The sequence below is a fragment of the Adiantum capillus-veneris genome, chromosome 19 (assembly GCF_014529385.1).
Source record: "Adiantum capillus-veneris isolate H3 chromosome 19, ASM1452938v2, whole genome shotgun sequence".
NCBI classification, from domain to species: Eukaryota; Viridiplantae; Streptophyta; class Polypodiopsida; order Polypodiales; family Pteridaceae; genus Adiantum; species Adiantum capillus-veneris.
The window spans coordinates 144634558-144778736 of record NC_140949.1 but is presented as its reverse complement, the minus strand read 5'-3'; positions in this window follow the sequence as shown (position 1 = coordinate 144778736).

The window sequence follows — 144179 nt, the reverse complement described above, 5'->3', positions numbered from 1 at the left end:
ACCCCAAAGCACTCCCTCTTGTATGTATTCTTTCAAGATCATTATGCTAAGAGTAGGGTAAATCATTTTTTCTTCCACCCTTAGGGTTTCATACCAATCCCCAGCCTTCTCACTTAAGGTTAGGCTTAAAGCATTACTCTTATGCAGATCATTGTGTTCTCCTAGAGAATCAAATATTTGTTCAAACAATCCAATATGCTTTCTCACATCCCTGTCTCCACTAAATTTTTGTGTGAGCTTGGCTATTTGTACTGCCTTACTTCTAGGCTCTCTATCAGACGTGTTATGCATATTCTCAGCAATAGATCGATCGATAGCTTGAGCAAATGTTGCCAAGTCACCTAAGTGAGTAGGCACCATGGGTGAAGGCGCTCCAGAGATTACATGTGGAGTAGATATTGGCATTGGACTTGGCGCATAGGAAGCCCTTGGGTTCCACGTTTGGTACGATGTTGTGCTATGTGGCGGCCCAAAGTTCATATGTGTGGCCCTAGGCATAGAAGACGTTGGATGTGACATGCTAAAGGCTAGCCAGTATGGTCCCATGGAAATAAGATCTTGGGTGTTGTGGTTGTGGAGCATAGGTTGTTGAAACAATGGGAGGGGTAGGGGCTACATGAGGACGAGAACCCATAGGTGTGAGGCAAGCTAGGACAAAGTTATAGAGCTAAAAGATCAAATGAAAGTGAAAGATCAGATCATCCAAAGGCTAAGGGCATCTCCGGGCAGAGTCAGAGCTGCTACCTCAACTAGCACTGCTTTAGAGAAGGATATATATGAAGAACAGATAAAGGAACTCCAAAAGGAGTTGATACTAGAGAAGAGACAAAGATTGATGCTGACTGAGGGCTCCCTAGTGATGCAAAGCCGTTTGGAGGATGAGAACAAGGCCATGAAAGATGAGCTAGCAGCCTTGAAAAAGAAGATGGACGAGGATCTAAAGAGGATGCAAACAGAAAATGAAGACACCAAGAGGAAGCTAGAAGAGGCTGAAAAAGCCAATGCTGAATTGAACGACCTCTTAGTGAACATGGGGAATCAAGCTAAACAGGAAAAGAAAGCATATCAGAAGCAGATTGATGAGCTGAAAGGCCAACAACAGACTGAAGAGCCAAACTTGAGCACAGGGCCAGCAACAATGGAAGAAATTGACATAGACAATGTGTCAGATCCAGTGGACACAACAATTGTCGAAGCAAGGGACTTGACGATACACCGTGTACGAGCCGCAGACGGCTCCAAGCACACAACTAGTTTAACTAGTTGTGTGCTCCTTGCCGCACTGTCGAAGCAAGGGACTTGACGATACACCGTGTACGAGCCGCAGACGGCTCCAAGCACACAACTAGTTTAACTAGTAAGCTCAAAGAGGGCAATGGTGTGTCACTCACCGCCTTATGCTCCTGCCGTAGAGGATTCCTCGCCGCGAAGAAGAGGGAGACGCCGCTACGCCGCGCTCAACCGCCTCGCCGCCGTCGTGCCGCCGCAACGCTCGATCGCACACACACTCTCACACACTCTCTCTCTCTCTCTCACACGCACACACACAAGGAGATGGTGAAGGAGAAGGTGGAGATGGAGCAAGAGCAGCTTCTATTGCACAATGAGAGAATGACTCAATTTTAGTTTTAATTGGCTTTTATGTGAGCTCACCCCATTCACACTTGGGCGCCCATGCTTAGCCAACTAACCCTAGCATGTTCGTGTTAGAGTGCGCCTCTCATCGGCGATCACTCTACCTTTTCCTATTGGAACGACAAGCCTGGTGCCTGAATCTACTTAAATAAATAATACGGTTACAGTGTCCGTCGTAGGCGATAGGGTGTCCGTGAGCCACGAGGGTTAACATTGCCCCCCTTCTTGATGTAGATTCCGTCCTCGGAAGCTATTGAGTTGAAGCTTGGTATGTCCATGTTGTAGAGCATCTAGATTTGAATCTGCAAGGCAAAGTCACTGTTTTAGCAAGCGGAATTATATTGCCATAAATCATGAGGGGAATGTAAAGTACATGTGGAAATGAGTAAATGCAAGATTTATGAAATGTTAGACTGCCATTAAGGACAAATAAATTGCACTTTGAGTAAATTAATTAATCAAGAGTTTTGTGCTTATGGGCGAGTCTATCAATTAGTTAGCTATGACTAAGGTTAAAACAACTACTCTAGTACTAGCTAAGCTAAGAAGATTATCTAAATGCAAGATTCCCTAATTATGCTTTTCAGCTTTGATTAGCCAACTCACTCTCACAACTGCAAACAAAAGCTTGAAATGTTAACTGTAAGCTCAATGGAAGTCTTTTATTTTTTTTTTAATACTTTTTTACTTTGGGTCACAATCATGTGACGTGTGTGCTTATTTTGTATGTCCGGGGTTTTTTGCTTCTCAAGGAAAAGCGCCCACACTGGGAACCTCTAGGGCTCTAGTACCATAGACAATACATGTGAGTGAAGTACCAATTCAAGCCAGGATTTCTCTTCCAGCGTAAGATTTTTCATTTGTGGCACTTATGTTTTTTTTTTTTGCTTCCATTTCCTTGGTATTCGCACTAGTGTTTTTTGTTGTTTGAGTGAGCAAGCCTTTCTCTGCCTAAAACATTCCTAAGGTCTCAAATACTCGGATAATTTTATTAGCTAGGCCTAGTGGTCAAGTAAATGAGTTAACCTAAAGTCACGGTCTCCTAATCTCCAGGCTCATCCATAAGATTAAACTGGAGTTCAATCAACTTAAGCAAAGACAAATTTATACATCTATAATGGCAGATAACAATCATAACTATTGCACTCAAACAAAGAATGAAAAATCATTATTAGCAATTACACATATCCACCAACATGAATCATGGAAAGTAGTACACCTGGAGGTATGGAGTGGCTCATTTCGTTGAAGCAGATGTCCTCAGCCATGTGGATGGAGATCCATATAAGTCCTACCTAACACATCCAAAAACAGGCACTATACCTCTAGGAGGCATGTCAGTGTGAAAAATTAAAACTCTTAAAAAACAAACTCAAAACACAATCTAGACCCCTAACCTACCTATCTGTCACCCCTTTTAGAATCAAGGAAAGAGGATATTATATAAACCGGGTGGCCACCCTAAGGCTAGGCCTCTATCTTCATCATCTAGATAAATAAAATCGTTGTCCGTGAGGCCATAGTCTTTTTCGGTCTCTATTAGTTCCTCTTCATCATCCTCTTGTGCAAGCATGCTAATCAAGAACCTCGCGATGCGTGGATACTCATCTTGTGCAAAAGAATAAGCATGTGCCATTGGAGACACATTCTCTACTGGGTAGGGATCACTAGTTAGCCATAGACGTATCAGCCATTCTAACTCCTCAAAATTTCTCTCACATGCAAGGCTCTCTATCAAATCCCATTCGCAAGAAAGTATAGGGTAGCATACGTAGAACACTTGAGGAAAAGACAAAGGGTACCTTTCATCAAAAATAGAAGTGCATGCCTCTGGTGAAGTAGCCATTTCTGACAAGACAGATAGATTTGGTTAGGCCTTTAAAACATAAGAGTTGTTTTTGTGTGTTGCTTGAATTGATACGGTGAATTTGGACTCATATGTAAGATCTGATAGGGTGCTCTCTCGTTGCTAGTCGCTCTTGCTCTTTACTATTTTTGTTTTTTGTGAGTATAAGGCTATATATATACATTCCCTAAGATTGGAATTGAGAGGTCAGAGAGGAAGGTTGAGAGGGGAGCGAGTGAATGATTGATGTTAGAAAACACTCCCCCCTTCCTTGGGTAGATCATACCTTTTGGAATGAGGTCGTCACCTTTTGAAACCAATTGTTCCAAGTTGTTATGGGTGAAGGTTTTAACCAATAGTTTTCGACCGCCCTATGCGTTTCATCTAGTTGCAAGGGTGGTAAGGTACTCTCCCATGATTTTATTTGCAACGTTGTTGTAGGTGGTGAACTTACCCCGGGAGGTGCAAACTCTTTCGTGCTTGTATGGATATGTACAGTGGTAGGTGGAGGTTGTGTCGAAGCTTCTATTTGTGTATAGGAACTACATGAAGAGCAAGAAGCTTCATTTGATTTCCCTGTTCCTGAGCTAGATGGAACAAATCGTTCTTTCTTTGGTACCCAAACTAGCTCTAGATCGGGTGTGTAACATTCCATGATTTTTTCCTTTCCGCGATTTTCAATTTGTTTTGGAGCCACAGGATTGGGTTTACATGGGCCAGGTGACAGGTAAGAGAACACTTTACGTTTGGGCACCCAGATTTGATCATTTCCTTCATAGTATCCTTGGGCTTCCAATAGTCGTTTAGGAATCCAACGCAATGTTTCTTTACATTTCTTGGAGTGAGTGGGACGGATCTTACTAGGTTTCCGTTTTTTTGCATCAACCATGCTCACTACAGAGGCTTTAGGGACCCACTTGTATGGTTTCTCTGTTATATTAGGATGGTTCTTGTGTGTCTCAAGCTTTCTTTCAACTACATCAGTTGAAGCTCTAGAGAGTTGGGCTATGGGGACGTATGGTTCAACCTCCTGGACATGCAATGTCTTGGGTTTTATTTCCTTAGGCAATATCTCAGGGACTATGGCTTGAGTGGTAGGGCTAAGAGTTGGTTTTTGCGTTGTAACACCCCCAGTCCCCCAATCAATAGTGCATTTGGTGGCTATTATCCACGTGCGGCCTAGGTTTATATTACCCTCCATAGTTCCAGTAGGCATGACCAAAAAGTCTTGAGCTACAATTCCATTGTCATAACTGACAGAAGTGTGCCAGATTCCAAAAACCGTAGTTTTTTTCTTGTTGACACCCTTGACTTGGATAATACTCTCAGATAGAGGTGGCTTCCCTAACTGACACCACACCCCATAGGATAGCAGATTATATTTAGCACCCGTGTCCAATAAGGCGTTATATAGCACTTTTCCATAGGCACTATTTAACTCAATAGGGTATCGTAGAGGTGTGTCAGAGTCCAACCCATCCTCTTCGATTTCCACGTGGAATGCATTTGTGACTCCAAGGTTAGCCTCTCGTTTTTGTCTTATACGTTGTTGTCGCTCCTTAGCCTCAGCTTGAGTTTGTATCTTGTTTAACTCGGTTTGTGCTTTGGCGGCCTTCTTTTGATGAATGGCCCGTAGTTCTTCTTGGCTTAAAGGATCATAATATCTTTTGAATTTACTCCCATTGAGGAATCCAATGGTTTCCACTCCATCAAGAGTTTCCACACGAAGGGTACCTTGTGGGGTAATTTCACATACTCTATATGGTCCTTTACCAGCATATTTCAACTTTTTCTTCTCTTTACGTACTCCATACATAAGGACTTTATCACCAACCTTGATGTCCTTGTCCTTCACATGGCGATCAAACCACTTCTTTCTCCTATCCTTTTCCACAAGAGCATTTTGCACAGCCAACTGTCTCTCTTCGTCTAGTTTTTCTAAGATATACAAGCGCTCGGTTAAGGGGTTACCATTCCATCCTTCTTGCGAAGCTACCCTAAGACTAGGAATGACAAACTCCCAAGGCATAACCGCTTCTTGGCCGTATACCGTTTTGAATGGCGTACAATTAATAGCCACTTTATAAGCAGTACGATAAGCCCATAGAGCAGATGTCAACTTCAAATCCCAATCAGTGCGATGAGCTTCTACCGTCTTGGTTAAAATAGAGATTAGAGTCTTGTTGGTGCTCTCGGCTTGTCCATTAGCTTGCGGGTAATAAGGTGTAGACTTATGGTGGGATATCATAAAGGTCGTGGTAAGCTCTCTTATTACCTCATTTATAAAATGGGTACCATTATCACTAACAATTTCAAAAGGGCAACCAAATCTTGTGATAATGTTCTCAAAAAGAAACTTAGCTGTTGTCCTCGCGTCAGGTTTTTGTGAAGCCTTAGCTTCAGCCCACTTTGTTACATAGTCCGTAGCAACTAGAATATATCGAGATTGAGTGTTGCGAGCTGCGGGACTAATTGGACCTACAAAGTCTAAGCCCCATTTTTCAAATGGTTGGGTTACTTTAATAGGATGTAAGGGCATTTTGTCTTTGCGCTATGTGGTCTTGTAACGTTGGCACTCATCACACCCTTTTGTAAAACGTGATGCATCCTTGAATAAAGTTGGCCACCAATAGCCTGATTGCAGCACCTTTGTAGCAGTCAGGTCTCCTGAAAAATGTCCTCCTGCTACGCCCATATGTGCTTCTTGCAAGATATACAAATATTCATCCTCGCGGGCACAACGCCTAAGAATATCGTCCTTGCCTAGTCTATACAGAGTTCCGGCAATCAAACAATAGGGTTCACATTCTTTTACTAGCCTTCGAGCGATATCCTTACGAAGTTCCTTGGGTGGAAAACCATTAACTAAAAAGTTAACAATGTTCTCACTCCATTCAGGCATAGTCTCAACTATGAATAGGGAAGTATCGGGTAATTTATCATCAACTCCTGTAGGGGCTTCACCATTGGGTATGCAAGACAAATGATCAGCCATGACGTGCCTTTTACCGGGTCTCACTACAATCGTGAAATCAAACCCCAGAAGAATTAACAACCATCGTGTGATTCTTCCTGTGGAGCATGGCTTGTTTACTAGAGACAACAACGCTTGATGATCCACATAAAATACAAACTTGTTTGCCAGAAGGTAGTAGCGAAATTTCTTTACTGCATAAACCATTGCCAAACCTTCTCGCTCTGTAGTGGTGTAGTTCCTTTCAGCATCGTTCAATTGACGGCTTGCAAAGCTAATGGGATAGTCCAATTTATGTTCTCCTGGTTGAGTGAGAACACACCCAATAGCAAAGTTTGATGCATCAATATGCACATGGAAAATGACATCCCAGTTAGGTGTCCTTAAAATCGGAGCACTTGCTAGTGTTTTCTTCAATTGTTCATAGGCCTGGTCACACTCTTCAGTCCATTTAAATTCAATGAGAAGCTTGTACAAAGGACGTGCTATCTCAGCGAAAAATAAAATAAACCGTCGATAATAACCCACGTGTCCCATGAACCTTTGAACTCCCTTGTAATTGGTTGGTGGTGGTAACTCTAGAATCACTTTAATTTTACTCTCATCGGTTGAGATACCATTCTTGGATACTATATGCCCTAAAATAACTCCATGCTTGACCCAAAATTGGCATTTGAACGGGTTCAATGAGATACGATATAACCTACACTTTTCAAACACCTTCCGCAAACATGATAGATGTTCTTTCCAAGAAGAGTAAACACAAAGGTCGTCTAAGAAAGCTTCACAAAACTCTCTCAAATATTCTTTAAAAGCAGTGTTTATTAATCGTTGGAATGTAGCAGGGGCATTTGTTAAGCCAAAAGCCATCACACGAAATGCAAACACGCCAAATTCTGTGATGAAGGCAGTTTTAGCTTGGTCCTCTAGCGCTATCGTGATTTGGTTGTAGCCTGAGTACCCATCTAGAAATCTATAAGCTTCCTTGCCTGCAACTCTTTCGAGTACATGTTCGGAATATGGTAGGGGGTAATGGTCTCTTCTAGTAGCTGCATTAACTTTTTTGAGGTCCACGCACACCCTGAGTTTCCCATTCTTTTTTGGCACAATAACTATTGGAGACACCCATTCAGAGTGTTCAATAGGATATATGAACCCACATTTGATAAGATTTTCTAGTTCTTCTTGAATGATCTTTGCGTACTTAGGATTCATCGGGTAGGGTCTTTGTTGTACGGGCTTCGCAGTGCTAATCATAGGGATTGTATGTTGGACCACAGAAGGTGGAACACCTTTCATATCATGGTATGTCCAAGCAAATACGTCCTTGAATTCCTTGAGAAGCTCTTTGAGGACCGCCTCTTCAACTTCTGTGAGGTCTTGGGCAATAAAAACAGGTTTTGATTCTTCACCAGGGTCGGCTAATTCTATTTCTTTAACTATTGCCGGACCATCATAGATTCCATTATTCCCATCGATAGGTATTCTTTGGGCTTTTGTGTACACAACCTTTGCTTCCCCTGTGGCGTAAGATTTGAAATGTTCTGGTGCAGGATGCAAGTCTATGGATTCTAGTTGTGCTTTGGTCTGTGCTTCTATTTCTGCTTTCTTGTGTTGTCGAGCTAACTCTTGGTTTTGACGCCTCCTTGCAGTGCGGCTCAACTTTGGCTTATCTATGATCTCTAATTGGGCTATGTCATGGGGTCGTGGTCTACACCACATAACATTTTGGAGATATTCACCCCAATCGTCTACCAATTTTCGATGAGCATCACATGCTCCTATATAACTCAGCCATTCTGCTGAGGATCTCTTCTTTTTTATCCTAGCACGTACATTGGCTCGATATCGACACCTCTTAAAGTTTTTCTTTTTCTTATTTGAGACTTGCTTTTGATTTGCATTTAGATCTGGCTCACTAAAGGAGTCCTCGTTGGTGTCCTCTTCACTCTCGGAGGAGCTATCATCGGTTGATGTGCTCGGTCCTTCCAAATGTTTTGACTCTGAACTTGCTCCACTCTCTAATTCATGAGGTTCAGAATCCGTTTCACTCTGGGAGTCAGTGTCTGAGTCGTGTTGGTCAAAGTCTTCTATTGAGCTATCGGTGTCACTGTCAAATTGGTCTACAATTTCCTTGCGCTTAGAAGATGCATGTATGGCACTTATCATGTTCAGAGGTGCAATTTGTGGTACCTATTCCCCCTCTGGTGTGACCCAAGTGGTTCCTCTATTTCCCCAGGTATCTATGGTTGCAGCTAGGTGTACCCAGTCCACGTTGTCTGATTCCGTCATACCTGGTAACACATCCATGTAAGGAGAATCTTGGCCAATGTCTGTATCCTTCTTACAAGTGTAACAATATTGTAGTGGGGCCGAGTGAACTGTGGTGTCAGAGCGATGATCAATAATGGTTTTACTCCCTAAGGGGTGTACCTTACCAGTCACCAAATCCACTCTAAGGACAGAGTCTTGGAATTGCAAATAGACATGATTTTTAGACCAATCATGAACCATTTGTGCTTCCCTCATGAATGGTCGTCCTAAAATCATTTCATATGACATAAGGTGTTTAGAGAAATCCATTACAATGAACGTATGTCGTACCTTGTGTCTTAGAACTTTGATCTTAAGATCCTTGAGCATCCCCATAGGTTTGGCTATGGTACCATTTGCCATCTTTACCACAATGTTAGTAACACTGAGGCGGGGTTTTCCCATGGATTCCCAACAATCTTTTGTAACGATGCTAACTCCCGCACCACCATCAAGAATTCCCTTTATAGTTAATCCCTTGGTAGTGATGGGTAGGGTCGCATTAGACTCGTCGCCTTCAAAATACTGCCCTAATTCGTTAATGGGTACCTCGATCATAGACTCGTGTCCATCTAAGTCAAGTGATTGCACATGATTTTCCTCATCAATCATAATCGAGTCAGGCCTATTTGGTTGCGCAAACTACGGTAATCCCATTCGTAGCTCTCCGTTAAGGAATGCTCGAAGTGCAAGGAATAACTCAGGATTTCCATACAGCTTTGCTATGATCGTGGTTCGGACCTCAGAAGACATGAAGTCCACTAGTTTGGCAACATTCATTGGCGTTTTGCAGGGTGTAGGTCCTTGACTAGGAACTGGTGAGGATGGAATCTCATATTCCTCAATGGGATCAAGTATTCCTTCGTTAAACATCCTTTCCAACAAGAAAGGTGTATGCTCACTTTCTGATGTCCCGTCCTCACTCCCTTCTTGGATGATACTAGATATGGCTAACGGTCTATGGTTCATGTGGGGTGGATGAACTTGCGTGGGAAACACTGTGTGATGAATTTTGACATGCATGGGTTCTGGTTCTAGTTTCCTTTGAGTCTCCTCCATTAAACCTCTTAGATGTTTCACCTGCTCAATCTCGTCTACTGGGTTTGGGTACGTCCCAATCTTCTTTTTACGATTCTTCCCTTTTTGCCCCTGTGGTTTATTCTGGGGGTCTTGGATTGGATTTGGAAACACTTGTGGTGTTTTCAGAGGCTCTTTATGGTTTTCTCTTATTCGGTTTTCATTTGGTTCCATGTTACGGTTTTCTTTGTCGGTCTTTCCCTTTGTGGTATTGGTTCTAGTCTCCATTGTCTCGATTGAATCTGAATCATCCTCGAGGTCATTCATATACACGGGGTCATCTCCCGTTCCTATGTTTGTTTTGGAACTTGGCTTTGAATTTCCCGTATTCTACGACCTCTTCCTTCGTGTCTTCTTTTTCTTTGCTTGGATAACTGACGCGGTATCTCTCTCTTCGAGGATATGGCCTGGCCCTTGAAGCATGGACCGTGTAATCGCATAAGCGGGTGCGGCGGGTGGTATTGGTGATGTCACACTAGCAATTTCGACCAAATTTAGGGGTGTGATTTTAGGCGCATTTGGGTTATAGGGGCATTGGGCAATCAAGTGATCTATGCCACAACGATTACATGTGAGTATTGGCATTGCAGACGTGCTCCCTTGATTCATTTGCATCTGTGCAACATTCTTTTGCAGCCTAATAGGGCACTCCGCTGCCCGATGTGGTCCACCACACTCGTAGCATTGAAGAGGTGGCCTCCTAGCTTGGGTGTTGATATTTTGACCTCTGGATGCGAGAGCAGCAGCTTGATAAACCGGCTTGACTTGCCCCCAACAATCTTCCATGTAGTATATAGGACACTCTTCCAATGTATCAAGTCCGTAGGCAATACTAGTGTCTATTTCCTCCTCACAGCCATCTGCATAAGCATTAGATGTCTCGCAACCCACTTGGTTCATAGGGGCAACTCTTGGATGCGGGGGCTGCGGTCCTAGCACAGGAGGTGGTAGCGGTGTAGCTTGTACAACATTTTGAGATGTAGGGACCATGTGTTGCGGTAGTTGCTCAATAGGTGGAGCAGGCATCAATACAGGAGCTCGAGGTGCATCCGTCCAGGCTACAGGTGGTCTATTTGCCATCATACGTTTGATCATTAAACAATCCTTAGCTTGGTGACCATACCTACCACATGCATTGCAAGTTCCATTAATTATTACTCTAAACGTAGGGCACTCACTAGTGCTATGTGGACCTAAGCAAATGGAACACCATTGTTGCTCCCTTCTTGGATACATGTGACTATTTTGAGGGGGTCGATTATCCTTAAGAGACTCTTGGATTGCCTTGGTGAGGTCTGTCAAGAATGTCTCAAATACCTTTGGCTCATTGGAAATGGGCTTTGCAGTCATGGGTTCATACTCAATGGCTTGTGAGCTAGTGGATCTCGTGTCAGTAGACACCCTCATGCCTGCTATCATCAAGTTTTCCTCTAATTGGATTGCATTGGCAGTGACATCTTCCCAGGTTGTGATACCTCTAATCACTAGTCCATTATAGATTCCTTCATTCCTCAACGCTCGAATGAATCGATCGAGCAGTTGGTTATTGTTGAAGCGCTCATTTACAGGGCAGCGAGAGTTTAAGTGCTTTAGACGACTAATGAAGTCCCACTGACTCTCCTTCCTTACGTTCGGCCTTCTGTAGCTGAGATGCTACACCCCAAAGCACACCTTCTCGTATGTACTCCTTTAGAAACAACCTTCGAAGGGTAGGGTAGATTGTTTTCTCATCCACCCTTAGGGTTCTATACCAATCTCCAGCCTTCCCACTTAATGTCAAGCTTAAGGCATTGCACTTATGTAGTTCGTTGCGTTCCCCTAAGGAATCACATACTTGTTCAAACACTTCAATGTGTTTTCTAGCATCTTCGTGCCCATTGAATTTTTGCGTGAGTTTGGAAATTTGTACTGCCTTACTTCTAAGCTCTCTATCAGATGCATGACGCATATTTTCCGCGATAGATCGACCTATGGTTTGAGCAAATGCTGCCAAGTCACCTATGTGAGGAGGCAGGGCCGGTGGAGGTACTCTTGGAATCATATGTGGGAGAGGGACGGGTACCGGTCTTGGCATATGTGTGGATGATGCAGGATATGGAACATAACCGGGCATAGGTCCACTCGGATAAGGGCTAGGGAGCGGCACTCGAGGAGCATAAACAAGTGGTACAATTGGAGGTGTGGGGGCCATGTGTGCATAAGGGGCTAGAGGCACATACGGTCGAGGCCCCATATTAGGTACTACGACACTAGGTAGTGGCACTGTGCTAACCGTAGATGTCATCGGTACATTCTCTGTCAGGCTTATCCCTGGAGTGAGCACTGTGTTTTCCTTAATAGAAGGTTGAGCCAAGTTAGGGAAGCTAAAGTTGTCGCTCGGAGGCTCAGATTGCATAGAGACCCCAGGTGAAATGAAGTAAGATGGGTCCATGGGGCTCATTAGAGGAGTCTCCATTTGTGAAAGAGTAGGCTGTTGAGCCTTGCTCGTATCCAGAAATCTCATGGGGCTAGTTGAGAGTATATTTACCCCTCGGTTTTGCCTTTCTGATTGAATAATGCCATGGATAACATTACAGATCATTTTCTGTTGATCTTCGATGCTCGTGGCACTAGAGGTGGATTGTACAATCTCTATCCATCCTACATGGTAGGCGTGGCCAGAGTGTAGATCCGTCAACACCTCAGTGTGGAGGTCGTATGTCCAATGATCATTAATGAACAATCCTTCTAGAGTCGACGTGTTAACGGTTTCTTGTGAGGTAGAAGCAATGTTGCTCCCCGTGGTTTTACTTGTCACCAACGGTACTCTAGAGGGAACTTCTGAAGGAGGCAGCTCAACAGGGCCTCTTGGTAAGAAGTTGGCAGGATATCCACATGGACACTCTTTGGGGGTGTGGGGTCCACATGCAATGTGAAAGGAGAGTCCACTTCCCCACCCCCTTCGTGTGCTTCATTTGCATCAGGTTCCGAGCGAGTAGCTCTACCTAATGTTTCCATGAAACGGCTAAACATACTAGTACTAGGCTGTGGAGCTTCCAAAGGTGCATGGCCTTCTCTCTCAGTGTTTTGGGTAGGGTATGCTTCCATGATTTCTGAGTCGGAGGAGGAATCACTAGCGGCTATTTTAGGGTCTTGGGTGGTGCTACCTTGTGTCCCCGCTGAGGGTCTAGAGCCTATCGTGGATGGGTAATGGGTGTCCGTATGAACAGAGGCACCCTCAATATGCTCGTGTTCTAGCACCCGTCCATAGCGTAAGTGCATGTGCTTTTGATACCCTAAGGTGTCAAAAAGCTGCTCTAGGAGGCCTTGTGACTAGTTTTTAGCGTGTTTTTTGTTTGTTTTTTTGCTAGATTTTTTAGAGCGTGTCGTGGAATGGGCCGTGTGATAGCTCGAAACGAGCGTATCGCTAGGAGGGACGCGCTGTGCTTTACAGCCCATCGTTTGGTTCTATTTTGCTCCTGGAAAAGCCCGAAACAGTCTTTTCCTAGCTGAGGAACTAGGCTCCAAATAGCAAGTCTAAAGGTGCAAGTGGGAAGAGAAGGGAGGAGAGTGGAGGACTTGTCCCACATACTCTCATTCCCTCTTGAGGAGGTAGGGTATATATATAAAAGTGAGTCTAGTATACATCATAAGACTGAGGACTGAGGCTTGGGCTTGGGCTTGGGATCGTGATCCCGATCTAACTTTTATACAAACCAACCCGTCCGTTTTTATAACTCACGTTTTTTATTTTCGAAAATCTAACCTCCCCCTCGCTCACGTTTTTATTTTTCGATTTTTTTTTTGAAAACAATTTTTTTATTTTTATTTTTTAAAATTTTTTAAATTTTTTTAAATTTTTTTTTGAGATATTATTTGGTACGCGTTTTGGTGCGCGTTGACCTCACCTAACTATTTACTGTCCCACCTACCTACTGACATGCTAATCCGTGGTTCACCTAATTACTAACCTACTTAATTAACTAACTGTGCGCCTAACTGTGCACAAACCAGAAAACACAGAAAACGCAGAAAATGCAGAAATTGAAACTTGACAGAACTGTGCAGTGAAAACACAGAAAATGCAAAAAAAAAACGCAAGAGATGCTAACTGTGTGCAAACAGGAAAACAGAATTTTGCTAACTGTCTAACTAATACTAAATGTACGCAACAGAAAAACAGAATTAACAACTTGTAGAAAAAATACGCCTTCCTCTCCCTCTTCTTTCCTACTGCAAACCACTCATACAAGAAGCACAAAGTGCCTCTTGGGCTTAGTGCAGGGCTATTCCCCGGCAACGGCGCCAAAAATGTGCGCTCCTTGCCACACTGTCGAAGCAAGGGACTTGCCGATACACCGTGTACGAGCCGCAGACGGCTCCAAGCACACAACTAGTTTAACTAGTAAGCTCAAAGAGGGCAATGGTGTGTCACTCACCGCCTTATGCTCCTGCCGTAGAGGATTCCTCGCCGCGAAGAAGAGGGAGATGCCGCTACGCCGCGCTCAACCGCCTTGCCGCCGTCGTGCCGCCGCAACGCTCGATCGCACACACACTCTCACACACTCTCTCTCTCTCTCTCACACGCACACACACAAGGAGATGGTGAAGGAGAAGGTGGAGATGGAGCAAGAGCAGATTCTATTGCACAATGAGAGAATGACTCAATTTTAGGTTTAATTGGCTTTTATGTGAGCTCACCCCATTCACACTTGGGCGCCCATGCTTAGCCAACTAACCCTAGCATGTTCGTGTTAGAGTGCGCCTCTCATCGGCGATCACTCTACCTTTCCCTATTGGACCGACAAGCCCGGTGCCTGACTCTACTTAAATAAATAATACGGTTACAGTGTCCGTCGTAGGCGATAGGGTGTCCGTGAGCCACGAGGGTTAACAACAATGCAAGAGGACATCCTTGTGGGATCATCCCAAGAGCCCCATGATTTGACACAAGAAGAAGAAGAAAATCTACAAAAGGCTACAGAACGGTAATAAAAGACACCGCCAAAGAAGTAATGGAGTGGGAGCAGAGGGTATTGAAGTCTATGACCATTCAGTAGTTAGATGCAAATGTCGTTCTACATGAATGGCTACAACCTTCTCTCCCATATCCTCTTCTCAAGTATGAAGCTGCTACAGTAAACAAGCGGATTAAAGAGGAGCCGATAGTGCCACTATACGAAGAAGATATCTCCAAACTAGAAGGTGTTAAGCTTATTGTTGACTCTCAGCCAAAATGGAGAAAGGCATGGCTAACTAAATACCCCTAGTATTTAGTACATCTAGTAGAGGTGCCTAAAATAATCAGAGACAACCTTAGATTTTGCCCTCTACCAAGGATGCGAACCTGGAAAGAACAAGAGCTACTGAAGAAAAGCTACCCCACATGGCTCAACTACCCAAAGCTGCCAGGCTTGAAGGCAGGTGAGAGAATGAGTGAGCAATACATGGTGAAAACCCTAACGGGCGCCATTAAATTGTTCACTGGCTCGCCTGACCTATCTTGCATTATGATCAGGAAAATATGTAAAACCCTTCTGACAATTTTTGAGATCTTTAAACCTATACAGGCAACAGACAGCATATTCTTCTTCGAAGACACATATAGATGTGCATATGAACCGTCTGCTCAGCCTTCCCATGAGGTGATACATGCCCTCTACCAACAAATAATGTTTTTGCCCTCGTACCATCTCCATACCTTTGAAGAAGCCTTATACACCGGGCTCTTCACCATTGATACAGATATATTCGGCTCTACATTACTGGCCCATCATGCACGGTATGAGTCTCTTCTGAAGATGCACAAAAGCCTCCACTGAAGAAGCAGCTCTACTGTCATGTCGGGGACGACATGATCTAGGAGGGGGGGAGTGTGAGCGGCTGGATACACCCAACGAAGGATGATTTCCCAGCGAAATACTAATTTCCTTTGTAATTATTCCTAAATTGAGAAGAAACCGGCATTTCACCTTTGTAAATAGTGGGGCTTGCAGAAGCTTCCAAATTGTACCCCATTTTTGACATTTAGACTTAGTAATTGGTCAAATTGGAACATTAGGGTTTGCAATTGTAAGGTATTTATACCACCTTTGACCTTAATGCAAGGACCTTTTTCAAGTTTTATAAGTTTTTGTCTGTGTGAGTTGAGCGTACTCTGTGTACGAGAGAGAGAGAGAGAGAGAGAGAGAGAGAGAGAGAGAGAGAGAGAGAGAGAGAGAGAGAGAGAGAGAGAGAGAGAGAGAGAGAGAGAGAGAGAGAGTTTTATCTTGACGCTACGCGCGCACTGGTGGTCGGAATCGAGTGCAGAGAAGTGCAACGTGTTGCCTCCGAAGAGAGCTACGTGCCAACACCTACATTGCTGGTGTACGGCCCGTCTTCGCGAGATCGAACCACGAGCTATATTTGGTGATTCGATGAGCATACGCTGTCTGTTTTTGCATTTCAGAATATCCACGCGTTCACAATGAGTAGAGATACACATTAGGCACTTTAGTTTTCAAAAACGTCGACGTGTAAATTTTGACCAGACATCCTACGTGATTTTGCACCGGGTGTGTAGGGTTGGAGTTTTGGTTCTTGGACCTTAGGGAGAGCGACCTATTGGTGTTAATAGGATTTCCCTCAAGTTCCGTAGCGTTTCGAGAACGTTTGATGGGTACTTGGCTCTTGAAAGCGTTGTAGGAAATCTCCTCTTGTGTACTCTTGAAGGCTGTAGCTTAGACATTGGACAGAGACCTCTGTAGGAAGTAGTCAATAGTCGATCAAGCGTAGGTTGACACCCTATGCTTGCTTCCACGCGCCTGCGGGTCGAGCTTCGTCCTTAGCTGACAAATCTTGTTAGGGGTTCTCGCTGTGCTGACGTCCGTCGCGGCGTATCTGCCAACACAAATGTTTCATTATAAGTATATGACCGTTGTGTACTTGGTTTTGCATCATCTCTCATATGTATGGTATATTGACAAGTTTCTGGATCAACACCCTTGAGATCTTATAAGACCAAACAAAGATATCTCGGTATTCTTTGAGAAGCTTAACAAAAGCTCTTCTTCTTCTTCAGTCAAGCCGTTCACAATGTAGACAAGTCGGGGCTCTTCTCCTGGTTCGGCTAAATCTATTTTCTTTGCATTTTCAGGTCCTTCATATGACTCACCCTGCTTTCTTAGTTCCCTTACAGGTTGTTGGACTATGATCTTTCGGTATTGGAGGGTATATTTCTTGTAATGGGATGGAACACTCATTTCATCTTTACTCTCTTCCTCGTTTGTTTCCATTTCAGTGGTATAACTTCCTTTAGAGTTTTCTTCAACTCTTGATATTTTTTCTTTCATTCGACTCGTGTCATGGATGATTCATCATCCTGGTGCTTAGGTTTTAATTGAGTTTCCTATCTCATTTTCCTTGATATTTTTGATGTTCCTTGTTTGTTGTTTGAAGGATATCTTCTTGTGATTTTGTCTTTGACACAATCATATGCATCTATCTGCATCAAAAACTGTGCTTTGCTAGAAACTGATGGAATAGGTCTAGATTTCAACTTTTTTGCTTCTCTTTTTTTTCTATACCATTTTTGTCTTCTTGTTTTTTGGTTTGGAAAGTCAAAAAACTTTTCCTCCTCCTCCTTTTAGGAATAGTTTTGCTCTCACATGCTCTTTTTCTGATCCAGAATCATCAAACATAATTGAATGTTCTTCAAACTCATCAGTAGCATCATAATAGAGGTCTGAAAAGACTTTTTGAGCTTTCAATAAGTCCTTTGGTTCTTGAACTTCATCTTCAATGTGAAGAGTTGAGATCATTTGTATGGGAATTATGTCATAACTATCCTCATTGCAAAATTGAGTAGGCATAGACGTATTCACACACACATCCATTGTTGCCAAAATTTGAGTCCATTCAAATGGCTCAAGCAACTGCTCCGGAAAGGGTTCAAGTATATATGCTTCATCTGTGAAATCTCTTTCTAAGATACATTCTTCTCATTTTAAACTCTCGTTTTCTGAGGCTCCACACATCCAACAAATAGGAATGTCTTTGTTCAACCAAGATGGAAGCTTTGATTCAGCTGCTGCTGAAGAGACTGAGTCAAATTCTTGAATGTGTATTTTCATACACCTCTATAAGTGTCATCTTTCAAATTAACCCTTATGATTGATCCCACTTGCTTCAAGTACAGGTATTGTTTCCCCAATCTTGAATGAGCTATACTTGCCACATGAATGGCCTTCCCAAGATGATTTCATAATCAAGTTTCTTTCCAAAGTCCACTATCACAAGAGTATGTTGATAATCAATTCCATAGGACCTAACTATCACTTTTTCAAGCAGTCTTAGGGGTTTTTCTATGTGTCCATCCACCAATTGTAATTTCATTCAACTTTGATTAATGGCTAGTTTTTCCCATGATTCCCGTACTGTTTTTTGTGGCTATGACTATGCCAGTCCCACTGTCCAGTATTGCCATGGTTTCTACATCATTATATATCACCGAAAGGGTTGTGTTTCCTTCTTCCCCTTCGTAGTATTCTCTGACTTTGTTCATAGGGACGGCTCTAATCTCCTTGTTATTCAGTTCATGTTTCAATTTACCCAAATTTTTTGCGATCAGCCTTGTTATCCCCACCTTCTCTAGAGTTTTTTGTAAATCATTCCATAAACATGGTCTGATTTTTAATAGTTCTCCCAAGGTAAGAGTACATTGAATGGGTGTTGACACGATTGAATGGATGTTCTCTACCTCTAGGGTCTTTTCCGCTCTTTTTTTTTCCCGAGAAAAAGATCCTTCTATTAGTTAATAAAACTGCCCATAGGGCTACAACCACCTCTTCAAGAGAGGGCTACAATTGTTCCGCTCTTTTTACCTGAGTGGTTTTGCACAGTATGGACTCATCTTCATTGTCTCCTAAGTAAGAGGGTAGTGTTTTTAGAGTCAATGGTTTAGACATTCCTGATGCTTCAGAACCGCAATCCCCATACAAGGATTGTATATCAATGTCCATATCAGGAGGTAAATTGTCTAACCAGACTTCCTTTATAGGAGTTGATTTCAAAGTTATGCTCCCATCATTAATCTCTCTCACTTTTTCACATAAATGTCCTCGCCAGTCTTCCTCCACAAACAAAATTCCATCTAAAGCATCTTCACTGTCGGGCACTATGAGTTTTGGCTCTTTAGTTTCAAGGTGGGGTTCTACCACCACTTTGGATTTCTCTTTATTGGTTTCTACCACAAGCTCCTCGGGTTTGCTATACTCTCAAGCTTGGGTTTTTAATTTTCCAACATTCCTTGAGTAATTCTTACCAAATTTTGATAAGCTTCAAACTTAACTGCTTCCATATATGGAGAAGGATAGCTTTTCCATTTGTTTTCCATATTTTGGCCTGCTTTAAGTTCCGCTTGGAAAGATTCCAAGGCTACATCGATTGGATCAAAAAATTTGTCTACCAAAATTGATTCTCCAGATTTTATTGTGGTTTCCTTGATTTCACTCCCAGTTTCTTTCACTTTTTCATGGAATAGTTTCTTGGCTTTTTCCTCAATTTCAACCTTTTGTTTCTATTTTCTTATCTCATATCTTTGACGTCTTCTTTTCTTGGTCTTTTGAGAGGAATTTTTATTATTCTCTGATTCATCAGAGGAGTTATGTTTCTTTTCCTTAGCTTGGGCTCTAGTAATCACCTTGAATGAAACAATAGGTTCACTTTTCAAAGAGCTACTAGGTATCACTTGAACTACATTCACCACTGCTTTTCCTTTGTTTAACGGATTTTTTGGACAATCTTCAGGGAAGTGTCCATCCTTCTTGCAACATTGTGTACAAAAAGATTCAATTGGATTAATATTATTGTCAGGTTTTGGACATCCATTTTTTCAATGATCATCTACACCACTTCCTTTGTTTAACGGATTTTTTGGACAATCTTCAGGGAAGTGTCCACCCTTCTTGCAACATTGTGTACAAAAAGATTCAATTGGATTAATATTGTTGTTAGGTTTTGGACATCCATTTTTTCAATGATCATCTACACCACAATTATGGCAGTTTCCAGACTTTGGCTTAATCATGGGTCTTACCATTGGAGGTCTAACACCTTGATTAGCTACAAAGTACATCGGTGTAGGCTTTGGTTTAGCATAAGTCATAGGTTCTTCCATTGAAGGTGGATGTGAATTATACCACTCTCCTTATACTATTATTGTAGATGGACATAAGGTGTAACAGGAACTAGTGCTTGTTCATCTATGACTTCTTATGAATGCATGTACTTTATAGGCTCTACATTATGTCCAAGAAATGGAGGTTGTTGACCCAACACTGGTTGTGGTCTTTCCACACCCATCGGTGGTCTTTGTGTTGGGGTCATATTAGGTTGATATTTGTACATGGGTTGTCCTTGTCATCTCATAGACACATATTGAACATTTCCATCGTACTTTGGTCGGTAATAGCACTCATTGGTCTCATGGTTTGTCCATTTACTCTCAATAGCACACAATTTCTACGGTCTAATTTGTTGTCCCTGTTGAGGTATCCCTTGCCTAGGTCCTCTCATAGAGCTTTTTGCATAATATTCATCATTTTGTTCATCCTTTTGAGCATGTCTTCTATGGCTGTGAGTGGTGCTGCAGCAGCTGTTCCCACTTGTGCTGGTTTTATGGATGCTCTTTTCTCACTTAGGGACATCTCCTTCATTGAAAATATCACAATTGTCTCCCAAGTCAATAGCATCTGATACACACTCTTCTAGGGTCGTTCTTGCTATACAATATAGCATTAAGTTCTTTGTTGAGCAATCCTTTAGAAACAATGACACTAATATTTATTTTTCTGATATTTCTAATTTTGGGCATCTTGCAATGTATTGCTTCATCTTAGTTGCACAATCCCTAACAGACTCATCTTGTTTTTGTTTGAAGCTATAGATTTGAGCTACTGTATTATGAGTTTTGGAACATGAAGCTAAAAATCCTTGAGCTAATGTATTTAAATCCATGATTGCCCTTGGTGGAATGTTTTGGAACCATGTCAAAGCTTTTCCTTCTAATTCATTCCAAATCTCTCAAATTGAGTGTGAAAATCAAATATGAATTCTGCTCTTAGAACTTGCTTGAAGCTAGCTAAGTGGTCATATGGATCCCTAGATCCACTGTATTTTCTGACCCATTTTTGAAAATCAGCTAGTCTGACACGTATGTTTGGCTCAACTCTAACTCTTCTAACAGTTGGTCCTGTCTCGAGTCCTTCAAAACAATCTGTTGGAAATAGTGACTCATGTAGCCCTACACTGGCTCTAATGTCACTCGATTTTCTTCGTGATGAGGTAGGTTCAAGTTTTTTAACATTGCTCCCAAAAGATCTCTTACGGAGCTCCTCTCTTGGAATAGGATCAGGTCCTTGCCCCAATATCCAATGTCTTGAAGACTACCCTTGGTATCTGGTCTGCTTTACCTCCTTAGGACTCATCATAACAAAGTTATTGTTATAACAATCCCTAAATAGGTAGATTTGTTGAACCCTTGTCTTTAATTTTGAAGATATAGATGATCTTTGTGGGTGTTAATTGCTCTGGTTTGGCATGAGAGGTCCATAAAAGATCCTTGACATTCCTATCCTTCCAACAATAGACTCCAATCCTAGGATTATCAGTGCTAAGCCGTTTCAAAGGTTTCAAATCAACTTGATCGTATCCCTCAAATTCTAAAGTTGGTGGACTTTCTTCTGCTGTCATATCCAAAATTATTGTATTCACTTCTAACCCCCATTTGTCTATCACATCAGGATTTTCAATTTATACATATTGAGTCCCATTTTTATCCATATACATTTTTCCTTGTTTGTTTGCTCTAATTTTCTCTTCAAACTCTATGTCATGGTCATCAATGTGAATGGCATACTCCTCATTAGGATCGAGATAAACCTGAGCTCCATGGATGTTAGTCTTATAAAAGGTGAGTATGTGCTTATATCGCATTGTTGTCAAATAGGAAGCCATTTTACATGTTGAGTCGGAATAAGTGTCTGGGACATCTTCAAAGATAGTGCCCAATTGATCTCCTTGCTTCACACTCTCTTTGGTGGATACCCTATTACCGGTCTCTCCAAGTATGCCTTGATTTGCTAGTAGACGACTAGATCTAAGGTTCATATAGACTTGTTAAGCCCTCGATAGAGTACTTATTGGCGAATTGGATTGTTATCCATTTTTTCCCTTGACTTGAATTCAACTCCTGTCAAGCTTCCAATTCTTTGTCTGCAACCTGGTTCATTTGTCAATTTTAACCAAGTTAGCTGTTTTCTCTCAAAGATTGTACAATGTTTGCTAACTATTGCGATTGGTATGTGTATATCACTTCAATCTGAGTTAAGTGAGTCACCAAATGAGATTTCCAAATTCTACCCTTGCAAGGAGCTAAAGGACTAATCTGCAACCTGGAAACTAAGTTAACATGTACTAATTTGGATCCGATGGAACCCAAACTTGACCAGTGACCTTGTATTATGTTGTTCTAACAATGTACAAGCTCAAAAGTTCAAAAATCTTGCCTCTAGCTCAAAAGTAAATAATCTGATTATTTGCTTTTCTCAAATTTTCTCACTTGTTAGAATTGTTTTGCCATATAGACACCTTATTGTAGTCTCTGGACAAGTTTCACTGAATTTGAACAAGATTTGTCCAAGTTATTAACTATTTAGTGTCCGTAGACTCAGTTTTCAAGAATTTGGCTTAAGTCTCACTTTTGTGATCCAAATTTCACCAAATTTGATATGAGTAGTCTACTTGATATGCTTGACCTTGTGGTATACTCAGTTGTGCAAAAATTCTCAAAACTGGAGCAGTTGTTAATAATCACAATTATTTACTTCTGGGATTTTTTAGTATTTTTTTGCCAAGATGATGATACAAACAGGTAAAGAAACTCAACTTAAGCTCCCTAGCAAAGTTTCGCCAAGTTTGGATAAACCCTACTCAAATTGTCAACAGTTTTATGTCTGTAGACTGTTTTTACAAAACTGGCCATAATTTTCACTTTACAGATCCAAATCTTATCAAATTTGACAAGAGTGCTCAATACAACATGATAGAACTTGTGGTATGCTTGGTTGGCCAAAAATGTTTGAAAATTGGACAAAAGTAAATAATTGCGATTATTTACATCTGCCAAATTTTAGCATATTTTTGGTCATCTAAGCATACACACATGTTCTACACTTTAAACTAAGCCTGTGAGTCAAGTTTCACCAAATTTATCAAGTCAAACTCAATAATTATTACAAATTTTGGTTTTTATCAAGTTTTTGGTCCGTTGTGTGATCCAAGTTCTATGAGCCTTCGCAAAAGATGTTTGTAATCATGCATAGAGTCTTTGGTATCAATCTTGATCAATTTTGAACTAAAAGTAAATAATCATGATTATTTAATTTAGTCTAAAAGAAACAAATTTTGCAATTTTTTCAATGGTCAGTCTTTTTGTGACATGTTTTAAGCCTCTGAGTCGAGTCATAACTTAATTTGGCCTAAATTATCAAGAAAATGTAAATAATCTGAATCTTTGCAAACTCTTGAAAATTTATCTTGAATGCATCCTTAATTCTTTTGGAGCAAGCAATGATTTGAAATCCCACCTCTGATTCTACTTACCCTACTCCTTGGTTTTGTTGTAGTTGGGTTGTGAAAGGTGTCCACAAACACTTGTTTTCTTATTTTTTATGGTTTCTTGAGCCCTTATTTTAGGACTTGTCTTGTCCATCAATCATTCTCAAAATCCTAACCTAATCCTAACCTAATCCTACAATCCTGCAAGGTACTTAGCAAGTACAATCTACTCCCAAGCTACCTCTACACAACAAAAGATTACATTCTTTATCTATGCAGTTTTAAAAATAAAGCTTAACTCTATGTGATCCTAGAGGAAGTTAAAGGACAACTACACAAGACGCTCCTATTTTCCTTAGTTTAGGTCTATTCGTCCCCGACAGCGGCGCCAAATATGGGTGCGTTTCTAACCTCACTCTTATCTTATTGCAGATATAGCAAGAACCACGAACATAATTGTCAATCCATGGGACAAAGCTGACTCGACTAGTGCATGGAGGCTACAAGAGGGTGTCAATCTCTCAGAAAACAACAAACAACTCGCATCTAGCACAAGCTACACTCAAACGACCTAAGTTATTAAAAGCTAGTTACTATAATCGACAAACAAACCATGATCGTTACAGCATCAAACAACATCTGAATGTTATAAAACTTCTAGGACAAGTATATAAGACCTAACTACACATGCTTATGGTCTCAAATATCACTTTTGATGAAGTGAAAAAAATGCGATTATTAATAGCGGTGGTGCAGCCAGAGTGTGTTGACCATAGAAGATGGCATGTACAGGTATGTGCAGGCTAGCAAAAGCATGGCAAAGGGGTGGAGCAACTAGGAAGATCATGTCTTCATAGGTAGCAACGAATTTGTATGGCTGATGCGGTTTATAGGCCAAGAAAGGCTTCAGAAGGGGCTAATTTAGGGAGCAGATGAAGGAGTTCCAAGGTGAAGTCTTTGGGTCCAGGAATGTAGAGCTCGAGTTGCCGAAGGAACAAGTCTAGATGGCTCATCAAACCGAGCTATGATATTGAAGTTCTAAGGTGAGGTGCGTTGTAGATTCTTGCCAGACAGGGAAGCTGGGGACAGGTGGCCCAAGTGGATGTCAGTGTACACGTGCGTAGTGCTTGATTTGAGCCTAACTATCTTTTCGGATTGCAGATCAGAGCTACGGATTGGAGCTTATGGCTAGTTGAAGTTTTGCCGGTGGCTAGGCTCATGGTGCGCACTTGACCACATTGGGAGTCATGCCATCTGGCATTTTTTTGATCGCGATGGAGTTTGAGAAAGTGTTATGCGATGTGTGGAGCTAGCAGTAGTTGACTACTCGTCAAGCAGAGCTCGGAGCAAAAAGTTAAAGTAGTTGAAAAGTTGGGTGCATTCACTTAGTGCTTGCGGATGATTTTCTCGTGTTTTGGCCACCTTATTAGGTAGGCCTGGAAGAGTCAAGAGGCAGCAAGGGTTGCCTAGAACAAAGCCGAAACTCTGAGCTTACGATCGGGCCTGGCGGCTTGGGAATCTGACCCCGGATCAGGATATTGCAAGCTGGTGAAGTGGGGAATTTTTTTTTATTTATATGAAGGGTTGGTTTTAAAGGGTTTTCTTTGGGCTTTGAAGGTCACCCAAAGAGGGACACTCTCCAGTGGTCACGTGGCAAGGGAAATAATCCCATGAGCAGTGGGTTGTCACGAGTTTGCGTGGTATATGGCCCGGGCCATCAGGCCATTGTAGATTGTATGAGACGAATGGGAACTCCCTCGGCGTGTGTAGTGGTTGTGTGTAGTGGCGCGCGGCCCTGCAGAGGCAGCAGCTTGGCGGTTTTGGTTGAGGTGGTGGCGTGCTGGCGCGACGGGAGTCGACGGCCGGCAGCACTACATTGGGTTGACTTGATGACATGGCACCCGCAAGGGTCGGTCCCCACACCCACATGGGCCCAACATTTTGAAGGCCCCCCCCCCCCCTAGCGATATCGCTAGTGGTCGGGTAGGGAGGGATCCCACGGCAAGCAATGGAGCAAGTGAGAGAGAGAGAGAGAGAGAGAGAGAGAGAGAGAGAGAGAGAGAGAGAGAGAGAGAGAGAGAGAGAGAGAGAGAGAGAGAGAGAGAGGGCAAGCTCAAGAGGTGAATGGGGGGGAATTCCAAACTACGAGCAAAACTTTTCGAGCAATCATAAAACCGAGCAGAGCCAAACATGATTGATGTTTGAAAAAAATCATAAAATGTGCAACTTATTTGAAAATTGGAATATCCAACTTTACTCTAAGGTATCCCTACATTATTGTTTTAGATTGGCCACCATGGTTGTTGATTTGTTAGTCCTTAACTTCCCTTCCCGATGTCTCAGAAGCTTGACACGTATAGGGCATCCAATTGTGTTGGAGTGGTGCTACAAGTCAGCAAGGAAGTTCAAGGCTATTAAATTTCCATGCAGTGCACATCGGTTGTTGCCATTCATATGATTAGTAGAAGCTGTGTGTGGTTGTCTCTGAGAGCTTTGCTTGCTACCAATTCGAGGTTTTTTTTTTAAGTTTTGGAGTTCGCCACCATGTTCTCTCTCTCTCTCTCTCACCCCCCCCCCCCCCCCCCCCCCCCCCCCCCCCCCCCCCCCCCCAAAATTCAAGGTCTCTACCATGGCGAATCTCTCTCTCTCTCTCTCTCTCTCTCTCTTTGAAAAAAGCATCTCTTGAGTAGTCTTATGTTTACAAGTATGGATGCACCAAGACAAGTCCAGTACATAGACTAAGACGACAGAGAGACATATATTCAAAGACTTATTTGGATATGCTCATAACATCACCCGCATAAATATTTTCACCATCATTCCCATTTGCAATTTTCGCATCATGCACTGAGATGGTGAAACCCCCATTACTGGGCGCAATGGAGTAGAGAGTGTCTCCTTTCTGAATGTGGTACCTGGGTGTTGTACTTGTGTTTGTAGAAAAGTGGCTTCACCATCTTGTAGAAGCTCCATGCAATGCCACAGAGAACATTGAGGCCCGCCGTCTTTGCCACCACTCCATTTTTATTCCTATTCCCGCTTAGTCTCTTTTATGCAGCAGACAGCCACAAGCACAAGTTACAATCAGCTGTAGTTGAAAGTCCCCCCCCCCCCCCCCCCCGCCCCCTCTCTCTCCAAAAATCTAAAAAGGAAAAATTACCAAAGCACTCTCTTATTTATGGAAATTTCTAAAACACCTCTCTTATTTATGGAAATTCCGAGAATACCCCTCAAATTTCAAAAATTCCCAAAATACCATTGTATCTATTTTGGTTGGATTGCTCAAAATTTTCTATTCTTTATTTCCTTTTTAGAATCCAGATCCGTGTTTAATTGCTTAGCATGTAATTGTCACAAAATTATGTCTAAAAATAATGAAGCAATTCATCTTCGAAGCCTACATAACTAGCCCAAATTCTAATTTTAACATCTTGTATTGATAGATAATCGGTCTCCTTTTGAAAAGCTACTAAATTTTTAACTTTGGAGAAATTTAATCTCACAACCCCCTAGTATTTAAGAAAATTTGGGAAATTTTGGGAATTTATGACAAAATATTGGGGGTATTTGGGGGAGTTTTTTGAAATTTGAAGGGTATTTTCGGAATTTCTACAAATCAGAGAGGTATTTTGGTAATTTCCCCATATTAAAATTTTAAAAAAACCTCTTAGAAACCTCTCTCTCAACTTTCTCTCTAGCAAGAACTTAAAAAAAAACCTGCTGGATACAGTCCGCATCGGCGCGGACTGTTTCCAGCAGGTTTTTTATTTTAGTTTTTGCTAGAGAGCGCTGCAACATGTGTGCCCGTGATGGCTGAGAAGATGTGCCACGCAAATTTAGAGAATTTGGACGATTGCCACAAGGCGGCAGCTCACTGCGCACAAGAAACTACAGCCACAAGAATTCGGACGTTTGCCACAACGGCAGCTCACTGCCACGAGAAGGCTTGCCTTAGGTTCTGGAATCTCCTCCAAGTGCGTGTCTACTTTAGAAAGGAGGTACTTAGTACTGCGGCCCCACCCTGGCAGTCTCCAACCTTATCCGCCAAGGCAAATCGCGGGCGAAGGCGACTCTGCTGAAAATAGAAGCGAGATCAGTGCCTTAGGGAAAAGGGTCAAGTGATCGACGACGCATGGTCCCCACACACACACACACACACACACACACACACAGAGAGAGAGAGAGAGAGAGAGAGAGAGAGAGAGAGAGAGAGAGAGAGAGAGAGAGAGAACCTGCGCCTGTATTCGTGTCCGTGTGCGTGTGTGTGTGTAAATACTACAAATAAGCAAAAACAAGATCTCGCAAAAAATTAGATCTTTGTCTCTCTCACTCTCTCTCTCCCAGAAACTTAAAAAAAAACTACTGCAATCAGTCCGCGCCGCCGCGGAGCGTTTGCCAAAAGGGGAAATTACCAAAATACCCCTCTAATTTGAGGAAATTCCCCAAATACCCCTCAAATTTCAAAAATTCCCAAAATGCCCCCGATATTTTGTCATAAATTCCCAAAATGCCCTTCAAATTTTCCAAAATTCCCAAAATACCCCTGGTTGTAAGACTAAATTTGTCGAAAAATAAATTTTTCTGTAGGTCTTCACAAGAAGAGTGATTGTCTATCGTAAAGATGCTAAAACTACAATTTGAGTTGGTTATGTAGGCTTTGGAGATGAATTGCTTCATTATTTTTAGACATAATTGCCTTTTTTGCGATGGTAACTGGTGACAAATTACATGCTGAGCACTCAAAAACGAATCTCAATTGTCAAAAACGAATGAAGATTAGAAAATCTTGAACATTCCAACCAAAATAGATACAAGGGTATTTTGGGATGGACTGCCCACATAACTAGAATGGGGGAACAATCACAAGAAGACGACTTTTGAACATGTTTAAGGTGCTGCAGGCACGGAATTTTTTGTTCTACCTTGAGAAGAGTCTCTAGCTGGTTGCACGTAAACCTTCTCCTTTTTTAACTATCTCAGCCACAATCCAACGCTTTCTCCTACTTAATTAGAGGTCGGGAAGCCTAACCCAGTCTCCAATGTTTCACTCATTGTTCTCGTCATGAGCCATAAGCTTGGTGCGGCGTTGTACCTTCTTCTTGTGAACCGTGTCCTCCCAAAAATGGTACGACGTCACCACAACAAACTTATGCATCCTGTTCGACAACACCACCCCGATAATGGGCTTCATGTTGCTCTGGCTCCTCTTTGAAAAATATGTGTTGTGTTTTGTATTTACTTCGAGTTCTTCATTTCTAGGCGTGGCCCTCTCTCTCTCTCTCTCTCTCTCTCTCTCTCTCTCTCTCAGTCTCTCTCACTTAAAAAAAGTCTCCATGCCCAAGCAAGACATATTGGCAGGTTCTCCCTTTTATTTGTTTAATACTTAGATTCCTCCATAGAATCTTTGCTCCCAGCTTAGTCAATCCGATAGGATCCAAAAGAGACCAGAGGATTCTAACCTAGCTCCACCAAGTAACAACCATTCTGCAGCAGCTGGTGTAGACCACCCCACCTCCGTGAAGAAGTCGGTGCAATCCTCAATTTTAACTTTAAGAAAAAGGAACTTTGCTTGTCAACGATAGACCCGTCGGACCTCCGCTCCCACTTGGTCCCCATCTTCGCCCCCTGCTTTGAGTTTAGTGCCACCTTCGCCTTCTTTTTTGCCCTTCTTTTCGTGCTTCGATGGCAGTGCAACATCATTTTTTATTCGGCTCTGTATTTGTTTTTTGAAAATGGGTGACACCTACTCAGTCTCTCTCACATAAAAAAAACTACATTCCCTTATTGTAAGGAAGACTTTCATACGAGGTGGTAGTGTTCGGAGGCTCATCTAGCTTTTGAGGTAATTTGTGCACTTGAATGGCCTCATTATTGAATGTCAACAGTTTTTTATCGCCAGAGAGAGAGAGAGAGAGAGAGAGAGAGAGAGAGAGAGAGAGAGAGTCGGCATAAGTATTCGAGGAAAATCAATTTCACAAAGGTACAAAGTTCAAGATTCAAATAGGAAATTTTTCCAAATAACATACAATTCTTACAATTTAATCGTATTTTCATGAATTTTCCAAGCGAAATTTCTCCTTCTCCCCACCTTTCAGTGGCTATTTTGAATTTTCAACATGCACTACTCACATGCCCCTTGGTCAACCTTCCCAATCTCACTTTAAATCAATTATAGAAGGGATCTTATCTGATTCCCACTAATAAAACACTTTTAGAATCATGCTAGGTTACTCATCCAAAGCCTTAAAAAAAAAGGAAAAATTACCAAAATACCCCTCTAATTTGTGGAAATTTCCAAAATACCCCTAAAATTTAAAAAATTCCCAAAATACCCTTGTATCTATTTGGGTTGGATTGTTCAAGACTTTTTAATGTTTATTTCTTTTTTATAATTGAGATCCGTTTTTGCGTGCTTATTAGCATGTAATTTGCCACAAATTACCTCACAAAAAAAGGCAAGTCTGTCTATACAATTACCTCACAAAAAAGGCAATTATGTCTAAAGATAATGAAGCAATTCATCTCCAAAGCCTACGTAATCAACTCAAATCTCGGATTCTCCAAAGTCTCCTTACAACCCAAACTTCAATTGTCCATGTTTTTGGGTCTCGATTATCAAATCCATTGAGAGCTACTCTTTCTCCTGGGCGACCATGGAGTGAAATTTTTGATCAATTCTGTTTAGCAAAACTAGACTCACTAGTTGGGGAGGCAACTATCTATTTTGCATAAGAATTGGGATGTTTGTGAGAAAAACGCTCGGTTTTTTCTTTGCTCGAGAATGGTCGCTCGCCATTCGGTAAGACTCGTGAATGGGCGGCCAAGTCGGGCAGACAAAGAGGTGTACCATGCAAGAGTTACCAAAAGTGATGTGTGCCAAGTGCTAGCAATGCAAAGATAATTCTAAATGAAGCTAAAAGAGGATTGAACGAGCGAGAGAGCTCACCTTTTTTCTTTTTTTGGACATAGATCCTCCTATAAAAAGATGTACACGTTCATTTTTTGAAGATTTTGCCAAGGTAGGCTCTTGCCATTAAGCTCTTTTGCCAAGCCAGGCTTTTTTGCTTGTGTAGGCTCTTTGGCCATTTTTTTTTGCCGAGGTTTGTGTTGGCAAGGGATTGATTGTACATGGCGTCATTCCCCCTTCCCCCTTCCCCCTTCTCTTCTCTGCTTGGGTGCGTGTGTTTTCCGGACATGTGTCGGTGTGTGTGCCCCCCTCCCCCCCCCCCGCACGAGGTTTGCCATGCAAAGGGACATAGAGAGAGAGGCTTTGTGCGTGAGGAAGGCTATGAATTGAGTAGAGTGCAGTGATGGGGTCTGTTTGGTGCATTGCAAGGTGTGTGTGCATATGGTTATGTGTAGGCGGTGGTTTGCTTGTGGTTAGTGTCGAGTTTTGAAGGTGAACTCTAGTGGATTGGGGCCCTATGTATACCCTTGGCTATAGTGAGGCATTGTGTTGTGTGCTGGGTGCATTTCCCTTCCCCCTCTCCAGCGGTGAGATTTTGACCTAGTCATTTCTGACCCTGAATGCATTTAAATGCTTAGCAATGATGCCGCAATACCCCACCTATACTTATTTTGTGATTTCTTAGCTTAAATTCCTACTTATGATGAAATTAGGATGCAGATAGACGACATCAACAGCTACAATTTATCGTGACATGTTTACGTCAATGCATAAAGCTCTTACCTGTGGTTGCAACACAACAGACGGCACTGCAATGTGACAACCGACAAGGGAGATAGAAGCATGAGAAGGAGAGAAGTGAGCATCGTAAGCTCACGCTGTGTATTTCTTATCCAAAAATTTAGAATTAGCTTTACAAAATTGGCCTTTACAAGGTTTCTTTGGTCAAAAACTAATCCTCTAGGAGCTCTAACTAAGGATAGATTGATACAATCTAGAAGCTTATAGCTCTGGGTCATAGATTACAATATCTACCTATCAAATAGAAGTTACAATATTCTCGATTTATTAAAAGAATAAGTGCTTCAACAATAAAGCTCCTGAAAAATGTTACATGGGTTAGCTTGCTGCTAATAGAGAGAGAGAGAGAGAGAGAGAGAGAGAGGTAGAGAGAGGTTGAAACTGAACTCTTCTCCTTTGCTTGCTTCCTTAAGTAGAGAGAGAGAGAGAGAGAGAGGGAGAGAGGGAGAGAGAGAGAGGTTGAACCTGAACTCTTCTCCTTTGCTTGCTTCCTTAAGTAGAGAGAGAGAGAGAGAGAGAGAGAGAGAGAGAGAGAGAGAGAGAGAGAGAGAGAGAGAGAGAGAGAGCCGATCTCTTCCTTTGCTTGCTTCCTTACGTTGAGAGAGAGAGAGCTTCAAGCCAATCTCTTCCTTTGCTTGCTTCCTTAAGGAGAGAGAGAGAGAGAGAGAGAGAGAGAGAGAGAGAGAGAGAGAGAGAGAGAGAGAGAGTTCTATTATCATCCTTGGAGGTCAAATATGACCTATGGGACAAAATGAGCATGTCACATGGTGTGAGTGAAGGTCATAAGTGACTCTCAATGCTCAGAATTGGTTGAAATGAGCGTCACAATAGAGAGTCCACATCATGGTTGGGAGAGGAAGGTATGTAGGGAGAGCTCATGGCTAAATATATGGAGAAAAGAGGACCTAATGTGGTCAAAAACTGAGCACTCAAGTAGTGTGTGGTACTCACTCTTTTGCACTTGACGAGGGCATAAGGTGCAAAGTCGATGAGACTCCTGGTGGCTAGTGCCCGAATGTCCTGTCTCGTAGCATAGAGAATGGGAGCTAAGACGAATGGAGGCAATGGTGTGGATTGCACATAACGGGATGGGCTCAAGGATGTAGGGATGGGTTTGGTTACCTCATTCAAAGAAGAAGAGAGATTTGTAGTTTGGGGCAACATGTGTGGTGTAATGGCTGAAGAGAGAGAGAGAGAGAGAGAGAGAGAGAGAGAGAGAGAGAGAGAGAGAGCGCTTGTCGCCTGCTATCAAGCTGTCCCCCCCTTTGTATCTCCTACTTCGTATTCTTCTACATCGTATCTCTTCTTTTTCCCACTTGCCTTCACACAATACTCCTCGTTTTTGCCTTTCCCCATCAGTCACAATGCCATAATTGATATGGCATATGACACGACTTGGATGACATGGCAGCAAAGAATTTTGACCTGCATGGAATCTATCAAGAGTAGGGCCAAAAAGTTGCACCCCTCTCTACTGAGAAACTCTCTCTTCATGCACGAGCTCATTCATGCTCGAGGACTACCCTGGCTTGTGTGAGCCTTCCAAGCTCCCTAACACTACCTTCCATAATTCCCATGCCATTGCCTTCTCTATTTTCTCCTATCTTCACACTAAATCCTCCCAAGCCATTTTACTTTAGGCGGCCACCTCATTTGGCATACATATCTCCCAAGGCATTACCAAGACAACACATACATCCATTAGCCCTGACATGCTTACTTAAACAATCAAAATACTATCAAACAGGGTATTTTTTCTCCCCCCCCCCCCCCCCGCCCCCCAAGACTAGCAATCACACCATGATTTCTCTTGCCATATCAATGAATTGCATAAAGCCACTTACATTTAAGGTGTAAGAAAGAATTTGGAGAAGTCCTTCATCGTACATAGATAGATGAAGTCTTGAAATTGAAGGTTTTGGTGGAGAGCTATTATCTTGAACATAACCATTCCCATGATTATACAGTCTTTGTCAAAGACATGTGTTTTGGCGTTGTTGAAGAGGTTTTTGACTATGTAGACCTCAAGCTAGGCACCTTTTGTGCTAATTTTTTTTCCGAGGATTTATCTTAAAAGTGTGCAAAGCTGACAGGTAAGTTTATGTATCCAAAGGATAGCATCCAAGGTGCTGCATATTCAAAGAGAAGATGCAAAATGTCTTACAAGCACTATCATTGTTGCTACGTCAAAAGATTTTGGAACCATGAACCAATCGCTCTATGTAAGCTAGCATAGGTGATTCTAGAGTGATGGTGATACAAGACAAGAAAATTGTGGGCATCCCTCTTGCTATGTGCCATGACTCATACCATAATTTGTTTAACAACCCTTTCAAGGTTGCAATTTTAGAAGGATTTGAAATTGAGGACCTAGGGGACAATATCAAAGCTATTGCTCAACATGAAGTGCATGTGAGTGAAGGTGACATGGTCATATGGTGGCAATGGGAGTCTATATAGGAGTTGGAATTGCAAATTCAGAAGGGATTGGAACTGGGAACCTGGGGGACAATCTCAGAGCTATGAAGGTGACTTGGTCTTCTATGGCAATGGTAGTCTGTGTCATGGCTGGAACCATTACTTGACACCCCTTTTAAGCTTGCAAACACAACAGAAATTGGAACACAACAGAAATTGGAACAAGGGACTTAGGGGACAATCTCAACAAGAATTGGAACAAAGGACTAGGGGACAATCTCAGAGCTATTGCTCAACATGAAGAGCTATTACTGAGCATGAAGTGCTTGAGAAATCATGTTAGTGAAGATGACTTGGTCATTTATGGAAATGCACGTATGTTCAATAACCTACACAAAGCAGCCATCATGAAGTACTTGAGAAAGCATACAAACAATATTTCATAGCTCTCAAGCCGCCTCAATGCCCTGACTCTTATGTCCTTGCATGTATACCATTGAGTGGTGTATATGTTACCCTCCTCGGTGTGACATACCTCACATCTCTCTTGTAGCATGTTTATTGCCCTTTGTGGCCTCTCTCATCACATTAAAAACTTGTTTCTATTTTCAAGGAAAATTTCTTGCTTGATTTGCATTGCATCTCTTATTATCATACATTATTATGGTCTCTTGTGGTGATAATCCTAAGATTATACAAGTAGGTTAGATAAGAAAGGATTTCTGGGTACAACTTTGTCTGATAAATGTGGCTCCTCAATGGAAGTTGCTATTTTTTGATGCTTCAAATATTTATTTGGCTTCTTGATTGGTGTCACTATCCGTGGCAGCTTTTTCCTCCATATACTTTGCTATCATCTACTGCCACAAGTGAAAGAATCATCGGCATGTACAAAGATTTTGGTTCCATATTTTTTCAAAACATTTCAAGAACTTACTTAAATGAATGGGCACCTCTTCTTTTCTCTATCCCAATAAAACCTTTGCTCCTGGGTTTCAATTACAAGCTTTATATTGTTGTTATTTCCTGTTTGCGGGTCGCCGCGAATGGACGTCCATAGCATAGCTCTCAAGCATCAACATATTTATCAATACAAGGGAAGCGACCAGGATGAGGCATGGAAACTCACTAGGGTGTCAATCCTAATGAAGTGAACTCGATGAGATGCATCTACTAAATCTACAAGCAAATCAAACGCACTATCGCCAAGTAATCTGACTATGTCCTTCTACACAGCTCTATAGTCATCACGCTCGTTTACCATGCAAATCTATTCGGAATCGCACGAAACTTGAAGGGAAGCTACAAGGGACTATTAGGATCATATCCTATCACTGTCACAACATTCTGGAGAGGTACAAAGATCGCAATTGTTTGTCCCAAAGTCAGCAAAAGAAACGAATAGGTGATCCTAATGGGTCGTTTTAGGGTCCCTTAAGCCTCTCCTAGGGTCAAAACAACATAAAATACACATATAGACACTCAAAACAGTGATTTAAGGTCTCAAACTCATAGTTAAAAACCTACACCAAATCTTGAATGATTACACTTGAATGGAAGAGCAAGGTAAGAGAAACACAATGCAATAAACGAATCTGAATTTGGATTACCGTAGCCACAATGGCGAAGATTACAAGTTGGAGCAAGAAGAAGCTCTCAAACGTACGTCGTCTTCTCAGTTTCCCATCAAAAAGATAATGTTCAAACTTACAAAAAATGACCTTTATAGTTTAGGTCTATACAAATGGCTTGTCCGGCCAAAAGCTCCTAAACTTCTAACTGGCTCTCTAATATACAATTGCTCCCAGAAGAATAATCATAAATCCTTTGACAGGTTCTCGGCTTAGAGATGCTCTCTTACAAAAGAATTTTACAAAGGTTTCTCATAAAAATATGACCCTTGTCTGGAAACGGCCGCTTGTCGCTTTGTCCGCCAAACACTCCCCCCTTGTTAAAAACCTACACAGAATCTTGAATGATTACACTTGAATGGAAGAGCAAGGTAAGAGGAACACAATGCAATAAACGAATCTAAATTTGGATTACCGTAGCCACAATGGCAAATATAACAAGTTGGAGCAAGAAGGAGCTCTCAAACGTATGCTGTCTTCTCAGTTTCCCATCAAAAAGATAATGTTTAAACTTACAAAAAATGACCTTTATAGTTTAGGTCTTTACAAATGGCTTGTCCGGCCAAAAGATCCTAAACTTCTATCTGGCTCTCTAATATACAATTGATCCCAAAAGAATAATCATAAATCCTTTGACAAGTTCTCTCGGCTTAGAGATGCTCTCTTACAAAAGAATTTTACAAAGGTTTCTCTTAAAAATATGACCCTTCTTTGAAACGGCTGCTTGTCGATTCATCCGCCAAACACTCCCCCCTTCCTTATCCTTGCACGCCCTCATGCATGTTCAATGCTTTGGCTGTTGATGTGGCTCCAATGAAGCAAGTGTTGCTGAAAAGCTTCTGGTTCTAAGGACAGCTTCCAAGGCTTCTTGATGCTGTCTGAAAGGATTTTCACTTAACGTGTCTTGGTATGCTACGTACCGTGCCTTGAGGTCCTTCGCCATAGGATGGAAGATCCTTGAGTCGATTTCGAAGAACCCTGTGTGACGAAGGCCTCTTCGAATTTCTGCAAGTAGTGTGAAGGCAGGTATATTGGCCTGGAGTACATTGCCATCAAAATGTGTCGTGGTGGCGAATCCTAGAGATTTCAACAGATCCCTCTATGCCCTTCCAAGAACAGATTCCACGGATGATCGTCGCCTTCAGTGTCTTTAAACACCTGGATGCAGGTGATGATCATCCGGGCTATCTTTATTACTAGCATTTGGCAAGCCACATCGGGGACATCCCGCAGCAAGGCGACTGCCGAATTCAATGTGTTGACCACGTAGGCTACTGTAGGAGGCTGCTACACTGTCAAGACTGGGTAATTCAGCTTTTGCTGCCTTGAGCCTTTCCATGTGGCAAAATCCCTCCACGTGCATCTTCTAGGGACTGGGTAGAAAGTAGGATCTATTTGTATATGTTGAGGAGTGTTGTGGTAGTTAGTTAGATCCTGTGGCCGTTTGTCCAACCACTTCCGCCTCCACTTTGGGTGGTCGTCGTCAAGCATCTCGGCTTCTTCCGCTGTCAGTGCAATGCCTTCGTAAACCCCATCTTTGTTTCGTGGCAGGGTTGGCCGCATCTTTTCCTTCCACAGAATTGCTTCATGGCATAACAGAGGAAATGGTAGGTACTCATGGCCAAAACCTTCCACCTACTCTTCTGGCTATAAGTAGGCCAGGGCCGCTGACTCCATTATCTTCTTTTCATATAGCATGTAATCCTTTGTTGGTCCCTCTGGCATGTCTTTAATGCTCTCAGTGAGCTCATCTCTAATATCCAGATTTGACTATGCAAATTCGCGCTCTTGTTCCCCTTGGTGTGATGTTTCAAGCAAATCAGGCACTTGTTGTCTGGGTAGCACTTGCGGTTGACTCTAGGCTTTGTCTGCTCTGATTTATTGTTGAAAAATCAGATCTTCCTTTTTCTTCAGCAGTGTGTCACCGATCTGCTTTCGAGTCTCTAATTCGGCGCTTGCTTGTGCTAGTTGCTGCTCCAGTTCTTTTATCTTTTGCTCATTTGCTGTTGTCTGGGCCATCATTCCTGATAAGAGCAGCTGTCTTTGAAGCTTTCTTGCTCTAGCTCCAATTTCAGTGCCTCTATGGTGTTCACTGCTGTGGCATTGTTTGATGTGGAGACCAATGCTCCAGAAGGTTCCTGGTTTGCCATCAAGGTTGTCAAAGTGCTTTTGACAGTGTTGTACGAACTATTAACTCTCTGAAACCTTGCGCTCTCGTAAGCAAGTTGCTCCCTTGCTTTCTGTACTCTTGCCGTCAATTCTTGGCATTCTTTTTCTTTGGCGGTCAAATTTGTCTTGACGTCCACCAAATCTCTGATCAGAGACTGAGCCTGCTGTCGCTCAATGTCTCTTTCCTCTGTTGTGAGTTACAGTCACGCCCTCAGGCTCTCTAACTCCTCTTGCCTAGATGCTTGCTTTTGTTGGGCCTCCTGTACCTGCTTTTCCTTTTCTCAGCACCACATGCTGGCACTGGAACTGTCTTTTTAATTCCTTTAAAGTTTGCCTGTAATCAAAACCAGCAACAGCCTGGCAGGCTTCGTGGTATCCGATTGCTTCCGTAGGAGGTATAAACTCCTTTTGCGAGGTTGAAGGAGGAGGAGGTGGCTGTTTTTTGTTTGATGGAGAAGGAGGAGGAGGAGGAGATTTTGGCGAGGGAGGAGGTGGTGATTTAGGCGAGGGAGGAGGTGATGATTTAGGCGAGGGAGGAGGCGAGCTTGCTTCTTCTCGTACATGCCTCTTTTTGGAAGCATCTTCCCCTTGTTGCAAAGTAGATGCTTCCTCTTTTCTTTTCTTTAAAATCGTGATGATTCTTTGGCGGGTCAGGTCCGTCGCCCGTCGCGCTTCCACATTCCTCTCTCTTTGAGTCTTCTTTAGCTGCTATGCTTGGTTTGTATTATCAGCTGCATCTTTTTCCTTCGTTCCTTTAGTGGACTGCAAAGAAATGTCCACTTCTGCAGCCTTTTGTTCTGCTTCTAACCTTTGCTTTTCAGCCTGTATGCGAGCTACATTTTCTATTCTTTCTTGTCTTTCCTTCTCAAATCTTCGTTTTTGTGTTTGTTTTGTTACAGCAGCTCTTGCCTATCTGTTAGCCCGTAACTTGGTCCTTCTTTCCTCGACTATTTGTTGGGCTTCTGCATATGATTTTTGAAGGTCACAGACTGCAGTACTGCACTTCTTTCCCTACTTTTTCTCTTGAGCGGCTTTGTGGAGTCTTCCTCCTTGCTTTCTTCAAACTCCGATGGCCCTTTGTGTTTCGACCCTTGAGAGTTTCCTTCCTTGTCAGTCTCCATCTTTTCTTCATTACTCGAGCTTTTGTTGGATGCCTTGGCTGAGCGCGATGATGTTGTGCCAGGGGTCATCCTTACTGAATAAGCAACCAACTTTGCTTTCTAAATCAGGGCTGTTTGAGAACTGGCAGCTGGCAGATCTTCAATCATTCCCAAATCTTGGTATGCTATTCTTGTTAGCATTGGCCCTGCGTTCATGTAGCTTTTGTTTTTTGCCGAGCTTTTCAAATTTGCTACGACCAAGTTTTCCAAAATGTAAGAACCATAGTCGCAGCGAATGGTTCTATTTTCGGCTGTTGCTAGAGCCATGACCACGGCAATGTGTAGGATTGGCTTGGTGTAGCGAGGAGGCTTTTGTACTCTGAAATACTGAGAGATCAATCTCATCGGTAATTCCAGCTCTCCGTATATCATGTCACTGTATTTGTATTTGTTTCCTTTTGCTTTGACAAATGCCTTCTCGTTATCCAGTGACTTTGTCTTTGCCAGTAAGTCGTGTTGCCCTGGAAGGAAATGCAAAGCTTCGTTGATGATTTCTTTCGTGATATTTACTTTCACCTTTGATCAATCCTTGTCCATGAGCATTGCCTGCCCATCATATTGTATCGAGCTCATGAGCTCGTGGGCCCTCATGTAATCTGTTCCCCATGGCTGTAATCTGAAAAACTACTCCAAATGCACAGCCCGCACTGCCTCTATTACCTCCGGCCTTCGGTGGAGATTCCATATTTTCCGGGGCATGATAGTCGTCTTTACCATGTTACCATCAGCATCCCTAAACTTCGAGATGAAAATGTGAGCAGGGATCTGAGCTAGTATTTCATCCGAGATGTGAGCCTTTTCATTTGTAGCGAGCTCATCCACTTCATATGGTGCTACTATCCACTGCCTTTCTTTCTTTTGGCGAGGCATTCTGTGCTAGTAGAATCACAAGCTGTCAGGATTTTCCTTTTGCAATTAGTCGCATTCAGACTTTTAGTGAAAAACAGTTCAAAAGTTAAAACTGATCATAACTTGAACAAATTTCATCCATTCTTGTCCATATTTCACCAGTGGGACTAGGAAGACTAGAGCTATGATTGATTAAAATCTGAGCCAATTTTGGGCCTGAGGTACATTGATCGCGATCGTAGTACAGAGGCCAAATTAGATTTGATCACATGAGTGGTTTGCTGATAGTTGGAGGGTCATTTTGGTCCACTCTGTGTTTCATTTGAACCACTTTTGAGTTTATAGGTCCCAATTTTGGGTTACAAGGGAGTTTTGGACTAGACTTTGACTTTTCATGAGTTTTTGATGTCCAAATGGCTTGAAACTTGGTGGGTGACTTGAACAAGATGTGTGCAAGGGATCTGTTAGGTTTTGGTTAAAATCTGATGCTGAGGTACACTGATTGTGATTGTAGTACTTGCGCTTTTTTGGGTGAAAACAGGATGGTCATGGACCCATATGCTTGCCTAGCCCACTGATGATTTATTTCCAAGTTTGGATTTAAAATGAACAAATTAGAGCAATTTTTCACTGTTTGACCTTATTTTACTAAGTCTATCCATATTGGGTTTTCTCGATGATATTTGATTGGAGCCTAGAGTTAGTTGAAGTTAGTTTTAGAGCTTTCACTGCTTCCATGATGTGCTGCTCCCATCAGCCTACTCCACTGTCTGATTTTGACTTGATCAGGCACTTTATACCCCGTCTTGGGAGATTTTCCAGACTTGTGCATTTTTCAAGCATTCTTTGGATACCAATGTGATATTTGAGCATCCCTAAGTCACCTTTTGGTCTTTAGCCTTGGTTCGGCCAAAATTCTCTCTTTGTGTGATAATTCGAGACTGAAATGATCATATCTGTACTTGTAGGAGATTCTGAGATCCATTCGAGGTTTTCTACAACTGTACTGACTCTTAGTCGGACAGGCATGCCCTTCAAACTATCCATCATTATTTTTATGGATTTACTTTAAAATTATTTCAATCAAGAAATTGTTTTTGGCACTCTCTTTGAGACCTCTCTCTCTCTCTCTCACACACACACACACACACACACACACACACACACACACACACACACACACAAACACACATATGCCCTTTCATTTTGGAGTTATTCGAGAGCAATGTTCGATTAAAATTGGAGTGTATCAATTGGAAAATCCTAGCTAGATTCCAAGTTTTGCTTGAAGTAAACCTGTAAAATTTTGCTAGTGTATATACGAACAACTTCTTAAATTTTTGAAATTCTATGGCTATTGGCTTTCCAAAAGCAAAGTTGAACCACCTTCAACTTAACGAAAAGTAAAGTTGGAAAACTCCACTCAAACCTTCTTTTTTCCTACTTTGAAAGGTTAAAAATTGAAGGTTGAAAAGGTTCACATGTACCAAGAATTCAAGCTTTAGAAAAATGAGGCATTTTGTAAGGTTTTCTTTGAAGTGAAGTAGTGAGTGACACATGGAGGGTCTCTCCTTCCTTAAACTTTTAAGTTACATTATATATAGTATAGACTAGCTAGATTCCAAGTTTGCCTTGAAGTAAACCGGAAAAACTTTGCTAGTGTACATACGAACAACTTCTTAAATACTGAAATTATATGGCTATTGGCTTTTCAAAGCAAAGTTGAGCCACCCTTCACTTAAGGAAAAGTAAAATTGGAAAATTACACTCAAACCTTTTTTGGATTTCTAAAAGAAACCCTTAGCATTGTGTTGGCTGAGGGAGACTTTCATTGTTTTTAGTGCATGATGGAGACTTACCTTTCATTTCACACCCTGACATATCTTTACTTTTCTTGCATTCTATTGTTTTAAAACTAGTATGTGACTCGCGTGTTGGTGCGGTCAAAGAAACGTCGTTTCTATTCTTGTAGGGATATATTCTCTTCCAAGTGAAACACTATCAATACTCTATTCTTACATGTATATTCTATTGCATTTCTAAAAGTAATGGATTACACAACCTCTTGAAGATTGTAACAAACCTAGATATATATAAGATTCTACAAAGCATGCTTTGATACCAAGCTTGGGAGCTTCTCATAGACATTGTTTTTCATAAGATGCTAGCCCTTGCTCTAAAACCTTAGGAGTGCTCTTCTTCTATTGTGGTAGAGAGAGAGAGAGAGAGAGAGAGAGAGAGAGAGAGAGAGAGAGAGAGTGAGACTCCTCCTTCTGGTGTATCTTGGTTTAGCAATGCTGCCAATGTTGATTATACAGATTAGGTAAGTTAGCATGGTGTGAAGAGATGAAAGCCGTCTGAAATCAATGTAACAATAAAGCTATTTTTGAAAATGGAGTGGGCTCTAGAATTTGTTTCAACAATAGGAACACAATTGAATTCAATGTCTCTACTCCACTCTCTTACTTACTTCTATCCTTGTGTCTTTCTTATGAGCAAGACATGGTAGAAGTGTACATCATAACTTCTTATATGGCAAGAAGACCATATTTCCCTTGGTCTACCTAGAGTTGACAAAAGTGCTACCAAGTCAAGAAGTACAAACTGGATAAGCCAACAAGTTTTTAAAGATGAAGGCCCATAATTGCTACAATGTGTAATCATAAAACTTTTCATGTCTAAGAGTTGTGAAAATATAAGGGCTCATAGTTTCCAATGTACCAGAAAAGCTTCAAGTTTCAAAGAGATGAGATGACGCTCTTTTAATATTAAGAATATGATTACATCTATGCTGCTCTTTGGATGCTTATTTTGGATCTCTATCTATGTTCACAAGCATGGTAATGGTTTACATCATCACCTTATCACAACAATACATAAGCAACTTAGTATGATAAGGTGCACACTATTTGTTCATGTACACTTTCACATCATTTGCATCTTAAAATGTGATAGAAATGAAAGCAAAGTAAGGTTGCTCAATTGTTTATTTTTTTAGGAGTTTTGAACATTATGCTAAATTGAAGCACATGGTGTAAAATTGAGGTTGTGAGTAAAATCATGCATGCCATTGATCTCTATCTATCTTTATCCTCTAATTTACAAAATCATATTCCTCTTTAAGAGAGCAGATTGTATTCAACCAGCTTGAGCCTTTTACCTTGCACACAATCTGTACTATACCAACCATTTGGCTTAATTGTTGCTTTGTTAAATGTTTGATTGGACATTGAGGTGTAGGGAGGCGTTGTAGCACGACCTAATCGCAACCCAAAAAATTATCAAATCGTGGATCGACAACCCGGCTAGGGCATGGAAGCACGAGCCTTGGATGTATAGACATACAGGATTCAAGGGATCTTTCTTCTCATCATAGAGAGAAGCCATGGAAAGGGGCTTCCTCTAATCAACAACACATTCCTACTCACTAATCACTTGCACACAATGACGTGGTTGAAATTAACCTCTCACACCAATCACTCTTATTCAATACTCTTAGTCACAACTACACAAGCATGCAATTAACATACCTACTCCGCATTAGCGTGTGCATTCCGGCACAACCCCTCAATGCAACTCCGTATGCACACACACTAACCGCACCTTATAGAGAGAGATGAAGAGAAGGAAGGCATAGCCCTCACACACCATGGCCAAGGGTGTGGATAGAATAGATTAACTAAAAAAGGGATTAGAGATCTACCATCACACTAATACAATCTCACTCCACATAATCAAGCAAAGAAGACTAATAAGAAAGAAAGAGTAATTGATTATTAGAAATCAAGAGCTACATGGGCATGGAAAGCCCATGAGCCTCATGACCATCCACTCTACAAAGAGGAGTCCTCACCCAAGAATGACTTCTCATTAAGCATAGGGCTCTTTTATAGCTTTGGGCCTCAAACCCTTCAACTATGGGATAAAGTTGAGCTCTCTAGCCTAGACTCTTACAAATTTGGAACTCCTACATGAGCCCAAGCCCTATACATTAAAAAGAAAATATTGTGCACTATGACACATCCACAGCTTGGTGCATAATTGGTGTAGCCTATGTTAGCCGTTGCTAAAATTCTCCCCTTCCTAATTTGGCGCACGTCCTCGTGTGCCGGTGAAGCAAGACACGGTGACATGGTAGAAAGCAAGTCCATGGACGAAATGTTGAGATGCAAAACATAAGAACAAGTAATGAGCATCAAAGGCCACGAAGAATGAATGAAACATGAAGCATAAATAAACAATCATGCAAAGTGATTTTTTGCTTCTAAAAGATGGGTCAATCATAGTAAAAAACTAAACAATATAAAGCAAAAAAATACTCAAACTATTGTGAAGATTAAACCACTTGAAATTTCAGTTATATGCATGAAACACAAGCAATCAATTATGACCCTATGCTAATGCAAGTTCATAAACCTACTAGCTTAAAAACTATGTGACCAATTTTAAGAAATCATTCAAGTCTATCATGTCTACGGGCTATAAAAAAGCTCCTAATCTATTAGTGCATTATCAAAGCTTTTTGAAGCTTAGGAAAGTTTTGTTTTATTCATTCATTGAAAAAAGTAAATCACAATACAAGGCTACCACCCCAAGGAAAGTCTAGGTGTGACTCTCGGCTCCTTGAACCCTCAAGAAGGTGTTTCAAAAGCCTACTAGCCTACCAAGGCGACGGCTAACCCTTACCAGCCTAGGGCATCGGTTTAGGGCCTTGACCAAGCGAGCCAAGGTGATTCCCCTTGCCTGCCAAGTGCCAAGAAGGCGCTAGGCCTCACATAGACACAACATAACATAGAATTTTTATTTTCATGTGCCTTAGTAGCATTTTTGCTACTTTTTCTTGACACTTTTTTGCTTCATTGATTCATTTTTTTTAGCACTTTTTATTGCTTCCCACATGAGATGCTTATGGAAATTGGACTAAATGACTAAAGCCTAATCATAGCCCTAGGTCATGTTAAAAAATGAATGGAGTATTAAGACTAGCACTAAGAGTCTAGGACAAATGAGAAATGATCCTATATTAACCTAAGGTCAAGGGCATTTACCTATGATTAGCATTCATAAAACCTAATTCTTTTATCAGTTAATTTTCACAAAGTAAAGTGTTGAAACTTTAGGATGCCTAGATTTCAACCATGAAAAAACCATAGCTTAGAAGCAAACCTTCACTTAAGCCAAGCAAGAGAATGAAGAGATGAGAAGAGAGCAAAATCATGGAAGGATTACACCTATTCATGCTCTTTGTGCATCCTTGAGCAAGCATCCCCTTGGTGTAGAGAAGTCTCTTGATTTTTTTATTTGCAAAAGAAGCCGATTTGAAGCTAAGTGTGAACACAAGCTCCAAAGACTTTTATTGAAAACAAAAAATCACACAAAAACATCAATGAAAACCTAAAACTAGAGTCTTGCATACCCGAATTTGCCAAAGAAAAGAAAACCCAAGGGAAAAAAGTGCCTTTGGTTATGCACATGATGCTCTTTGTTAGCAAATTTGTGCATACACATCAACAATGAGAGATAAAATGCTTCTATATAAGCTAATTTTGCAGTTTTTACCATATCTCATGCATCATTCAAAGTTGATAGTTTCTAGCTCAATGAAGTATGGAGTTAAAAACAAGCCAAGAGCTGAAAATAATGCAACTTTATGAAGTGAAGTGAAGTGGCTCTCGATAGCCAAATTTTACATTTCAAAGCTTTCCAAAAAGTTGGCTCTAACAACTAGCTCACATGAAATTTTACATTTTTTAGTGCAATCTATCAGCTAGAGATGACTGCAACTTGATGAAATGAAAATGAATGGCTCTTTGTTAGCGGCTGGACACACCCTACGGAAAATGACTGCTCGAAGGAATATTATTTGTTTGTAATTATTCATTTATTGAGAAAACCCGACATTTCACCTTTGTAAATATTGGAGCTTACAGAAGTTTCCAGATTGTATCCCATTTTTGATATTTAGATTGAGTAGATGGTTGAATTAGAACATTAGAGTTTGATATTGTAAGGTTTTTATACCACTTTTTGACCTTAATGAAAAACCCTTTGTCATTTAAAAAAAATTTCTGTCTGTGAGTGAGCGTACTGTGTACGAGAGAGAGTGAGAGCTTCATCTTGACGCTACGCACACACCGGTGGTTGGAATCGAGTGCGGAGAAGTACAGCGTGTTGCCCCCGACGAGAGCTACGCGCCAATACCTACATTGTGGGCGTACGGTCTGGTTTTGCGAGCTCGACCTACGAGCTTCATCAGGTGATTCAGTGAGCATACGTTATTCATTTTCGTATTTCAGCATATCCACCCGTTCGCATTGAGTAGAGTTACACATTAGGAACTTTAGTTTTCAGAAACGACGACCTGTAAATTTCGACCAGACATCCTATGCGATTTTGCACCAGGTGTTTAGGGTTGGGATTTTGGTTCATGGATCTTAGGGAGAGCGACCTATTGGTGTTAGTAGGGTCTCCTTCAAGTTCTATGGCATTTCGAGACGGTTTGATGGGTATTTGGTTCTTAGAAGCGTTGTAGGAAATCTCCTCTTATGCACTCTTGAAGGCTGTAGCTTAGACAATTGGGTAGAGACCTCTGTAGAAATTAGTCAAAAGTCGGTCGAGTGTAGATTGACACCCTATGCTTGCTTCTACGCGCCTGCGGGTCGAGCTTCGTCCTTAGCAGATAAATCTTGTTAGGTGAGTTCTCGCTCTGACGTCCGTCGCGGCGTATCCGCCAACATTGGCGCCGCTGCCGGGGACGAAAACCTTAGGTAGGTGACCGAAACTAGTCCTTGTGGATAGGGATTCTATGGCTTGCCAGAGTCTTATTTTACATTTAAATAGGATCAGAGGGTGGAGGACTCTCTAGGTCTTAGAGGGAGTCTAGGGAGCGTGTGTCGCCTAGATCCTTCGACTTAGGTAGACTTAGATAGTTTTAGGTATTAGTTGAGTTGATGAGTAGGAGTTGGATTGGTAGAAGCGGTGAAAGGAGAGCTTGAGAGTCCGGAGAGGCCAAGAAGCAAACAAAACACCATTATCACCATTTCACATGATGAGTAGGAGTAGGATAAGTAGGATATCATGATTCATGATCTAGAGCACTTCATGCATGTTATACTTGCTGTTAGGTTCATCACAAGGTTGTAAAAGATGCAAAAGAGTGTTTGAAAGCTGAAGTGAAGTTCAAAAGTTGCTATGAGTGTTTCTGAGAGAGCTACATAGCATCAGGAGCATTTCTGTCAGGAAAAAAATAAATTTTAAGCTAGGAGACATCCTATGCGTAGAAAGTCTACAGGGTGATGTGGGAGAAATTTTGAAATTTTGAGTTGACCAGTGTGTTCAGAAGGCAGGTTTTATCCTATTTTCACCTGGAAAGTGGAAATTTGACCATATCTTGACAGATAAGGCCAGATAGACTGAAATTGCAAGACATCCTATCCAAATTGTGCCAAGACATTATTTTAAGACCAAAACCATAGGATGGCTGCATGGGCATGATCTGCATGATATATTGAGTGACTGAGAAAGGTTTCATCTCAATTGGGTGAGAAAATTGGGTTCTAAGCAGACTTTAGCATCTTTGACTAAAAAGGGCTAGAACAGCTAAAATTGGGGTCTTTTGAAATCCAAACCAAAATCTAAGCATAGCACTGAGTTGCTGACATCAAGGAGAAGGTGTGGCACAAGTCTAGGGTCAAACAAGCCAAAAAGACATCCTACGCATAGGATGTGTTCTGTGTGATTTGGAACTCTAAACCCAGATTTGAGCATACCAAAGTGATCAGCACCCCAAGAGGAGTCTGTACTTTGTATTAGAAGCCATTTTGAGCAATTAGACATGCTACGCGTAGAATGTCTAATGCATGAAATTGAAGACAAAAACTGACTGTAGGCATAGCAGGGTGTTGTATAGCCTGAGGCAAGCCTCCTAGTCAATTTTGGTCCAAATTGGAGTTGATTTGACTGGTCAGACCAACATCAGGCTACTGGAACAGATTTTTGATCCATTGACCAGCTTATAGGTGTCCAAATCAAAAAGTAAAAACAGCTTTGGACTCAGCACATCAAGGGGAGTCTATAGTGCAAAAACCAGGCAAAACAGAGCAGGAGACATCCTACGCGTAGGATGTCTCCTGAGGCTTAGTGAAGTGAAAAACAGACTGAGGTTATACGGTGATGTTCCAATTGACTTAAGAGTTCCAGAACTTCTTTCAAAAGTGAATTTGGACCTTGTTTGACCTTTTGACGGAGCAAAGACAGAATTAAGGCTTTTCAGGCAAATTGACCAACATCCGAGGGAAGTACAGTTCCAGGTTAGCATACCTAATATAGAACATCAGAAGTGTATAAAATACAGTAGTGGTTGAGGTTAACTCTCCAGTTATACCAATCATTACTAATACCACCTCTCGCGGTTAAATGCTTTGATTCGATTGCCGACATTAAATGCTTGTGTATAGGTATATTCAGCGGCAAAGCAAGAAGTTGTGCAGAAACTGATCCTTTGCCAGGTGAGTGGTTGGATTTGTGTTAAGTTGCATTGCTAGAGTTTGATTACACAATGGTGGTCAAAAAGGGTAAAACTCATCTACATGCGGATCATCTTTCAACTACAAAACGAGGAAGCTCCTGAAGGAGTAGATGATGACATGCTAGATGCGTATCTTTTCAATATTGAAATGATACCCAAATGGTCTCAGGAAATTGTTAGCATTCTTTCCTTTGGAGGTAGATTTGATAACAAGGAAGACAGATCCAAACAACAAACAATGACAAACAAAAAACTTCCAGTTGATTGCAGGACGACTATATCATCTAGGCTCAGACCAGATTCTATGATTATGTATAAATCCTGAGGAGTTCGAGTGTTATCTTGAAGAAGCACACGTCCAAGATTGTGCATTTCATTGTTCAACAATGAAAACACACTAGAGACTGAAGCAATTAGGGGTTTATTGGCCAACTATGTATGCTCACACACATGCTTATGTTAACAATTGTACTATATGTAGTGCCAAACAACCAGTGGATCACGCGACATTGTTTTAGGTAAACATTGCACCTGCATGGAGTCAATATATCATTGATTTCTTAGCAACAAGGAAGTTTCCTGAAAACATAACAAGAGCACGGAAAAGGGCTATAGAGCTAGAGGCTCGCAACTATAATTTAATTAGGAACCAACTCTATAAGCGAAGAAAGGACAATCAACTTAGAATCTGTGCAAGTGAAAGTGAATACATGCTAATTCTAGAACACGCACATGGAGGCATAAGTGGAGGCCATTTTTCAGGCGATAAGACGGCAAAAATTGTCTTAACCCGCAGGAATATGGTGGCCTACATTACATATGGATGCTGAGGAGCTTGTAAAGCGTTGTGATGCATGTCAGCGCACCAAGGTGCCGATAAAGAGAGATGAGATGCCACTACGGCCAATGATGGGAGCAAGGGCATTTGCAAAATGAGGCATTGATTTTGTGGGGCCTATTTCACCCCCTGCATATCGCACCCATACCAATGTATCATCGTGGCTACGGACTATCTCACAAAATGGGCGGAAGCCAAGGAAACACTAAAAGCAGATGCATGAACCACTGCACAATTTTTGTATGAGAATGTCTTTGTACGATACGGATTACCAATAGAAATTGTCAGTAATCGAGGAACACATTTTCTTAATGAAGTCATTGAATATTTGCTAGAGGAATTCATGGTCATACATAGAAAATCTGCTCCATATCATCCACAAGCAAATGGACAAGCAGAGGCCACAAATAAAACAATATGCACGGTTCTCACTAAAATAGTGTCAGAGTCAAGGACAGACTGGGATCAGCAGTTACAGTCAACACTATGGGCATACAGGGTATCTTACAAAACATCCATAGGAACAACACCGTACAACATGGTGTTTGGGCTAAATGCTATATTACCCATAGAGTTTTTAAAACCAACTCTATGAGTAGCGAAACGCTTAGAATGGACAGGGCATGAGCTCTCTTCAAGAATAGATTATCTTGAAAAGCTAGATGAACTTCGTTTATGAGCTGTAGCTTCAATCTATGCTAAAAAGAGAAGACAAAAAGAATTTTTTGACAAGCATGTGCGCACGAAAGAGTTCAAAACAGGTGATTATGTACTTGTTTATACCTTGAAGCAACATGCCAAGAAACTTAAAAAGCGAGGGATGGGACCCTTTGTGATTAGTGACCTATCACAAAGTGGAGCTGTCAAGCTTGCTACATTAGCAGGTGAAGAAATGCCAAATTGGATTAGTGGGTGTGTCGATTAAAAAAGTATCATTTGCCACTAACACAGGATATTCTTCAATAAATCCATCAAGAAAAACAACGGATGAAGGAGACAGAGGGTACGAGAAGAAGCTCAATCAGAAGCAAAAGAACGTATTGCAAAAAGACGGCTTCTACAACAACAACAACAACAATGTGGAACACCGTTGCGAATAAATGCTATTCGACTCACGAATTTTGATGAAGACACAGTGGAGCCAATAATTGCAGTCAAAGTGGGTAGCAATCAAGTTGAATCGACGGTATTGCTTGATTCAAGCAAATTTGATCTCTTACAGATTATACAAACAGCTCAAGCTCAAAGGTCAACTACATCCTACTCCACAAGTGCTGAAAAGTAGTACATCATATTCGCTGAAAACATTGGGTTGGACTATATTGCATGTACAAATACATCAATATATTTACCCACACAAGTTTTATGTGGTTGAGGATGAAAGCAAACAACACCCCATGTTGTTGGGACAACCTTGTCAAAAAGAGTACAATGTGCAGATAGATTGGAATGCGGATGCAGTCAAAATTCAGCATGCACAAGAACAACAGGTGATAGCCTTTGCTCAGCAACCACAAAAGAACGAGATGGAAGCAACATAATCACTACATAGAGAACCAAAAGGATGGGTGCCACCAAAGAACAACACGATACCCATGGCAAAAAAACAAGGAAGTGCCATCCATGTTCACTACAAACAGAAAACAACACAGACCGCAGTGTCAAGATCAAGGTTAGCAACACATGACAAACAAGTATGGGTGCGGAAGGATAGAGATGACATGGCAGACAAACCACAATACAACAGAAGAAGTCAACAGAAGTAGACAGTTCAACCAAAAACCAAGAGAATAAAACAGATATGGATCCGAAAGAAAATGCTCAGCAAAAACTTAAGTGCGACTCGCATTTGGATACCGAAACCGAAGCAAAAGGAACTCCCTTCAGTACAAGCAAAATCGGCATGTCAAACAGATATATGTGGGTGCCAATCTGCAGCAAAACAGATATATGTGGGTGCCAATCCGCAGCAAAACAATGACCACCGTGGAAGTAGCAATAAACCTACAAAAAACTCCAAAGCAAAGCTACAAATGGAAAGCAAAAGAGACGAAGACTATGGCCAATTCCGCCACGAAAATTCTCTTCAAGGAGATGACTACGGCCGTATCGACAATAGTGGCAAACCAAGCGACTTTTGCAAGAAAGATGATCAAACAAAGAGCATTAGAGTTACAACTTTTACTTGCAAAGAAAATCTGCCGCCCAAATAAAAAACAAACAGGAAACCTCGACGACGAATTTCAATAAGCATATTGCTTATTACCTCCTCTTGCACAACATTAATTTTTTCATGCATTGACCGAGTATGCATCATATAGGGCCACATTACACGGCCAAGCATTAGCATGATTTTTTTAAAACCATACATGGCACATACTCCGAGGCGATACCTTGTCGTCCGGGAGGACTCCGGCTAGGAGGGGGGGAGGCATTCTCAAATGCGGACCCAATGGTAGAAAGAGCAAAAAATGTCATGTTTTTTTACTATTTTAAAGGGTTGTCATTTGATTGCGAAATTTTCTGAACTAACCCAAGTACATATGCCCTTATACAACATGAATCTATAAGTATATGGGACCAAATGCCAAATCAAGCCCCTAGGTGTGTGTATACAAGTAAAATTAGCCATTTTTCGGGCAAAATATTGGTAAAACGGAGAAATTCGACTATAAAAATTGCATGCGAGTTATATAGTGTTTTGCGGTGATGTTTTTGATTTATTATGATTTTTGGGGATTTTTTGGGTTTAATTTGCTATTTTCCTTTTAATTTTACTAATTTTCGACAGAAAAACTTCAAAAATACAAAAAGTAGGTGAAAAACGGTCGTAATGAAAATAAAATAAAATGGGGATGATCAGTGACTATAGGACAACCTATGGTATAGTGGGGGTGCAATTATGAGAAGGGAGCGAAAAGCGTGTTTTTGCCAGATTTTGACTGAAACGTCAAATTTCTCGGAAACTGGGCAAATGGAGTCCAAATCAAGAAATTTTTGAGCCTAAACCGCATCTCACAAGAAGTTGGGAGCACATGTCATATTTCATGGAAAGTGGTTCGGGGACCCCCATTATAAGAAATTTTCACTTTATTTTAAGCTCATTTCTACTATTGACTTTTGAGAGAGAGCTTATGCTACCTAGAGCGAACGGGACTTCTAGCAGCTTCTATGACGCGCACGACCACCCAACGGGCTCCAGACATGAGAGGTAGGCTCACCACCTTGAGCTTTTCGCGCATGTTTGTTGTTTTGTCGCGAAAACTAGCGTAGGGTTCACACAGAAAGCGAGTAGTAGAGACCTACAGGTAGAAGTGGCCACCTAACAGCTGAACCCAAAAGCAATGAAACTTCATCGACGGCTTACCCTAGCATAGGAGACCACTTTTGGATGACCAAAGGCAGTAGAAAACCATCGGGAAAAACCCTAATTCCTAGAGCCCCGCAAGAGGCCACCAAATGGGAAATCGGCGGAAAGACGCCCAAATGCTACCAAAAATCATGGGTAGGAGCATCTCGACATGCTCGACAAATCTATATAGCTCACATGGCCATACGGTGACCCGAAGCGGCACTAAACTTCAGAAACGGCATCGGACACACAAAGCGTCAAATAGCTCTCGCGACCAAACCGCATGTCCGTTTGCGACCAAACTTCACGAGCGGCTTTCCTAGACCATCAACAACCAAGTCCTAAGGTCATCGAAGACATAAAAATGCAACCACGGGTGCTTCCAAAGCGACAAATGGAGCTCCGGTGAAGCCAAAGTCGACAAAAACCATATGGCAAGGATCCTCAAGGGACCGTGAAGCTATGGAGACCAACATCAAGAAATTTCATCGCCGAAAAGCACTCCAAGAGTCGGAAAATGGCTCGGAGGCTCTGAAATCCACACAGGGAGTTTCTTTTTATCAATTTGACTTTTTTGTTGAAATAATGCTTAAAAGGGACTCAGGGGGGCTCAGGGCAGGCACCAATAGTACTTCCAATGAAAATTTCATCAGGAGACATCCTACGCGTAGGATGTCTCAAGGCCAATTCTGGGCACCAACCCCAACATCTCTCATCACACACAGCTTCTGAATAGCCTGTACAAGCTAGCCACCAATTTTTATCACATTTGGACAAAAGTTGACCTCATGTGCACCAAAAAACCGCAAAGTCAGGGCATAAAGGCAATAATGGGCCATGGACCTACCAAAACTTGTCCAAATCACATGAAACTTGCACAATACACTCATGAGTACATTGCCAACCTATCTGTGTGGTCACAAGTAAAAAATGATGAAATAGACATCCTACGCGTATAAATGATCAAATTGGCCCCCCCAGATGGTATCTTTCAGTTCGAGATCTCTTTATGGCACTTTCATGAGATCATATATCATGTTTCAAGCCATTCCTATCACATTTGGCCCCCAACACCTCCAAGATGCACTTTTTGAGCTAAAAAACACTACACATGCTCTTACCAACACTAATTCTTGTCCAAATCAAAATCCAAGAGCAGGGCCATGTTCCACATGCCAAGAGCTACCCCCAGAACCAATTTCAAGCCATTTTGATAAAATAGACATCCTACGCGTAGGATGTCTCCAACATGATTTTGAACTTCTGTGCAAAAAATGACATCATGGGAGCCATTACCTTGGTGCAAGAAGCTCATATATCAAATTTCAACCCATTTGAATATCATTTTCCACCTGTTGTGGACATCCTACCCAATTTGTGAGCCTAAAGCCTGAATCTGTTCAGAAATGCACTTTTTGATGCCCAAACCCAATTCCAATCACATAGCCATGTTGCACAGGCCAAGGACCACCAACTTGCCAAGTTTCACCAAAAACTGATGAAATAGACAAATGATAAATTTTGGCCAGAATGATAGTGTGAGCACATGCAGGGTTTCCCAAGTGCCTTTTAAGTTTTATTTTCAATTTTCAAGTCATTTGGATAGTTAGAACTCAGTTTATCACAGCTGATTTGGAAAAAACGCTAACCCGCAAAATCACCGGCAAAGAAGAAGAGGATGACAATAAAAGACTATTTAGAAGAAGTGGAGCCATTTGTCATCCCAGATGGAACTCTGAAGCCAACCAGCACGTGGATTCAGGAGGATTTTCTAGAGTCCAATGATTTAAAGATCTACCAAGGCGTATTCAAAGATCCTGAAGGAAATGCAATAGAGCTACACATGCTACCTCGGGAGCTCAATGAGTTTGTTAGAAGCAATATGGGAGATTACCTGGAAAAGATAGATCTCCATAACTACTTTGAAGCTTTGCCGGCGGGGATTGACATCAAAAGAGTGTGGGAGTTTGTAACTACTATCAAAGAAGATGGAGTGGTCGGAGTCACTGATCTGCAGGGCAAGCCAGACACTATGATTGTAATCATAAAGAGAGTGGTGGTAGCCGCACTAGACATCTCCAACAAGGGAGATAGTGTGACCAAGAGAAGAGATGAAGTCAAGGTGTACTCAGAAAAGAAGAACAACTACACCTTTGATGACATCGCAAACCCAAAAGTGGCAGTCATGAGCTAGCTCTATAACCAATACTTCCACATGTGTACAAAGCGGCCACAGAAGTACAGAATGCCGCCTGGAGCCATTGCTACCACCTTCACTTGGGAAATGAAGAAGAGCAAGCCAAAGGTGATAAATTATGCTGCTTATATCTATGACAATCTGGTGAAGATGGGCAACAAGAATCCCACCTACATTGTGCCGGGTGAGTTGATAACGAAAGTGGTTTATGGAGCACTACATGCCAAGGGAAACTGGCCTAATCCCTCCATCACAAAATGACTGCCTAAAGCTGAAGGAAGATAAAGAGGAAGAACCACCCAAAGCACCCAGAGTAGCCACAAGGTTGAAGCGCCGGCTAGAGACCTTGCTAGAAGAGCCACCAGAGCCGAAGAAGGGAAAGAAAGAAAGTGTACAAGTGCCGATCAAGGAAACCAAGTCATAGAAAGCGGCGCGGCTAGAAAGATTAATGGATAGCTTCGGAGCGAAAAGAGCACTCAAGGGAGATTTAAGTGAGTTGTGGAAGCCGTCCCTGGAAGCCATGTCGGGATCATCCCGAAGGGTGCACCGAGATATATTTGAAGACTACATCAAAAACTTTGAGATCCTAGATGCTACGACAGAAAATATCCCTAACATCCCATTTACAGAAGAAGAAGTGGATGAAGTGCGACAGCAACTGCTAGAATAGCAGGAAGGCCAAAAAAGAGAGCGAAAGACCAAGGCGGACTGGGACTTCAAGAATAAGCCAACAACTCCACCGTCAAGCCCGGAGTTTAGCCCACCACCAGCACCACCTCCCCTTAGCCCTCCACAAACCCAACAAAAAGAGGAGCTGGACACATCTAATGATCAAGAAGACTCCAAGCATGAGAAGACCAAAGGGGAAGAGCAGAAAGAAGAAGCTAAGCCCAAAGATGAGCAGCCAGAGCCAGAGGAAAGAAAGTTTAGCACATTTCTTGATCTACCAGCTGCGAGTTACTCAAGAGAAGAGACAGCTACAATAGCATTTGAGTTGGCAAGCACAAGGCCCAAAGAACAGATGCAGAGCCTACGATTAGTTGAACTGAAAGAGTTGGCCACTGATACGGTGGACCTCAATGACTGGGATGTGGTGATGCACAAGCTAACCGGGCTCAGGGCAAGATCAGTGGCCATCGAAAGTGAGATTGACAATCTCAAAGCCAATGAAGTTCTTATCAAATCTGAAGTCGACACACTACAAAAAAAAAGCCAAGAGCATATACAGAATCAAGTAGAGCTGCAAGCTAGTCTGACCACGGCATTACAAAGATGCCAGGAGATAGAACGAGAAAATCAGGCAGCAGATCAAAGACTTCAAAGAGCCGAAGAAGAATACAGAAAAATCAGCAAGTCAAGAACAGATGCAGAGAGGGAAAGGGACAACCTAACCCTGTAACTTGCTGAAGAATCCAAAGAAGTGGGAACACTCAGAAATGCCAAGGAAAAGGCAGAGATAGAGCCTGAGGCGAGCCAGGATGAGGTAATAGAGCTTAAAGATCAGATTAAAGTCAAAGATCAAACCATCCAAAGGCTGCGGGCATCTCCTGCCAGAGTCAGAGCTACTAGCTCGACTCACACTACTTCAGAGAATGATTTATATGAAGAACAAATGAAAGAGATTCAAAAGGAGTTAACATTAGAGAAGCGGCAAAGGCTGATGCTGGCCGAAGGGTCAGTGGTCATGCAAAACCGACTAGAAGAAGAAAATCAGGCCACGAAGAATGAGCTAGAAGCCATCAAGAGAAAGCTTGAGGAGGTAGAAAAGATAAATGCCGATCTGAACGACCTCCTTGTGAATATGAGAGAGCAAGCGGAAGAAGAAAAGAAGACACTTCAAAGACAGATAGAAGAGCTGAGAGGCCAACAGCAAATAGAAGAGCAGTAATTTAGCACCGGGCCAGCAGCCATGGAAGGAATCGACATATAGAATGTGGCAGATCCGGTGGAAACCACCATGCAAGAGGAAATCCTTGTGGGACCCTCACAAGAGCCACAAGATCTGACACAAGAAGAAGAAGAGAAGCTGCAAAAGGCCATAGAAGCGGCAGTCAGAGACACCGCCAAAGAAGAATTGGAATGGGAGCAAAGAGAGTTCAAGTCGATGACTATTCAGAAGATAGATGCCAGTAACCTTTGGCGTGAATGGCTACATCCCTCTCTCCCATATCCTCTACTGAAATATGAAGCTGCCACGATCAACAAGCAGATCAGAGAGGAGCCAACAATGCCAATGTACAAAGCAGACATCTCCAAACTTGAAGGGGTCAAGTTGATAGTAGACTCTCAACCGAGGTGGAGAAAGGCATGGCTGACAAAATATCCACAGTATCTAATCCATCTGGTAGAGGCACCTAAAGTGATCAGAGATAACCTCAGTTTCTGCCCCTTACCAAGGATGAGGACATGGAAAGCCCATGAGTTGCTGCAGAGAAGCCAACCCACTTGGCTAAATTACTCGAAGCTGCCAGGCTCGAAGGCAGGCGAGAGAATAAGTGAGCAATACATGGTGAAAACCCTAACGGGCGCCATCAAATTGTTCACTGGCTCGCTTGACCTATCTTGCATCATGATGAGAAAGATATGTAAAACACTTTTGGCAGTCTTCAAGACCTTCAAACTAGACCAGGCGACAAACATTATCTTCTTCTTTCAAGATACATACAGATGTGCATACGATCTGTCTGGTCAGCCTTCTCATGACGTGGTACATGCAAGGTATCAACGGATTATGTTTTTTCCATCTTATCACCTCCAGGCCTTTGAAGAAGCCTTCTACACCGGCTTCTTCACAATCAACAAAGATATATTCGGCCCGACGCTACTAGCTCAACATGCAAGATATGAGTCCCTTCTCAAGATGAGAGAAAGCCTATGTTGAAGAAGCAGCTCAACAAACATGTCGGGGACGACATGAATAAGGAGGGGGGGAGTGTTAGGCTGGACACACCCTACGGAAAATGACTGCTCGATGGAATATTATTTTTTTGTAATTATTCATTTATTGAGAAAACGTGACATTTCACCTTTGTAAATATTGGGGCTTACAGAAGTTTCCAGATTGTATCCCATTTTTGACATTTAGATTGAGTAGATGGTTGAATTGGAACATTAGGGTTTGAGATTGTAAGGTATTTATACCACTTTTTGACCTTAATGAAAAACCTTTTGTCATTTAAAAAAAAGTTCTGTCTGTGAGTGAGCGTACTGTGTACGAGAGAGAGTGAGAGCTTCATCTTGACGCTACGCGTGCATTGATGGTCGGAATCGAGTGCGGATAAGTACAGCGTGTTGCCCCCTATGAGAGCTATGCGCTAATACCTACATTGCGGGCGTACGGTCTGGTTTTGCGAGCTAGACCTACGAGCTTCATTAGGTGATTCGGTGAGCATACGTTATCCATTTTTGCATTTCAGCATATCCACACTTTTGCATTGAGTAGAGCTACACACTAGGCACTTTAGTTTTTAGAAAGGACGACCTGTAAATTTTGACCAGACATCCTACACGATTTTGCACCAGGTGTTTAGGGTTGGGATTTTGGTTCATGGACCTTAGGGAGAGTGACCTATTGGTGTTAGTAGGGTCTCCTTCAAGTTCTATGGCATTTCGAGACCATTTGATGAGTATTTGGCTCGTGGAAGCGTTGTAAGAAATCTCCTTTTATGCACTCCTGAAGGATGTGGCTTAGACATTGGGTAGAGACCTCTGTAGGAATTAGTCGAGAGTCGGTCGAGTGTAGATTGACACCCTATGCTTGCTTCCATGCGCCTACAGGTCGAGCTTCGTCCTTAGCTGACAAATCTTGTTAGGTGAGTTCTCGATGTGCTGAGTCTATCGCGACGTATCCGCCAACACTCTTACTAGCAAAATTTGTACTTTAAAAGCTCAAAAAGTTGGCTAAACACTAGCTCAAATGAAAAATTTTGCATTTTCAGACCAAGCTATGAGCTAGCATTACAACTTTAATCCAAACATTTGGAATGGCTCTAATTAGCCAAATTTTGCAATATTGCAAATGATGATCCCTTTTTTGATCAATGAAATCACACTCCTGCCCACATCCCTTCAAAATAAAGCTCAATTGTTAGTGCTTTTTAGCTTTGGAAATTCAAAGCAAGCACTAAAAGTCATGTTCAATACTATATCATGGTCATTTAAGAAGCCCAATTTAGTGCTATGCAATGATTTTGATTTAAAATCAAGCACTAAAATGTACAAGCAATGTCAAACCCAAACTTTAATGCACCCTTTCCATCAAGCATGAATGCATCATCAATGTAGCTCTCACATGAAGATTGTATGCTTGCCAAAAAGATTTGTTCCTGTAGTGTATTGAAAAATTTCAATGCACTCGAGCATCAAACTATGCACAAGCCAAAAAATATGTGGAATGAGAGTTCATTTATGCATGAAAATTATGACTACTCAAGACTAGCACACACTCAATCGAAGCCCACTCCCTTGTAGCAAATATTGTTTACATAGCATAAGAGGGAGGAATGGATTTTGTACTCTGCTTTATCAATCAAAGCGCGATGTTGTATCTTTGGCCAAAATCTCAATCATTAGTGTAAGAGAAGAAATTTCATTCAGACCTAGCACTAGATCATAATCATGCATCTGCCAAATCAAAGCACACAAAGTAATGGCCATACTTTTGCTCATTCATAGACAATGTAGCATACATAGCAGACTAAATCTCAATTGATGGTGCATGGCTCTTGATAGCCAATATATGAAAGTGATTTATCACTTTCCGTGATGACCTTTGCAACCTCCATTGCCACTTTCCCATTTAAAGCTCAATCATTTCTGCAAGATTGCATTTTGCATACTCATTACACCAAAATACTCTTTGTTCTATTTAAATTCCATTGATACCAAACAATTTCAATCAAATCATCGTAAGGCGCACGAAAGTCTTGCATCGTTTATCAATGATAACGTGTTTTTGTTTTTTTTTTTAAAAAAAAACACTTAAGCCAAAACATTCGGTTCTCGCCAAAAGGCTCACTTGATTGTTCAAAATGTCATGGTTAAAGTGCAACAACGCTCGCCTGTTTTTTTTTTTTTTTTTAATAACGATTTTCAGTTCTGTAGAAACAAGCTTCAATGTTGTTTGATAGTGGCGGGTTGCAGCCTGCAGAAATGGGCAAGCGGGAGTGAGTTAGAGAGAGACTCAAAGAGCACCGAGCAGGTGTGGCACCGACGTCTAGCAGCGCGAGTTTGGCCATGTAGGGTCATTGACCTCAAACTCTGAGCGGGGTGGAGTGCTAGTGATAGCCGTTTTTCGGCTCTCTGTAATTTCCATAGCGAGTTACCTCACCCTATCAAATCACTCAAACACTGTGGTTACCCTCACCCTTTCACTGTATATAGGTGTGTGTGAGTTAGGAGACTTTTTCCATATCTTCTTAAAAACCCTCAATTAGCTAGTCACTGGGCTAGTTGAGCCAAAAAAATAAAAAATAAAAAATAATTAGTATATTATTGCCCATTCGTGTGTAAATATTTCATTGTATATAGGGCCCAAATAAAAGGATTTTTCATAATTATTTTGGTATTTATTTAAATATTTCTACCTATGGTGTGTTATTTATGCTATGTACATTGACTCACCATTACCATATTTTTTCTTACCATTTTGCATACTCTTTATTCCATATAAAAATAATTTCATGCAAGCTTCTCTTATTTTTGGTGTAACTCCATCCCAACAAAAATCCAAAAAAACTAGTTCTATTTATGTGTATATTTTTTCACTATTGTGATTTTTTCCTTCCTACATCTATTCTCTATTACTCTCATAAATTAGACCACCCAAAATTTTTGTCTTTTTATGGTAGACTTATAATGAGAGAGATTTATATTTGACATGTACATATTTTTTTTAGACCCCTCAATATTTGATTTTCTTAGTTGTACTATTCACTTATATCATGATCTCAACAATATCTTCAATTATAGACCTAACAAATAAGGTCAAGGGTATGTGGCATGCATGCATGCACCATGGGGGGCTCACTCTTGGAGGTATTCAAAAGAATCATCCAAAGAAGGACCTCACAAGGACTTTGTGCAATGGAAAAAAACAGTTGGTTTTGCTGAATTTTTAAAGATCACTTGCTCTCCGAATTTGAAAAAGGGATACAAACAAAAGTTGTAGCTCGTGAGCTGAAAGTTTACCATAAATTTTTTCATATTTTGTTGAGCTACGAGCTGTGAGCTATGATTTTATTGGTGGACCACAGTTTGCCCATGCTATGCAGCCACACTCCCTCTTCCACTTTATCATTTTCCTCTTTCACACACACTTCTCCACTCATCATCCCCACCTCTCTCACCACTCCTCTCTGCACCCTACTCACCTTCTTCTCAACCTTGAAGAATAAGAGAAACCATGGTGAACTCATGTCTCCTACACACACTTCCATTCCAAAATTGACCACCTAGTCTCATTTTTCCTCATCCATATTACCCATATCTATCAAAAAACCACAAAATTCAGCCTCTTCTCTTGAAAGACAACATCATGGTGATTGATTACTCATGTTCACTTACCTTGGCTCCCAAGGAAGGTCAAGAGTGGAGAAAAAACGTACCATCAAAGCTAGTGGACCGTCAACAAGCGTCAAAATTGACCCTACTCAAGACATTTGGAGCATCAACATTGTAAGAAATCCATATTTTCTTACCTATTAAGAGTTTTTTCTTCCTTATTTGTATTCTACTTGGATACTCCCATTGTAAATATCCAATTCCATTTATAAATCAATAAAAATACTAACTCTACTAATTTACTAACACTAACCTACTATGAAAAGCCCTATCACCTCCACTTCTCTCCTCTCCCTCTTCTTCATCTATCCACACCAACTTCTTGATAATTCCAAGCAAAAGAAATTAGATAAGTGCTGAAAATCTAACCCAACCATGGTTAGAGGAGTAACCCTAGCCCTCAAAATTTCTATAAAAGGAGGGTGTAGCTAGCACAAAAGGGGGGAAGCCATAAGCAAGAGCACTATGCTATAGCTTGAGAAGCCAAGCTCAACCTCTCTAGAAGGAGCTCTTGAGTGGAAGCTCATTTTATTATGCATATGCATGTGTTGTATTAGGGGTGATTAGCAAGGGAGCTCTATGACATTGTAAGAGAGAGTGATCATTCAATTGAGAGTAGGAAATCTATCATTTCTCCTACTAGTGTAAGCCCAACATTTGCTGAATCAAGGAGGGTGGATTTGGACTAAGCTTGGATACTTTGTCTCTCTTCCAACGTGAAGTAATGGACAACAATGATGTGTAAGTGTCTTGGTGTTTTCTTTAAGTTCTTGATAGCTTGTCTCTGGGTGTTGTCATCAATTTAGCTATAAATCCCACATACTGTAAGAGGGCGACAGGGTGGAGAGGACTCCCCTAGCCCTAAGACAGTGATTGGGGTGTCTTTTCTTGTGATGTGTTGTGGTGTAATTTACTCAAGCTATGTTGAACAAATACTAATCTCACTTTGATTGGTCATGATAGATTTGTAAGAAGGTATTAATGTAACAAGCACCCCCTCCCTCTTCTTTCTCTTTCTTACATATAAAATCGTGTTTGCTTGATCATTGCCGATACATTTCAAAGCAGCCCGAGCACTCTCTCTCTCTCTCTCTCTCTCTCTCTCTCTCTCTCTCTCTGTCCCTCTATCTCTCTCTACGCGTCCTAGTTCGCATCCAAAACTAGGTGGTGCCCCAAATTTGTGTAGGGTTAGGTTGCGGGTTTGTGTGTGTGTTTGTTGTTTTTTTCCAACCCCAACCCAATTGAACATCACGGGAGCCTAGAAGAGTGCTTAGAGGCCACTCTTCTTGTTGCTTGCCCCGGTCCGCCTCACTAGCATTGCAAGAGAATGAGCGCCGAGGGGTGTGCATGTGTGTGGAGAGCAATGTCATCAGTGGCAGCAGATTTTGAATAGCGTGTGGGTGTGTTTGTGTGTGTGTGTTCTTTTGACAGTGCCACAGCTGGCAGCTCCGGGTCAACAAGCGAGTTGGTAGAAGTGACGTGAGCTGCAGACTATAGAAAATACAAAAGATTGCACCATTATCGGCACTGGCAGTGCCTCATGTGTGTGTGTGGCAAGTTTTGAAAGCAGCAGAGCAACCTAAATCAATAGGGCTTGGTGCTGAGTCAAAAGTAGCAAGGTGGGCTGGGATTGAAGGGGTCGAAGATGGGGGCCTCGGGTGTATAGAGAGAGAGACTGAGAGCGAGCTTTGAGTGTGTGTCAACTTTCAAGTGGCGAAAACGCCAAAGCGGACTACGTCAACAAGCCAGTGGGTTTTTTGTGTGTGGATAAATCCAAGTCTACTTGCGAGGAAGAAGGGCACATGTGGGGTCATGAAGAGCAAGACTCGGGATGCGTGTGTGTTGAGAGTCAGCTTGGCTTTTTTTTCAAAAAAAGTATCTGTGTGTGGACGGAGCCGGCTTGGGTAGTCAATACGAAAATGGGTGTGTGTGTGTGTAGAATTTGGGGCTTGTTCCCGCGGTAGGCCATAAGCAGTTAGGCGGACATTCTTATGGAATGCACGAATAGTTTCTATGCTTAACACCATCTTGATAAAATTTAATCACATAATTTCATGTTCACGACAATGAGACCTCCCACATCAAAGATTCGGCAAAAATAAGTGAATATTCTCATCAAAAATCATACAGTTATTCACTAGTACAAGTAATTAGCTTTGGACCAAAATTTTGTATATATCAACTTGTAGCCTATCATTCTCCATTTCAATTGAAGATTGCAATTCAAATTTCGAAATCGAATCAATCTATAATCAATTGGGAGATTCCCTCATGGTTGATTAATGCGCAATTTTTCTTTCAACTGCCACTTCAATCGAGCTTATCAATCATTGCAACTCGCGTTACTCATATCACTATCCATAATTACGGATACCAATTTGGTACAAAACATTGGTCAATTTAAACCCAATTTTTAATCATCGCAAATTTAATTTCTCATATCTCATGGCCCGAATCATCCAAATCCAATCGGATTTGTCATTTGGTTTGTATGGCTATGCACTTTTAATTCATATGGCATTCACCAATTACCATACCCCATTGGCATACATAGCAATAGTAATTCATAAAATCATTTTCAATTGCGTCAATTGAATCATCTCAAGTCAATTAATCAATTACACACTGATCTTTTAGGTCTAATAATCATCATAATTGGTAATTGCTACCAATTATTCATCCTAATTTGAATACCGAATGCCATTGAGTAGGCACACACACCTAAATTTAGGCCAAAAATTTATGCAATTAATCCATCAATTTCACATTGCAATGCTCAAATTTCAAACTCAATCAAGCATAAATGAATGAATGCATGCTCAATTTCTTAAAAATTACACTATTTTTACCCAATCAAGCAATGCACACACTCAAAAATTAAGCACAAATGATCGAATTTTTCGCAATTGGAAATGAATTTAGGCTTATACCTAATGATTTCACACACTTTTTATGAACATTTCACATTTAAAAGCCATTTAGGTGTTCCAATTGACCATCAATAATTGAAAATCAAGTGGTCATGGATGGGCACACACACTCAATTTTTGCCCAATTTTTTTGGCAATTAGGCTTATCCAATGTTTGAATTAGCCTCACATACTCATCATTTACATGATTGCATACTCATGTATCATCAATTCCATCACTTTATATGCATGCACACACTAAAAATTAGGTGCACACACACTTGAATTTTTTGATTGTTTTTTCCCTCTTTGGTGTGTGCACACACACAATGATTTTTATGCACACACATGAATTCTTGATGAGAATTAAACATTTTTGGATACACACAAGTTCATTAGTCACAATTTGACTATCAATTTTATTCAAAGTGTATCAAATTAAGTGCAAAGTGTAGGTCAATTTGTGTTACACACCTAATTTTAAAAAATAATTAGCAACATTGAATCACATTGATCAATCAAGAATTGACATAGCAAGTAAGTGCACTTACATAGTAATTACACTCCAAGATATTCCTTTGCTCCACGCGAAGTCGCATCATTGCACACACAAGTGTGTGCACCATCAATTCGGCTCCAAAATTGACCATTTGTAGGTCAAAATCAAACACTCAAAATCATCAAATTAAGCATAAATTAGCACAATTAACTTGATTAGAGTGATGATTCCACCTCTTGCAAGGGGATTTCACATACTTTACACTTCAAATGTTACTGGTTAGGTTAGAAAGGTTAGTCAAAATTAGCATGAAACTAGTAAAAATTAGCATGGAAAGAAGCAAATTAGCAAGGGTTAGTATGAAATTAGTGAAATTGGGGATCTGGGGTATTCATAACTCAACATTAGCATCAATTTCTTACACAACATCATCAAATTAAACCAAACAATGAGTTACACACACTCAAAAACGGAGAAATTAGTAATGAAATTACTCTATTCTACACATCTTAAGCTCAATACCTTAGCTTATCGATCCCCGACAACGGTGCCAAATGTAGGGAGGCGTTGTAGCACGACCTAATTGCAACCCACAAAATTGTCAAATCGTGGATCGGCAACCCGGCTAGGGCATAGCAGTACGAGCCTTGTATAGACATAGAGGATTCAAGAGATCTTTCTTCTCATCATAGAGAGAAGCCATGGAAAGGGGCTTCCTCTAATCAACAACACATTCCTACTCACTAATCACTTGCACACAATCACGTGGTTGAAATTAACCTCTTACATCAATCACTCTTATTCACAACTCTTAATCACAACTACACAAGCATGCAATTAACATACCTACTCCGCATTAGTGTGTCGATTCTGGCACAACCCCTCAATGCGACTCCGTATGCACACACACTAACCGCACATTGTATAGAGAGATGAAGAGAAGGAAGGCATAGCCCTCACACACCATGGCCAAGGGTTTGGATAGAATAGATTAACTCAAAAAAGGGATCAGAGATATACCATCACACTAATACAATCTCACTCCACATAATCAAGCAAAGAAGATAAATAAGAAAGAAAGAGTAATTGATTATTAGAAATCAAGAGCTACATGGGCATGGAAAGCCCATGAGCCTCATGACCATCCACTCTACAAAGAGGAGTCCTCACCCAAGAATGACTTCTCACTATACATAGGGCTCTTTTATAGCTTTGGGCCTCAAACCCTTCAACTATGGGATAAAGTTGAGCTCTCTAGCCTAAACTCATACAACTTTGGAACTCCTACATGAGCCCAAGCCCTATAAAATAAAAAGGAAATATTGTGCACTATGGCACATCCATAGCTTGGTGCATAATTGGTGTAGCCTGTGTTAGCCGTTGCTAACATTAAGCGATGTAGGATATCCTCTTTTTGTGTACACATTAGGTTCCTTAAATTTTTTAGAATATGAGTATCATACCCTACTTGAGTACACACACACACATACATGTATATATGTGTATTTGTGTGTGTGTGTGTGTACATATGTATATTATTATATCAAAGATTTGTTCCATAGGTATTGAAGCCTCTTGTTGTTGTTATAGTACAATAACTATGACATTCAAAACTTCTATGCTCCCTTTGTGTCCCCCCCCCCCTCTCTCTCTCTCTCTCTCTCTCTCTCACACACACACACACACACACACACACACACACACACACACACACACACATGTATTAGATGGATAGCAGTTTGCATGAAGCTCATGTGTGCATACACATATGACTTTTCATCATGGTATAGTAGTTGAAAAATTGGCACTGCCGGTTAAAGTGACGACCTCAAGTTAATGCATTGAAAAGGATGAGCAAACTCCTTTTTCTCAGTCTTTGTAAAGAAAAGTATAGATGGCTATGATCTCTCTCTCTCTCTCTCTCTCTCTCTCTCTCTCTCTCTCTCTGTCTCTCTCTCTCTCTCTCTCTTTAAGGTCTTGAACTTGAGACCATCGAATAGATCTTTGAGATCTCATTGGATCGCTCCTACAACATTTTAAATTCTTCTTTTTTCAAGACTTGTGTGTGTGTGTTTTGTGTGTGTGTGTGTGTGTGTGTGTGTGTGTGTGAGAGAGAGAGAGAGAGAGAGAGAGAGAGAGAGAGAGAGAGAAGATGAAACAAAAATAACTTTATTCTCACCCGAGTTGCCATATATATCTTTTGGGATTGTTCTGATGGGATTAAAAATTTCATTCTTCTTCTTCTTCTTCTTCTCTCTCTCTCTCTCTCTCTCTCTCTCTCTCTCTCTCTCTCCCTCCTTCCTTTCCATCCTTTCCATAGATATTCGAGTGTTAAAGACTTGTTGTGTAACTTTAGCAGATTGTCCATACACCCTTAAACATTTTATTTTATCTTTCTCTTCTTCTCCCTTCTGCTTGCTACACCATTCGTTCGACGCTAAAACATTTTTCTCTATGTGTGTGTGTGTGTGTGTGTGTGTGTGTGTGTGTGTGTTTGACTTTTGATAGGCACCTTTGCCTATCAAAATTTAGAGAATTTATTTACTTTTAAGCATATTCCATGGTTTAACTCTTTAAAACAAAAAGGACAAAATATCCAAGAACTGGTAAAATATACGTTAACTGGGCAATCTCTCTCCCATTGGGGTTCCAATGTGAGGGTTGATTTTTGTTGGACTTTTTATTTATTTTCTATGGGTGAAAAATATTAGCTACCCTTTAAAAAATACATTATTACTCTAAGAAAACCATATTATCTTGGAAATTTGACTTTGTGTGTCACTAAATATTAATTTTGTATATCTCATGCGTTCAAGGACTATTTTTAAACTCCTTATTTAGTGAATTTTTGTCAAATAATTCAGTCTTCTGTGAAAAAATAAATTCCAATTACATTATATGGTACCTTTTTGTATGTAAAAATATGAGAAAAAACTAGTAACCCCTTTTGCTGTAATCACGTGATAGTTGCATAAATATTAAGAGCCCCCCCCCCCCCCCGAGAAATTTAAAGGGCTTGAAGGGTGTCCTTGGTGAAACGGAGCCCTATGAGCTCGAAAGGAAAATCTCTCTCTCTCTCTCTCTCTCTCTCTCTCTCTCTCTCATGGTCAATAACATGGATAACTACTCCTTCATTTGCAGGTATTTTCTCAAAGTGAAGCTACCCCAAGTCAACACCACAGGAGATGTTTTTTTTCTAATCTCTTTAAAGAAATAAAAACTTTTAAAAAATATATATCAATATTGGTTTTGAAAAAAACCACTTGAAAAGAAAAAACCAAATATATCTTCAAAAATTAAATTCTCATTAAATAATAAAATCTCCACTAAATTTATCTCCTTTTTATTATGTGCATTTAAACCAATACATTTATTCTATGTAGAGGAGAAAGTCTTTGACTTTCTATGACTAAAGAGCTTTCTATTACTAAAGAAAAAGAAATTCTGTTGATTTTATATTCTACAAATGTTGAAAAGTACTCCTTGTTGTTTCTTACAATCTTACTCTCCCTTTTGCATTTTAGAGAGGTTTTCTCTTAAGTGAAGAGTGAGTAACACATGGAGGGTCTCTCCTTTCTTGAAAAATTTAAGCACATTATAATACATTATAAAGAGTATAGATGCTAAAGTGAAGCTTTACCTTGCATTTTACACACACACATATGTTTTTTTGCTTTCTAAAAGAAACGGTAGTGTTGTGTTGGGTTAGGGGGACTTTCATTGTTTTCAGTGCATGATGGAGACTTACTTTAAATGTTTATTTCACTTTCATTTCATATCCTGACATGTCTTGACTTTTTTTTCATTCTATTGTTTTAGAATGTTAAAGTGAAACTTCACTTGCATAATTCTAGTAAATTCTATGGATACACACGCGCACACACACACACACATATATATTAAATGAGTTTTTTCAATTTCACAATCTCACATGGCTTGAATTTTCTTACATTCTATAACTTAATTCTAGTCAATATTCAAAAAAATTTCTTTTATTAAGCGGCCGTCGACTGAGTTTCCTTCCCACAAAGAAGCGAACCGGAAATACTATCATAAATTTAAAATTTAAAGGATTTTTGAACTATTTTCTCACATATTTCACCATTTTTTTTTCCCTTTACCATGGTTTGCAACCAGGTAGTCTCCAGTTTCAACCGGCTCAAGGCTAAGCTGAGGCAATCCTTTCTTGAACACTAATTCTACTTAAACTCAACCTAATGATTTTATCACGTTCTAATTATTTTAGAAAGCCACCGTGATTCTTTCACTTGTTTTTCATTCTATTATTTTAAAATGTTAAAATGAAGCTTCACCTTGCATAATTCTAATAAATTCTATACACACACACACACACACACACACACACACACACACACACATATTAATTAGTTTTTTTAATTTCACCTTTCATTTCACAACTTCACATGGCTTTACATTTCTTGCATTCTATAGCTTGATTCCAGTCAGTGTTAATGTTCGAGAAAGTCTCTTTTATTAAGCGGCTATTGGTCGAGTTTTCTCCTCACAAAGAAGAAAACCTGAAATACTAGCAAAAAATTTAAGATTTGCAGAATTTTTGGACAACTTTTTCACATATTTCATCATTTTTTCTTTCGTTTACCATGGTTTGTAGGTAGCTAGTCTCGATTTTCAATCGGTTCAAGATTAAGCTTAGGCAATCCTTTCCCAAACACTAATACCAGTTTAATTCAACCTGATAAGTTTGTCACCTTTTTATTGTTTTTGAAAGCCGTCGTGACTTTCACTTGTTTTTCTAGTTTGAAAGGTTAAAAATTAAACGTTGAAAAGGTTCACAGGTACCAAGATTTCAAGCTTTAGAAAAATGAGACATTTTGTAAGGTTTTCTTTGAAGTGAAGCAGTGAGTGACACATGGAGGGTCTTTCCTTCCTTGAAAATTTTAAGCTGCATTATATATAATATAGATGGTTTTACTTAGTCCTTTTGTTATGGAGAACTTCAAGTACACATGTAGCTATAATGTTTAGTTATGAGTCAATGAGTAAGCGTTTGTGTGTAAGGAAGAGAGATGGCTACTATAGATCTACATTTCTTGCAAACAATGTCTAGTATTTGAAACACTTCTATCTTTCTAAGAAACCATAATATCAACACTCGTATAAAATGAGTAGTGATGGGGCACTTACGAGGGACTTATAAGTGTGTGTAAAGATTGCAAATTGCTTCATCGTGATCATTAACCTTTCATACTTGTATTTCCTCCTTGTAGACACAAATAAAGAATAAATGTTAAAGGCTACTTTTTGTACATTTTTAATGTGGGCGCTTTGAATGCTAGTCATGTTCGTGCACATTATATACTACAAATGATTATATATTAGACACACTGCACACACGCTCATTAGATGAGTGTGCGGGGGAGGTGGTTCTATTCTCCCCTATGAATATAGTCATAGATAGACACACCCTCCTCTAGTGTTAGGACCCATGTTTGGTCTAGTGTTGGGAGTGAGCCCTAGAGAAAATATATCAAAAGACAACTTACGTTTACTATTGAAAAGACTTGATTCAATTATATGCTTGGATCCAGAATTGCAAACTTGTTATCTATAAGAGAAATTATGCTTTTTGTGTAAATAAGAGAAGCAAATAGGTTCAATAAAGAATTAGCTAGTTCAATATAGGTATAGAACAAAGGAGAAGCATTTCTTTTAAAAACCCAAACGTACTCTAAAGAAGTGAAAGGGTTGAACGACGTCTTTCAAAAACAATAAGAAAGTGATAAAATTATAAGGTTGAATTAAACTGGTATCAGCGTTTGGGAAAGGATTGCCTCAGCTAAATCTTGAGCCGATTGAAAATTGAGACTTGCTAGCTGCAAACCATGGTAAACAGAAGCAAAACCGATGAAATATGTGAGAAAGTCGTCCAAAAATTGTGCAAAACTCAAAAAATTTGTTAGTATTTCCGGTTTTCTTCTTTGTAGGAGGAAACTTGATCCGCTTAATAAAAGAGACTTTCTCGAGCGTTAACATTGACTAGAATCAACCTATAAAATGGAAGAAATGTAAAGCCATGTGAAGTTATGAAATGAAAAGTGAAATAAAAATAACTCATTAATCTATGTGTGTGTGTAAAGAATTTATTAGAATTATGCAAGGTGAAGCTTCACTTTAGCATTTTAAAACAATAGAATGCCCAAAAAAACATGTGTGTGTGTATGTGTGTTTGTGCGTAAAATTTACTAAAACAATAGAATGCAAAAAAAGTATAGACATGTCAGGATGTGAAATGAAAGGTAAGTCTCCATTATTCTATCTGGGGTTGTCCTGTGTACAGGCTATCCATGTGTATGGTTTCTTCCCAATTTTGATGTGTTTTGGTCTACTGAAAGTCAATTTCTATGCCAGTTTAGCAGTTTTTGACTTGGATCTGTATTCAATGGTTTGATAGGTATTTTGAGGTTTCAGGCTCTAGGTCCTTTAGAATTTTATGTTTGTATATACTTGAGGATCCCACAAATGAAATCTGGTCAAAATCTGGCACTTAGGTACACAGATCGTGATTGTAGTTCTGAGCCCGAATTAGACCAAATTTGGCATGCCTGTAGACACTGATGTTTTAGAGCTATCCCCTAAGTATTTTTTCATTTGGATCATCAAAAGCCAAGATTTTGCACTTTCTGGGTCTGTAAGGATAGTTTTACCCAAGTGGCCTAATTTCCTTGATTTTTGATGTTTTTGGGTGTTGTTGCTTCAGACAAACTTGTTTCGAATCTTATCAGGAAGGCATACAACATATCTGCTCAAAATCTGGCATATAAGTACACCGATCGCGATCGTAGTGCCTGGGCCAAATCTGATGAAATTTGATCTGCTCCCTCTAACAAGTATTTCCTAGTGTTTGGTGCTACCACTTTGTGATTTGAATCAATTTCAGCTCTGTTTGGTCAAATTTTCAAAATTTCAGAGTCTTATGGCCTTTTTGCCAAAGTTATGGTTTTCTGGTTTCTTGACTCTAACTTTTGCCCCAAATCTGATTGGAATGTGATTTGCTTATCCTACTCCTAAGTGCAAAAATGAAAGAACATAAGGAAATGAATCAAACAAAACAAACACGACGGATTTCGGGTGAGATTTCAGTACTCAATCGAATTAGAGAAATTGAAGAGCAAAAATGCTTTGAACACTCTCACTCACAGCTCCCTAAATCTCCTAAGAGAGGATCTAACTGGTTCACTGACTCTAGACTCCACTAAGCTCTAAACCCTTGTCTAGCAACCTAACTGAGTTGTAAAATGGATTTGTGGGTTGATATTCTTTTTAAAGAATCTAACTGCGCACTCGGTCACTCGTCACCTAAGGTGCATTCCCCGACAGCGGCGCCAATGTTTGCGGGTCGCCGCGACGGACGTCCATAGCATAGCTCTCAAGCATGAACATATTTATCAATACAAGGGAAGCGACCAGGATGAGGCATGGAAACTCACTAGGGTGTCAATCCTAATGAAGTGAACTCGATGAGATGCATCTACTAACTCTACAAGAAAATCAAACGCACTATCGCCAAGTAATCTGACTATGTCCTTCTACACAGCTCTACAGTCATCACGCCCGTTTACCATGCAAATCTATTCGGAATCGCACGAAACTTGAAGGGAAGATATAGGGGACTATCAAGATCGTATCCTATCAGTGTCACAACATTCTGGAGAGGTACAAAGATCGCGATTGTTTGTCCCAAAGTCAACAAAAACAGCAAACGGGTGATCCTAATGGGTCGTTTTAGGGTCCCTTAAGTCTCTCCTAGGGTCAAAACAACATAAAATACGCATATAGACACTCAAAACAACGATTTAAGGTCTCAAACTCGTAGTAAAAAACCTACACCGAATCTTGAATGATTACACTTGAATGGAAGAGCAAGGTAAGAGGAACACAATGCAATAGATGAATCTAAATTTGGATTACCGTAGCCACAATGGCAAAGATTACAAGTTGGAGCAAGAAGGAGCTCTCAAACATACGCTGTCTTCTCAGTTTCCCATCAAAAAGATAATGTTCAAACTTAAAAAAATGACCTTTATAGTTTAGGTCTTTACAAATGGCTTGTCCGGCCAAAAGCTCCTAAACTTCTAACTGGCTCTCTAATATACAATTGCTCCCAGAAGAATAATCATAAATCCTTTGACAAGTTCTCGGCTTAAAGATGCTCTCTTACAAAAGAATTTTACAAGGGTTTCTCATAAAAATATGACCCTTCTCTGGAAACGGCCGCTTGTCGCTTCGTACGCCAAACATTTCCCCTCGTTCTTGGCTTGTAACCAAGACATTCATACCCTTGGGTCTACTATCTGCAACGGTTTTGCAATCAAGCTATTGTAATAAGGTGAATTGCAATGTATAACAAGCTGAAAAAATGTGTGGTCCGAGGGATAAGATGCAACTAATTTCTGGTGAGAACATCTATAGGTCTGTGATAATGGGAAAATATTGCAATATTGAAAAATGTAGGTGACACTATTACATTGAGGATTTAACCTTGGTATGTCTACCTCCAAGGAAACCTTGCCTATGCTGGGTGATTACATGGGAAGCATAAGAGGGGTAAATTTAAAATAGATGCAAAAGGAAAATCTTTCTCTAGATGCAATCACAAATTCTTACACCCTGAAAGCATCTGGCCTTATGTAAGATGTTGATAATATGGGTGATAGAATTCCTAATGACATTTCTAGGGAGTGGATATTGGAGAAAGATGTTGACATGGGTGGGAGAATTCATGATGTCATTGCTAGTCAAGATAAACATGTTATGCTTGGTGGTGCATTGGCTCATATGTATGCCAAATGCGATGCCCTTACAAAAGTGAAAAAAGTTCTTCATGATGAGCTATCTTCCCAGGATCACTTCACTTGCAATGCATTGATTGCAAGGTATGCCTAGCAGAGATGTGGAAAAAAAGCTCTAGGAGACTATTTTCACCAATTGCAAAGAGAAAGCTTTTTCTTTCAAATGCAATCACCTATGCTTGCACCTTGAGGGCTTGCACCTTATCAAAGACGTCTCGGAATGCAATCACCTATGCTTGCACCTCTCGAAAATGTATGCCCAACATGGCTATGGCAAGGAAGTTATTGGTTCTTTTAAAGAGATCCAAAGATGTCATTTCTTCCATATGCAATCACCTATAGCTTGTGGGTCTACCCAAGATGCACAAGTGGGTGACAGAATTCATGATGATTTTGCTACTCATAGGCTATTGGAAAAACATGTACTTGGTGTTGAAGAAACATACTCTACTCATAGGATATTAGAGAAACACGTACTTTTCTACTCATAGCTATTGGAGAAACACGTACTTGGTGTTGTTTTGGTTGATAAATGTGCAAAATGTGGTGCTATTACAAAAATACAAAAGTTCTTAATGAGCTTTCTCTCTGGGATGTCTTCACTTGGAATGCGTTGATTGAAAGATATTCCCACCATGACTCTGTCAAAAACACTTTGAGATTTTTTCACCATATACGAAGAGAAATCCTCCTTCCAAATGCAATCATATATGCTAAAATAATCAATCAGAGATGCTCTAGTAAGAAGATACTAAAGATCTACTTACACAAGAGCATATGGCTGCATCTTGTCAAAATGGTTGGTGAGACCATGGTGACATCAAGCATGTGATGTGGGTGAGTGTAGATTAGCCACTTGCAACCATGATAAAGGGAAGGAAAAATGGTTGGTGAGACCATGGTGACATCGAGCATGTGATGTGGGTGAGTGTAGATTAGCCATTTGAAACCATGATAAAGGGAAGGAAAACCAAATATATATAACGGCAAAATATACACAAAAAAGGTCCAAATGTCTTACAAGTTTTGAAAATATACATTTTCTCTATTATGCTATGACAAGTAGAGAGATCATTAAAATCATTAAGGGAGACTTTGTACATTAAAAGAAGCCTTTTGACAGAAAGACCATTGAACCTCTTTATTAAGTCAACATATATTGAATTTGCAGGCATTATATATTATTGTTCTTTAAAGGTGTTGTGCTTGCACTGATTGATTCTATGATTTTGTAAACTTTGATAAATGTCTATGTGTCCATAAATCCACAATACATTGATTACAAAGTTAGGAAACATATAGAATAGTGTGAATGTTAATATCTGGGTACATTTGGGAGCAGATGTCTTTGTTGTTTACATTGATTACAAAGTTAGGAAACATATAGAATAGTGTGAATGTCAATATTTGGGTACATTTGGGAGCAGATATCTTTGTTGTTTAGTATTTGGTTGCTTCATCTTCACTTTTCCTGGCTTTCTAAAATAAACCCTTAGTGTTGTGTTGGGTTAGGGAGACTTTCATTGTTTTCAGAAATCAAGCACCAAAATCAGATCAAACTGACAGATTCTAAAAAACAGACACTTCCAACCAAGAACTGGTAAAAGCTTGACTTTTTAGAGTCTGAATACAAAAGTATAAGAGAGGTAGCCTTAAAATAGCCTAGTGAACAAGCTGGTGAAGTTTGGTCAAATTTGGGCTCAGAAGTACAATCGCAATCGGTGTACCTTTGGCCCAGATCTAACTCATTTTTGACCTGTTCATAGACCTAGACTATTTAAGATATCAAGAGTTGTCAAAAGGGTGAAAGCATGTTAACCTGTCGCGCTTTTTGTGCTAGTTAGCAGTTTCAAGTAAGCACATCTTCAAAAAGTTGGGCGTCCGGTAAATTTTTTACAAATAATATCAAAATTTGTCGGAGGTTGTACATTTGGATTCCTTGTTTCAAGTGCTTTCTATTGATATATCATATGTCATAGATCTTGGAGATGTAGCTCAAGTTATTGTACTAGTTAGCATATGTCAAAATTGTGCTAGTTAGCATTGTCCGGGACATGAAAAAGCATGACAGGTTAACATGCTTTCACCCAAAACTCAAATTGGACATACTGTCAATAATCTGCAAGCAAAATTGTGTTGAAGTCATTGTGAATCTGCTGACAGTTGGAATGATACAGTGATCTCATAGCCATCAAGTGTATTTCATTTGCAGAGACCGATCAAGTAACAATCCATGTAGTCGCAGGAGTGGGAAGATCACTCCATCTCCAGGTAAGAAACTACTCATACACTATAATTGAAAAACCACTTTACGCGTTGATAACTAAATTTGAGTGGACAGATGAGTGTGAGAAAGCTTTTCAAACTTTGAAGCAAAGGTTGATTTCCGCTCCAATTTTGAAGGCTCCGGATTGGGAAAAGATATTCCACATCCACATAGATGCATCAGCATATGCTATATGATGCATACTTGCACAACCTGGAGAGAACAACATGGATTTTCCAATCAGTTACTCCAGTAGACAACTGAAACATGCAGAGAAGAATTACACCACAACTGAGAGGGAGGGTTTGGGTATGATCTATGCGGTGAAAAAGTTTAGACACTACTTACTTTCCAGTAAATTTGTATTCTGTGTTGATCACCAAGCACTGCTGTACTTAGTAAACAAACCTTGCACTACGGGGAGGATTGTTCGATGGTTCATCATACTGCTTGAGTTTGACTTCATGGTAGTAGTCAACAAAGGAACTACACACCAAAGAGCGGATCATTTATCTAGAATGATGCAAGGAGAAAACCCGGTAGGAGTTGATGATGATTTGCTAGATGCATATCTTTTCAACATAGAAATGGTTCCAAGATGGAGCGAGGATGTAATTCCTTTGCTGACTATCAGGTCATTGAATGTGACAAGACAACCATCTACCATTGCAGCATCTAGATCATTGGTAATGTTGGCGGGACGGCTATACAAACAGGGATCGGATCAAATCCTTAGGCTTTGTGTTGAATCGAGTGAACGGGAATTGTATCTAAACCAAGCTCATGTAAAAACAACGGGATTCACAATGGACATGCACAGACGTATCAAAGATTGATGAGAATGGGTGTGTATTGGCCGAAAATGCAACATAATGTTCATATGCATATCAAATTATGCGTTAGATGCACATTTCAAAAACCAATAGAACATGCGACTCTATTCAAATTATCTGTAGCACCCCGATGGAGTAACTACATTGTTGAATATCTCACCACCACCAGGATACTGCCTGAAGGGATGAGCAGATCACGTATCAAAACGATCACAAAAGAGGCAAAAAACTATGTACTGATTGAGGACAATCTTTACAAGAAGGGAAAAGACAATCAATTGAGAATGTGTGCGACTGAAGTCCTAGGAATACATTCCTATCTTAGAGCAAGCACATGGCGGACAAGCTAGTGGACATTTCTCAGCTGACAAAACGGCCAAGGCAATTCTTATTGCAAGCATATGGTGGCCTACACTATTCATGGACGCTGAAGAGTTTGTGAAATGATGTGACGATTGCCAGAAGACAAAGATTCCTAGAGCACGAGATGATATGCCCTTGAGGCCAATGATGGAGGCAAGAGCGTTTGTGAAATGGGAAATAGATTTTGTGGGACAGATTGCGCCTCCTGGATATAAAACGCATGCTCAATACATTATTGTGGCAACAAATTATCTAACAAAATGGGTGGAAGCGAAAGCAACAACCAAAAATGATGCAAAAACGACAGCATAGTTTTTGTATGAGAACATTTTCACTAGATATGGCTTACCAATAGAGATAGTGAGCGATAGAGGGACTCACTTCATCAATGAAGTGATCAAATTCCTATTGGATGAATTCATGGTAATTCATAGCAAGTCAGCTCCCTATCACCCACAAGCTAATGGCCAAGCAGAAAGTACGAACAAGATTTTGGTGACAATTCTCATCAAAATTGTTAGCAAATCGAGAGATGACTGGGATCAAAAGCTACATTCAGCTTTATGGGCATATAGAGTAGCTTACAAAACATCAATCGGAACGACTCCGTTCAATATGGTTTATGGAATTCAAGAGATTTTGCCACTTGAACTCTTATCCCCACGCTTCGGGTCGCTAAAGAATTAGAATGGACGGGCCATGAATTATCCAATCAGGTAGATATCCTGGAAAAATTGGATGAAACTAGATTGAGAGCCGTTGCATCAATCTACGCGCAAAAACGAAACATGAAATCATTCTTTGATCAACATGTTATCAGCAAGGACTTTGCTACGGGGGATTACGTCTTAATGTATACCCTGAAATAACATTCCCGGAAACTCAAAAAGTGAGGCAATGGACCCTATGTGATTCATGACATATCATCTAGTGGTGCCATTAAACTTGCGACATTAGAGGGAGAGGAGATGCCTTACTGGATTAGTGGGTGTAGATTAAAGAAGTACAACCTACCACTAACCTTATCGATGCTTGCCAAAATACACGATGTGAAGGAGCGCAAGAACAAAGCAAATGGGACAAAAGCTCAAGCGTAGGAGGAGGCCAGAATCAAGATTTTAAAACAAAAACAAAACTTACAACAACAAAGACTTCCTCAACTAGCAGATACGGCTCAAATTCCTCTTTCTATAATTCACACTGATGAGCAAACGGGGCAACAATGCCAACATTGGGGATAGTGAACTTACCAATCAATATTGATGGAAATAGTTGTCCTCATCAATTTTTCGTAATGAAAGACGAAGAAATCAGAGAATTAATATGTTTGGGAGTTCCATGGATGAGAACGTACAATGTAGTTTACTGAATGGTCACAACATGCGTTGATGTACTCACACAAATCTAACACGTACATGACTCCATTCGCCAAAACAGATCACTCGTGTCTGAGTATCCCCTTCGACAAAAGCAACCAGCTCATCAGCCAAAAACACCAAAAAAGGCTGTTCGGAAAGTATGGATAAAGAAAAAAATCATGCCGAACAAAGAGAGCTAGATATGGCTCCCCAAGGACAAACTCCCGACGAAAGCAGCACCATATCAAAGACCTTCAGGAGTTAGTCCAGAGTGGAAATGGCAACCAAAACTAGAGAAAACCAAAGATTCGGCGACAAAGCTCGAAGAGAAACCAAAAACTCAAAACAGGAAGCCTGAACTACCAAAATGGCACTGGAAACCTATGAAAATTCAGGAAACCAAAGTCGAATCCGTAAAGATGCAACAAACCGCATACAAATGGGTTCCAAAAATAGTTGCCATCACAACATCAACAATCAGGGAAAGAGCAATTCGACTACAAGCTCTTCTATTCCATACACAGCTACCCTTGCCATCAAAATCCACTGAAAACTACATTCAGTCCCCGCATCTTGCACAACACCTTGTTACCCAACGCATTGTCTCAAATATGAGAATAGGGCCACATTACACGGCCATGCATAGACACAGATTTCAAAACCCATGCACATGCACCCAACCTTCGTCCGGGATGACTCAGTCTAGGAAGGGGGGAGTAGCTGATGAATCTAGTAGCAGTCAGGACCATTAAGGGGTCCAACGTGTATATATGTACATAATGTGCGTGTTTTTTCATTATGTAGAGTTCAATTTCGAACATATTTGATCAAAATATGGCAATTTTAGCGTTTTTATCATCCAACCAGCATGATAATGAGTTGTAATGACAAAATCCAGAGCATTGGGATGCTTCTAGTGAAAATATATACTTAGGGGTGAGTATAATAATTTTTGGCTAATTTTTGCCAGTTAATAAGTATTTTCAATTTATTTTGTTTGATTTTCGTTAATAAAAAATAAAAAATTTAAAAATATCGCTCACAAGTGTCGGAATCAAGTTCTGAAAGCAAACGCCGAAGTATCATGATAAGGTTATCAAGCATGGAAGATATGAAGCTAATCTGAAGATGTCGAGTTTTAGCCTTAATGATCATGACTACATTTCGCCAAAATCGCAAATGGTCATACAACGCCAGAATGACAAGCGGTTCGACCCACAGGTGGTATGCAGATTATATCGAGATCAAAGGTAAGGAAAATCAGCCCTATGTCACGAAAACCTCGGGAAGATATAGGTCAGGTAGGCCAAATTCTAGCTCATTGTTCATTTTCACATTTTGAGAGAGAAGAAGAGAGCTTCTAGAGCGAGCTGTCACATTTCTACCCCGTATGGACTGTCGGAGCCAGCATTTCATACTAGATTTCATAGGTATGTTCCTTATCAAGTAAAGATCAAGTCTATTACGCATGCAATCGCGAATCATTGCACAAACGGGCAAAGGGATCAAATCAAAGTCCGATCGGGTCAAATAGGTCAAGGGCCCTTAGAGGCATCCAAACAAAACTTTTTTCAAGCACAGAACACATCAATGTGCTCCCCACAAGGTCAGGAACAAAGCCATGTGATCAAATCTCAGTTTGGTGGTGGTACACCGATCGCGATCGGTGTACCTTAGTGACAAAACTTGGGACAGAATCTGCAAAAAACCTCCCCTCAGCCTCACCTACAATCTGCAGGTGTCAAAAGTCATTTTGGCCTCTGTGGTATGATCGCGATCGGTGCCCCCAGATGTAGGTTTTGCAACTTTTGATTTGGCCCAGGCTTGGAACTCAATTAAAGATACACTCTCTTGAATTTTCAAGGAAAATGCACAAATTTTTCTCATAGAATGGGCCTGATTTGTCAAACACAACCGAAACGAGAAAATTTGACCTACAACTACCAAAATCCTCTATACTATTTGTAATGGAAATGACCTATGAACTTTGACAGTAGTGGAATTAGGAAATTAGGTAAAGCACTTTTGAGAGATTACTTTGTGAGCATAGCGGGTGAATTTAATTGATGGTAGCAACATAAACATGGTACTTAGTTAACTTGGCATGAACAGTACTTTTGCAAGAGAGAGAGTTTAGAGAACATGACAATAGTTGAGGACCGGATTCATATGGAGCCGATCCCCCCTTCCAATATGCATTTGTATTATAGTTTCTCCCATCAAGAGAGACTTGGCACAATACAATCTTTGTGTTCCTTGTGACCTACCTGATGCAATGAAGATGGAAAGTTTCATGCATCACAAGCATAACATAAACTTGTAGAAAGCATTAGCTATCCCAAGCCTCAGTCCCAAGGCCTCAAACACCTTCAAAGGTGGAGAGAGCTAGCGATAAATGAGGGTAGGGAAGAAGAAGAAGAAACATTCCATAGGAGAAAGAAATCGTTCCTCACTTATCATTACTCTTCTTTCTAGCATACATAATAGCATAGTAATGGAGATGGAGAAGATGACAAGCTTAAGCATTGAAGCATGGCTCTTGGTTGGATTTGCATTCCATAGCCAAGAGTGTTGATGTAGGCTTTCACTTCTCACAAACGTGGACAAGGAGGTGGTATTCCTCAACTTTCACCAAGTAAGAATCGTCCACAAAATGAGTGTGTCTGTGGTGTATATCCCCGTAGCACCCCCCTTGCTTACTTGGGGCAAGTTGCAACTTTTCCATATGTTGCAAGCTCATTGGACCCCTCTTTAGCCCAACCAATAGCATTCAAGCACACCATGTGGTTAAGCTTAGTGAGAGTTTGACATGTGTCCCATGTGCTCTTTTAGAAAAGGGGTGCCCCTTGGGTGAGTGGAAGGTTAGGTCAAAGATTCCCCTAACTTTGTGACTTTTATGCATAGGAAGCTTCTCAAGAAACTTCCTCATTAAGTGTGTAGTGTCTCGTTTTGACTCAAGCATCTCACCTCCCATGCATAGGAAGCTTCTCAAGCAACTTCCTCATTAAGTGTGTAGGGTCTCTTTTTGACTCAAGCATCTTACCCCCCATGCATAGGAAGCTTCTCAAGAAAATTCCTCATTAGGTGTGTAGGGTCTCTTTTTGACTCAAGCATCTTACCCCCCATGCATAGGAAGCTTCTCAAGCAACTTCCTCATTAAGTATGACAAGTACCTCAAGTACCTTAGTCATCAAGCATGACAAGCACCTTAGGTGGAGTTCCCACCTCAAACTCTAGATTGCTTAAGGTCAAAGGAAGGTTTAGGTCGGGTTCCCACCTTAAGCACAACCCTAGCTTGCTTGCGGTCAAAGACAAGTTTAGGTCGGGTTTCCACCTCAAGCTGAGCCCTAGCTTGCTTAAGGTCAAAGGACTTTTAACACTAACCATTGGAGGTCTTTAATGACGCTAAACCTAAGGTATTTTAAGCTCCATTAGTTGCACGTTGCTCTTTGATAGACTACCTCCTTTTGGACCTGTATTGAGATGTAACCATCTGTCCTCTTGGTCCCCTGGTGAGATAAGTGTAGAAGCACCTATTGTCTCTTTGGTAGACCATCTCCTTTTGGACCCGTATTGAGATGCAACCATCTTCCTTTTGGTCCCCTGTTGAGATAGGTCTAGAAGCACATGTCTCAATTCTAACTCTTGTTCCTGTTTATTCTCCCACATTAAATGATCGGTTTAATATGAGAAAATCCTTTGGTAAAGTTAGATATTATATTTTATGACATTACCTCTCTCTGCAAATCATAGTCGTCCTCGACTCGACTATGAGGTAGAGAAGATAAAGCCTAGTCACTAGTCCATGTTACTTAGCAATGGGTAGAGGATCCCTTTTTACCCTTCGCCATCATTCCAAGATGGATGACTAATTCATTTGGTGCTTGGGAGACGTAGTTGCCGCAAGCCATTAGGAAAAAATTGGACCCCTTTGGGGCCATGTAAGGATTCCTAATTTCAAGGGATTAAGGCTAATTTTGTGGGGGATGGAGGGAGCAAAGACAATAAATAGGGCTACTTTTGTAGCTCTCTCTCTCTCTAACTTCTCTCTAGATAGAGAGGGGGGGAAAGTAGGGAATGAGGGTGGTAAAGTAGGAGGAAGAGGGGGGGTAAAGTAGGGGAGAGAGGGGGGTAAAAAAAGAGAGAGGAGTAAAAGTAGAGAGAAGAACCATTCTCTCTCTACCTATCACTAAACAAAGAGAGTAAGAAATTATGACAAAATCTACTTTTCAGCTCGTGCATCAATTCACCCCAAAAAATGATTTTTTTGCAAAATCTTCAAAATTGATCTTTTAAGCTTTAAAAAGGTCCCTATATATATATATATATATATATATATAACAATATTTTTTTAGAAGAAGCTAGCTTTTATAAGCTCCAAATCTAAAATTCCTTGGGTCTCTCTCTACATTAATTCCAAGAATAAATAGATAATGCCACATCATCAAAACGTCCATCTAATAAAGCCTGAAATTTTTAAAATTTAAAATTTTTCCTCCTTTGAGCTCAAAAATTGAACCTATATATGTCTACATATGAAAAAACATATTTTTAAGTCTTTTTATCCCAAAAAGTATATCTTATCTATTTTTTTCCCCATCATAACTTTCCACCATGTCTCTTCGCGACATAACCAATAAATCACTTGTGCCATCATCTACTAGGTCAACTAATGTCAGTCTGTGTCTACCGATCGAATTTGCTCCCACAAAAAAAAAAATGACGAGAAAGCATCTCAACTGGCATCCGTATGACGGTTTCGAGGAGGAACCAATGTTGACTTGTGGCTTGATGGAGGGTTGTATCCAAAAGATCCGCTCGTGGGCTGTCATCGACATTCTGTACACTCCCAAGCTTAATCAAATATGTGGGAGAAGGAGAACGTGGTCTTCTTGGGTATTGTAAGAGATTGGACTCCAATCACGCAGGTGCGTTGGCATGGTTCCGACAACAATGTCAAGTGTTACACATTCATTCCACAAATCTCCAACAACAACTACATTCCACAGAGAAACAAATCAAAGATCTTAAAGAGGAGATGAAAGCTACAGAAATAGAGATAACTAAGCTACAGATTGCAATGATGCACATAAAAGCCACTCCATTTGGCATGCGTGAGCGTAAGAGGGAGTTCTCTTTCATTGAAAACTTAGCCTCTAATGGAGGGGCATGTAAGAAGAGGATCACGGCAACCAGGTATTTTTTTTAATTCACAGTGTTTATCACTTATAATGATTTCCATCAATTTGTAACTCGGTTCACCTTTTGAAATAGGACATATATACAAGCTATGTGTGGAAGTTTTAGACAAGAGGACCGTTTCAATCTTCTCCTAGGATGCATCTCAAAGGAAGATATACTTTACATCATAGGTTGCGAAAAGGCCAGACACATGAAAGATGCCATCACAAAGGAGATCCTAAAAAAAATCTCTAACCTTGTGTCTGAGGATGATGTCCAGAGAGCTTGTGATGAGGTTGGGATCAACACAAATGCATACCATGCACTTCATGGATTGATGAAAGATGCATTACGAGAGCAAGGCATCATCGAGAATTTGTTTCCTATTCCACATAGGGTCCGACTTGCAAAAAAAGCAAACAATGATCTCGTTCGAGAATCCCTTGGCGAATACAAACACATTGAAGGATCCATGATGTACTCTTCCACAAGTGCCAAGTCACGTGGTAATATAAAGGGGGGCAATACTATTCCTAATGGGTCAAAGTCTTTTGGCTATCATCAATTCAACAATATTTTTGTTGACTTGAAACGACTACAACGAGCTATGGTTAAATTTTATGCTTTGTCTCCACAAGGTAATACAAATTGTAATGTCATTTTTTATCTGTATTGAATATCATTTAGTATAAAAATTCAATTCCTGTGTTGTTTTAGTACTTGGAGAGAAGCTCATATTTATTCTTAAGCTAGATGAATGTAAAATTGTCAAAGGACGGAGATTGGAACGTATGAGTGTGACACTCATGAATGAGGCAATGTTTTTTGCAAAAGTCGATGCTATCGATGATCATTCTCAGAAACCATCATTTAGTGTACAATTGGAAAAGGAAATATGGTGGCTAGGAGCTTTTGAAGTTTCGAAAGAGACGCATGAGGTGTTGGCATGGGTCTTCTCTATGATCTCGTGGATCACAGAGGTTATTAAGGCACAACTAGAGGGAGAAAAGCTAGAAGTAGATGGAGTAGGTACATTTGATATTGAGTGGCACTTAGGAGGTGATTATGTATACTTGGGTGTAAACAAGGTGCTTCATTACTTCTTCCTTGTCCATATTGTGTACGAGGATACAAGGAGAGTACTTGTGGGTCCACGTCTTTAAAGAAAAGTGTCAAGGAAAGTCAGGCAACAAGGTCAATGGATGATGATGCAAGGGAATGGGTGTGCTTGGTGTTGAAGTGTCCTATCATGGAGGTCCCAAATCGGTCAACAAAAGATAGAACATGGCATCCCATTATCAATTTTCCACTTACAAATGTACACTTTTGCACTTTGCATGCCTTCATGCGTATATTTGATCGCTTGTTAAAGCTTCACATAGAGTACGCTTTCACAATGAAACCACTTTCCACATCCGTGGAAGCCATTGGAATAGTTGAAGCAATTCTAAATTCGATTGGATGTCATGGTGGCAATGTTTCTATCATCGGTGAGGTGGAAAATATGCATGAAGTGCCACAAAAAGTATCTATGAATGGTGTGAAAGCACGTAGGTTTTTCAAGAAACCAGAGATGCGAAAGGAGAGGGGTGAGGAGGATGCTCCGTGGGAGATATGGAAAGCGCTTTGCAAGTGTACGACTGATCAAGATTCAAATCCCGTGCTTGTAAATCTTCGTAGGAAAGTGTGGCACCACTTAGAGTTAGTGCTTCAAATCATGTGGAAACCCAAACCACAAGCAAGCAACAAAATTTGTTCAAAGATCACATTTCTAATTTCACTAAAGCATTTGTGCAAGCGTGGGGAGAGAGAAATATCACACACTACATGGTAAGTTACTTTGTTCAGTTCAAATTTTGATGCTATACATAAACATTCATTTGATCTAAGCATTTTTTCTTGATGCAGCATATTTTGTATGCGCATGGAGCATTCTTTATGTCAAAATATGGTTCATTAGACATGTGAAGCACTCAAGGAATGGAGAAATCACATTATCGAGCCAAAGGTGTTTACTTTAAAAATAGACGTCACGGTGGTGGAACTACGAGATCCAACTACATGAAGGAGATGTTTGATTGGTTCTTTCCTTGTCCTTTGGGGAGATGTCATGCCATAGAGCGAGCGCGAAAGTCAAGCCTTGCCAAGGAGGTTAGGAGACAATCTCGAATTAATGCTAAAGAGAAATGGAGAAACTCCACCAGACCCCTTAATCATGCTAGGTGTCGTGAAAATCGCCATAGAGTGGGCAAACGTTGGTTACCCAACATGTAAAACAAATGATGCTATGCAATGTAATGTTTATGTTTGTAGATGTCTTTGTTGAGTTTCATATAATACTTCTCTATTTATCCATTTTTTGTTTTTTATATTTTGATGATATTAAGAGTTTTTTTAAGTGGCCTGGTCAAGTGTGAAGAGACCTATTATTTTTTAAATAGGGGGCTTTTAGAGAAGAGGGAGTCTCATTTTCAATATTGCCCTTTCTTACACAATGGCACGCACAAAGCAAACATCAAGAAAAGATCAACCTTTTTTTTGCTCACCCTCTCTCATCCGTCCAAGGTGCTCAAAAACCACCTTGGATACACTAACAAGAGCTCCTAGCAGAGATGGAGAGGGATGGTCAGGTGAAGAGCAACAAGATGGACAACCTTCACGCAAGAAGAAACGGGTAGTGACTTCAGATACTGAAACTGAGACGGACAGCGAAGCACCAAGCCCACCATGGAGCGGACAGGAGATCCCAAGCAATCATCGAGTCTCGGTTGGGAAGACATTGCCTCGTCGCTTTGGAGCTCTGTCGTCAGATGAGCCTAGACGTGATCATGGGTTACTAAATGTAGAGGATTTTGAGAATGTAGAAGACGAGCCATTTGGAGCGCACGGTGGAGTTGAAGAGCCAGTCGGAGCACATGGTGGGCTTGAAGATGCGCAAGCTCCTTATCGCAAGCCCTCTCATAGAAAGAAAAAGTTTTTCAAGGTTCACCTTTACAAGGCCCATGTCCCAAATCCTACCATCTCTCAACAACGGGCTCCTGCTGTGAAGCGACGCATTCCAAAGGCCTTGCAAGAGATTCGTCACTATCAAAAAACTTCAGACCTTCTCATCTGCAAGGCACCGTTTGCACGTTTGGTGAAAGAGATCATGCAAAGTTATCGAATGACGTATCGAGTTCAAGGTATCGCCGTAGAAGCTCTGCAGGAAGCGGCATAATATCAACTAGTTTCTCTTTTTGAAAACACAAACTTGTGTTCTATTCATGCAAAACGGGTGACAATAATGCCCAAGGATATAGCTCTTGCGCGTCAAATCAGAGGAGAGAGAAACTGAATTTGACTTTTATGCAATTTTGGCAATGTAAAGATATCTTTTTCAAATATAACGAGTTGTGGCTTTAGTGATTTCTTTTCCATCGTACTAAACATTTGTGTTTATAAGTGATATGATGCTGTGAGATTTATTCTAGATGTCGGTTCTTTCTTTCAAAAGTGAGTTCTTGTGGTTGAAATGGCTTTCAAAGAAAAAATGATCTTAAGTAGAACTAGGTAGAGAGAGAGAGAGAGAGAGAGAGAGAGAGAGAGAGAGAGAGAGAGAGAGAGAGAGAGACATGTCGATAGAAGGTAATTAAAAGAGCTGTCAGCCTGGAGAATGTCCTGAGTCTTAGCAAAATGAAACATTGTATCCAGTCTCGCTGCATATACATAGATAGAATATTGAATCTAGGTCAATAATCAACTGCATTTTCTCATTGATTGAGATTTTCAAGATGATAAAATAATCAACCGATTGTGGTTAATTGAAAAACCAAAAAGGCATAATATCAATGCAGTCTGACAAATCTAGCCAAATAAAGGTGAAAAAAAGCTGTCTGGGGGCCTACTGCAGAGGCGCGGGGGGGGGGGGGGGGGGGGGGGGGGGGGGGGGCCCTCTCGCATGCCTCTGCGGCAATTGTTAAGTATGGAGCCTGATTTACCCTTGTAATTTTCTGTGGTAAAAGTGCACATTTGTAAGGCCCCCATTATGAGGAGAAGCCATCGTGCATGAAGGAAAATCACTCATCGGAAACCAAAAGTTTCACGGACAAGAATCACGGGCAACTTTAAAGGCCTCGGGGGCGGAGGTCCCCGAGACGTTTTTTTCGCCGGAATATTCTTTTTTGCCGGATTATTATGGCCGGACGGCGGCCGAAAAGTGGTCGGAAAACAACCGGTCGGTTGGCCGGTGGCCGGTAGTCAATGGCCGATGGCCGGTGGTCGGAAGTCAATGGCTGGTGGCTGGTGGTCGGAAGTCAATGGCCGGTGGCCGGTGGCCGAATTCAATGGCCGGTGGTCGAATTCAAAAGCGGACTTGTCTTCTCAAGGGCGGCCACACATGGGCGGGTTGGAGGGTGCGATTTGGACTTATTCGCACAAGGGCGGTTACACATGGCTGTCTCTCATAAGAGAGGGTAGCCCTTTTGGCCTATAAAAGGAGGCCATTTCTACACACATTTCATAGTGTGAAGTTGATGCAACAAGGTGAGTGTGAGGTGGTGAGAGTGAAGCAAGGCGGGAGCTCCATTAAGGGTATAATCCCTTTGTAAACTACTTCTTGTTTTGAAGTACTAAAGCCATTGAGTGGCTGCTTTCCTGTGGACGTAGCCCACATTGGGTGAACCACGTATATCGTGTGTACTCTCTCTCTCTCTCTCTCTCTCTCTACTCTATAATCTCGTGTATATAAATCTGTCTCTCTCCATTAAGTAATCTACTCAATTATCTATTTAGCTACGTCTTATTTCCTAACAACTGGTATCAGAGCAAGGTTTGCTCGTAGCTAAATTATCTCAAGGAAAGGATTCCTTGAATTGAGTGGGAGTTATGGCGGAGGAAGGGAAGCTCAAGATTGAGAAGTTCAACGGCAAAAACTACCAACATTGGAAGATGCAGATTGAAGACTATCTCTACCAGAAGGACCTCTATTTGCCACTAGGCGGTCTTGCGAAGAAGCCCGCAACAATGGCAGATGAAGCATGGATTGTCCTTGATCAAAAGGCACTGGGAACAATCCAGTTAAGCTTGGCGTCAATGGTGGCCTTCAATGTTTCGGAGATGAAGACCACGGAGGACTTGATGAAGTCACTTCACGACTTCTACGAGAAACCATCGGCATCCAATAAGGCATTTTTTATGAAGCGCTTGTTCAATCTAAAGATGGCATAGAATGGTTCAGTTGCAGAACACCTAAATGACTTTAACACAAACATAAGTCAACTTCGATCAGTGAAAATCAATTTCGATGACGAAGTGCGAGCTCTCCTTATACTATCATCTCTACCGGATAGTTGGGACAGCCTTGTGATGGCTGTAAGTAATTCTATCTCCGGCATAAATACTCTTAAGTTTGATGATTTTGTGGGTGTTCTCCTAAGCGAGGAAATGCGAAGGAGAAGCACAGGAGAATAATCAAGTGCTGCACTATCAGTGGAAACAAGAGGAAGGCTTAAGGAGAGGTTCAAAAACCAAAAGGGTCGTGATCGCTCAAGGCGGAGCAAGTCACGCACAAAGTCAGTTCTTGAATGTTGGAACTGCGGCAAGAAGTGCCACGTCAAGAGGGATTGCTGGTCCAAGAAGAAGAAGGAGACAGAGTCTCAAGACAACAAGCCAACATCGGAGGCCAATGTGGCAGGTAAAGTAGAGCAAGATGCTCTAATTCTCTCATTAGACAATGTGTCTAATTCCTGGATAGTAGATTCCGAGGCTTCATTCCATGCGACACGACAAAAGCAACATTTCCAAGACTACACCAAAGGTAATTTTGGGTATGTATACTTGGGAGATGATGAAGCTTGTGAGATTGTCGACAAAGGTACAATTTCTGTCAAAATTGCTAACGGAAATGAATGGAAGCTTAAAGATGTTAGGCATGTTCCTTCTCTTCGAAAAAATTTGATCTCTACAGGACAATTGGACGATGAAGGTCACAACATTGCATTCGGAAACAAACGGTGGAAGATCTCAAAGGGATCTTTGGTGGTTGCCAAGGGTGAAAAAGTCGGTACACTTTACTTGTGTACTGTTAGCACGCAACCTTCAGCTTGTGCAGCAACTACAGAAGTTGACAGTGCGGTGTGGCACTACCGACTTGGGCATATGAGTGCCAAAGGAATGCAAATCCTTCAAACAAAGAAGCTTCTACCAGGTTTGAAAGAAGTGGACTTAGAGTTCTGTGAAGATTGTGTTTATGGTAAACAAAAGAGGGTAAAATTTCAAAAATCAGGAAATGAAAGAAAAAATAAAAAACTTAAGTTGGTTCATTCTGATGTTTGGGGTCCTGTAAGTACACCATCACTTGGTGGCTCATTGTACTATGTAACATTCATAGACGATGCGACTAGAAAAACATGGGTTTATGTCATGAAGAATAAATCCGATGTATTTTCCATATTTCAAAGGTGGAAAGCCTTTGTGGAGAATGAAACAGGTACCAAGGTTAAATGCCTCAAATCCGACAATGGAGGCGAATATTGCAGCCAAGCTTTTGAAAGCTTTTGTGCTAGCAATGGCATTCGGAGGCAAAGGACAACCCCAAGGACACCTCAACAAAATGGGATTTTGGAAAGGATGAACATGACAATCATGGAACGAGCACGAAGCATGCGGCTACATGCAGGCCTACCGCTTGAGCTTTGGGCGGAAGCTGTAAGTACGTCTGTGTACTTAATCAATCGGTCACCCTCAACGGCATTGGATGGGGGAGTTCCAGAAGAGGCATGGACAGGGAAACCGGTGAATTATGCATTTCTCAAAGTGTTTGGGTGTGAGGCTTTCATGCACATAGATAGAAGCCTAAGATCAAAGTTAGATGCAAAGTCCAAAAAGTGTTTCTTCATTGGCCTATGGAATCCTGAAGATGGTAAAATCTTAAGGAGTAGGGATGTAATTTTTAACGAACAAAATATGTACAAAGATTACTTGGAAAGAAAACAAACAAAAGAAACAGGTGATGAGTACATGGAGCTTGAGGACAGTGAAGACTCAAGGACTGCAAACGGTGACAATGTGCAACAACGTCAACCAAATGAGGAGCCTCAACGTATTCCCCGAAGATCTACAAGAGCAAGTAGACCTCCAGAAAGGTTTTTTCCTTCCTTCAACCATCTCTTGATCTCAGATTCTGGAGAGCCAGAATCATATGAAGAAGCTATGCAACATGAATCCAAAGAAGAATGGACGAAGAGCATGCAAGTGGAGATGGACTCACTACATCGCAACCAAACATGGGAGTTGGTTGAGTTGCCTAAAGGTAAGCGGGAACTTCAAAAGAAAATGGGTGTACAAGCTAAAGGAAGAAGAAGGTGGGAAGAAAAGGTACAAGTCTAGGCTTGTGGTAAAAGGTTTTTCTCAAAAGAAAGGTATTGACTTCAATGAAATATTTTCTCCTGTTGTAAAAATGAACTCAATTAGGCTTGTCTTAAGCCTTGTGGCTGCTCATGATCTAAATCTCGAGCAAATGGCTGTAAATACGGCATTCCCTCACGGTGACTTAGAGGAGGAAATCTACATGCTTCAACCAAAGGGGTATGAAGTAAAAGGTAAGGAGAAAATGGTTTGCAAATTAAAGAAGAGCTTGTATGGTTTAAAGCAAGCATCAAGAAAATGGTACTTGAAGTTTGATCGATGGATGTTGGATCATGGATTCACAAGATGCAACTCGGATCACTGTGTCTACACGGAGAATTTGGGAGATGGGAAATTCATCATCTTAATGTTGTATGTTGATGACATGTTGATTGCAAGTGCTAACATGTAGGACATCAAAGACCTAAAAGAGGAGCTGTCCAAATCTTTTTCAATGAAAGATTTAGGTGCTGCAAAGAGGATACTTGGTATGAAAATATCAAGGGACAGAACGAAGAAGACAATAAAGCTATCTCAAGAAGATTACATCAAGAAGGTACTAGAAAGGTTTGCAATGCAAAATGCAAAACCAGTTTCTACACCTTTGGCTGGTCATTTTAAACTAACAAAGGATATGTGTCCAAAGACACAAGAGGAGATAGCCTATATGTCTAAAGTTCCATATGCTGCAGCGGTAGGTTCTCTAATGTATGCTATGGTCTGGACAAGGCCAGACATTGCACATGCACTGGGAGTTGTGAGTAGGTTTATGGACAACCCAGGTAAAGAGCATTGGCAAGCTGTGAAGTGGATACTTAGGTATCTAAAAGGGACAACAACAAATGCTTTGCATTTTGGAGGAACTGATATTTTTCTAGAAGGGTATGCTGATGCAGATATGGCAGGTGACAAAGATACTCGAAGGAGCACTACTGGCTATGTGTTCACGGTTGGAGGCACAGCAGTAAGCTGGGCTTCAAAGCTGCAGAAAGTGGTTTCACTTTCTACCACGGAAGCAGAGTATGTAGCAATGACGGAGGCAAGCAAAGAAATTCTGTGGCTTCACAGATTCTTAGAAGAGCTTGGATTCAAACAAGACAATTGTGTCTTGTACAGTGATAGCCAAAGCGCTATCCATCTTGCGAAGAACTCAGCCTTTCATTCAAGGACAAAGCACATTGAGGTGAGATATCACTTCATACGCACTCTTTTGGAAGAGGGACAACTAAAGCTAGGAAAGGTGCATACAAGTGAAAATCCTGCAGACATGTTTACAAAGGTGGTCAACAAGGAGAAGTTGAGCTTTTGCTCATCTTCAATCGGCATTCAAGGATAAGAAGCCAGAATGGAAAGCAGTCACAGGTTTGGTTTGGAGATCAGTCTCCAAGTGGGAGATTGTTAAGTATGGAGCCTGATTTACCCTTGTAATTTTCTGTGGTAAAAGCGCACATTTGTAAGGCCCCCATTATGAGGAGAAGCCATCGTGCGTGAAGGAAAATCACTCACCGGAAACCAAAATTTTCACGGACAAGAATCAGGGGCAACTTTAAAGGCCTTGGGGGCAGAGGCCCCCGAGATTTTTTTTCGCCGGAATATTCTTTTTTCGTCGGAATATTATGGCCGGACGGCGGCCGGAAAGTGGTCGGAAAACAACCGGTCGGTTGGCCGGTGGCCGGTAGTCAATGGCCGATGGCCGGTGGTCGGAAGTCAATGGCCGGTGGCCGGTAGTCAAAAGTCAATGGCCGGTGGCCGAATTCAAAAGCGGACTTGTCTTCTCAAGGGCGGCCACACATGGGTGGATTGGAGGGTCCGATTTGGACTTATTCGCACAAGGGCGGTTACACATGGCTGTCTCTCATAAGAGAGGGCAGCCCTTTTGGCCTATAAAAGGAGGCCATTTCTACACACATTTCATAGTGTGAAGTTGATGCAACAAGGTGAGTGTGAGGTGGTGAGAGTGAAGCAAGGCGGGAGCTCCATTAAGGGTATAATCCCTTTGTAAACTACTTCTTGTTTTGAAGTACTAAAGCCATTGAGTGGGTGCTTTCTCGTAGACGTAGCCCACATTGGGTGAACCACGTATATCATGTGTACTCTCTCTCTCTCTCTCTCTCTACTCTATAATCTCGTGTATATAAATCTGTCTCTCTCCATTAAGTAATCTACTCAATTATCTATTTAGCTACATCTTATTTCCTAACAGCGACAGGCTCCCAGACAGCTTTTTTTCACCTTTTCTTGGCTAGGTTTGTCAGGCTGCACTGATATTATGCCTTTTTTTGATTATTTATATGAAAAAAATTTCTTGATATTAATTAAGAGAATTGCACAATCATACCACAATATAGAGCCAATCACCTACTGTCTATCGTACCATAAACTCAATACAAAATTTCACAGTTAAAATCAAGTCCCATTTCAAATTTGAAATAGAAAAGTACAAAGATGTGATATATCCCATTACAAATTTGAAAGAGTTAATTACAAGATATATGCAGCTATTGAGTGCTTGAGCCATCTAAGATATGGCGAGCAATGTTTTCTCGTCGCTCGTGGGCGCAGGGAAGCTGTTTGTGCAGCACATCCCAAGCAATTTGTTCCACATTGCTTAGACCTACAGCTTGGCTTAAGGCCACGTTACAAAGTACACGACCACGAATGTGTGTCGCAAATGTAGCACTGGCCAGAGATTTATTTACAAGATAAATGACTTGGGAGGCTTGAGATATGGTTGACAGGCATATGATGCAGCTCATTGCTTTCATCATTGACACCCAAAATTGACCACAAGGAGTGTACTCCTTGTGGATTATCGCAAAGTCGTCCTGGGGGAGCTTGCCAAGGTAATGCGCAAGGGATGACTGCCATCCGAGAGCTTGGCGCCTACCATCTCCTCCCCGACCTGCATGCTCATCCAGCTCCACAACATTCTACAAAGAAATCAATAGGTAAATAAGATTTCAGAATGCAACAATGAAAATTAACGTAATCACAAAACAAAAATTAATTGATACCTCTTGTTTTTCGTCGTCCTCATCATTTATGCCTTTGCTGTAAAGAGAAATGGATGAATTGGGAGCCATAGCGACACTCTCAAGTTCATCCATACGAACAGGTATAGAAGTGCGTTGGACTTCAAGCAATGCGCGTGTAGCTAAAAACTCATCCTCCGACACAGATGAGTGCGGTGCATCTGTCACCGCCACCATTGCCAACTCCATTGTATCTACCACACTCTCTCCAAGGGGTAGGAGGCTTTGATCCAGTGGATCGGAGGAGGGGTCAATGGCAGAGGACTCTACAGTGGCATAGAGGATGGACAGGCACTCATCCATGCGGATGTCAAAAGTTTTTTCAAGATCATGTAAAAACAAATATTCCTCCCCATTTATGACAATTGGGGAGAGGTGTTCAAAAAAAACCTCCGGAGTTAATGTCTCCTCCGGAGTATCTGCAGCACAGCAGGCTTGAAGGATGCTTCTGCACCCTTATCACCCATGGATTTTGCGGCATCCATGACACATCTTGGGTAGGTTAGGGCAAGAATATTGCTCTCTTTGCTTGCATCCCAGGGCGCTGTAGTGGGCTCCTTTGTGTCCTTGACAACACCCCCAAGGCGCAAATGAGGAAAACTCACCTCAGATCTTTCAGGCTCCTCCGCAAGAAGAAACACAAAAGTCACCAAGTGACTTAGAAACTGGGTGCCGACCTTCTTCTTTATCAAACATGAATCTTCAATATACTGACCTGCCTCACCCGCAATTACACAAAATCACTGAAGCCGCTGGGTGAAAGGTGGATCGACTTTGTGTATGTAGCGAAGGAAATCGCATGGAATCCACAATTCCTCTTGTCTGACAATTACTTGTCGATGTAGATTTCAAAAAATTCCAAGATAGGCTAAAAAGATTGGATGTTTAGGTGAATAGTTGTGTTCACATTAGGGAATTGGGTGAAGAAATTGTGGAGATCGTCACGATCTTGCCACTCGGTTGTTTATAAAAATGCTTGGAAGCGTTGTAACACCGTGGCTTCGGGAGGGGTGGAGGAGGATGCCATGATGCTAGCTGCTAAGGTAGAAATGCAAAGAGTGCTAGAGCTCAAATGAGAGTGTGAACAGGCTATGTAGGTGAATTATGAAAATGATAGGGTTTAGGAGGCTTTATATAGCCCCCCCCCCCAAAAAAAATAAAATAAAAAAAATAATAACAATAATTAAAATATTAAATAATTTTCACACAGTAACACAAATAACAAGAAGTAACACAAATAACAAGAAGTTATAAAAAACTTTCAAATTATATTACAATCATTTAACTCTAAAAACACATCACTATGACTTTAAGATAATGTGCATTGCCAAAATTTGATACAACCATCTGTTTGAACTTACAATTGTGATATTATAGGAAATTTAAGTACAAAACATAACTAATCTAATGATAAAATCAGATTCTCTTCCGTCATCCATGCCTTTTCAATTTGAATCGTGCTCTCCATGCGGCTACCAATCTAGTAAAAAATAGCATACCCACCTCAGAGTGAGGAATAATCCAAAGAACATAAAGATGACATAATTAAGAGAGAAAGATCATTCACCTTACGTCATCCAATGCAAAACTTTGTAGCTTCTCCATGCTCTAAACCCATTATCACTAAGTGCTCCCACACATTAGCCCTCCAAGATATTGTGGGCCTTTCAAGATACTCAAGAAAGTTGGTGATCGTGCTTACAAACTCTCATTATCGATACAGTCACTTGCGTATTTTAGAACTTAGATTTGATTTCCTTAGTAGTGATTGTCATTAGAAGGTCGAGTAGGTGATTTGACACCCACCTAGTTGTTTCCATGCGCCTGCGGGTCAAGCTCCGTCCTCGTCTGACAGATTCTGTTGTTGGTTGAGTTCTCGCTATTTAGCTTCCGCTAGCGGCGTAACCGCCTTAACATTTGGCGCCGTTGCCGGGGACGAGAGCCCTAAGTAGGTGACCTTAGACTAATCCTACGAGGTGAGTCGTATAAACTACTTTGTATACTTTAGTTAGAAAAGATCTAGGAGTGGTGGACTCCGAAGATCTCGAGAGATACTAAGAAGTGGGGTATTCCTGGGTCTTCCGTGTTGACAGTATTTTTAGTTTAGCTTAGATTTGTTTTTTGTTTTGTTGGTGTTGAGTAGTTGTTGATAGAAGAAGAATTTGCTAGTCCGTGAGTGGCAGTGGATCTCTTTAAAATCACAATTACCAAACCCATTTTATGATTAGGAATAGCTTAGGTAGGACTTCATTTGATCCTAATCTAGAGCTAGTAATCATTGGAGTATTTGCTTGATATGGTTGATTGCATGTTAGATCACTAAACCGTCGAGTTAGTAGTGAAACTTGCAATAAACAAAAGTCAGAGAAATTTTCTGTGTATCTGGGAGTTGTTGAGCACTTGAGAAAGCTTTAGGAAGGATTCTGTGCCAAAAAACTGGAAATCTGCAACTTTAGACATCATACGCGTATGATGTCTAAATGACCAAACAGAGACCAAAACAGAAATTTTGACTTTACCAGAGTGTTCAAAAGGGGGGTTATACCCTAATTTCAATTTAAAACAAGAGCATTAACACTCAAAGAAACCCAAAAAGACAAGTCGGAGTCCAAGAAACGCAAAGAATAGGAAATTTTGGATTCAGATCTTGTTTTTACATTCAAACCTGACAAAAACACTTGAAACTCAATTATAAACATTGGAGAAGGCTTAAAACCAAGAATAGTCAAAATCTGAAACACAAGACATCATACGCGTATAATGTCTTTTAGCACATCCACTGCTTATTTTTGATATCTGACCTGACAAGATTGTTGCAAACACTGTAGAAAGCATAAATATCAAGTCTTGACCCAAATTGATGAAAAAGACATCATACGCGTATGATGTCTTTGACCTAATTTTGGACATATTTTGATACTTTGCCAACTCAGATCCATTGTAATAGCTGTCTAGAGGTTATATTTCAAGTTTCATCCCATTTGGATCACAATTGACCCAAAACAAGTCAAAAGCGGAAAATTGCCAAGAAAAGCCTAAATTAGCCATAACTTGCTCAAACTGAATTTTGTGAGTGGACAGAGCATAAGGGGGCTACTGAGAGTGAGCATAACCAAAATAATCCAAATCTGTGAAAAAAGACATCATACACGTATAATGTCTTTTTCAGCATAACTGCAACAAAATTCTCACTTGATGAAACACAAGTTGTCCAACTGACAAGATTAAACAATTGACCAAGTATCAATCAGTTTGGATCAATTCTGACCACAAAAACTTGGGAAAACAAATTGCCGAGACGGAAAAGTTAAAGTCCTTTAGGGGAATTGATGAATTTGAGATCGGGCAGGAATCTCCAGAATAACCAACTAAAACAAGGGGAACAAGCAAGTGTCATATCAACCGAGGGAAGTGTAAACCAAAGTTGGGTGCAACCATTAGAGCCGATCTTTGAAGGAAGTGTTTCTGATACTTCTTCGGAGAGATCTTACGGGATTTTCACCGAACACTTGGAACACTTGAACCTGAACAACAGAGAAAATATGGCAGCATGATCATCAAACCCTTCCGCCACAATGAAGCTATTGTTCATAAAATACCAGTACGACAATGAGCAAGGTGCCAAGATCTACAAAGATGGAATGGACCGCTATTGTGTAAAGATAGAAGATAGACCTAGTGAGTTCAAGGACTTAGTGCCTGTGAGCTATAGCGGAGATAGATATCTAGATGACAAGGGTACCATGTACTTGGTAGTCCTAAACCCTAACATTGTGGACAAGTGGGGATTGATGGGCACCAAAGCCAAAGTAGATGAAGAACTTGAGGAGAAAGCACCAATAATGAACTTCCCTGATGCGAGGTTAAGAAGAGAGAATGAAACTACAAGGATCAACACTGATAACATCTATGTGGGGCTATACAAATATAATAATGGGGAGCAAGATCTCTATTATAAATGTGAAGAACCCTACACCGAAGAGTTGACAGACCAAAAAAGACTTTATGTCTTTACCTACACAAAGGGATCGGAAGTGAAAATTGCCGCTTACGACAAGTATGGGAGTCAATACTCAACAATGGGCAAGAAAGAATTAGAAGGATATACATACTTTGGGGGACCACTACATCAGTATTATGTTACTTCTAGCTCACAAAGACCAGCACCAACAAATGGAGTGCAAAACCCAATGACAACAGGAGGACAAAGAACTCAGGCTGCTGATCACTCTTTCAGTCAACCTCAGTACTCGAAGCCCGGACCAATGGGATCATTACATTCCAGAGAGTCAATGGATACGAATCGAGGTAGTGCAGTTCCAATCCCCACGTATACCACTCCAGGTCCAAGGTTCGAAGCGGAACCATCACATTTACCTCCTAGTAGTAGACTCAGGGCAGGGGAACCGACAAGGGTAACCCATGAAGTCCATGATGCTAGAGAAAGCTTTAGCCGGGACACAGGAGCAATGATATTGGTAGCAGACCATAGACGTGAGACCATCTCAAGTAGCCAAGTGTATGCCAAAGAAGTATGGTGGTTCAGGAGATCCATATGCACATGTGTCACTCTTTAAGCAAGTCTTAAGAGCTGAGCAGATAACAGATTTCCATACACAATACGAGGGATTTGGTCTTACTCTAGAAGGTACGGCATTGACATGGTTTCAACCACTGAACAGAGGGGGATTCCATGACATTGACCATTTGCTAAGAGAGTTTGCTGAGGAATTCTCAAAACAAGGGATTAAGCACAATACGGTCTCACAAATATATGCTTTTAAACAGAGAGAACACGAAAAACTGAAGGAAGCTTCACTTCGCTTCAAACAATACATTGAGAGATGTCCAGTACGTGAACGACCACAAGATGACAGACTATCTGTTCTCTTTATTGAAGGATTGAGAAACGACACTCTCAAGAAGGACTTGCACTTGAAAGCTTGTACAAGTTTCGAGCAAGTAACGAGAGAAGCATTGTACTTAGTGGATAACTGTACGGTTTATGGAGAGGTGTCAGCGGATACAGATTTTGCATCCAGTAGCTCTTCCTCCGTAGCGAGCGAGACTACCACTAAAAAGAATGTTCAAACAACAACCATGCCAAATGTAGAGCAAATGATAGAAGATGCTCTAAAAAGGATGGCACCATACCAAAAACCATTGCCAAAACCACTGAAATGGTGTGCTATTGAACAAAAATGGACAAACCATCCAACAGAGGAGTGCTATTACAACAAAGGGTATGTAAGGGAGCGTCAGTATGCACCTCCTGCTCAATTAGCACCACCTCAGGTACATCCAGTACCTCGATACCCAACGGGAAATGTACCAGGACCTATGGGGATAGAAAGACCGCAACCGGTATTGGGACAACAACCACCTTTACCAGGAGCAAGACCAGTGGGCATTAGATATGCACCAACCTTAGAGAATCAGGAAGAACAAGCCTTAGTGCCTGTTCAAGCCTATTATGAAGAATCTGGTGCACACATGTCTCCAACTGTGTATTACCCACCAGAAGAACCCAAACAACCAGAACCATGGGGCATGATTGGGAATGTTGGAACACCAACAGTTACAAGTGCTTCTGATGAAGAGAGATACAATTTGGACGCAAGAACATTGATGTTCATAGCTCATGGAGGGTTAACAGGACAAAGACCATCCTATCCACAAAGGACGAATCAAGTGGGACCAAGACCAGCACTAGGACCCTGTTACAAGTGTGGAGGTGACCATCTGATGAATGTTTGTCCACATACGGAAATCATTAGAATTAACGCTTATTGCACTGAGTGTGGGGTTACTCACTTCATTGAGGATTGTTCAAAGAATCCAAACAAAGTGCAAAAGACGACATTGAATATGCTAGAAACTATTCCTACCAGCAGTGGGTCTGAAAATGAAACTCTGATACCAACGCAAGTTGTTACTAGAGCTCAAGCTAAGAAAACCACTAGAGAACCTGAGAATGGAAAGTTAGCGACTGAAGTGGTTAGTCAAGGACCGCGGAGTCAGAGAAACACATGGAAAGCTAGAAAAGCACGCATGAAGTTGAGAAAAGAACGTGAAGACGCTATTCTAGCTGAGGAACTAAAGCGAACTAAAGATAGATTAGAAAAACTTGAGAGTCAAAACGGGAAACGAGAGATGAGCCCGGAAAGAACGAAACAAAAGAGTATCAAAGAAACAACGAGCTTAAGCTCAGGGGGATCAGTGCTAGTCGACAAAGTACACGAACCATTGGACGCACTGATGAGAGCTTACGAAGCTAGGTTAAAGAACAACCAAACACAAGAACAGAGGTGGATGACATACCCAAACGCGGAATTGGAAAAGCAGAGACTTGAAATGTGCCAGAGAATGATCGAGACTGCACAAGCCTTATTAGAACCACCAAGAGAAACAATGAATTGTGGAACGGAAAACCCAATTCAGCAAGAGACTATCATTTCACGGGTAGCTGAAAAGACTCCCAGTGCACAAAAGCCTGAAAATACACACAAGGATGACCGCATAGTATTGAACACAACCGATCAGGAGATAGAGAGTTTTCATCCAGTCATACAGAGGATTTACGGAAGAGATGAGGATTACAATGAATTTTGGAAACAAGTGAGAGAGGCAAACTTTGCAAACGAGCTAAGTTGCCAAGCTAATCAGACAAATTGGGAAAAGGACATCAGGAATCCTCCCATAGTGGAATTTGAGGCAGGATCTCAAGTGGACTTGGATCTGCAATCTTACTGGGGAGATGGGGGCTCTGTTAGAACAATGGAGAGCAAACCTCATTCACTGAATACCTTACCTTCATACTTAGGAGAGTATGAAGCAAAATCCGAGATTAGAGCACTTCCCTCACGAAGAATCTCATCAGAAAAAGTCATGGACTCGCAAGGATTGATAGAGATCTTGTCAACACCAGTGACATGCACTATCACTCTAGCTGAGCTTTTGAGGCTAAGACCACATATGTGGACCACTGTAGGAAAATGCTTGGAGAAATTTGGGATAAAAGACCCAACATCGAGACTGCAAGAGGGTATACAAGAGCTGAGCAAACCACAAAAGAACGCTAAGCTGTACCCTTAAACAAGGTCGGAGAGTATTGCGAAGGTGAAGAGGGGAATACAACCTTACCAGTTGAATTCCAAGGAGTGAACACGATGGCAATACTAGACAGCGGAGCTGGGGTAGCCATTGCTACAAAAGAAATCTGGAAAAAATGGGGGAAACCAGCAATAAGGAAGACTAGGTTGAAACTCCAATTAGCAGATGGACACATGGAGAAACCTATGGGGTTATTAGAGAAAGTCGTAGTGACTTCTTGCGGCATTGAATATGAACATACTTTTGCTATTGTCGATTTTGGCAAGGAGAATAACTATGGTATCATACTGGGAAGACGATTCATGAGACAGTTGAAAATGGTCCAGGATTGGGGCTACGATCACATATACCTGAGAAATATGGAAACCACTACACGTGTGAACCTGAAAGACCATAGCTACAAAGATGTGAACCGAACACCGGTAGAAGAGTTTGATTCAGCTACTTTGGCGGGATCCAAATTTCCAGCTTGGTTAGGTAAGCCCAAGGAGTTATGGATGTGTGGAGCTTTGAAATGTGGAAGTCTCAGGCGATAAGAATATGTTTTAGAAAGGGCTATCGAAGACGAAACTTATATAGGAGAACCCTTTCCAGAGGACATGTTTGAACCATTAGAATGGACACACATTCTAGCAACCCTAGATATTTGTGCAATTCCGGATGGTCCCACAACAAAATTTTGCGACAAGGACGGGTACGACGTGGTTCCATACTTCATGTTGAGAACTGTACTCGAAAAAGAAATTGAAAAGAACGATACACTGGAAAAGGAAGATGAAGAAAAGGTGTTTCACGACATTCCCTATCATCCAGAGTGGGGAAATGAAGCAGACAACGAGTCAACGGACAATTCAAGCGGAAATGAAGAAACTATAACGGATGTCCGATTTTATGATTTTCCGAACCAAACTAAACAACGCCAGAAACGCTATAGAGCAAAGAGAAAAACAAAGGGGGTTAGAACCAATCCGATGCCTAGAATAAGAGGAAAAAATCAATTCTTAATGCTAGTAAAGGCGGAAGATTGTGTTAAGGACAAGATTTCTGGAAGAATGAGAGGCAATGAGCAAAAGAGCTTACGAAAAGACAAAAGAAGCTCAAGAAATCAAGTTCAAAGGAATGAAACGAAAACTGAAACAGAAAAATCAGAAAAGAACAAGCGCAACAGAGAACACACGGAGTCCAAGTTAGAACGTAGAAACAAGTACAGAGAGCTCAAGAAAACTCTGAAAGAAGTTTGGACGACAGAAATTGAGAGTGGAGAGGACGAAAACGCCAAAATCAAGGAAAACATGGATGTTCCCTCTCACTACAGGAAATTCACAATAGAGGATAGGAAGGTGGTATTAACCCAACCTATTCGAGAGAGAAAGGAGAACGAATCTTATGACGGACCGGAGGATGCAAAAAAAGTTGATTTAGCAGCTCCAGGTGAGACACCTAGACCGGTGTACATAGCCACAGATTTGTCTCCAGGCGAGGAAGAGAGACTTTTAAGTCTTCTCAGAGAGTATAGGGATGTGTTTGCATGGTCTTATAAGGACTTAAAGGGAGTTGACCCATCGATATGCCAACACACAATCCCACTAAAACAAGATGCAAAGCCTAGCAGACAGAGACCATACACATATAATGATACGTTTGCTAAGCGAATCAAAGAAGAGATAGATAAGCTAATGGAAGCTGAATTCATATACGAGATTGAACACACCGATTGGGTATCTCCAATTGTGGTGGTACCCAAGAAGAACGGAAAACTCCGAGTGTGTGTCAACTTAAAGAAAGTGAATGCTGGAACAATCAGGGACAATTATCCCTGCCGATAACTGATCATGTTCTAGAGCGTGTATCAGGGAAAACAACATACTCCTTTCTTGATGGTTTTTCAGGATATAACCAGCTAGCCATAGCACCGGAAGATCAACATAAAACAGCTTTTGCAACGGAGTGGGAATTTATGCTTATCGGGTTATGCCTTTTGGTCTAACCAATGCTCCCGCAACCTTCCAGAGGCTGATGACGCATGCTTTCAAAGAATACTTAAGGTTGTTTCTAGAAATATACATGGATGACTTATGTGTACATTCTCTTCTGAGAGATGAGCATCTAGAACACCTAAGAAAAGTATTTGAGAAATGTAGGACATATCGCATTTGTCTCAATCCTGAGAAATGTGTGTTTATGGTCCGACAGGGCAGAATTCTGGGACATATTGTCTCACAAAACGGAATATCCACGGATTTAGAGAAGATAAAAGTTATAGTGGATATGCCTAGACCAACCAATGCGAAACAAGTACAGAGCTTTATGGGACATTGCGGATATTATAGACGATTCATTTACATGTACGCTATAATAGGCCAACCACTTTACAGGCTAATAGTGAACTTTGAATGGACAGAGGAGTGTGAGGAATCATTCAAGAAATTGAAAGAGGCACTCATTACTGCTCCAGTCTTGAAATCACCAGATTGGGAGAAGATATTCCATGTGCATATAGATGCTTCGGCATATGCAATAGGATGCATTCTGGCTCAGCCAGAAGAAGGAAACATGGATTTTCCTATCTGTTACGCCAGTCGACAGCTCAACAATGCAGAGAAGAATTACACCACAACAGAGCGAGAGGGATTAGGAATGATATATGCTGTGAAGAAATTTCGGCATTATCTTCTAGCCAACAAGTTTGTGTTTTTTACGGATCACCAAGCCTTGCTCTACCTAGTGAATAAACCATGCAATACCGGGAGAATAGTGAGATGGTTCATTATCTTACTGGAATTCGACTTCACGGTAGTAGTAAAGAAAGGAAAAACACATCTTAGAGCTGATCATCTTTCGCGATTGACGAATGGAGAAGACCCTATAGGAGTAGATGACGACATGCCAGACGCGTACTTGTTCAACATAGAAATGATACCGAAGTGGTCTCAAAATGTCGTTAGCCTATTAACCTATGGAGGAGAGTTTGATAGAAGAGAATACAACCAGAAACATATTGCTATTCAGCAATCCAAGAATCTTCAATTGGTTGCAGGAAGGTTGTATCAATTGGGAAATGATCATGTTTTACGACTATGCATCAATCCTGAGGAATATAATATATATCTGTGCGAAGCACATGTTCAGGAATGTGCATTTCATTGTTCAAGAAGGAACACATATAGGAATTTGTTACAATTGGGAGTCTATTGGCCAGGAATGAAAGAAAGCGTACATGAATATGTCACTGTATGTATTGTATGTTCATCAAAACCGCCAGCAGAGTATTCGACATTATATCAGATAATGATCGCTCCAGATTGGAGTCAGTATATTGTTGAATATCTCACAAATAGAACTTTCCCAGAAGGATCAGCTTAGGATTACGCTTTAATAGGAGATCAACTCTATAAGAGAGGTAAAGACAAACAGCTTAGGATTTGCGCATCAGAGTCTGAGTATGTGATAATCCTGGAGCAAGCTCATGGAGGAGTAGGTGGAGGCCATTTCTCAGGGGATAAGACAACAAAACTTGTCTTAGCCGCAGGAATATGGTGGCCAACATTACATATGGACGCTGAGGAATACGTTAAACGGTGTGATGACTGTCAGCGGACCAAAGTACCACTTAACAGAGATGATATGCCGCTTAGACCAATGATGGGGGCAATAGCTTTTGCAAAATGGGGGATTGATTATGTCGGACCCATTTCACCTCCTGCATATAAGACTCATGCACAATACATCATTGTGGCTACAGACTATCTAACAAAGTGGGTCGAAGCAAAGGCAACTCAAAAAGCAGATGCCAGGACCACGGCACAATTTCTATATGAATACGTCTTTGTACGATATGGATTGCCAATAGAAATTGTAAGTGATCGAGGCACACATTTTATAAATGAAGTGATAGAGATCCTTCTAGATGAATTCATGGTAATCCATAGGAAATCAGCCCCGTATCATCCACAAGCAAACGGACAAGCTGAAGCAACAAACAAAACCATATGCACGGTCCTTACGAAGATTGTATCTGAGTCGAGAACTGACTGGGACCAGAAGTTGCATTCAACATTATGGGCATATAGGGTAGCATATAAAACATCAATAGGAACGACCCCATATAACATGGTTTTTGGGCTAAATGCTATCTTACCAATAGAATTCTTGATTTCAACCTTAAGGGTGGCTAAGGATCTAGAGTGGACAGGGCACGAGCTTTCTGATAGAATAGATGACCTGGAAAAGCTAGACGAGCTTCGCCTAAAAGCAGTAGCTTCTATCTACGCTCAAAAAAGGCGACAAAAGGAATTTTTTGATAAGCATGTGCGGACTAAAGAGTTTAAGGTTGGGGACTATGTCCTAGTTTACACTCTGAAACAGCATGCTAAGAAGCTTAAAAAGCGAGGGATGGGACCTCTGGTGATTAAAGATCTATCACCAAGTGGAGCCGTCAAGCTTGCTACATTAGACGGAGAAGAAATGCCCAATTGGATTAGTGGATGCAGAGTGAAAAAGTATCTTTTGCCGCTAACCCAAGACATGCTTCTCAAAATACATCAAGAAAAGCTGCGTGTCCAGAAAAAGAAAAAGATTGTGGAGGAAGCGCAAGCCGAGGCGAAGGAAAGAATGGAGAAAAGAAGACTACTACGTCAGAAACAGCGCAATGAAGGAGCAATACGAATAAACGCAGTCAGTATAACAGAAATGGATAATGACAAAGAAGAACCCATCATTGAATGCAAAGTAGGAACCAACCAAATCAAAGCCAGAGCACTATTGGATTCAGGAGCTCAAACTAACCTACTTTCACTCAGTTTGTATAGACAATTGACAAATGACACTAAATTACAAACTGCCAAGCAAGAGTTAAAGAGTTACTCTGAGAATTCAATCAAAACTGTCGGATGCACAGTTTTACATATACAGATTAACCAGTATGTGTATCCTCATATGTTTTACGTGGTTGAAGACCAAGCTACACAACATCCATTATTGCTAGGACAACCATGGCAGAAGCAATACAATGCAATGATTGACTGGAGTTCTAAATCAGTGCTTATCAAATACGAAGGTGAAAGTCAATCAGTTAAGTTCACCAAAGGAGCAGAGCCAACTCCAAAGGAAGAATCCAAGAACAAAGGTAAACAACAACCAGAGAAAAAGAAGAAGCAATGGCAACCAAAAGTTTCTATACAACTGGATTGCTCTTCGACGAGGAACTCTCAACATTGGATAAGGAAGACAAGCAATAATATAACAGCTCAACCTTGGGAAAAAACGGAGTCAAAGTTGGTATGGAGACCAAAAAAGGTTGTGCCAGAGAACACAAAGGTGGAAAACAGAGTCTTCAATACCAGACAACAGAGTGATTCCAGACAATCAAGGACAGTGAAACAGATCTGGATTCCAAAGAAGTTCATGACGGCACAAAGCTATAGCAAGCAAATTTGGATCCCAAGGATTTGTAAACAGGAACTCCCTTCAGTACAATCCACGGAAACTCCTAGGTATTTCAAGGCGAGGAAATCAACACAAAGAACAAAGCAGGTTTGGGTCGCAAAGAGTTTGTGGCAAGCACAAGCGAAGCGGAAGCAGATTTGGATTGTGAAAAAGAACAACAAGGTAAAGAAGAATCCATCTACTGATTCTACTACCGAAGTGCCAAAACCAACCCAAAACCCGACCACCAATCCTTCAATCAAACAAAGAGCAGCTTTATTGGAAAGACTGTTGTATCATCGCTCTACAATTGCATTGGGAACTTATGACCAAAACAACTACAATGCTTCGCCCACAGACACTTCATAGTCGTCCGGGAGGACTCAGACTAGGAGGGGGGAGGTATACAGGTATACAGGAGCTACAAAGCAGCTACAAGCGACAAAAACAAAGAAAAACAAAAATTATATTACAAGGGCAGTGTCTTACATGATTTTGCAATTTTTATGTTTGATTGCGGATATTGATAATATTTATGCCCTTATATACCTTGTTTTGCAACAAGAAGAGATCAAATGATGAATTTGGGTCTCTAGACGTGTAAATATCACTAAATAAGAGTGTTTTTGGAGCTAAAAAGTGGAAAAAAGTGGTAATCCAAGTCCAGAAATCACAAATAAGTGTATATTCATATACACAAGGTTACCAGCTATTTATTGTGTATGTTTGGAATTTTTTGGCTTCAATTTGCTATTTTCCTTTATTTTTTATGATTTTCTTAATAAAAGTAAAAGAAAAATAAAAAAGCAGGTGAAATGAGATCGGAAAAAAGAAAAGAATAGACGGTGATGGTCCTAATGACAAGGGCAACCCATGGTAAAAATTGGGTACAATTTGAAAAAGTTGCGGAAAGCCCGAAACGACAGAATTTTGGCAAGTGGACAGAATTTCTCAGAAAACAGGTCAAACGGAGTCCAAATTGAGAAATTTCAAATCCTAAAGTGCATTTCACGACGAGATAGGAGCACATGTCAAATTTGGTAACAAGTGATCCGGGAAGTCCGAAGTTAAGTATTTTTCACTTCACTTTCAAGCTCATTTCCACTATTACCTTCTTGGAGAGAGCAAAGAGCACACAGGAGCATCCAACCTTCTACAGCCTTCTACGACTGCTACGAGAGCTCAGAGGACACCAGACATGAGAGGTAGACTCGTTGCCATAAGCTTTTGATGCTTATCATTAACTTTTGTCGCGAAAACTGACCAAAACCAAGAAACAAGAGCAGACGGGGAATGCGGTAGAATGCTAGGTAGTGGCACAACCGCCTAACCAAACCTTGCAAGAACTTATAGGTGGGTTACCCTAGTATAGAAGATGGGTTTCTAACACTCAAAGCTCGAGAAAGAACGACTGGAAAAACCCTAGGTCAACAGAGCCTGCAAGAGGCAAACAGGAAAAAGTTGTCGAAACGACACAAAACTTCTCAGGAAGCTTAACAACATCGAGGGCAATGCAACCATGGAGTATCTCCAGGTTTGGACCACCAAAAGTGGTCAAAACAACCGATTCGACGACAGACACACAAAGCGTCATTTTGGCATAACGGCTGAAATTGACGACCGAATGAAATGAAACTTCACAAGCAGCTTCAAATAACTATTGATGACTTATGTTTGCAAGCAAAACCCAAAAGAAAGCTGATTCACTTACCGATGGTGAAAAAGACGCTTTCGGGCAACCAAAAGGAGAAAGATGGAGAACGGGGAGCCAAAGTCAAGTTCAACCAAATAGATGGCTTCACAACATATCCAATGAGCTGGAAATGCAACTCTCGAGAAGAAAAGTTGAAGAAATTCAACTCCAAGGCAAAAAGACGACTTCGGAGACTGAAATGCCTATAAGGGGGCTTTTTAGCTAAACTGATGACTTTTTAAGTTGAAAACTAGTTAGCAGGGCTTAGGGCACTAGCACAAAGCATTCTTTGCACAAAAGGACCAACATTTCAAGAAAAGACATCATACGCGTATGATGTCTCACAGCATGAATTTCACATCCATTTCAACATTTGAGTGCATAGCCTCATTCCACATGTTAATCACATCCTATGAACCAAGTATCATGAGAATTGGAGTTAGAAAACCCAAGGAAAACCAAAAAGACGCAAAGTAGGCCATAAAATTGATTTTTGGTCCTAATTTTGTCAAAATAACTCCAAACTCATTGAAACTTTGTAGGATTGTTGTTAACACATCTACAAGCTATCTGGAACCAAAAAGCACCATTTTGACACAAAAGACATCATACGCGTATGATGTCTATTTGCACTTACAGAGCCAAAACTGCTCATTTGTCATCATACATCCATTATATATATCTAATACATGCTACATATGAAATTTGGAACCATTTGGTCAAGAGGATCACCCCATTAGCCCAATTGAGGGAAAATCCTTCACCTAAAGCCTATTTTTGGCCCAAATCCAACATACTCAAGTCCAAACCAAGATTTGAGTAGAGATAGTCCTTCACTAGTACATGGGGAGTCCACAGAACCAATCCCATGCAAAATTGATGAAAAAGACATCATACGCGTATGATGTCTCCAGAGCCATTTTTAGCCCAAAATCTATCCAAACTTCATAAATCCACTGAATAAGCCTATCTAAAGCCAAATCCAAGCTTATAGAGAAATTTGGTCCAAAAATACACTAAAAGACATCATACGCGTATGATGTCTCACTATGTGATTTTGGCACCTCAGGGCTTCAACCACCAAACAGAAGTGATCTACATGCCATTTGAAAGTGAACCACCAAGTTTTAGTCAATTTGGATCATAAAATCCAATTCCCTTTCAAAATTTTGCCAAGAGCCGGAACTGGACTAAATTGGCCAAAACTTGACCAAATGGGATCCAAACTCAAATCCAAGCATATGATAATCATGTATACACTATCAGCTACAAGCACAACCAATATGAAGTCATTTTGACACAAAACACATCATACGCGTATGATGTCTCCAGCATGATTTTGAGCCCATTTTGCATATTTTTTCACCTACCTTGCATCCTTAGGCCTTGAATAGTTCATGTTTCAATTTTCAAGTCATTTGGATAGTTAAAAGCTTCATTTCGGCTTTCAGTACTAAAAAGACGCTAACTTCTGAAATTGGAGTTACAGGATCCATGGATTCCACCAAGTCATCGGCAACGAAGAGAAAAAGACCGACAATCAAAGATGTTATTGCAGAAGCAAAACCATTTGACATTCCAGCAGAAACCCTCAAGCCAACCAAAACTTGGGTGGAGGAAGCAGTATTGGAGAAAGAGGGAATAAAGATCTACCAGGGGACTTTCAGAGATCCTCAAGGACAAGCGGTGGATGTACCGATGATCCCAAAGGAATTGGTAGATTATAGCAGGTCAGAAGACATCAGCAGGTACCTGGAAAGGGCAGACTTGCACAGCTTCTTCACCTCGAGACCATCAGGTGTGGATACAAGAAGAGTGTACGAGTTGGAAACATCCATTCAGAAGGATGGAAAAGCCACATTGACAGCCATGGATGGAGAGAAGGTAGAAGTACAGATCACTCCACAGCTAATTGCAGACGCATTGAAGCTGCACAACAAAGGGAGCTCGGTCAGGGAAAGAAGAGAGGCCATAGAGGTCTATGGGCCCAAGAAACACAATGCGACCTATGGAGATATGGCGGACCCAAGAGCGGCAACCCTTTGCCAACTGTACAACCAATTTCTTCATGTTTGCAGTAAAAGACCGCAAAAGTATACGACACCACCCCATGCCATTGCGACCACCATCACATGGGCATTAAAGAGCAATATGCCAAAAGAGGTGAATTACGCTCAACACATCCAAGAAGCCAAAATACATAGGAGGAGCGGAAATTCTGACAAGAATAGCTTATGAAGCTATTGGAGCTAGAGATCAGTGGCCAAAGGCTCCCTCCCAGAATGAGTGGCTTAGAGAAGCCGATGAGGAGGAAGAACAACCCGAAGTACCCAAGAGGGCATCCACAAGAGCACGGCGGAAACTAGAAGTAGTTTCTGAACCTGAAGAAGATGTGGACGAGCCACTTAAGAAGAAAGTAAAGAAGAAGGTTGCTCCCAAGCAAACCAAAAGTCAGAAAGCGGCAAGGATGGAAAGATTAGTGGAGCAGTTTAGAGCGGAAAGAGCTCTAAAGGGTGACTTTGAAGAAAAGTGGGTGCCAGACCCCACTAAAGTCGGAACTAGCTTGGCCAGGCCACATATTGATCAATACGATCAATATATTAAAGCTTATGAGGAGTCAGAGGCTATTTTGGAGCAGCAACCTGTCGAGCCATACACTGAAGAGGAGGTACAGCAATTAAAAGCTGAGCTGAAAAAATACGACAAGGGGAAAAGGAAAGTAGATGAGTCTACTAAGCCTCAAGAGAAAGATGGGCAAGCCGACAAAGGGAAATCCAAGGAAGCTGAGGACAAACATCCCTCTATGACTGATGTACCAAGCCCGAAGAAGACGGAAAAAATTGTGGAAGAGACCACAGTAGAGGTGGACATAGATGTTTTGGAAAAGCCAGAAGCCGAGACCAAAGAAAAGAAGATAGATCCAGTTCAGCAAAAGAGAAATGATTATGAGGATCTGGTAGAGATAGGATACACCGAAGAAGAGGCCCTTGAGGCAGTTTATGGGATCACCCTACAAAAACAAGATGAACGGAGAGGGACGGAGAAAAAGACAAAGAGTAAAAAACAAAGTGAAGAGAAACTGGACGAACCGAAAGTACTAGAAGAGCCAAAGCCAGTGGAGGTGGTGGCGGAAAGAGCTTTAGAGTTGACAGATGATGATGAAAAAGACATGCACATGGTGCATGAACTGCTCAACAAGATAAAAGAAAGGTCCAAGGCAAAGGAAGTAGAGATTGAGACAGCCAAACAAAGGGAAGCGGAGTTGCAGAGAAATTTAGAGAATGCTATGACTGAATCTAAAAGTCATAAAGCATCACTCTATGACGCGGAAAACGAGAGAGACGGCTTGATACTCCAGCTAGCCGAGGCTTCAAGATAAGTAACAAGTGCACAGGAAGCAAGGGAGCGGATAGAGGATGAGTTGGAGGCCGCTAAGGATGAGCTCATTGAGCTAAGGGAAAGAGTCGAGCTCCAAGAAAGAACAATCACTAGACTCAAGTCTACCCCTAGAGCTAGCAGAGCAGGAACCGAACAAGAGGGAGCTATTGTACCAGTTTTGGAAGACCAGGTCCGAAGCTTACAAAGAGAGCTAAGATTAGAGCAGGTGCAAAGGTTGCACATTGCGGAGGGATCATTGGCCGCAGAGGAGAGGCTCACATTAGAAAATCAAACACTACGGACAGAAAATGAGGCCCTCCGCAAACATCTCCAAGATCTACAAGAGCAACAAAGAAGAGAGACAGAGACACCACAAGAAGAATCAGGTGGAGCAGCCATAGAGCTACCAGAAACTAGAGAGGCAACCACAATTGAAGATCCAGCCCCAGCTCAAGAGGTGGCCTCGACTTCAAAAATATCTGAAGAAGAAGAACAAAGGCTCCATGACCAAATAGAAAAGTCAGCAGAGGAGAGTGCCAAGGCGGAAATGGAATGGGAGAGGAGACTCCTAATCTCCATTAACCTTCAGGGACTAGACACAAAAGTGCTCCATGAACAGTGGATGCAACCTAGCCTGCCTTTCCCTTTGATGAAATTTGAAGTGCTAAAGACGAAAAAGAGAATAGAGGAGGAGCAGTATGTCGCTCTTTACGAAGGCGACATCACAAAGGAGGAACAATCAAAGAAGATAGTAGATTCACAACCTAGATGGAGGAAAGGTTGGCTGAACAAATACCCAACCTACCTCATCTACTTGGCGGAGGCACCAAAGGAGATCCGGGAGGATGCAACCTTCTGCCCGGTGCCAAGAGTCAGAAACTGGAAAGAGCATGGCAGGATTGCAGAAAAGAAGCCAAATTGGCTTAATTATCCCAGGATGCCAGGACCAAAGGCAGGAGAGAGAATAGGTAAAGCCTACATGGTGAAAATCCTAACGGGCACCATCAAGCTCTTTACTGGCTCTCCTGACCTTTCATGTCAGATGCTCAAGAAAATCTGTAGGACTCTCTTAGCTTGCGCCAGATAAAGCCACGACCTCGAGTCTACTATCGACGGCCGACACGGTGACTGATATTATGTACGATCTTTCATTGCAGCCTTCTCCAAAACTGTTACACCTCCTATACCAAAGGATTATTTTTTTGCCTAGCTTCCACATGCAAACATTCGAAGAAGCTTTCTACACCGGCTTTTTCACCCACGAAAGCAAAATATTCGGCCCAACCTTGACCATCGGCAACCTACGATACGAATCACATTTGCAGATGCTCAAGACGACAGGACTTTATTGACCAAGTATAAAAGTCATGTCAGGGACGACATGAACGCGGAGGGGGGGAGTGTTGAGCCAGCAGAGGATCACACCCACATTCTTGCTCACACTCATCATTTTGTAACCATTGATTGTAATAAATGTCTTTCCGACATTAATTTTGATTTGAGCCATTCATTAAGTAACGGGACTCAATTGAGTTTCCAGCTTGTAATCCCGAAGTAATTTCACTTGCTGATGTAATTAGTTAGAGATGTTCTCACCTCCAAAGCTGAGGTATATAAGCCAAAGTTTTTGTAACCTAAGGGGATTCAGATTATTAATCAAAGTGAGTTTTTGAGCGCCGTGACTGTGTCTGAGAGAGAGAGAGAGAGAGAGAGAGAGAGAGAGAGAGAGAGAGAGAGAGAGAGAGAGAGAGAGAGAGAGAGAGAGAGAGGGAGAGTCTTATCTACTTGCTACGCGAGCTACGGAGACGCTATTAGAGAAGCGACACCGCCATTGTGTTAGCAACGGCGAGAGCTACACACAGATACCAAGAGTGCGCGCTATCGCCTTCTATGTGTGGTAAGTTCCTACGAGCTTCGGTGTGAGTTTTCTTCCAAATCGTGTGTCGGAATTGAGCGTGCAGCATATCTATAGAACCACAACGAGTAGAGCTACACATTAGTACCATCGGGGTCAAGTTTCGGTCACCTGTATTTTTCGGCCTGTCTTCATACGCGTTTACCGCACAGAGTGGTTATAGGTTGATTTTGCAGTTCAAGTCTTTAGGGTGTTGTTCTTACCTAGTGTATAGACTTCCCCTTGAGTTTGAGATCGATTCAATGATTCTAGATCCTGTTTCGTATAGCATTCATTCGTAGTACGGATTTCAGTCACTTGCGTATTTTAGAACTTAGATTTGATTTCCTTAGTAGTGATTGTCATTAGAAGGTCGAGTAGGTGATTTGACACCCACCTAGTTGTTTCCATGCGCCTGCGGGTCAAGCTCCGTCCTCGTCTGACAAATTCTGTTGTTGGTTGAGTTCTCGCTATTTAGCTTCCGCTAGCGGCGTAACCGCCTTAACAGGGACCAAGAGGAGAGATGGTTACATCTCAAAAGGGGTCCAAACGGAGGTAGTGTGTCAGAGAGCAACGTGCAACTAATGGAGCTTAAAAGACCTTAGGTTTAGCTTCATTAAAGACCTCCAAAAGTTAGTGTTAAAAAATCCTTTGACCTTACGTAAGCTAGGGCTAACCTCGAGGTGGGAATCGTATCCAAGCATGAGGTGATAAGACGCTTAAAGTGGTTGTGGGAACCTTGCCCAAAGCTTGAGCTGATTTTATGCTTAAATGACTAAGATTTTTGAAATGTTAAATTCAAAGATAAGTTCTCAAGAGTCATGAACGTCCATGCTTGATTGACTAAGGCTTGAAGTATTCAATTCAAAACAAATGACTTACGAAGCATAAAATACACATGCTTGGTTGATTGAATAAGTCCTTGAAGAATTCCATTCAACCAAATGACTTAATAAGCATAAAAGACACATGTTCAAATGATTCTCCACATGTGGCCCTCATGATGTGCTTGAATGCTATTGGTTAGGTTTTATATGAGTCGCTACAAGCATCACTAAATAGCGAGACTATAGTGATGCATATAGTGACGCTTATAGCAATGGTTACATTCCTTCGGTAGCAATGCTTATAGTGAAGTAGCAGAACCTTATATAGAGATGCTTATAACGGCGCTCGAGAGTTAAAATTTTTGGGTGGGGGGGCATTGAATGGCCTGCCACCCATCAACCATATTGAATGTTTCCAGAATAAAGTAAACCTAAATGAATCCAAGATAAGCCCAGATTCACCTTTGAAAGAAAGTGCAAGGTATAGACTTAAAGTAGTCACCCACAAGACAATATAACCATTAACTCCATCATGCATAGTACTGTTTGTAGAATAAAGATACAAAAATGATAAAAGTAATTGGACAAAAGTAAATCAATGACAATTATACACATCATAGGCAAAATCACTTGATTGTTAAGCTTTGCAAATGTAATAGTTACAACACAATTGTTATTATTGAGAAAATACATGGTTTTCCAATAGTTACAAAAAGATGTATACACGTCATCTCATTATACATGCTATGAAAAAAAGAAACTAATGCTATATGGCTATGGCTAGACTAACGTCCTCTAATCAGACGTCTCATCGCATTCAAGTGGCGTAACTGTCGGATTTTGAAAAAAAAAAGACTTTTTGTAAGTATAAACATATGATTACAAAACAATCTATTTTGTTAGCTTATCATTAAAATACAACAAATGTAAAAGAGTACAGTGAACTACTAACCATGCTGCTGCGAAAACTCAGAATGTCCATCACAGTGTTTAAGTCCTTTCTGCCTGCGTACTCATGCTCGTACGGTGTGGGGTCACGTCCTATCATCGACCATTGTTCAAAACATACAAAGAATCCATTATATTAGAATTCAAAAGTAGAAAAAGACTAACTACCAAACCTAAAGAGCAATGCAGAAACACTTACAAAATCGGCCTCAAATGATGCCCACCCGCCACTCCCCAAGTGGAGCGAACTCCCTGCCTCTACTCATGCTTTGGCTGCCTCCTTTTGTTGCTTCCACTTGTCAGGATTCTCACACGCTACTCGCTTTTCATTCTTCCAATCTTCTTTGGCAAGCCAATCTGGTCTGTTCCACCCATGCTTTATTTCTTTTTGTACTTTAGAATGCTTGTGCTTGCAGTATTCGCGCATTCGAACCTTCATCAAGTGTTCATTGAAGCGCTCATCCCGACTTGACACGGAAACTCATCATGCAACATATTGATGACTCTATCCTTTAATTCATTTGTCACTTCACTCCAGGTGTTTAGTATGTAGTGTCTAAACACCTGAGAGCAAAGACCGCGAATGCGCAAGATCACCTTCTTGCCTTTGTCATCCAAGATGATGCCGCCACTGATGTCAATCGAGTACGGCAAGCTTTCTTGCCTATGATGCATGAACCTGGGTGTCTCTAGCAGCGTCTTGATGGGGGTACGCACATTAGGTGTCTCCACTGGAGTCTGGGCCCTGAAGCGAGGAGTGTCGGTTGGGGTGACTCCCAGAGGAGTAGCTAGTGGTGTGTAGCCAGGAACGGCCGATAGCCGTGCAAAACCAGGCATCGATGGAAATTCCGTGGCTGGTGTGGGGGCGGGCAAAGAAGGGGAAGGTAAGGAGCCTCGTTGGACATAAGGCGGTGTCAAGGCATCAACGGCGGCATCCCCATAGCAACTGCTGCCACCACCTCTAGAGCATTGGTGCCTAGACGAGTGTGAAGATCATCTCGTCAACACTGAAGCTTCGGAGGGTGTTGAATGCTCCAAAAAAGAGGGAGAGGATGAAGGGACGTGATGGTGCTCCAAAGCGATGATGCTCCTTGTACCACCTCCTCTGTTGGGGTGATAGAGAAGAAATAAATTCATCATCATCCATACTTGCATTATACACACGAACATTTAATCTTAATATTGAATGGAGAAGAAAACATGGACAAGTTATAATCTATATTATAGATAATAGGGAGAGGGATTCCTCTGAAGAGAGAGAGAGAGAGAGAGAGAGAGAGAGAGAGAGAGAGAGAGAGAGAGAGAGAGAGAGAGAGAGAGAGAGAGAGAGGACTCATAAAGGGGAGGGATCCTATGTAGAGAGATTCCTATGAAGTTCTTGTGAATTTGTCTCTTGTGTGCATTCTACATATGTTGTAAAAGAACTACGCTCTGAGTGCGATGGAGACTGAGGCTACAATCATGAAGGAGGTGCTCCGTCTCTGCTCATAGATGCTGCTTGTCCCTCCATTAGATCTAGTTGATCGGGTGAAAGAGACGCTAAGAATCACTACTCTGGCCCCAACAGTAGTGCTTCTTAGCATCTCTTTCACCCGATCAACTAGATCTAGTGGAGGGACGAGCAACATCTATGAGCAGAGACGGATCACCTCCTTCGCGATTGCAGCCTTAATCTCCATCGCACTTGGAGCGCAGTGCTACGTCAGCATATCAGACTTTCGCAACACACCAAAGAGTGTCATTGCTTGTGAGAACATACATGGAGCATACCTGGAGTGGACACATTCGATTCGTGCCCTTTGTCACTCTTGCTTTGCATCCTCGTATTGTGAAATCTGCTTTTGCATCACTGGATTGTGAAGCATGCAAAATCTTTTGATTTTAGCCTCTAGATCTTCTGTCTTCTTTATCTCAACACCGAGATTGCACATGAAAATCCCAGATATGTGCTCATCATCTATGGTTCACCATAGCGTGTCCCGGGCTTTATCAAATCCGTCTAGCCACTCTCCAATGTAAACTAAGGACTCTGATACCAGCCAAACTTCTACCATGCTACCCTACAGACGTGCCTTCTAACACACATATCCCTTGAGCGTTTTCATGAAAATTTCTAAAAAGAACATCCATCTGGAATGTACTGTGCCAGCTATTTCCACCTCATCAACTATGTGAACAAGAAGATGCACCTGAATGGTTAGCATGGTAGTAGGAAAGTGTTTCTCAAACATGCACACAACCTTCGCAGCGTTTAGTTTGGCGAATGGTATGGAGTCTACATTGATCTCCTTTTGTGAGATCCATTGCACCAACTTCGCAAGTTTGTAGATTGTGTTACGGACGTCAAGAGACAAACGTCCCTCAATGGCCATCGGTAAAATAAACTGCAAAACACGTCTAGCAATGATATTAAAGTCCACACACAAATTTGTTACACAACCTCTACTATGATATATTCCACTTCAAACATAACTGACACATTTTATGCCAGTCGTGTGACTTCAAACCTGTAAGATTCCCTTCTTTAGTGAAACACGTTCGGAGCGAGTGCATTACGCCAGTGGGGGTCCGCAAAGATTGAATGGTCTCTTTTACTTTGCGTTCTTGGGCTCCTGTCAAAATCCATGGCGCTTTAGGGAGTTTTATCGATCCATCGGGTGCAGTCTGCGGCCAATATTGCTCCATACGATCCATATTTCTAAGGTCAACCCTAGCTCCCAAAGTAACTTTCTTGTCGGTGAGATGGTCCCATAGCAAATTACCCACATTCTTGAATATGTGCATTGGATCGAGCAAGTGATTGATCATGAGTCTGGGACAATATGGTAACTCGTACCATAGAGAGAGTCTCTTCATCCCTGGTGGCAAACCATTATCACACATCTCCTTCTGCTCTAACCATGCTTGTGCAGACATCCTCGGTGGCTCTCTTCCCAAAAATCCGTCGCGTAACTCATGATTCTTTGAAAGATACGCTTGATGACCTTTGTAGATTTGCTTCTTCAATGAGGGTGCCCGACGTGCATTAAGTCTAGGTCCACATATGACACATGCTCTATATCCGCTTGTTTGAAGCACTGCATGTATACAATAGTAGATAATACTCGATATCTCTCAGAATCTCATTTCGAACACTTCTCCATGTCTATGTATTCCCCTCTGAAAAGAATGCAGTCTTTAGGAAAAGCGTGAATCGAATTGTAATCCATCCCCAAGTTTTGCAAGATCTTTCTTGCTTCTTTTCTAGAACCTGGCATCACACTATTGGCTGGTAGTATGTGCTCTTTGAGCAATCTACAAAGCAAAAAAAATGCGGTACACTTGTGTAAGTAATCTATCAGATCATTATACATATAGATTTTTTTATTGAAGTGAACACATTGTAAGAGATCACCTGAAAAGCGCTGTGATGCTAGTGTCACTCCATCCAAATTTTGCTTGCATGTTGAGAAGAACCAGGAGCGCCTTCAATCTAGACACACGTGCTCCATCATACAATGGCGTATTGGCTTCACTTTTCATATCATCATAGATAAGCCTTTCTGAATCCATGATCATCTCGATCATTTCATCAATCTCGGGCTCAAATATTGCCTCGTTGGGAATGTGTTCTGCATGATCATCCTCCGAGCTGTCAGAGGATACATATTGTAGCCTCATGTATGCTGCTTGACCAAAGCGCCTGCAAACACGTCTATTGGGTTGCAAGATTGTTGCCTGTTGGCCAGCGTCAGAGTCCGATGAGTTGTAATTGGCAACAACTTGATCTATAATAGAAGGGTCAAACTCGTCAAATTTGCGAACTTGCTGCAAAGAAACACGTCTTGTCCATTGCACAACATGCTTGCATTGATTACAAGGATATAAGATCCTTGTTGAGAGATAGATGTTTCGGTTGGACGGCCCCACATCCTCGTCACTACTTATAATGAATGTAAAAACATTATAACTTGGACATAAATTTAATCTTCTATTGGCATCCTCCATCTTTTGTCTCTCTCTCTCTCTCTCTCTCTCTCTCTCTCTCTCTCTCTCTCTCTCTCTCTCTCTCTTTGTTCACACTGTAAACTACCTCACATTCTCTAGGCATGTCCGATCCCCGCACACCTCGGTCTAGAGGTGCACGGAGATCAAAACCACCGGGTTATAATCTCGTCTTTATTGGTCAATGCCTATATTTGTGGGTACAAGAAATCTACACACCCATGTCTACATGATAGTGCATGTAGTGGACACGACCCCTTTGCCTCTTCTCTAGATGTAGCAATTCACAACATCTTAATATCTCTTCACAGTAGATCCTTGTTCGAGGGATTACTTAGCACATTACATGTTGGCCTCCAATCTGAGTATCATGCTGTTGAAAGCTTTCCAACTTAAGGTTGTATCCGTAGAGAGCAAGAGAGGGATCACCATTCTCCTAACTCTAATTTTTTTCGTGATCCCAAAGGTAGACTTTAATATAAAAACTAAATCCAAAATCTTATCTTAAATCCAACCTAATTGAACATATGGTGATTCTGAGCTAATTGAACATAGCTAGTGGGTGAGTTAATACGCGTCAGATTCTGATGGGAATATACATATTGTTGTGTACCTAGTGTTTTCTCTTTGAGCAAAGCCTTCATTGACATGCCCTAAAATCTAACTTAAATCTAATCTAATTTAATCTAATCTTAAATCTAACATAAGTAATCTATATCTAATCTAATCTTAAACTCAACATAAACCTAAATCTAATATAATCTTAAATCTAACATAAACCTAAATGTAAATCTAACCTAATCTTAAATCTTATCTTAATTTTAAATCTAAATCCAATCTAATGTTAAACTCAACATAAACCTAAATCTATCTAATTTTAAATCCTAAACTTAAATGTAATATAACTTAAATCTAACCTAGCTAATCTTAAATCTTGCCCTTATTTTAAATCTAACATAAGTTTAAATCTAACCTAATCTTAAACTCAACATAAACCTAAATGTAATCTAACCTAATATTAATTCTAATTTAAATCTTAACTTAATCTTAAGTCTAACCTAATTTTAAATTGAGCATAAATTTTAAATATAAGTTAAATGTAATCTAACTTAATCTTAGATCTTAATCTAACCTAATTTTAAATGTAATTTTAGATTGAACCTAACCCTAAATCTTAATATAACATTTCATTTCATATTTTCTGTACTTTTTTTAATCTATACCTCTCTCTCTCTCTCTCTCTCTCTCTCTCTCTCTCTCTCTCTCTCTCTCTCTCTCTCTCTTTGTTTTCTCCCTTACCTCTCTCTTTTCGTCTTCTCCCCCCCTCTCTCTTTGGTCTCTCTCTCTCTCTCTCTCTCTCTCTCTCTCTCTCTCTCTCTCTTTCTCTTTGTTTTCTCCTCTCTCTCTCTCTCTCTCTCTCTCTCTCTCTCTCTCTCTCTCTCTCTCTCAAAGACACAATGTGTGTGTGTGAGTGTGTGTGTGTGTGTGTGAGAGAGAGAGAGAGAGAGAGAGAGAGAGAGAGAGAGAGAGAGAGAAAGAGGGGAAGGGAACATGAGAGAGAGGAGAGGGAAGGAGCATACGTGGCTCTCCTTCCTCTCCCGTGTGTGTGTGTGTGTGTGTGGGGGGGGGGGAAGAAAGAGAGAGAGAGAGAGGGAAAGCATAGGTGTACCTCTTTTGCTTGAGCGTCGAAACTTAGATCTGAGATCTGAGTTTTGGGCGCTCTTGGTTTATTTTTTACCCTTGTCGGCATCGCTATGGGTGTTGCTATGCAACAAATAAAATAACGACGCCCATAGCAACGCCGTGGATTTTCACTTTTGAGCGTTGCAGTGCGAGCGTCGCTAATGTGAAGTACCTCTTGTAGTGATCTTTATTACTATGCTATTGTGCTATGCTAAGCAAGAAGAGTGATGATAAGTGAGGAACTATTTGTTTCTCCTATGGAATGTTTCTTCTTCCTCTTCCCCACCCTCATTCCCCACTAACTCTCTCCACCTTCGAAGGTGTTTGAGACCTTGGGACTGAGGCTTGGGATAGTCAATGATTTTTGCAAAGTTTACGTTAAGCTCGTAATGCATGAAGCTTTACATCTTCATAGCATCACCAAGGTCACAAGGATGAGAGAATCTAGAATACAAACATTTTCTAGGGGGGACCGGCTCCATGTAAATCCGGTCCTCAACTATTGTCATGTTCTCTAATACTCTCTCTCTTGCAAAAATATTGTTCATCCCAAGTTAACTAAGTATTATGTCTATGCTGCTACCATCAATTAAGTTCACCCTCCATGCTCTCAAAGTAATCTCACAAAAATGCTCACTCTAATTCTCTTAATTCCTCTATTCTCAAAGTTCATAGGCCATTTCCATTACATTGGTATCAGAGCATTTTGTTTCTCTTTTCTTGCTTAAGAAGAGAAGTCCTTAATTAGCCTATTAATGATTGAGTTTTAAAATTATATTGGGTAAGTGGGAATGGGATCTATTATCAGTTTTATTGAGCCCACAATGTGGAACATGGTGCACACCTCGGGAGCTTTCGTCTTAGTAATGGGGTCTTTTTAGACTTGCCTGCGGATTTACCATTATTGAGCCATAAGAAGTCCGAAAGGAGCTATCCCTCGGCAATTTTGCTATGTTAGACCCACCCCACTACTCTCTATAATTAACCAATTCGAGGCGTGGGTGTAGATACTTGAGTGCTTATTTTCAAAGGCTAAGAGGAGTAGCAACTAAGGTTTTGAGTTGCCAAAGAATACACTAAGTAAACACATAAGTATAATTAGCATGGCTGACAATAACCAAGAGAGTAGAATGAACATTGATAACTTTGATTTTGCACATAAAGGTGCTAATTATGATGCCCCCATGTTTATCAATTATCTTGTTACTAGGCTGCATTATGGACAAACCTACTTTGCAAGCCGAAGTCACCCAACAACTTTGTGCTTATGGGATTTTCCTTCCTCTCCAAGAGGAGAGAGAGAGTTTAGGAGGTCTCTTGATGAGACTCCCAAAAGAAGACTCTCTCCCATAAGAGAGGAGGAATCCAAAGAACAAGAAAGAAGTGAATCCCCAAGTTCCTCTAAAGATGTGGCTCAATGAAGATGGCGGTGTAGACTATCGTCAACTCCTCTCAAGAAAAAAATGGTTAATCCATAGTCATTCTCCTCGTTACTTTGAAAGGCAAGAGAGGAAACAAAGGAAGTAAAAGGCAAGAAAGAGGTCACTCTCTTCTCCTTCTTCTTCACCTTCCTCCTCTTCCGCAGGAATCAATAGTTATTCTCCTAGAAAATACAAGAGAAGAGGACAGTGCAAAACTTACCATGCATGGCGAAGTCCCAAAAGCTCAAGAAATTCAAAGAGGGAGGAAAGAGTATCTCTTTTCTCACCTATGATGGCACCTTTGGTGCCACCAACAAAGTATTGGCCTTCATCCAACAATTTGATGCGACCTTTGGAGATAAGGGCTTCACAGAGTCCACCAAGTTATGCCATGTAGCTATACACTCCCAGAACTCTACTCGTCAATGGTGGGCTAGCCTTCATGACAATAGCGAGACCCCAAAGCGATGCAAAGGACGAAGTGCTTACCAAATGGCGGAGTTTGAAGCTATCTTCAACGAGTCTATCCACAAATATTTAAACAAGTTTTGGGATTTACATCTCAAAGCTACAGTCTTTCAAAGGATAGACTTCACCGAACAAAAGCAACAATTTTGTGCGGTATTACCTGAAGAAATGACCGAGTATGCCAACTCACAATGGCCTAACACTATGGTCCGAAGTCATCCACCAGACTTTGGTTGCTTCAAGGATCTATTTTCAACAAGGGGCGAGAAGAAATTTCAAGCCCATGGAAAACAAGGATCGAAATGAAGCTAAAGGGAAGAGCAATACTCAAAATTCTTCCCAAGGCAACAGAAACACCAGCAACAACAAGACCAAGGAGAAAGGAGCTTACCAATGTAAAAATAAGCTCTCTCCTAAAGAATTGGAGGCCTTGCGTAAAGACCATAAATGCTTTAAGTGTGGGGAGCAAGGACATGGTTATCGTTCTTGTCCCAAAAGACATGTACTCAATGACACTCCTAGAGCTTCCATGGTTGAAGCTCCATAAGAGTATACTCATTGCAAAGGCTCATTCCTCTCCTATGCTTGGGGGAAAGTAAGGGAGCATGATACCTTCATCTTGTTTGACCCTGGCTCTACTGACAACTTCATATCAATGGAGTTGGCCACCAAGTTGGGCATTCAAGCTTTTAAGATGGGAGATATTGTAACTATGACACAACTTTCAAGGGATAGCAAGCCTCCGTTACTCCCTTGATTGGGAAGTTGAGGCTTCATATCCAAAGCTACGTCAACAAAGAAGATTAAAAAAAAATAAAAATCTCTCCTCTCCAACATGAGGATGTTATCCTAGGGGCACCATGGTTCAATCGCATGGATGCCAACATGAAGTCCCTTGAAAGGAGAATCTATTTCACCTACAGGGAAAAGACCATGTACATAGATGCTAATGATCCGGGGAACACCATATCCTTGGTAAATACGCTTGTTTTTTATAAGTCAATAAAAAGCTCTAGTTTTGCATGTATGATTTTTGTTAGAGAATCTGTAAATGATTCTAATATTTTCACAAGTAGCAATAAAGGGAATCAAGAGGAATTAGAGTTGTCAACTTTGCTAAATGGATTTCAAGATATTTTCATTGATGGCATCCCTAGTGAGCTACCTCCAAAATGAGGGGATGATGACCATGCAATAGAGCTTCTAATAGGAAGCTCACCGCCTAATAAACCTCCTTATTGAGTTTCACAAGCTCAACAAGAGGAGATCATGAGGCAAGTGCATGAATTGGTGGAAAAAAGAATGGTGAGGCCTAGCTCTTCTCCATTCTGTTCACTAGTACTTTTAGTGCAAAAGAAAGATGGCACATATCATATGTATGTCAACTATAGAGCACTAAATAGGATCACTATAGAAAAAAGATTTCCCGTGCTCCGCGGGTAGAAAATATGTTTGAAAGTTTTGGCTTGACAAATGCTCCAACCGCATTCAAACTCATGATGGACAAAAATCTTCAGGCCACTCAAATTCTTTTGAGGAGTACAAGTGACACCTCCAGGTAATCTTTCAACTTATGAGAGAGAATACGCTTTTCATTAATCAAAAGAAAAGTGAACTCTTCCTACAAGAGATTCAATATTTAGGTCACATTATCTCTCAAGATGGTATATGTATGAATCCATCAAAGTTGGAGGTAATAAAAGCATGGCCTAATCCAAGGAATCTACATGAGCTAAGAAGCTTTATTGGTATGTGTGCATACTATAGACGCTTCATAGAAAAATATCTCTCAAATAGCAGGACCATTGCATGACTTAACAAGGAAGAACGTTAAGTACTCATGGACTGCTAAAGAACAAAATGCTTTTGACAAGCTCAAAGAGAAGCTTACCTCCCAACTAGTCCTTATGGTTCCGGGTCTCTCAAAGCCATTTGAGGTCCAATGTGATGCTTGTGGTGACTGCCTTGAAGTAGTCTTGCTTCAAGAAGGGCATGCCATAGCATATGAGAGCCGAAGGCTCAATGCCAATGAATGGGTCTTGGGCATATATGCAAAAGAGCTTTTAGCTATTCTACAAGCCCTAGACACATGGACGCACTATCTCTTCGGGGCTCCGTTCATCCTACGAATGGATCACAAAGTCTCAAGTACTTCATGATGAAAACCAAGCTTTTCGACAAACAAATGAGGCGGGAAAATTTTCTTTCGCACTTTAAATTTCATATTGCTCACATTGCTGGCAAGCACAATCAAGTGGTCGATGCACTTTCACAACGGCCAAGTGTAAATGTGGTGTCTATATCAACTCACAATCACAATGATCTATCTTTTGTGATAGATGAGTATGCTACTGACCAAGACTTTAAGTAGGTAATTACATCCTTTCGATTAGGGAAGAAAAAAAGAAGCATTCACCTTGAAGGATGGTTATCTTTCAAACGGCAATAGGCTATGTGTTACTCACCCATACAGTAAGAAAGTCATGTATGAATCCCATGCTTCTCCTTACATGGGGCAAAGAAGGATTCCATAATCTACTCTTCAAGGAGTAGAAATGTATTTCTGTTGGTCTACCATGAAAAGTAAACATACAAGAGTATGTTTCAAAATGCATGGTGTACCAAAAATTGAAATTTGATAAAGGGAAGCAAATTGGATTGTTTCAGTCGCGACAGGCTTAGCGAGAAAACACACTCTATGCCTGTCAAAAAGACTATAAAGGCACATCAAATGGCAATCCTCTCTAGATCTTAAATTTTCAAGTATCATAGCTTGCCAGCATTCATAGTGTCAGACAAAGATCCTAGAATGACCAGTAATTTCTAGAAGGGTCTCTTTAAAAATCTAGGAAGTAGATTAAATTTCTATTTTGGCCTATCATCCACAAACGGATGACCAAAGTGAAATAACTAACTTAAAGATCTTGAATCTACTAAAACCCTATGTCATGGAAGTAGATCAACGTTCTCAATGAGAGAAGTACCTACCTCTTATAGAGTATGCGTACAATGACATTGTATATACTTCTATGGGAAAAGCACCTTTGGAGGTTAAAGAGGGAAGATCCAAAAGTCCCCTACTACTTAAAGTATATGGGAAGATCTTCGCTGCTGATGAATATAGCCGAGACTTACAAGAATATTCTCCAAAGAGTAAAAAAGGTTATATCCATCTTACAGCAAAGGCAAAAAGGGTTGTTGCTAATAAGCATAGAAGAGCCTTAGCCTTTAAGAAAACTGATTGGGTCTTGCTAAAAAAGTTTCTCAAGGCTCATCTGAGGAATATTACGGGTAAGATTCTTACCGGCCACCAAGAGTATTATGCTAAACTAGCAAAAAGATACTATGGTCCTTTTTAAATTCTTAAGCCAATCGATGAGATGGCTTATCAATTAAAGTTTCCAACCATTGGCTCATTCACAATGTTAACCATGTGAGCCTGCTTAAGCCTTACAAAGGAGATCCACAAAAGAAACCAATAATAGAGAACCCGATAAAGATCGAAGATCAAGAAGAGCCGGTGTTGCAGCCCGAATCGATTCTTCGACACACAAAGACAAGGTACTAAGAAACGGTAAGATTATCCAATGATATCTTGTTAAGTTTAAGAATTATCCTTTTAAAGATGCTAGATGGATGCAAGGAACTTAGCTTAAGGATAATATGAACCTTGTCAATGATTACAATGCTAAACTAGCGTAAACAAATGAAAATGCATTTTAAATGAACAATGTTTTTGTCTTATAAGACTCATTCTCTTTCTTTTATTGTGCACAAAATTTAAGAAGTATGCATGCTTAGGATCATGTTTGTTTTGACGACGTCTCCCAAACACCAAGTAGAACTTGTCACTCTACTTTGAAAGAAAAATGAAATCACTTCAAATGTCAATCATGACTTTATATCAATTCACAAGTTTCATATGCATACATGGGCACTTGCACACATGTACACACAAGATATTACTATAGCCTTGACGATTAAAACATAGGACAAAGTCTAATCTATATAGGGAGCTAGAAAAGAGCATCTTGCTTGGCAGAGCTTTGGTTGTTGTGTCCTACAAGTGTGGTGTATTCTTGAAGTGCAACGAGTTCTTGATCAAAATCTTGATTGACCTTGACATTGATTTGGTTGAGATCTATGTCAGGTGTGGGACACATGAAACAAGTTGTTGGTCATTGTCATCTCATGCATAGGGATAGACTCTCTCCAAATGCAATTGCATGTTTTTGATGAGCGTCATGTCCGGAATGTTAGCACTTGGACTACTTTTATTCCATGGTCCACCAACATGGGCATGCCAAGAAGCTCTGAGTTATTTTAATTGAATATGTAGTTAGGGCCCCTCTCTTCATGCAGGCACCTGCACTTGCATTTTGAAGGCACACGATATAATGCAAGAAGATAAAATGGGTGAGCTCATTCACGATGAGATGAGCGGTCAAGGGCTTTTGGAAAGTAGCATCATCATGCTTGGTAGAGCTTTGTTTTTCAAGTATTTTGTACTATTGAAGGCACAAGATTTTGACACTGCACTCCCATTTTGAAATGTTGCCTCTTGGATTGGATTCGTTGTTGTAGCATATGCTCTTAGAGTGCCCTTATGCCCAATGAGGGAAACATGAGGGAAAGGTGAGAAAGCTTTGGGCCTTTTCAGGGGAGACAATGCCAAGGCTTCTCTCTAGACAATAACCTATGAATGATGAGGAAGCTTTGGGATGATTTTAGACGAGTTGAAGAAAGGGCTTCTTTGCAATGTTGCAGATTGATGGAATTTTCCACTCTGCAAGAAGTGGGCATGAGAAATAAATTTATAATGTGATGGTAAGTGGGGCTCATAGAAGAAATCATCATATTTTGGCAATGCTTTGGCCAATATGTACGCCAATTGTGGTGATCTTTTGAAAGTCGTTGATGAGATCTTATTGCAAAATGTTGTCTCTTGGAATCCATTGTTTGTCGAAATATATGATCTTAGGTTGCCCTTATTCCAAGAAAGGGAAAGACGAGAGAACGGTGAGGAAGCTATGGGCTATTTCTAGGGGAGGTAAATCTAGGGCTCTCAATTAGCTTTGGGATGCTTTCAAAGGAGGATGTTAGCAGCAAGCTAACACGGACACTATTTTTTGGAGTTCTCTTTGTAAAGCATTTATTATTTTGATGAATCAGGAATATTGTAGCTCCTACTTTCTTGGATAAACTCTGTAATTAATGAGCCGAGGCTACAAGCTTCTAGATTGTATCAGCCAGTCATTTCCCAGCTTTGGTAGAACTCTAGATTATTAGTTTTGACCACCCAAAAACCTTGGCTAAGGTATAAAAGCCAATTTTTGTAAGTTTTTTTATAAGTTTTGGATAAGAAATACACAGCGTGAGCTAATGGTGCTCACTTCTCTCCTTCTCGCGCTTCCTACTCCCTCTCCGGTTGTCACATTGCGATTTTGTTTGTTGCATTGAAACCGCAGGTAAGAGCTCTACGCATTGACGTAAGCCATTCACAGTATTTTGTAGCTTTTGGCATCGCCGACCCGTGGCCTAATTTCATCATAAGTAGGAATTTACACTTTTAAATCCAAAACTAAGCATAGGCAAGGTATTGGGGCATCATTGCTAAGCATTTAGATGCATTCTGGATCGAAAACAACTAGGTCAAAAATCCACTGCTGTTAATAATCGCGATTGGAACTTGACCTTAAGTGGGGTTTGAGGCCATAGGCATGTGTGCTTAGGTCTTATAAACTTGTCCTAGAAGTTTCATTACGTTTTGATGTCATTTGATGCTATAACAAATGTGATTTGCTTGCGGATGAGCGATTGGCTTTTGGTGATTTTAGTCACTTGAGTGTAGCTTGAGTTAGATGTGAGTTGTTAGTTTTTTTTTGAGAGAGATTGACAAACCCTTATAGCCTCTATACACTATTCAAGTTAGCTTCGTCCCATGGTTTGACAAATTAATCGTGGTTCTCGCTAATACTGCAATAAGATAGCATGGTGAGGTTAGACATGCGTCCCACATTTGGCGCCGCTTCCGGGGATCGAAGAGACCTAAACTAGGGAAAAACACGAGCGTCTTGTGTAGTTGTTCTTTAACTTCCTCTAGGTTCACCTAGAGTTCAAAACTTTCTTTTAAATACCACATAGCTTAAGAGTGTCGTCTTTTGCTGTGTAGAGTAGCTTGGAAGTAATCGTACTTGCTGAGTACCTTTAGGATTGTAGAACTGTAGATTTAGATTAGGATTTTGAGAATGATTGGTAGACGAAACAAGTCTTAAGATCAAGGCTCTGAAAAACATAAAAAACACAAGAAAACAAGTGTTTGTGGATACTTTCCACAACCCCATTGCATGAGAATCTAGGAGTAGGGTAAGTAGGATCTGAGGTGGATTTCAGAGCATTGCTCTCTCTGAAAGAATCAAATGCGAGTTGTTATTGGAAGTTGCATAATTTGAGGTCTACGGCTAGAAATAGCTCGAAAAGACTAGAATCCACTCAATCCGATTGGAGAGTAAGCCTAAGAGTTGTCTGAACTAGTGGGTAAGCTCAAAGACACTTCGAGGTAAAAAATTTCAAGAACGGTTGGCCAAAACTCAGATTATTTACTTTTTCTTTAAATTTCAGGCCAAATTAAGTTTTGACTTGATTCATAGGCTTAAAATGCATCATATAAAGACTGTCTTTGAGAAAATTGCAAAAAAGTGCTCATTTCAAGCCTAAAGTCAATAATCGCGATTATTAACTTTCTACTCTAAACTGACTAAGGTTCATACCATTGACTCATTGCATGTGTATAAATAACTTTTGTAAAGGCCCAAGAGATTTGCATCACTAAACTGACAAAAAACTGGGCAAAAACTAAAGTTTGTACTGACTTTTTGAATCTTGAGTATAAATTGGGGAAAAATTTATCCAAACTTTTTGAAATTTGATTCATATAGGCTTATGTTGATGTGATAAACATGTATATATGCTCAGTTGACCAAAAATTTATAAAAATTTATCAGAAGTAAATAGTCGCAATTATTTACATCTGCCCCATTTTTCAAAATTTTTGACCAAGTCAGCATACCACTAGCTTCACCATGTTGTACTAAACTAATCCCACAAACCAAATTTGGTAAAATTTGGACCACTGGAGTGAAATTTGTGACTAAAATTACAAAGTTAGTCTGCGGACAGATAATTGATGACCATTTGACCAAAAATTGTCCAGACTTGCTGAAACTTGGCTAGTGACCTTAACTGAAGGTGCTTAACAAATCTGTGTCAAAGTTGGGGCAAAAACTTGCAAAATTCTAGCTGGAGTAAAGAATCACGATTATTTACATCTGCTTCAAAACTTGATGATTTTGCAAATTTGAGTGCATCACAAGGTCAAGCATATCAAGTAGACCTCACAAATCAATTTTGGTGAAATTTGGATCCCAAAAGGGAGACTTAAGCCAGATTCTCGAAATCAGAGTCTGTGGACACCAAACAGTTGATAAACTTGATCAGATTTTGTCCAAACTTGTTGAAACTTGTCCAGGGACTCTAACAAATTGTATACTTGCCAAACCAATAAAAAAGTGCAAAAAATTGACAAAAGTAAATAATCGTGATTATTTACTTCTGCTATCCAAAGATATCATTTTTGACTTTTGAACTTATACAGTAAAGACAATAGAGTTTTTGCTATTCTCGTAATTGGTCTCTGCGTATCACTTCAAATCGAGCTATGAGAGTCAAAATTTGACTTTCAAATTTGACTTTAGAAAAAAATCAAAGGTCTAATCTGCAACCTGAAAACTAAGTGTACATGTATCAATTTTGATTCGATTGAACCGAAAATTTTGATCCAATTTGTACAGGAATTAGGTTGCAGACGAGGAATCAGTGGCTTGACAAAAAGTTGCAATTGAATCAAGTTGAAATTGACGACAAGTCAATCCAAAGGTGAGTACTCTATCCAGTGATTCATAAGTCTATATGAACCTTAGATCTGATCGTGTACTAGGGAATCATAGCATACTCTGAGAAACCTCCAGTAGAGTATCTTCCGAAGAAAGCGTGAATCAAGGCAATTCCTTGCACACAATTCCTGAAGAAGTCTCAGACACTTTTTCAGATTCAACATCCGAATGTCTTCTTACTGGGCTCACTTGAAAATCGGAACGATAGTGCGCTATAAGCATATACTATCTTTTTACAAGACTAACCGTCATGGAGCCCAGGATTACTTGGACCCTAACGAGGAGTATGCTATTCGCATTGATGACCATGGTATTGAGTTCGAAGAAGAGATTAGGACAAACAAACAAGGAAAAATATACATGGATCGAAATGAAACTCAGCATTTACAGGTCAATAACCCTGACGTGATAGACAAATGGGGATTAGAAGTAAACACCATAAACCTAGATATGTCAGCAAAAGAAGGATCACCAACTTTAGAATTCGAGGGATACGATCAAGTAGACTCAAAGCCTTGAAACGGCTTAGTACGGATTATCATAGGATCAGAGTCTATTGTTGGGAGGATAGAAACATAAAAGATCTTCAGTGGACTTCTCATGCCAAACCAAGACAATTAACAGCCATGAAGATCATCTATGTTATAACAATAACTTTGTTATGATGACTCTTAAGGAGGTAGAACAAACCAACTATCAAGGGTATTCCATCCGAGATTGGATATTGGGGCAAGGACCAGAAATAATTCCAAGGGATGAACACCGTGAGAGATCACCTGAGAGTAATGTGAAGAAACCAGAAACCACCTCATCACGTAGAAAACCGGGTGACACTAAGGCCAGTCCAGGGCTACATGAGTCACTATTTCCAATAGACTGGTTTGAACGACTCAGAATAGGACCAACTCCTAGAAGACCTGGAGTTGAACCAAACAGACGCGTCAGACCAGCTGATTTTCAGAAATGGGTCAGAAAATACAGTGGATCAGGGGATCCATACGACCACTTAGCAAGCTTTAAGCAAGTGCTAAGAGCAGAGCATATATTCAATTTTCATACTCAATTCGAGGGGTTTGGCATGGCATTAGAAGAAAAAGAATTGACATGGTTCCGAAACATTCCACCAAGGTCAGCCATGGACTTGAACATATTAGCTCAAGGATTTGTAGTTGCTTGTTCGAAAACGGAGATCAAAGATAATACGATAGCTCAAATCTACAGCTTTAAACAGAAACATGGTGAGTCTGTTAGGGATTGTGCAACTCGAATGAAACAATACATTGCCAGATGCCCAGAGATGGAGATACCTGCAGAAGAACAACTTGTATCTTTGTTTCTAGAGGGACTGCTAAACAAAGAACTTCATGATATACTCTATAGTAAAAAGCATACAACCCTAGAAGCGTGTGTGTCTGATGCTATTGACATAGGAGACAATTGCGAGATCTTCAACGAAGAAGATGTCCCTAAGGATAACCAAAGCAAGAAGACAACCTCCACAAAACCAGCACAAGTGGGAACGATTGCTGCGGCACCACTCTCATGCATAAAAGATATGCTAAAAAGGATGAACGACATGATGAACAACATGCAAAAAGCACCTATGAGAGGACTGTTGGGGTTAAGGCCTATGTGCCACGACCCGTCGCCCAGGTCATGGGCGCTCGCCCACTGTTACCCTATACTTATAGTGAGTATATTGTATAGGGGGAGCTGCCACTTCAGAGTCTCCCCACCCACATCCTGTGTGTCTCCTTATCTCTCTCTTACTCTCCATCTATGGTGCTGCCCGATCCCCTTCAATTGGTATCAGAGCGAGGTGTGGTGGCGGAGTAGGTGCTTGGAGCTTCGGCTTGGTGGAGTGAGCTCAGACAGAGAGCTTGTGTAGGCATGGAGCTCGGAGCTCAGCCATGGGAGGTTGAGCTTGGCGAAGGAGAAGAAGGGGGTTGCAAGGCGGATAGGGTTGTGTATACTCTCCCCCTCTTAGGTAGCGGGTTGGACCACTGGGGTAAAGGCAGCCAACAAGGAGCGATCTCCTGAGGCAGCATATAGGCACCAAGTGGCAGCCAATTGCGACAGGTCAGCGTGGGTGTGCAGCGACTACAAGGCGGCCATAACGGGCTGGATAAGGGAGGGAGTAAGCATCCTAAGTGAGCAACGTGGACAACCATAGGCACTGCATTGTGTGCAAGGCTGATTCTGCCAGCAGGGCAGCCTGGCGAGCAGTGTGGGACATGGAGTCCATTGCATAGGCAATCGGGTAATGCGAGTAGCAAACGGTGGCAAACAGCAAGCACCACTCTATAGGAATCATAGGGTGTGTATCACAGCAAGGTGCAACGTGGATAGTGGTGGGTTGCAAGGCATTCCTTCAAGGAACACGTGTGTATCCTTGTGCAGGATATTTGTAAGTAGCCACCCCTCTATCTCTCATGCACTGGTTTAAATGTGCCTAGCTGAGCAAGAAGAAGCGCAGGTGTTGTGCATTGATATATGCAAATTTTGGTTTGACTTTCGGCACATGTGAGGTCTCCTACGGCTGAGAGCTAGGTATGAGCTCTTGCAAGAGGGCGGATTACCAGACAGGCTGATAGTTCTTGCAGGTGGGTAGTAAGCCCTTGTGACTGGACGTAGGTTTCTTGGCAGGTCTGACAAAGATGGTTATGGCTGAGATGTATGCCTATCTCATGTGGTCCTCATGTTCAGCATGTTTGCAAGACATATATTAGAGTCTTGTATTTGACCTAGGTTGTGATTGCATGTGCTTCGCTCGGTGGTTTATGCCTTGAGTGTTGTTGTTTTGCATTCACATGGATGTTGTGAGCTCATGTGTTTGAGCTAGCTTGCTACACCGTTGGTTGTGCATTGAGGATTCTGCACATAACTTGCTAGCAACAGGTTCAACATATTGGATGCGAATATAGATCGTGTGTATGATTTGTCTTGTCACAAGCTCAGAAAGATGACGTACAAGCTTTGTGAGGATATGCTATGTATGGCATGTTTGGATACATGTTGAGCTTTTGATAGTTCGTAGGTGACATATTCACGTGCATACAGGTGGACAGGTTGTCTAGGAGCTACTCCTGCAGGAGTGAGCTCATTTGTCATGTGTTTGGAAGGTGATGTATGCACGATGTGGATTGTCACTTATGGTTCAGTTTTGTGTGTGATTTTTTGATCACTCTGCGGGGAAACTTTGGCAGCTTTTTTCTAGGCTGTATCTGTCAGGAGAGCAAGTCTGTAGACAGGAACAGGTGATCTACAACAACAACAGGGGAAGATTTGGGGTAGTGTCAGATTTTTTTACGATCTGATACTCTATCTAACCAAAATCGGCAAGTGGATCTATGGAGGAAGCTGTCCTCGCTGCAAGAGAGCCAGTCATCTCTTTGAAGGGAGGGGAGTGCGCAGGAGATTGACGATGCTCCTCCAGATTCAAGCCAAGAGACGAAGTACAGTTATAGGGTTTGCACTACAGATTACTCTAGGTGTAGGGTTGGCATAGTGCGTGTTTTGTGCTTTGCCAGGCTATGTATGACATCGTGGAGAGCTGTTACGCTCTAGTCTCCTGGATTTTAGTTCAAGAGGTGTTGCAGTGTCCTGTTTACTGGCTTTGGTACCTTGCTTTGCCACAGGTGTACAGGTGACTTCTCTTCAGATGGCAGATGTACTATAGTGAATCGATTTCATGCATGGCAGTGTCTTGTTAGCCGGTTTGTTCTCATCTATGTACACTGCGGGAGCTCTTTGTATGCTCAGTGATCTGGTTGAGCTACTCCCAGATTGTTTTCCATAAGATTTGGCATCTTATTTCCTTTGTTGTTTTGGGTGTGACTCAGTCCCCGTACAAATAAGACTCTGTCCGATTTGTGCCAGGAGTTTTATGCATGTTGTGACAGTGTTCGTAAGGTATTAGTCATGCATTGACTTGTTGCTTGCGGATAGGTTTTCCGCTTATGCGGTCACAGGTGGTCACTCAAATTTCATTGCTGGCTGGTTTTATGACAGAGGTTTGTAGCATAGGTTTTGTGCAGGCAATTTGATGCATAGATTTGCAAGGATTTGATCACTCATGTTGAGTGCTGATTGATTGCGCATTGGCTCTTGTTGAGCGGTTGATCGACTTATGGTTATTTTGGGTTAGATAGCCATTTTACGTCAAAAATCTGGCGAAATTTTCCTAGTATTTTGTGACATAATGTGCATGTTTCTTGCTTAGCTTGGCTTGATTTTGGCACTCAGTTTTTGGCTTTGAGAGTGTTGGTTACACTCAGAGTTTGCGTCCGGTATTCTCTGCAGGTGGGAGATTTGTGCGTGTGTATGCATCGATACCGCACAGTGTGGGCTTGGTGATTAGCTCACAGATGTATGCTCTATGACGGTGTGTGTGCAGGTGATCTTCAGACCGAACAAGTCATAACTTCTTGGAGAAGTTTTGGGCTGATTCTTTATGCACTACATTTGGTAGTGTGGGACTGAATTACGGACTGTTTTTGGCCATGCAAGAGGGCTGAGAATTTCGTAATTTTTGGCTGAGTTTCAGGGCTGATTCGGTGAAGATTGTGCACAAGGTTATGGTCGTCATGAATGCATCTTGTAAGTAGTGCGTTTGATTGCAGTGTGATACTAGAGCAGGCGAGGCTTGTATTGACATTGCGGGAGCTCTATTTTGGAGTGTGTCTCACAGGTTTTACATTGTGTTTCTAGCCATATTTGTAGACAGTTTCTAGGTGTTGTTGGTGAGGTGGTTTTTCTATCTAGCTTGCTACTTGTGCTCATGGCAGAGACAGGTGATCGATCAAATTGTGACCTCTCACAGATGCGCGTGTTTGATGGATCATACTTTGAGGCATGGAGAGATTGTATGCTTGATGCACTGACACAGTGAGGGTTGCATCGACCATTGAGTGGTGATGCAGGTAGACCTTCAAACATGTCTGACGATCAGTGGCAAGAGCTAGAGGAGATGGCACTATCTACGCTCTCTTTGCACCTTGCGGAATCTGTATATGCTCTTGTTATGTATGAGACTACTTCAAGAGCACTTTGGCACAAATTACATGATATGTATGATAGATCTGAGTCATCAAGGACTCGTGTGAGACATGTACATTGACTGGTACACCGATAGGTGATATGTTGGTATTGTGGTCATTTTGGACACGTTAGACGGCGTTGTTTTCATCGTATGCGACATCGTAGGAGACATTGCAGTCTCAGAGATGTATGTAGTGATGCCATGGACTCAGTTGCTTTGACAGTTGAGGCAGATGTAGTGTCGGAGTATACTAGTGACGGGGATGTCACTTTTACCTCGAGCTATGCACGAGATGCTATACATGTGGATAGTGCACTCCCTTCGCAGTGGTTGCTAGACGCAGATGCTATGTTTCATGTCACGTCGCATCGTGAATGGTTTTGTAGCTATTCTAGCGGGATGCTTGGCAGTGTAGGTTTGACCGATGGATCGGTGCATGCGATAGCAGGTGCAGGAGATGTGAGACTGTCATTACCGAGTGGTGCATCTTACTTGTTACGACATGTGCGCTATGTACCAGATTTGACAGTGAGTTTGATCTCGATTGGTCAGCTTAGAGATTGTGGATGTCAGATTTCACTTCGAGAGCGAGATTTTGTGATGCATTTGGGTTCACTAGTGATTGCGAGAGGTGCCAGGAGTGGTCCAAGTTACCCATTGCATGTGGATCACGGGAGAGACGGTGTTGTCTCTGTGATCATGCAGCCAGGTAGACAGCGAGAGAGCAGGCGAGTCTCTTTTGCTTGTGGGTTCCAGGATGATTTGCATGGAGTGCGGAGCAGTGACCTTGTTGTGCAGGTTGTGTCTATGGATGCATAGGTAGAGCAGGACAGTTGTAGTGAGTCACAGCAGGATGAGCATCAGAGGTGATGATAGAGATGACTCACATGGATGCTGAGATGTCATCTATTGTGAAGTCATTTCTTTATATGCTTATACCTGAGCTTGATGCAGATTCAGGACAGATGGATACTCTTGGTACACATGTGATATGTGGTGGGCACGAGGAGTCGGAGTCGGAGTGCCATGGTATCTATGATAGGGGACAGGATTGCCATGAGTTGAGTTCTGAGTTGGAGGTGGCGGAGATTGCCAGGGTTGCATCAACGTTCGGTGTCCTCATGTACGAGATGCTGATCTCGAGGCCCTACATAGCAGCTGCAGTGGGAGCATTTACAGCAAGGTTGATTAGTTGTTCGATGACTGATCTCGGTATAGCACATAGGGGAGGTTTGAAAATATTGGACCGATACTTGCAAGAGTGCATGAGCTCTTGTAGACTCTTTGCAGAGCTTGGAGCTAGCTCTGTGTGGCTTCCGCAGCGGGATGTTTGTCTATCAGTAGAGCCAGATGCACTAGCTCATCGAGAGTCAGTGGGCATAGGTTGAGAGAATCTCTCACCTTCTATTAGTTGTACACTCATAGATCTTGCTTAAAGGCACATTGGCCTTTAAGTGGGAGGTTGTTGGGGCTAAGGCCTATGTGCCTCGACCGGTCGCCTAGGTAATGGGCGCTCGCCCACTGTTACCCTATACTTATAGTGAGTATACTGTATAGGGGGAGCTGCCACTTCAGAGTCTCCCCACCCACATCGTGTGTGTTTCCTTCTCTCTCTCTCTCACTCTTCGTCTGTGGTGCTCCCCGATCCCCTTCATGGACCAGGACAAGGGATACCTCCATAGGGACAACCAATTAGGCCACAAAAATGGTGTGCAATCGAATAAAAATAGACCAACCATGAGACCCATTAGTGCTACTTCAGACCAAATTATGATGGGAATGTTTAGTACGTGCCCATGAGGCCACAAGGACAACCCATGTACAGATATCAGCCTAACATGGCCCAAGCTCAAAGACCACCAATGAGTATGGAAAGACCTCAACCTGTGTTGGGACAACAACCTCTGTATCCAAGACATAATGCAGTGCCTGTAATTAGGTACATGCACTTTGAAGGAGTCATAGATAAACAAGCATTAGTGCCTGTTACACCCTATGCAGAGCCTAGTCCATCTACAATAATGGTAGAAAGAGATTGGTACAATCCACATCCACCACCAATGGAAGAAACCATGACTTATGCTCCATCAGAGCTCGCACCAATGTATTATGTAGCTAATCAACGTGTCAAACCTCCCATGGGAAGACCCATGATGAAGCCTAGAACAGGATACTGTCATAACTGTGGTGCTGATGATCATTGGAAAAATGAATGTCCAGAGCCTGACAAAAACCTCAAACCAATTGAAGCGTATTGCATAAAATGTTGCAAAAAGGGAGGACACTTTCCAAAAGATTGTCCTAAGAATCCTTTGAACAAGGGTAAAATTGTATTAAACGTAGTCCAAGTGATGCCTAGTAGCTCATCAGAGAGTGAACCGATTGTTCCAATCAAGGTAATAACTAGAGCTCAGGCAAAGAAAAAGAAACACAACTCCTCTGATGATTCAGAGAACACGAAATTTTCTTCTCAAAGAATGAAAAGGAGCATAAGCAAAAGATATGAGATGAGAAAACAAAAACAATGGGTTGAAATTGAGGAGAAAGCAAAGAAGCTAGCCCAAGACAAGTTGAAAGAAACTGGCAGTGAATTCTAGGAAACAACCATGAAATCTGGAGGATCCATTCTGGTTGATAAAACTTTTGAGCCTATTAATGCCGCCTTGGAAGTCTACCAAGTAGGAGTTAAAGAAGGCCAAAGCATGGAAAACAAGTAGAAAACTATCCATCTCTAGACATGGAAGCAGCTAAGCTAGAAGCTTATAATTTGGTAAGAATCATGCAAGAAATGTTGGAAAAAAAAAACCCAAGCTTGAAAGTATTGCAAAACCTGAAGAGCTTGCGATAGAAGAAACAAAAGCAAAATCCAATGTGGTGGCAGAACCCCACCTTGAAACAAATGAAGCAGAGCTTATAGTGCAGGACAACGAAGATGCCTTAGACGAAATTCCATTCATAGAGGAAGACTGGCCAGGACACTTATGGGAAAAAGTAAGAGAGATCAATCATGGGAGCCTAACTCTAAAGTCAGCTCCTATAGAGAAAGTCTAGTTGGATAACCTACCTTCTGATATGAACATGCATTTACAATCCTTATACGGGGATTGCGGATCGAAAGCTTCAGGAATGTTGAAACCATTGACATTAAAAACATTACCTTCTTACTTGGGAGATAACGAAGATGAATCCATTGTGTGCCAGACCACTTAAGTAAAAAGAGCTGAGCAGACCCTAGAAGTAGACAACATTCATTCAATCATGTCTACACCCATCCAATGCACTCTTACTTTGGGAGAACTGTTAAAACTCAGACCATACTTGTGGAATGATTTATGGAAAACCCTAGAGAAGGTGGGGATAACGGGGTTAATCTCGAAGAATTTGAGAAAATTGAGAAATGAAATGGAAAACAAAGAGATTCGATCAGCTCCTATGAACAAAGTTGAAGAATATTATGAAGGGGAAGAAGGAAACACCACCCTCCCAGTGAAATATAATGACATTGAAACCATGGAGATATTGGATAGTGGAGATGGCATAGCCATAGCCACTAAAGCAGTATGGGAATCGTGGGGACAGCCAGCCATCAGACAAACTCGAATGAAATTGCAGTTGGCTGACGGACGTATTGAGAGACCTTTAAGGCTGCTTGAAAAAGTGATAGTGTCAATTCCTGTGGAATTGAATATCAACACACTTTTGCCATAGTAGACTTTGGAAAAAAAACTCGACCATGAAATCATATTGGGAAGAACTTTCATGCGACAGGTACAACTTATCCAAGATTGGGGAAACAACTATCTGTACTTGAAACAAGTGGGATCTATAACAAGAGTAAATCTAAAAGATCACACTTATAGAGATGTCTTGAAAAAACCCATCCAAGAGTTTGATTTAGTCTCTTTGGTTGAAACTAAACTCCCATCCTGGTTAAACAAAGACACTCCTATTTGGATTTCCAGAGCTTCAGAAAACGGAATCTTAAGACGAGAAGAGTGTATCTTAGAAAGGGACTGCACAGACGAAGCCTACGTACCTAAACCCTTTCCAGAGAATTTATTTGAGCCTTTCGAGTGGACTTAAATTTTAGCAACAGTGTATGTATGTGTGAATACGTCTATGCCTACTCAATTTTGCAATGAGATGGCTACAACATAATTCCCATCAAAATGATGTCAATCCTCAACATTGAAAATGAAGATGAGGAACCCAAGGACTTAATGAAAGCTCAACAAGTCTTTTAAGACCTCTATTACAATGCAACTGATGAGTTAGATGACCACTCACCTGAAGATTTGGGGTCAGAAAAAGAGCATACGAGAGCTAAGTTACTCTTAAAAGGAGGAGAGGAAAAGTTTTTTGACTTTCCAAACCAGAAATCAAGAAGACAAAAATGGTATAGATGAAAGAGAGACACCGGAATTGTAAAAACACAACCTATGCCATCAGTCCCCAGTAAAACACAATTCCTGATGCAGATAGATGCTAATGATTGTGTCAAGGATAAAATAACTGACAGATATCCTTCAAACAAAAACTCAGAAATGTCTCAGACATCGAGAGAAACAAGGAAGGTTATTCAAGAAAAATCACAGGATAAGAAACCACTCATGACCAGAGTCGAGAGAAAAAAGAAATATCAAGAGTTGAAAAAAGCTCTAAAGGAGATATACACAACCGAAATGGAAACCACGGAAGAGGATGGTAAGGATGTAATCCACGTTGCATCCCATTATAAAAAGTATACTCTCCAAGATCGGAAAATCATAATTAAACAACCTGTTAGGGAACTACAAAAACAGGGGGAGTCTTACAAAGGGCTTGAAAACGCTAAAAGGATAGACTTGACTGAACCAAGAGAAGAGCCTAAACTGGCTTACATTGCGAATGACCTAACAGAAGAAGAAGAAAAGCTTTTGCTGAGCTTGTTAAAAGAATACCAAGATATCTTCGCTTGGTCTTACAAGGATTGCAAGAGTGTTGATCCAGAAATTTGTCAACATACTATACCCATGAGAGATGACGCGAAACCAAATAGACAGAGACCATACGCGTATAGCGAAACATTTGCCAGGAAGATCAAATAAGAGATTGAAAAACTAAAGGAAGCCGAATTCATTTACGAAATTGAACACACAGATTGGGTGTCGCCAATTGTGATAGTACCCAAGAAGAATGAAAAATTACGAGTGTGTGCTAATCTCAAAAAGGTGAATGCAGCTACCATCAGAGACAACTTTCCTCTTCCGATAACTGAGCATGTTATAGAACGAGTTGCAGGAAAAGAAGCTTACAGCTTCTTAGACGGATTTTCGGGATACAATCAACTTTTGGTTGACCCAAAAGATCAACACAAAACTGCTTTTGCAACAAAATGGGGTATATTTGCCTATTGGGTTATGCCGTTTGGGTTAACTAGTGCTCCAACCGTGTTTCAAAGGTTGATGAGACATGCTTTCAAAGAATATCTTAGGAAATTCTTAGAAGTATATATGGGAAATCTATGCATACATTCATCAATCCGGGCTGATCATTTTGAACACATCAAAAAGATATTCGAAAAATGTAGACTTTATAGGATTTTCTTAAATCCTGAAAAGTGCACATTCATGGGAAGATAAGGAAAACTTCTTGGACATATAGTGTCGAAAAATGGCATAGCTACTGATATTGAGAAGATTCATGTCATTGTTGATTTGCCTAGACCAACAACAGTCAAGGGGGTACAAGCCTTCATGGGACATTGTGGATATTACCAATGGTTCATCTACATGTATGCTATAATTGCAAAACCCATGTATAGCTTGATTACGCACTTTGAATGGACCGATGCATGTGAAGAATCTTTCATGAAGCTTAAGCAAGCTCTCACCTCAGCTCTAATATTGAAAGCACCAGATTGGGATAAGGTATTCCACGTACATGTAGATGCTTCTAATTTTTCTATCGGTTGTATACTAGCTCAACCAGGAGATGGGAAAATTGACTTTCCTATTTCTTGTGCTAGCCGGTAATTGAACATGGCAGAAAAGAATTACACCACCACCGAAAGAGAAGGACTAGAAATGATCTATCCCGTTAAATTGTATAGATATTATCTATTAGCCAACAAGTTTGTGTTCTTTGTGGACCACCAAGCTTTGTTGTATTTGGTTAACAAGCCATGCATCACAGGGAGAATAGTGAGATGGTTCATCATTCTTCTCGAATTTGATGTCAGTGTGGTTGTAAATAAAGGAACTACACATCAACGAGCGGATCATTTGTCAAGGATTTTTGCAAGGGAATCACCTAAAGGGGTAGACGATGATCTACCAGATGCCTATTTGTTCTCCGCAGAAATGATACCTAGATGGTCGGAAAATATTGTGTCATTAATGACAATAGCTCAAGTGGATTCACAAATACCACTTCCTATCAGAATCGGATTAATCGAGCAATCGGCTATGTATCAATTACTAGCTAGAAGGCTATACAAAAGAAATCAAGATGGGATATTGCTCTTGTGCATTAACCCTGAAGAAAAAGAACATACCTAAGTCAAGCACATGTTACCATAGTAGGACTTCACTTTGTGTAAGACCAAACTATGCAACGAATCTTGAGACTTGGAGTATTTTGGTCGACTATGAGGAGAGATGTTCAATCTTTTGTAAAGGATTGCCCTCAATGTAAAAAAAAAACACCCATACCTCACGTAACATTGTTTCAAATGTCACCTGTTCCTAAGTGGAGTAATTATATGGTTACTTACTTATCGACCCGAACATTTCCTGAGGATATGAGTAAACGCCGTCAAAGAGCAATTGAAACTGAAGCAAGAGCATTAGGAAAAATATGGACTCTCCTTGAGCCTTTTTGATTAGTGAAGGCTTAAGGGAGAACCAATGAGAAGGCTCTTGGGATATCACTTAGAGGGGGAGGAATGGTAGGGGTGCAGCCTAATCGTCTCTCTCTTCAATGCTTGGTTCTTAGAGAGAGGTAGGCTAGGGGGGGGGGGGGGGGGTAAATAGGAGGAGAGAGGTGTCATAAAAGAGGGAGGGACCCAAAAAAAAAAAACGCGCATGCTTAAAAACCCTAAAAAATGAATTTTTTTTTAAAGTTTCAAAGTTGACTCATTTGCCTCCAAAACTGCCCCAAAACATAAACTAACTTAAAAAAGTCAATTTTCCTCCCCAAAATCCATTTTTCTCTCTCTCCCTTACTACTTTTCTCTCCCACACTCTCCCTCTTCTCCCTCCTCCCATTCTCTCTCTACAGTCAAGGCAGCCATAGCCAAAAGCTTTCCACCACTCTCTTCCCATTTCCATAGCTCCCCCTTCTCTCACACCTCCATCAACCCTCTACAGTCCCACAGCTCCACTATCCTCTCTATCTGTCACTCCTCCCCTCTTTCTCTATCTCCACTGTCAAAGCCACCATAGCCACCATAGGCAGCTCACCTCACCCTCCCCTCAACTCCTCATTCTCTCTCCACAATGCCCACACACAATAGCCCATAGGCAGCTCACCTCTCCCTCACCTCCTCCCACCCATTTCAAATCCCTTCCTAAGCCCAACTTCCCAAGCATGTCCACGCATAGACGGCCCAAACCAGAGATAGAGGAGATTGTGTTGCACAACACAAAAGATTCAGAGGGGGTATGGATCCCACAGGTATTCAAGAAGGGTGCATGGGTCTACATGCAACCGTCACGTGCTGGACCTCATCGCGTACGATGTCGAGGCGTATTGGAACGTCAATGGAAGGGATGACTATTGGCACTCAAAGAAAGCAAGTTCGAAATATTGGCCATCGTGCAACACGTCTATAGTGCAGCTGAGATCCACCTCAAGAGAGCTTCAACTCAATTTTCACCTCATTGTAAGTCTTCATGGTTTAGCTATCCCATGCATATGTCATGTTTACGTTTATGCGATCATTATGTTTGACTAAGGGCATTTGTAAAGATGTGTTTCCATCCAGCTTAGTTGAGGAGCAGCCGCTTGAGTGCCTCTCAGACACGTTCATGGTTGTGCATGCTCACATTGGGGAGCTTATGTTTTCTAATGTCTCATCGAAAAAACTTACCGAGCAGCGAATATTCATGTACTCCCCCAAGTACGTGGTGCTGAAGTCAAGCCAAAGCTATGGTAGGTTAGAAGCCGTGGAGACACCCTCATTTCACAATGCAGAATGGCCAACTCCAGACCAGTGGACTTTGCTTTCTTTCAAGCGCAAGGTGCTGCAAGATTTCCAAGGGTCCCTAAAGTTTGGTAAGGCAACCAGATCAGTGGGTCTCAGTTGGCATTGTCCCATTCATTTGTTTGTGCATGCATTCCGCTCTCTGCCGATTGTAGAAACACCAACAATGTTTGTTTGCAAAGAAGTTGACATAGATGCAATGGACACCATTCTAGGTGTCAATTGGGTCTATGTTGACGGTTTGCATGATGGTGATTGTTATAAGTGCAATGTGTCCCCCACACAGCTTTGCCTTCGGTATTTGAAAGCAAGGTGAACCTTGTATGCACGGTTTAGCCATGAGAGGTGGATGCACAAACGTGGAAAATGGATATCCTTACAGCTGACAACCGAAGAGGTTCAATCCTTTGAAATTCGTGTCCACATGCCCAATAATGAGGTGGAGGTGGTTGCAGTGAATCTGCATTGGACTCTTGCCAATCTTCGGGAACACTTTATCATAATGGGATTCGAGGATTTTGGCAATGCAAGTTTCAAACTGGAACAACGCAAGGTCTGCTTTGTGCTTGCTTAGCTACCTTTTCTTATTTTTTGTGGGTATTTGTATTTTGATTGCCCATATTTTGGTTGTGTAGATTGGAAGGTGGATGGAGGCTACTATGCTTGTTTACAAATACTGGGCT